Source organism: Miscanthus floridulus, chromosome 7 (assembly GCF_019320115.1).
Source record: "Miscanthus floridulus cultivar M001 chromosome 7, ASM1932011v1, whole genome shotgun sequence".
NCBI classification, from domain to species: domain Eukaryota; kingdom Viridiplantae; phylum Streptophyta; class Magnoliopsida; order Poales; family Poaceae; genus Miscanthus; species Miscanthus floridulus.
In genome coordinates, this window is record NC_089586.1 from 15,382,307 (window position 1) to 15,498,710 (window position 116,404).

The window sequence follows — 116,404 nt, forward strand, 5'->3', positions numbered from 1 at the left end:
TTATTTTTGTATCTTCAGTTTGGTAGCTCCTAAATTTGTGAAATAAATTTTGTAGTGTTCATTAGGAAGTGTAGTATTTAGGATAAATATGTTCTTGACTTGTACAGTAGAAATTTTTGGAGAATTAAATAGGGATTTGAAATGTGCTTTTGAATGCATTCAAATTTGTTTATTTTATATCTAGAGTTCCTGTGCTCCAAAAATTATGAAATTTTTGTGGTAAGCTAGTCTTAGCATATATGAGCTCTGGTAAAAATTTGAGGACCAGTGCATGGGTAGATTTATAGTTATAGATTTTTCTTTTATGGATAGTCAATCCTTGCATGAATTTTCATAAATTAATTAGGAGTCCAAAATTCATGAAATTTGTTGGAGGTAATCCTAGTACCATATGGATGTTAAGAAAAATAGGAAATCTATTGCTTGACACTTTTCAATAGGATTTTCCATTTATGCTATTTCAAGCCTTGCTTCCTTGTCATTTTTGTATAGGATGTTCTACTTAATAAAATGACATGAAATTTTTATAGTAGCCCTTTGATAGCATTAGTAGGGCACTGTAAATTTTTAAGAATTTATTAAGTATATCTGATATATGTTTATTATTTAACCTAGATATCTAAATAAAATAATAAAGGTAATTAAATAAATAGTTTGGGCTTCACCATTATATTACCTTAAAGGTATTTGGTATGCTTAAACTGTTGGTAGATTCTATGTTGTCAAATTTTGAATGATTACATGAAGTAGAAGTATTATTACTTTATATTGCATATTAAATAGTTTCCAGACTGATTCTAGAGTGTGATGAGTTGCATGTTGAAACTGATGTGTACTGTACAAATGGTTAATAACAAAGTTGTAGAGAATTTGATAAGCTTTCCAGAAAGTCCAGGATCACTGTTTTTGGATTAGTAGAACTCCAGTTATGAGTGAAACAAGTAGCTACTGTTTGTGGCATAGTCGATGCATTGTAGAAGTAGTTAAGTAATAATCGAGAAGAGATATGCACCTACTCAATCAACATGATGCACTTGTTAACATATATGCATTCGTAATACTTATGCCATACTCATGTATCTAGGATCGGAGGAAGAGATCACGTTGCTGGAATTCGAAGAAGCAGAGGAAGGGAATCAGCAGGAGGATCCGCAAGCCGTAGCTCCTGAAGGCGTGGAGCAGAACCCTGAAGAGCTTCCGGAGTGCCCTGACCATCGCCCTACTTCCTTCTGCGAGGCAAGCCCTGAGCATTATAAGTCTCCCTAGTAATTTACAAATGTTTACTTACGTATTTATGATTGATGCATTAGGTTATAAGAGTTGAATGAAACCACTTGATGCATGTACATTCCTTATCCAGATATTACACCTTTAACCGGTATAGGTCTAGGATCGAATATATGCTTAGCCATGCTTAGACCAGTAGAAGTCGGGTGATGTCCTATCATCCTACGAGATGTAGGTGGATACCGGAGCACGATTGGCTATATTTGCTATCGTGGAACAAGAACCATGGGGTAAAAGTAAATCGAGACCAGGACGGGAAGTCGATAGAGAAGCGACAAGACATGGAGGTCTTGGGTGTGGATTTATCCCCGTCTGTGTCGATTAAGGACCGTACCGTTGTTGGCGCTTCTGACAAGATTGAACGCATGCCTCTCACTTAGCTGGCCGGATAACTCGTTCCGACCGCGAAGCCGAGTAATTCAACTCAGGCCGAGAATCGTTCTGTTGTGCGCTCCTTCCAGGGAACGATCAGACTGAGCCCAAGGGTAGGCTTGGCCTGAGCATCCTGGCATCTGGTGTTCCAGATTGTGCGGCGCAGTATGGACCCATGAAATATGTACCGGAGTTGTACCAAAGGTGACCTAAGGCTATCGTGGCTGGTAGACCTGGGTTTGTGTTAGGAATAAATTCCCAGCTGGTTGAAATCGATTCGAATCGCCGTCTCTCCCGGATAGTGAGAAACTTGGCTAGTCCCAACATCAGTAGCAACTGTGTTATGAAACATGATGGTTCGGATAAAAGGGAATTACAATACCTGCTATGGTTACTATTGTATGCTTCTAAATGATATACCACATGTTTGGCATAGGATAGTTGCTAACCTAGAAATGGATAGTTATAAGTAACTTGGTAAAGAATTTGTAACTGTACCATGATTCAATTGCTTTTACGCAAAAATGTTGTCAAGTTACGTCCACTTATACAGCCTTGCATAATCCTTGGAGTCATTTTATTTCTAGGTTCATGACGGGTAAGTCTAGCTGAGTACCTTCTCGTACTCAGGGTTTATTTGCCATTGTTGCAGATGGCACTGTGTATCATGGGTATTGCAAGAGTTGCTTCTATCCCGCTGTGGATGAGGAGTAAGCCTTGGGTAGGCTTCTTTAGTAATTCCTATCTTTGCTTTTGTGGACCAGTGATCTGGCTTGGCACTGTATCAAACTATGTTGGAAACTTTATCTTCGAACTTATTTGCTTCCGCTTTATTTATCAAACTCGATTTGTAATAACTTTTATTCGTACTCTGATGAATGAAAAGTATCTATGAACTTTATGTAATATGTGGCATGTATGTTGAATCCTGTACGATCTTGGTTGTTGTAAATCGTTTATCGAGACCCGTCGTGGTACTCGATGGACTACCAGGGTTTATATGGGTTCAAGTATGACAGTGCGACCGCTTACGGATTGTCCATTGTACTTGTATTCTTATAAATTGGTCGGTTCTGCGACAGCTGGTATCAGAGCAAGATTCAACGTTAATTGTCACAAGTGTATTTAAAACAAAAGTTTTTGTTTTCCAAAAACCCTTCTCTAGCAACTAATAGTTATATAATAGGTATTTGAAATCTAAAGTGTGCCAATGATCACTTTCCTTATGCCCAAATTAAGGACTATTAGGTGGCTATTTAAGTACTAACATGGGGGTTTTTTTACTTCAGTCGTCCATACGGCGTGCTATAGTATGGATGCCATTCACTTGAGTGGTAATGTATGGATCAAATGCCTCTACTGCCAAGGTAAGATGAGTGTATGACCGCAAGATGTGAGCGTGCGGTCGAGAAGAGTTAGCTTTGGTACGGCTATGTATGCATGCTTGCATGTGTATATGGTACGTATTTAATTGTGGGTTTAAATTATTGTCGGGTAGATTGATACGGAAGTATATGTATGGGTATACATATATGGAAGTATTTACAATTACATTCTGCATATTCATTATGGGTTTAGGGCTGAAATGAAATTTTATGCAGGTACACTAACAACGAAACGTGTAGCTCGACTAGTTACGCTAATTATGAGAGAACGTATGTATGCCACCGTGTCTACCGTTAGAACCAAATTTTTTTCCTAAGTTTGTGAGGACGTACGGCACGAGCATGCATCATGTTAAATTACCATTCACATAATTACATTGTTCCTCCCCTTATAAAATTCTTACTCGGTTATGTAACTCTTATCCATTATGGCATTGTCTCACCAAGGGGTACATGTTAATGGTGCAGATGGCACGCACCAAGCAGACTGCTCGCAAGTCCACCGGAGGTAGAGCTCCTAGCCGTCAGCTTGCTCCACGTACCCGTCAACGTCACACGTTCCTTGGAGAGTTTGGGATGCCTACACTCTTGTGGAGAGTGCTCAGCTATGTAGGCTATCCTGATGGAATGGAACCCCGCTACTTCTGGGCGAATGAGCAGTTGGGAGAAGGTCTCTTAGTTACTGTGGAGGCCGTTGTTCGTCCCCGAGGTGACGATTCTGAGTGGACAGGCTTGGTGTTATGAGTCAACTGGCAGGACTGCTGAAGAAGCAGCTGGCAGGGCAGCCTTTGGGATCCTGAGGGATATCATGGATCGTTTTCCTCAGGAGCTGGCAGCCGCTTTGGTTGGAGTTTTTCCGAGGGGCAACCCCTCCACTGACTCATGGCAGCAGGCAAGAGGAAGACCCTTGGAGATTGGTGCAGCAGAAGGGCAGAACAGTGATAACCCTGCCATGAGCGCCATGTTCGCAATGATGAGAGTGTTAGATGGAGTAGAAGGTAGCCTCAGACGTGTGTCTGGTGCTCTTGGTCATGCCCGCGAGGACCGACATCAGCTTCAGAGGGAGCACGACTGCTGAGATTGAGAGGCTCACTGAAAGAGATGACTCGGTTAACTCACCAAGGAATGCAGCTTGGTCCAGGGAAGACGTCCTGAGAGCTCGACAGTTCGAGCTGGGACAGCAGCTGGCCAATGCGGAAGAATACAACGATAATCTGCATGAAGAGGTTCATCTACTGAACAATCAACTCCACCCTTATGTCCCACCTGGAGCCGTAGAAATGGATCTAGAAGGGTACGAGGAAGGAGAAGAAGAAGTGGAGCCTGAAAGAAGAAGTAGAACCTGAGGAAGGAGATGATTCCTGCGTCTGACCTCGATAGTGATCATGATGAGGATTAGATCGCTTAGCACTTAGTGGAAGGACTAATGTATCACCTTTATTCATGTAATGGACCTGTAGTTCGAAGTTGGCATTAGTAACCAGACTATCATGTAATGTTGATTAATCGCACGTTTGGTTGAACATCAAGTGCAATTCCAGTCCTTTGTCGGTAATCACGATTTAAATTTGCATGTGTCATGAGCACGATAAGTGGTCAAATTGGTGATGTCATGTTGCGAGAATGAATTGTTATGCCTCTGTTTTTATTGTGCTTTTGAGAATTTTCTCCAGTAATTTCAGTTTGGCATGAGTACCTAATTCATCTGCAATCTCTTGACATCAACCAATAATCGCTTATTGTTGCAAATTCGCAGATGACGCGCACCCGTGCTGGAGCTGGTGGCAGCCAGGATGGCAACCAGGATGACTTGCCACCCCCACCGCCGCCATCTGCTCAGGAATTCTTTACCCAGTTCCTGGGTAGCCAGAGGACAATGGAAGAAGCTTTGCGCCTTATCGCGCAAAACACTGCTCGTGGCCACCCACATCAACCAGGGGCCGAGCCAAATCAGCACAGTACATTCAAGGAGTTTCTGGACATGAAGCCTCTGATCTTCAAGGTGGCTGAGGAACCACTGCAGGCCGATGAGTGGCTGAATACCATTGAGTAGAAATTCCGTCTGTTGAGGGTCACGGAGCATCTGAAAGCAGAGTATGCTTCTCATCAATTGCAAGGACCAGCAGGGATCTGGTGGACACATTTCCTATCATCCCTTGCCTGCTAAGTGCGGAGTTACCTGGGAACAGTTCAAGATGGCTTTTAGGGGACACCATATTCCCCCGGGCCTGATGCGCATGAAAGCAGCCGAATTTATGAGGCTCACTCAGGAACAAAGTCACTCACTAGAATATATGCACGCATTCAACAACTTGTCAAGATATGCTCCAAGTTTTGTGGATACCGAGGAGAAAAAGATAGAGAGTTTCAAGCGAGGTTTGGGTACCAAACTGATGAAGACTATGGCAAATTCTCGATGTGCCATGTACAATGAGTTTATTAGTGATGCCTTGACCCAAGAAAACCACAACAACATGCATGCAGTTGCTAAGGGTGGCAAAAGGACGTATGAAGCCGGTGCCTCCGGATCTTTCCAGTCAAAAGCGCCTATCATAGCTAGGCCACAATTCCATCCACCTGCACCCAAGTTTAGGCCTCCACCACCGAAAGCTCAGAATAATAGGCCACAGAAACCATTCCGTAAGGCGTTCACTATTGCCTTACCAAAAGGAAATGGCAATCAGGACAGCTCCACCGGATTCAGAAGTAATCAACCATGTTTCAACGGCAACCAACTGGGTCATTGGTCCAAGGTGTGCCCCCACCCCAAGAGGAATGGCAACCCAAATCAGAACAATCAGAGGCAGGTGAATGCCAGGGCACGTCAGGGACAAGTGCATTATACCACTATGGAGGAAGTGCCCGTCGGAGAAGTTGTCACGGCTGGTATGTTTCTCGTCAACAAGCATCCCGCTGTTGTTTTATTTGATTCGGGAGCTTCTCATTCATTTATGAGTCAAGCATTTGCATCTAGACATGATCAAGAAATAATTGAAGTAAGCAAAGGGGGTTTTAACATAAGTTCAGTAGGGGGAACTATTACTACCAAAAAGATAGTCAAAAATGTACTCATCTCGATACAAGGGAGGGAGTACACAACATATTTGATAATATTGTCGGGGTTGTCGATAAGTGTAATCTTAGGCATGAATTGGATGAAGTATCATGGTGCTCTTATTGACACTAGCACCCAGTACTATCATGTTGAGAGAACCCACGGGAGGGAATGCTTTTCTAGTACCACTCTCCCACGATTTCAAACCCCAACATTTAGCCTGTGCTATCCAAACCACCACAATATGTGATATCCCTGTGGTTTGTGAGTTTCCGGATGTATTTCCAGAGGAATTACTAGGTCTACCACCGGATAGGGACGTGAATTTAAGATCGAATTAGTGCCAGGTACCGCACCCATATCCAGAAGGCCCTATAGAATGCCACCCAATGAGTTAGCGGAACTTAAAGTTCAATTGCAAGATCTATTGGACAAGGGTCTTATCCAACCTAGCTCATCTCCGTGGGGATGTCCAGCCTTGTTTGTGAAAAAGAAGGATAAGTCACTGAGAATGTGTGTAGATTACAGACCACTCAATGCGGTGACCATCAAGAACAAATATCCGTTGCCTCGCATAGACATCTTGTTCGATCAGCTAGCAAAGGCAAAGGTATTCTCCAAAATTGACTTGAGATCAGGTTACCATCAGATAAAGATCAGACCGGAGGATATACCTAAAACTGCTTTCTCTACTAGGTACGGCTTATACGAGTATTTGGTTATGTCTTTCGGACTAACAAATGCTCCAGCCTATTTCATGTATCTGATGAACTCGGTATTCTTGCCCGAACTTGATAAGTTCGTGGTCGTGTTTATCGACGACATATTGATTTATTCAGAAAATGAGTCAGATCATGAGGAGCATCTGAGGATTGTCCTATCTAGACTGAGGGAGCATAAGCTTTATGCCAAGTTTAGCAAATGTGAATTTTGGATGAGCAAAGTACCTTTCTTAGGTCACATTTTATCAAGAGGTGGAATCTCAGTAGACCCATCAAAAGTACAAGAGGTCATGGATTGGAAAGCCCCAACTTTGGTTCATGAAGTTCGGAGTTTTCTAGGGTTAGCAGGGTACTATCGTTGGTTTATTCCAGATTTCTCAAAGATAGCTAAGCCTATGACCGGACTACTTTAGAAAGATGAGAAGTACAAATGGACACCAGAATGTGAAACAACTTTTCACACCCTCAGAACTTTGTTGACTACCGCACCTGTGCTAGCACAACCAGACATTGAAAAGCCTTTTGATGTATTTTGTGATGCATCTGGAATAGGTTTAGGATGTGTGCTTATGCAAGAAGGGAGAGTAATTGCATATGCCTCTCGACAATTGAGAAAACATGAAGTCAACTACCCTACACATGATTTGGAACTTGTAGCCGTTGTTCATGCATTAAAGATATGGAGACATTACTTGTTGGGCAATGTATGTCATATCTATACTGACCACAAAAGTCTCAAGTATATCTTTACCCAGCCAGAACTAACATGAGACAACGAAGATGGTTAGAATTGATTAAGGACTATAATTTAGAAGTGCATTACCATCCGGGTAAAGCAAATGTAGGTAGCCGATGCACTTAGTCGGAAGTCCCATTGCAACACTGTGGAAGCATTGTTGGAGGGTGGATTCAACTTGTTACATCCTGCTGTACTACACAATATCACAATCAGTTGTTCACTGGAGAGCAAAATCATAGAGCTACAACAGACAGATGTAGGAATAAGTCACATCAAGAGAAAAATGCAAGAGCAGGAAACCAAACATTTTAGATTGGACAAAAGAGGTGTATTATGGTTTGAGGACCGACTGGTGGTACCAAAAGACCGTGAGCTAAGGAATCAAATTTTAGAAGAAGCTCACTCATCCAAATTGTCTATCCATCTGGGTAGTAGGAAAATGTATCAAGATTTAAGAACCCGTTTTTGGTGGACTAAGATGAAGAAAAGAGATCGCAGCCTATGTTGCTAGGTGTGATAACTGCAGTAGAGTGAAAGCCGTCCATATGAAAAACTGCTAGCCATGCGATTCCAGGATGGAAATGGGTGGAAATCAGCATGGACTTTATCACAGGCCTTCCAATGACGCCAAAAGGTCATGATTCAATTTGGTCATTATTGATCATCTCACCAAGTTAGCACACTTTATACCCGTGAACACATGGTATATAGTAGGGAAAATACGCTGAGATATATGTTTCCCAGTCAGTGAGACTGCATGGAGTACCCAGGACTATAATCTCAGATCGAGGACCACAGTTCATAGCTTCATTTCTGGGAGCACTTACACCAGGCTTTGGGAACCAAGCTAATCAGAAGTTCAGCTTATCATCCGCAAACTTCAGGACAGACAGAGCGAGTGAACCAAATCCTAGAAGATTTACTTAGAGCTTGTGTTATATCTTCAAAAGGTTCATGGGAGAAATGGTTACCTTTAGCTGAATTCTCCTATAACAACAGTTATCAAGCGAGTATCAAAATGGCTCCATTTGAAGCCTTGTATGGATAGAAAAGTGCAGAACTCCTTTGAACTGGATTGAGCCAGGTGAAAGGAGATACTTTGGTATTGATTTTGTCAATGAAGCCGAAGAGCAAGTACGTATCATCCAACAACATATGAAGGCAGCTCAATCAAGACAAAAGAGTTATGCCGACAGAAGAAGAAGACCACTGACTTTTGAAGTGGGTGACTATGTATACTTGAGAGTATCACCCATGAAAGGTGTGAAAAGATTTGGGATGAAAAAGAAGCTTTCACCAAGATATGTAGGGCCATACAAAATTTTGGAACGAAAAGGGAAGGTTGCAGTATAAGTTACAACTTCCACCAGAGATGAGTGCAATCTTTGATGTGTTCCATGTTTCTTAGTTAAAGAAATGTCTTCGAGTACCGGAAGAAAGCTATTGCACCCACCAACGTGCAGCTTCAATCGGATTTGACCTATGAAGAAAAGCCAATTCGAGTATTAGAAGAGATGGAGAGAGTAACAAGGAGTAAGATTATTAAGTTCTATAAGGTGGTGTGGAACAATCATAGTGAACAAGATGCTACGTGGGAAAGAGAAGATTATCTACGAGAAGTTTATCCCGCCTTTTTCCAAGAATGGTAGGTCTTGCAAATCTCGGGACGAGATTTTTATAAGGGGGAGGGGCTGTAACACCTCGGGTGTTAGCCTTGCATAACTTGACTTCGCATAACATGAGCATGAGCATCAAGCATTCATAAATCATCATTTACAATTGAAACATTTGATGGAACCATATGAAACATTGCTTGTTATCTCCGTGTTTCTTGAAACATATGCAACGTTTGCTTGTTTTTGCATGTTTCTTTGTACTTATGCAAATAATCATGAATGAAAACATGTACTTGGTAGATGTGAGTCACAAAAACATGTAACCACACTTGGGTTAGCAATTAGTGCATGGTTCATGAAAGTCACTTTTCATAATCAAGCCTTTAAGGCATATTTCATGTGATTACTTTAAATAGCTCTATGGGTGACTACTACATAAATGATTGAATGACCTTGCAAATTGCTTGAAACATGCTTAGGATATCATTATGAACAACTTTGGTATTTAGGGTTAGGGGCTAATTGGTCATTAGTCATGGCTTTGAGTATGTATCATAATTTCAAATGTGACATGTTTGACTAAAGTTGAACTAGGTGCTAGAGACCTTGCATGGAGGAGTTCACTCAGCAAAGTTGTAGTGTTTGATTAAGGAACAACTTTTATTTTTGGGTCATGGACTGATTTAGCTTCTAACATGCTTGAATTGGTCTCACAAAAATCATCAAATCACTGATTTCAAACACTTAGCAAATTTCACCAAGTCTTTTTCAACTTGACAGCCTGACAGGCCAACCTGAGCATGATTTTTCTCTATTTCTGTTGCGAATTAGAACAAGTGCCTTGAACAAGTTTTATAGCTGGTACATAGTTCTACAAATCGTATTCATACAATTTCTACCTAGGAGCAACGGAATTAGCAGTTAGATGAATGTCAAAACTCGTCGTCAGGCTCGGCATGTCGCGACTGACAAAACTGAATCGAAGCCGATCGGTGGTCGACCGGCGCTAGAGCGCGAAACGCCGCTGTCCCGCGGGACGGCCCGCGCGTCGCCAACGCCCTGACAACGCAGGCACACGATGCGCCTGGGCGCGGCCTTAACCCCGCCAGCGTCTGCCGAGCCCTCCCGCGCCCTCCTTTTGCTTTTCCCGGCCTCTCTTCCTTGCCGTAGCAGTAGCCGAGCTCCCGCAGCTCCGCCGTCGCCATAACCGTGTGCCAGCTCACGTCTAGCCACTACATCACCACCGCAGCACTCCACCACCACCCCAGGTAGCACACTGCCTCCTCTCGTGCCCGCTACAGCGCTTGGTAAGCCACCGCAACGCATGCGAGCTCGCCAGAGTTTCCGTCGTGAGCCCCGTCTCCGTGGCCACGTCGCCACCGTCCATCCCAGGCCGCGTTAGGGCACTAGATAGCTCCACCGTAGCTCGGTGATGCTCGGCGCAGCGGTTCGTTTGAGCCACCATAGCCCCCATCGGCGTACCGCCGTAGTCCAGCCCCGCCGTGCCGCCATGAACGTCGCCACCGTACTTAGCTTCGTCAATAGGGCCGGCCAAGTGGCTCAGTAGATTCGCTAGGTCACGGTGATCGCGTAGTGAAGATGTCACCGCCGGCGAACTCGCCGCCAGTCGAGTTCTAGCCGCGTCAGTCGAGCAGCAGCCTGCCGTGCTCTGCTGTGTCTCGCTGACCAGTGGGTCCCGCTTGTCAGCGACACAAGAAGAGAGAGAGCTAGTTCAATTTTACAGATTTAAATCCTGATTCTTGTGTTTTGTTATTTTTGTATCTTCAGTTTGGTAGCTCCTAAATTTGTGAAATAAAATTTTGTAGTGTTCATTAGGAAGTGTAGTATTTAGGATAAATATGTTCTTGACTTGTACAGTAGAAATTTTTGGAGAATTAAATAGGGATTTGAAATGTGCTTTTGAATGCATTCAAATTTGTTTATTTTATATCTAGAGTTCCTGTGCTCCAAAAATTATGAAATTTTTGTGGTAAGCTATTCTTAGTCATATATGAAGCTCTGGTAAAAATTTGAGGACCAGTGCATGGGTAGATTTATAGTTATAGATTTTTCTTTTATGATAGTCAATCCTTGCATGAATTTTCATAAATTAATTATGAGTCCAAAATTCATGAAATTTGTTGGAGGTAATCCTAGTACCATATGGATGTTAAGAAAAATAGGAAATCTAGTTGCTTGACACTTTTCAATAGGATTTTCCATTTATGCTATTTCAAGCCTTGCTTCCTTGTCATTTTTGTATAGAATGTTCTACTTAGTACAATGACATGAAATTTTTATAGTAGTCCCTTTGATAGCATTAGTAAGGGCACTGTAAATTTTTGAGAATTTATTAAGTATATCTGATATATGTTTATTATTTAACCTAGATATCTAAATAAAATAATAAAGGCAATTAAATAAATAGTTTGGGCTTCATCATTATATTATCTTAAATGTATTTAGTATGCTTAAACTGTTGGTAGATTCTATGTTGTCAAATTTTGAATGATTACATGAAGTAGAAGTATTATTACTTTATATTGCATATTGAATAGTTTCCGGACTGATTCTATAGTTTGATGAGTTACATGTGGAAACTGATGTGTACTGTACAAATGGTTAATAACAAAGTTGTAGAGAATTTGATAAGCTTTCCAGAAAGTCCTAGGATCACTGTATTTGGATTAGTAGAACTCCAGTTATGAGTGAAACAAGTAGCTACTGTTTGTGGCATAGTCGATGCATTGTAGAAGTAGTTAAGTAATAATCGAGAAGAGATATGCACCTACTCAATCAACATGATGCACTTGTTAACATATATGCATTCGTAATACTTATGCCATACTCATGCATCTAGGATCGGAGGAAGAGATCACGTTGCTGGAATTCGAAGAAGCAGAGGAAGGGAATCAGCAGGAGGATCCGCAAGCCGTAGCTCCTGAAGGCGTGGAGCAGAACCCTGAAGAGCTTCCGGAGTGTCCCTGACCACCGCCCTACTTCCTTTCTGCGAGGCAAGCCCTGAGCATTATAAGTCTCCCAGTAATTTACAAATGTTTACTTACGTATTTATGATTGATGCATTAGGTTATAAGAGTTGAATGAAACCACTTGATGCATGTACATTCCTTATCAAGATATTACACCTTTAACCGGTATAGGTCCAGGATCGAATATATGCTTAGCCATGCTTAGACCAGTAGAAGTCGGGTGATGTCCTATCATCTACGAGATATAGTGGATACCGGAGCACGGATTGGCTATATTTGCTATCGTGGAACAAGAACCATGGGGTAAAAGTAAATCGAGACCAGACGGGAAGTCGATAGAGAAGCGACAAGACATGGAGGTCTTGGGTGTGGATTTATCCCCGTCTGTGTCGATTAAGGACCGTACCGTTGTTGGCGCTTCTGACAAGATTGAACGCATGCCTCTCACTTAGCTGGCCTGGATAACTCGTTCCGACCGCGAAGCCGAGTAATTCAACTCAGGCCGGGAATCGTTCTGTTGTGCGCTCCTTCCAGGGAACGAATCAGACTGAGCCCAAGGGTAGGCTTGGCCTGAAGCATCCTGGCATCTGGTGTTCCAGATTGGTGCGGCGCAGTACTGGACCCGCTGAAATGTGTACCGGAGTTGTACCAAAGGTGACCTAAGGCTATCGTGGCTGGTAGACCTAGGTTTGTGTTAGGAATAAATTCCCAGCTGGTTGAAATCGATTCGAATCGCCTGTCTCTCCCGGATAGTGAGAAACTTGGCTAGTCCCAACATCGTAGCAACTGTGTTATGAAACATGATGGTTCGGATAAAAAGGGAATTACAATACCTGCTATGGTTACTATTGTATGCTTCTAAATGATATACCACATGTTTGGCACAGGATAGTTGCTAACCTAGAAATGGATAGTTATAAGTAACTTGGTAAAGAATTTGTAACTGTACCATGATTCAATTGCTTTTACGCAAAAATGTTGTCAAGTTACGTCCACTTATACAGCCTTGCATAATCCTTGGAGTCATTTTATTTCTGGTTCATGACTGGGTAAGTCTAGCTGAGTACCTTCTCGTACTCAGGGTTTATTTTCCCATTGTTGCAGATGGCACTGTGTATCATGGGTATTGCAAGAGTTGCTTCTATCCCGCTGTGGATGAGGAGTAAGCCTTGGGTAGGCTTCTTTATTAATTCCTATCTTTGCTTTTGTGGACCATGATCTGGCTTGGCACTGTATCAAACTATGTTGGAAACTTTATCTTCGAACTTATTTGCTTCCGCTTTATTTATCAAACTCGATTTGTAATAACTTTTATTCGTACTCTGATAATGAAAAGTAGCTATGAACTTTATGTAATATGTGGCATGTATGTTGAATCCTGTACGATCTTGGTTGTTGTAAATCGTTTATCAAGACCCGTCGTGGTACTCGATGGACTACCAGGTTTATATGGGTTCAAGTATGACAGTGCGACCGCTTACGGATTGTCATTGTACTTGTATTCTTATAAATTGGTCGGTTCTGCGACAGCTGGTATCAGAGCAAGATTCAACGTTATTTGTCACAAGTGTATTTAAAACAAAAGTTTTTGTTTTCCAAAAACCCTTCACTAGCAACTAATATTGATATAATAGGTATTTGAAATCTAAAGTGTGCCAATGATCACTTTCCTTATGCCCAAATTAAGGACTATTAGGTGGCTATTTAAGTACTAACATGGGGGTTTTTACTTCATCGTCCATACAGCGTGCTATAGTATGGATGCCATTCACTTGAGTGGTAATGTATGGATCAAATGCCTCTATGCCAAGGTAAGATGAGTGTATGACCGCAAGATGTGAGCGTGCGGTCGAGAAGAGTTAGCTTTGGTACGGCTATGTATGCATGCTTGCATGTGTATATGGTACGTATTTAATTGTGGGTTTAAATTATTGTCGGGTAGATTGATACGGAAGTATATGTATGGGTATACATATATGGAAGTATTTACAATTACATTCTGCATATTCATTATGGGTTTAGGGCTGAAATGAAATTTTATGCAGGTACACTAACAACGAAACGTGTAGCTCGACTAGTTACGCTATTTATGAGAGAACGTATGTATGCCACCGTGTCTACCGTTAGAAACAAATTTTTTCCTAAGTTTGTGAGGACGTACGGCACGAGCATGCATCATGTTAAATTACCATTCACATAATTACATTGTTCCTCCCCTTATAAAATTCTTACTCGGTTATGTAACTCTTATCCATTATGGCATTGTCTCACCAAAGGGTACATGTTAATGGTGCAGATGGCACGCACCAAGCAGACTGCTCGCAAGTCCACCGGAGGTAGAGCTCCTAGCCGTCAGCTTGCTCCACGTACCCGTCAACGTCACACGTTCCTTGGAGAGTTTGGGATGCCTACACTCTTGTGGAGAGTGCTCAGCTATGTAGGCTATCCTGATGGAATGGAACCCCGCTACTTCTGGGCGAATGAGCAGTTGGGAGAAGGTCTCTTAGTTACTGTGGAGGCCAGTTGTTCGTCCCCGAGGTGACGATTCTGAGTGGACAGGCTGGTGTTATGAGTCAACTGGCAGGACTGCTGAAGAAGCAGCTGGCAGGGCAGCCTTTGGGATCCTGAGGGATATCATGGATCGTTTTCCTCAGGAGCTGGCAGCCGCTTTAGTTGGAGTTTTTCCAAGGGGCAACCCCTCCACTGACTCATGGCAGCAGGCAAGAGGAAGACCCTTGGAGATTGGTGCAGTAGAAGGGCAGAATAGTGATAACCCTGCCATGAGCGCCATGTTCGCAGTGATGAGAGTGTTAGATGGAGTAGAAGGTAGCCTCAGACGTGTGTCTGGTGCTCTTGGTCATGCCCGCGAAGACCAACATCAGCTTCAGAGGGAGCACGATGCTGAGATTGAAAGGCTCACTGAAGAAATGACTCAGTTAACTCACCAGCGGAATGCAGCCTGGTCTAGGGAAGATGTCCTGAGAGCTCAACAGTTTGAGCTGGGACAGCAGCTGGCCAATGCGGAAGAATACAACGATAATCTGCATGAAGAGGTTCATCTACTGAATAATCAGCTCCACCCTTATGTCCCACCTGGAGCCGTAGAAATGGATCTAGAAGGGTACGAGGAAGGAGAAGAAGAAGTGGAGCCTAAAGAAGAAGTAGAACCTGAGGAAGGAGATGATCCTACGTCTGACCTCGATAGTGATCATGATGAGGATTAGATCACTTAGCACTTAGTGGAAAGACTAATGTATCACCTTTATTCATGTAATGGACCTGTAGTTCGAAGTTGGCATTAGTAACTAGACTATCATGTAATGTTAATCGCACGTTTGGATGAACATCAATGCAATTCCAGTTCTTTGTCGGTAATTATGATTTAAATTTGCATGTGTTATGAGAGCGATAAGTGGACAAATTGGTGATGCCATGTTGTGAGAATGAATTGTTATGCCTCTGTTTTTATTGTGCTTTTGAGAATTTTCTCCAGTAATTTCAGTTTGGCATGAGTACCTAATTCATCTGCAATCTCTTGACATCAACCAATAATCGCTTATTGTTGCAAATTCGTAGATGACGCGCACCTGTGCTGGAGCTGGGGGCAGCCAGGATGGCAACCATGATGACTTGCCACCCCCACCGCCACCGTCTGCTCATGAATTCTTTACCCAGTTCCTGGGAGCCAAAGGACAATGGAGGAAGCTTTGCGCCTCATCGCGCAAAACACTACTCATGGCCACCCACATCAACCAGGGGCCGAGCCAAATCAGCACAGTACCTTCAAGGAGTTTCTAGACATGAAGCCTCCGATCTTCAAGGTGGCTGAGGAACCACTATAGGCCGATGAGTGGCTGAATACCATTGAGCAGAAATTCCGTCTGCTGAGGGTCATGGAGCATCTAAAAGCAGAGTATGCTTCTCATCAATTGCAAGGACCAGCAGGGATCTGGTGGACACATTTCCTATCGTCTTTGCCTGCTAATGCGTGAGTTACCTGGGAACAGTTCAAGCTGGCTTTTAGGGGACACCATATTCCCCCGAGCCTGATGCGCATGAAAGCAGCCGAATTTATGAGGCTCACTCAAGGAACAAAGTCACTCATAGAATATATGCACGCATTCAACAACTTGTCAAGATATGCTCCCAGTTTTGTGGATACCGAGGAGAAAAAGATAGAGAGTTTCAAGCGAGGTTTGGGTACTAAACTGATGAAGACTATGGCAAATTCTCGATGTGCTACGTACAATGAGTTTATTAGTGATGCCTTGACCCAAGAAAACCACAACAACATGCATGTAGTTGCTAAAGGTCGCAAGAGGGCATATGAGGCCGGTGCATCCGGATCCTTCCAATCAAAAGTGCCTATCACATCTAGGCCACAATTCCGTCCACCTGCACCCAAGTTTAGGCCTCCACCACCAAAAGCTCAGAATAACAGGGCACAAAAATCATTCTGTAACTCGTTTACTATTGCCTTACCAAAAGGAAATGGCAATCAGGACAGCTCCACTGGATTCAGAAGTAATCAACCATGTTTCAACTACAACCAACTGGGTCATTGGTCCAAGGAATGCCCCCACCCTAAGAGGAATAGCAACCAGAATCAGAACAATCAGAGGCAGGTGAATGCCAGGGCATGCCAGGGACAAGTGCATTATACCGCTATAGAAGAGGTGCCCACCGGAGAAGTTGTCACGGCTGGTATGTTTCTTGTCAACAAGCATCCCGCTGTTGTTTTATTCGATTCAGGAGCTTCTCATTCATTTATGAGTCAAGCATTTGCATCTAGACATGATCAAGAAATAATTGAAGTAAGCAAAGGGGGTTTTAACATAAGTTCAGCAGGGGGAACTGTTACTACCAAAAAGATAGTCAAAAATGTACTCATCTTGATACAAGGGAGGGAGTACATAACAGATTTGATAATATTGCCGGGGTTGTCGATAAGTGTAATCTTAGGCATGAATTGGATGAAGTATCATGGTGCTCTTATTGACACTAGCACCCGTACTATCATGTTAAGAGAACCCACGGGAGGGAATGCTTTTCTAGTACCACTCTCCCACGATTTCGAACCCCAACATTTAGCATATGCTATCCAAACCACCACAGTATGTGATATCCCCGTGGTTTGTGAGTTTTCGGATGTATTCCTAGAAGAATTACCAGGTCTACCACCAGATAGAGACGTGGAATTTAAGATTGAATTAGTGCCAGGTACCGCACCCATATCCAGAAGGCCCTATAGAATGCCACCCAATGAGTTAGCAGAACTTAAGGTTCAATTGCAAGATCTATTGGACAAGGGTCTTATCCAACCTAGCTCATCTCCATGGGGATGTCCAGCCTTGTTTGTGAAAAAGAAGGATAAGTCACTGAGAATGTGTGTAGATTATAGACCACTCAATGCTGTGACCATCAAGAACAAATATCCGTTGCCCCGCATCGACATCTTGTTCGATCAGCTAGCGAAGGCAAAGGTATTCTCCAAAATTGACTTGAGATCCGGCTACCATCAGATAAAGATCAGACCAGAGGATATACCTAAAACTGCTTTCTCTACTAGGTACGGCTTATACGAGTATTTGGTTATGTCTTTCGGACTAACAAATGCTCCAGCCTATTTCATGTACCTGATGAACTCGGTATTCATGCCCGAACTTGACAAGTTCGTGGTCGTGTTTATCGATGACATATTGATTTATTCAGAAAATGAGTCAGATTATGAAGAGCATCTGAGGATTGTCCTATCCAGACTGACGGAGCATAAGCTATATGCCAAGTTTAGCAAATGTGAATTTTGGATGAGCAAAGTACCTTTCTTAGGTCACATTTTATCAAGAGATGGAATCTCAGTAGACCCATCAAAAGTACAAGAGGTCATGGATTAGAAAGCCCCAAATTCGGTTTATGAAGTTTGGAGTTTTCTAGGGTTAGCAGGGTACTATCGTCAGTTTATTCCAGATTTCTCAAAGATAGCTAAGCCTATGACCAGACTACTTCAGAAAGATGAGAAGTACAAATGGACACCAGAATGTGAAACATCTTTTCACACCCTCAGAACTTTGTTGACTACCGCACCTGTGCTAGCAGAACCAGACATCAAAAAGCCTTTTGATGTATTTTGTGATGCATCTGGAATAGGTTTAGGATGTGTGCTTATGCAAGAAGGGAGAGTAATTGCATATGCCTCTCGGCAATTGAGAAAACATGAAGTCAACTACCCTACACATGATTTGGAACTTGCAGCCGTTGTTCATGCATTAAAGATATGGAGACATTACTTGTTGGGCAATGTATGTCATATCTATACTGACCACAAAAGTCTCAAGTATATCTTTACCCAGCCAGAACTGAACATGAGACAACGAAGATGGTTAGAATTGATTAAGGACTATAATTTAGAAGTGCATTACCATCCGGGTAAAGCAAATGTAGTAGCCGATGCACTTAGTCAGAAGTCCCATTGCAACACTGTGGAAGCATTGTTGGAAGATGGATTCAACTTGTTACATCCTGCTATACTACACAATATCACAATCAGTTGTTCACTAGAGAGCAAAATCATAGAGCTATAGCAAACAGATGTAGGAATAAGTCACATCAAGAGAAAAATGCAAGAGCAGGAAACCAAACATTTTAGATTGGACGAAAGAGGTGTATTATGGTTTGAGGACCGGTTAGTGGTACCAAAGGACCGTGAGCTAAGGAATCAAATTTTAGAAGAAGCTCACTCATCCAAATTGTCTATCCATCCGGGTAGTAGTAAAATGTATCAAGATTTAAGAACCCATTTTTGGTGGACTAAGATGAAAAAAGAGATCGCAACCTATGTTGCTAGGTGTGATAACTGCAGTAGAGTGAAAGCTGTCCATATGAAAACCGCTGAATTACTTCAGCCATTGCCGATTCCAGGATGGAAATGGGAGGAAATCAGCATGGACTTTATCACAGGCCTTCCAACGACGCCACAAGGTCATGATTCAATTTGGGTCATTATTGATCGTCTCACCAAGTCAGCACACTTTATACCCATGAACACATGGTATATAGTAGGAAAATACGCTGAGATATATGTTTCCCAGATAGTGAGACTGCATGGAGTACCCAGGACTATAATCTCAGATCGAGGACCACAGTTCATAGCTTGTTTCTGGGAGCACTTACACCAGGCTTTGGGAACCAAGCTAATCAGAAGTTCAGCTTATCATCCGCAAACTTCAGGACAGACAGAGCGAGTGAACCAAATCCTAGAAGATTTACTTAAAGCTTGTGTTATATCTTCAAAAGGTTCATGGGAGAAATGGTTACCTTTAGCTGAATTCTCCTATAACAACAGTTATCAAGCGAGTATCAAAATGGCTCCATTTGAAGCCTTGTATGATAGAAAGTGCAGAACTCCATTGAATTGGATTGAGCCCGGTGAAAGGAGATACTTTGGTATTGATTTTATCAATGAAGCCGAAGAGCAAGTACGTATCATCCAACAACATATGAAGGCAGCTCAATCAAGACAAAAGAGTTATGCCGACAGAAGAAGAAGACCACTAACTTTTGAAGTGGGTGACTATGTATACTTGAGAGTATCACCCATGAAAGGTGTGAAAAGATTTGGGATGAAAAAGAAGCTTTCACCAAGATATGTAGGGCCATACAAAATTTTGGAACGAAAAGGGAAGGTTGCATATAAGTTACAACTTCCACCAAAGATGAGTGCAATCTTTGATGTGTTCCATGTTTCTTAGTTAAAGAAATATCTTCGAGTACCGGAAGAAACTATTGCACCCACCAACGTGCAGCTTCAATCGGATTTGACCTATGAAGAAAAGCCAATTCGAGTATTAGAAGAGATGGAGAGAGTAACAAGGAGTAAGATTATTAAGTTCTATAAGGTGGTGTGGAACAATCATAGTGAACAAGATGCTACGTGGGAAAGAGAAGATTATCTACGAGAAGTTTATCCCGCCTTTTTCCAAGAATGGTAGGTCTTGTAAATCTCGGGACGAGATTTTTATAAGGGGGAGGGGCTGTAACACCTCGGGTGTTAGCCTTGCATAACTTGACTTGCATAACCTGAGCATGAGCATCAAGCATTCATAAATCATCATTTACAATTGAAACATTTGATGGAACCATATGAAACATTGCTTGTTATCTCGTGTTTCTTGAAACATATGCAACGTTTGCTTGTTTTTGCATGTTTCTTTGTACTTATGCAAATAATCATGAATGAAAACATGTACTTGGTAGATGTGAGTCACAAAAACATGTAACCACACTTGGGTTAGCAATTAGTGCATGGTTCATGAAAGTCACTTTTCATAATCAAGCCTTTAAGGCATATTTCATGTGATTACTTTAAATAGCTCTATGAGTGACTACTACATGAAATGATTAAATGACCTTGCAAATTGCTTAAACATGTTTAGAGTATCATTATAAACAACTTTGATATTCATGGTTAGGGGTAAATAGGTCATTAAGCCATGCTTTGATGTGTTTCATCTTTTAAATGTGACATGTTTGACCAATTTGGAACTAGGTGTTAGAGACCTTGCATGGAGGAGTTCACTCAAGCAAAGTTGTAGTGTTTGATATAAGGAACAACTTTTATTTTTGGGTCATGGACTGATTTAGCTTCTAACATGCTTGAATTGGTCTCACAAAAATCATCAAATCACTGATTTCAACACTTAGCAAATTTCACCAAGTCTTTTTCAACTGACAGCCTGACAGGCCAACCTTGAGCATGATTTTTCTCTATTTCTGTTGCGAATTAGAACAAGTGCCTTGAACAAGTTTTATAGCTGGTACATAGTTCTACAAATCGTATTCATACAATTTCTACCTAGGAGCAACGGATTAGCAGTTAGATGAATGTCAAAACTCGTCGTCAGGCTCGGCATGTCGCGACTGACAAACTGAATCGAAGCCGATCGGTGGTCGACCGGCGCTAGAGCGCGAACGCCGCATGTCCGCGGGGACGGCCGCGCGTCGCCAACGCCCTGACCGCGCAGGCCACGATGCGCCTGGGCGCGGCCTTAACCCCGCCAGCGTCTGCCCGAGCCCTCCCGCGCCCTCCTTTTGCTTTTCCCGGCCTCTCTTCCTTGCCGTAGCAGTAGCCGAGCTCCCGCAGCTCCGCCGTCGCCATAACCGTGTGCCAGCTCACGTCTAGCCACTACATCACCACCGCAGCACTCCACCACCACCCCAGTAGCACACTGCCTCCTCTCGTGCCCGCTGACAGCGCTTGGTAAGCCACCGCAACGCATGCGAGCTCGCCAGAGTTCCGTCGTGAGCCCCGTCTCCGTGGCCACGTCGCCACCGTCCATCCCAGGCCGCGTTAGGGCACTAGATAGCTCCACCGTAGCTCGGTGATGCTCGGCGTAGCGTTCGTTCGAGCCACCTAGCCCCCATCGGCGTACCGCCATAGTCTAGCCCCGCCGTGCCGCCATGAACGTCGCCACCGTACTTAGCTCCGTCAATAGGGCCGGCCAAGTGGCTCAGTAGATTCGCTAGGTCATGGTGATCGCGTAGTGAAGATGTCACCGCCGGCGAACTCGCCGCCGTCGAGTTCTAGCCGCGTCAGTCGAGCAGCGCCGCCGTGCTCTGCTGTGTCTCGCTGACCAGTGGGTCCCGCTTGTCAGCGACACAAGAAGAGAGAGAGCTAGTTCAAATTTTACAGATTTAAATCCTGATTTCTTGTGTTTTGTTATTTTTGTATCTTCAGTTTGGTAGCTCCTAAATTTGTGAAATAAATTTTGTAGTGTTCATTAGGAAGTGTAGTATTTAGGAAAAATATGTTCTTGACTTGTACAGTAGAAATTTTTGGAGAATTAAATAGGGATTTGAAATGTGCTTTTGAATGCATTCAAATTTGTTTATTTTATATCTAGAGTTCCTGTGCTCCAAAAATTATGAAATTTTTGTGGTAAGCTAGTCTTAGCATATATGAGCTCTGGTAAAAATTTGAGGACCAGTGCATGGGTAGATTTATAGTTATAGATTTTTCTTTTATGGATAGTCAATCCTTGCATGAATTTTCATAAATTAATTAGGAGTCCAAAATTCATGAAATTTGTTGGAGGTAATCCTAGTACCATATGGATGTTAAGAAAAATAGGAAATCTATTGCTTGACACTTTTCAATAGGATTTTCCATTTATGCTATTTCAAGCCTTGCTTCCTTGTCATTTTTGTATAGGATGTTCTACTTGATAAAATGACATGAAATTTTTATAGTAGCCCTTTGATAGCATTAGTAGGGCACTGTAAATTTTTAAGAATTTATTAAGTATATCTGATATATGTTTATTATTTAACCTAGATATCTAAATAAAATAATAAAGGTAATTAAATAAATAGTTTGGGCTTCACCATTATATTACCTTAAAGGTATTTGGTATGCTTAAACTGTTGGTAGATTCTATGTTGTCAAATTTTGAATGATTACATGAAGTAGAAGTATTTTTACTTTATATTGCATATTAAATAGTTTCCGGACTGATTCTAGAGTGTGATGAGTTGCATGTTGAAACTGATGTGTACTGTAAAAATGGTTAATAACAAAGTTGTAGAGAATTTGATAAGCTTTCCAGAAAGTCCAGGATCACTGTTTTTGGATTAGTAGAACTCCAGTTATGAGTGAAACAAGTAGCTACTGTTTGTGGCATAGTCGATGCATTGTAGAAGTAGTTAAGTAATAATCGAGAAGAGATATGCACCTACTCAATCAACATGATGCACTTGTTAACATATATGCATTCGTAATACTTATGCCATACTCATACATCTAGGATCAGAGGAAGAGATCACGTTGCTAGAATTCGAAGAAGCAGAGGAAGGGAATCAGCAGGAGGATCCGCAAGCCGTAGCTCCCGAAGGCATGGAGCAGAACCCTGAAGAGCTTCCGGAGTGCCCTGACCATCACCCTACTTCCTTTCTACGAGGCAAGCCCCGGAGCATTATAAGTCTCCCAGTAATTTACAAATGTTTACTTACGTATTTATGATTGATGCATTAGGTTATAAGAGTTGAATGAAACCACTTGATGCATGTACATTCCTTGTCCAGATATTACACCTTTAACCAGTATAGGTCCAGGATCGAATATATGCTTAGCCATGCTTAGACCGGTAGAAGTCAGGTGATGTCCTGTCACCTGCGAGATGTAGGTGGATACCGGAGCACGGTTGGCTATATTTGCTATCGTGAAACAAGAACCATGGGGTAAAAGTAAATCGAGACCGGACGGGAAGTCGATAGAGAAGCGATAAGACATGGAGGTCTTGGGTGTGGATTTATCCCCATCTATGTCGATTAAGGACCGTATCATTGTTGGCGCTTCTGACAAGATTGAATGCATGCCTCTCACTTAGCTGGTCGGATAACTCATTCCGACCGCGAAGCCGAGTAATTCAACTCAGGCCGGGAATCGTTCTGTTGTGCGCTCCTTCCGAGGAACGATCAGACTGAGCCCAAGGGCAGGCTTGGCCTGAGCATCCTGGCATCTGGTGTTCTAGATTGTGCGGCACAGTACGGACCCACGAAATGTGTACTGGAGTTGTACCAAAGGTGACCTAAGGCTATCATGGCTGGTAGACCTAGGTTTGTGTTAGGAATAAATTCCCAGCTGGTTGAAATCGATTCGAATCGCCGTCTCTCCCGGATAGTGAGAAACTTGGCTAGTCCCAACATCGTAGCAACTGTGTTATGAAACATGATGGTTCGGATAAAAAGGGAATTACAATACCTGCTATGGTTACTATTGTATGCTTCTAAAGGATATACCACATGTTTGGCACATGATAGTTGCTAACCTAGAAATGAATAGTTATAATTAACTTGGTAAAGAATTTGTAACTGTACCATGATTTAATTGCTTTTACGCAAAAATGTTGTCAAGTTACGTCCACTTATACAGCCTTGCATAATCCTTGGAGTCATTTTATTTCTAGTTCATGATGGGTAAGTCTAGCTGAGTACCTTCTCGTACTCAGGGTTTTATTTCCCATTGTTGCAGATGGCACTGTGTATCATGTGTATTGCAAGAGTTGCTTCTATCCCGCTGTGGATGAGGAGTAAGCCTTGGGCAGGCTTCTTTATTAATTCCTATCTTTGCTTTTGTGGACCGTGATCTGGCTTGGCACTGTATCAAACTATGTTGGAAACTTTATCTTCAAACTTATTTGCTTCCGCTTTATTTATCAAACTCGATTTGTAATAACTTTTATTCGTACTCTGATGATGAAAAGTAGCTGTGAACTTTATGTAATATGTGGCATGTATGTTGAATCCTGTACGATCTTGGTTGTTGTAAATCGTTTATCGAGACCTGTCATGGTACTCGACGGACTACCAGGTTTATATGGGTTCAAGTATGACAGTGCGACCGCTTGTGGATTGCCATTGTACTTGTATTCTTATAAATTGGTCGGTTCTGCGACAACGCACACCTTGGCTAAGGCCTATGGCGGTGAGGACCGCTTGCTTATGTGCTTGGATAGCCAAAGAGCCTCTCTCTATAAAGAGGGATTGGGCTATACCCCCAAGAAAGGCAAGGTGGCCTTTGCTCCTCACAAGACTAGTTTTATGAAGAACAATGGTCGGTTTTGCACTAGTTGCAAGCAAGTTGATCATAAAGAGCATGAGTGCAAGAACAAGAGCAAGAATGCTAATGTATCCTCAATTAAGATTAATTCTTTCTATGTGCTTACTAAGGGTACAAATGGTGTAAAAGCTAAGTTCATTGGTACACCATGGATGAGCTCAAAGAAGAAAGCCATTTGGGTGCCAAAGAGCTTGGTCATTAACCTTCAAGGACCCAAACAAGTTTGGGTACTTAAAAGGAATTGATCTTCTTTTGTAGGTCAATTACAAAGCTGGAGAAAGGCATTGGGTTCTTGATAGTGGGTGCACTCAACACATGACCGGTGATGCAAGAATGTTGAACTCAATCAATACCAATGGCAATGATGGTTATGATAGTATCACATTTGGTGACAATGGCAAAGGCAAGGTCAAAGGACTTGGTAAGATTGCAATATCCAATCATATAAACATATCCAATGTATTTGTCGGTGTTTCGGATCGAGGGGTCCTCAACCAACTAGTAAATTTGTACTGTGTGTTTTCGATCCCAGATGGTGATGCAAAGAGACACAAGGCTTATACTGGTTCAGGCGATCGGTGCCCTACATCCAGTCTGAGAGATCGATCTTGTATTCCTTGCACCAAGGTGCTTGTAGTAGGGGGTTACAAGCTGGGTGAGAGAGGGAGCTAGTCCCAGGTCTCAGCATGGAGTGATGCGGGCTGCTTGAGACATTGCTCTTAGACAGCGGGGGAGTATGCGTGTTATAGGGTGTTGTTTTTGGGTGTGCCTGTGTTCCTCCTCTAGAAACGGCCCAAATCCTTTCCTTTTATAGTTGAAGGGAGGACTAGGGTAGTACGTGTGCTAACTATACGGCGTCGTGCGGATGGAGGCGGTGTGTCCAAGCTCTGTAGCCTGTTCTTGTGGCGACGTGGTCATCGGAGTGGTCCGTCCTTGAAGCGCTGGGGCGACGTGCTGGTCACATCCGATCCTGTGCGTCATGGGAGCTCCAGGGCTACCTTGAAGCGGGCGCGGCGGTCAGCATGCGGGTCGCTGTGGGTTGACTGCGTGCGAGGCCGAGGCTCGGTCGGTGTCGAGGCCGAACCATGGTGGGGGTCTCGGCAGACGTGAATCTCGAGATGGCCGAGGCCCTAATGTAGGGTGCCGAGGCTCGGAGGGAGCAGTCGGTCTGGTATGCTGGTTCAGAGGTGACGATGACCTAGGCCAGACCTCCCATGCCGCATTGTCTTCAGGGCAGGTGTTACGGGGCATAGTGTAGCGCCGGTGCTGATCATGGGCACAGCGCTGGAACATAGTGGCCGGTAATCCCCGTCGTGCCTTGTCTTAGCCGGTATGGTGTTGATGCGACTCCTTGTCCCGTGGGCCAATCCGTGGTGTCGAGCCATCGTCCGGCTAAGATTGCGGGAGTGGTTGACGCATTAATAGGACGTGACATGCTGTCGGGAAGACTGGTTGAGGCGGGAGCGATGGGTTATTAACAAGCCAGCCTCGGGCGATACGGAGAATAGCTGTCTCATTCGAGGCGGTACGCACGGGGCCTCAGGCGAGATGGAAATTGGGCTCCTTGCCGAGGCCTCTCATGAGAGGCCTCATGTGAGGCGGAGATTTCGTTAGGGTGTCGAGACCTCCCGTACGAGGCTTCAGGCGAAGCAGAGAGCTGGTGGGCTCGGACAGGGCTAGTGGTGAACCCATGGCTTACCTTCTGGCTTTATTGTTGATGAGATTTAAGTGACTTTTTTGGTGTATGCTCGGGGTACCCCATTTTATGGTACCCGACAGTAGCCCCCGAGCCTTAGGAGGAGTGCGTGCACTCTCCCTAAGGGTTTGTCGAGACTTGGCTTGCAGCCGCTCCTGTAGGGATTGTGTTTTTTTGTACTTCGAGGCCTCGGTGGGTGCGTGCGAGCGCACCCGTCGGGTGTAGCCCCTGAGGCCCTGGGGGAGTGGATTCATTCCCCCAGGGTCTTTTTTCTCACTTTGACCGAGAGATTTTGCATTTGCCGAGCCCACAAGTGCAAGTTTGGGTCACGGGGTTTAGGCAAGGTCGCAGGAAGAGCCCCTGAGCCTCTGCATGGAGCGAGAGGGCGATCGGGAGCTCCCCTGTCTTTTTGTACGACCCTCACGTTTCCTTTTCGCTCGGAAGAGGGGTGGGATATGCCAGGCTACCCTCGATGGGCGCGAGCGGTGACATTCCCGGTGAGCTGTTATCGGGTAGTCCAAGTGGAGGCCCGAGCCTCGTTCGCTAAGGGTCGGCTAGCGGTCCGGAGACGTACTCCAAGAGTACCAGAGGGTTTCTCTAGTGGGTGCCGGGGCCATTCATTGGGCCCCGGTGGCTCGTTGCCTCCCTACGGTGGGATCCCATTCATAGACCTCCCTGCCGGTCTCGGACACGACCTGGGGCATCCCGAGCGATCGTTTGCTCGGGCCTTGGCCATACTTGGGCTTGCCCACAGTCGTCCCTGACTCTGTTGCCCTAGGGCGGCTGTCGAAACCCTAGGGGGCCCAGCCTTCGAACCCCTAGACCGTAATGGGCTCGATGCCCTTTATCGTGTTTTTAACAAAACTTCCAGCGCGGGCTTTGGTCGTTTGTCTTTGTCTTGGGTGCAGGAGAAGCCCCCGAGCTTCCGCGCAGAGCGAGAGGGCGGTCAGGGGTCCTCCTGACTTTTTTGTTCGACCCTCACATATCCTTTTCGTTCGGACGGAGGGGTTGTTTGCCGAGCCCATTCGGGTACGAGCCTGGGTCGCTGGGTCTTGGCAAGGTTGCAAGAAGAACCCCCTAGCCTCTGCATGGAGCGAGAGGGCCATCAGGAGTTCCCCTGGCTTTTTGTACGCCCCTCGCACATGAGGGTTTGTTTGCCGAGGCCCCCTTGGGTGCGAGCCTGGGTCGCGGGGTCTTGGCATATCTGTAGGAAGAGCCCCCTAGCCTCTGCATAGAGCGAGAGGGCCGTTAGGAGCTCCCCTGTCTTTTTGTATGACCCTCACGCTTCCTTTTCGTTCGGAAGGAGGGTTTGTTTTGCCGAGCCCCCTCGAGTGCAAGCTGGGGTTGCTGGGTCTCGGCAAGGTTACAGGAAGAGCCCCTTAGCCTCTACACAGAGCAAGAAGGCCATCAGGGGTTCCCCTGGCTTTTTGTATGACCCTCATGCTTCCTTTTCGCTTGGAAGGAGGGGTGGACTATGCCATGCTACCCTCGGTGGGTACGAGCGGTGGCACTTCCGGTGAGCTGTTATCGGGTAGTCCGAGTGGAGGCCCGTACCCCGTTCGCTAGGGGTCGGCTAGTGGTCCAGAGACGCACTCCAAGAGTACTGGAGGGTTTCTCTAGTGGGTGCCGGGGCCATTTGCTGGGCCCCGGTGGCTCGGTGCCTCCCTACGGTGGGATCCCATTCAGAGACCTCCCTGCTGGTCTCGGACATGACTTTGGGTGTCCCAAGCGTTTCACTTGCTTGGGTCTCAGCCCCATATGAGCTCACCCATGGACATCCCTGACTCTGTTGCCCTGGGACGGCTGTCGAAACCCCTAGGGGCCTAGCCTTCGAACCCCTAGACCATAATAGGCTCAGCGCCTGGTTCCTTCATCTAAAAGGGATAGGGTGGGGGGAATATCTTCCCCATCGGCTCGGCAATGGCTGGCGCACCTTTTGAGGCAGTTTTCTGGGGAGATGGAACGTCGCCTGCTGCCGCAGCGGTCGGGCGTGACGTGGTGTCAACGGATGGGATGTAACTGTTCCTGCAATTAATGAGAAAAAGGTGGGCACATGGGCGGTAAAATCGGATCGGGGTTAACCGCGCTGGATTTGGGGGAAACTTCCCCGATTTCATCGCCCATCTGTTTTGCCTTTACCCTGCATAAATACGCAACGAGCCTCGCCCCTCCTCACCTTACCTTGCCTATGTTAGTTCTGCCCCCATTGAGCCATCGCTAGAGCAGCGGACGCCAGGAAGAAGAAGGGAGAAAGGCAAGCCAGGGAGAGAGAGAGAGACAAGCTCACCACCGCATTTGAACCCTCCACCGCACTCATGGCCGGTGACATCGTTGTCATCGAGGCAGACCCTTGGGATCCATCTGATGTCACCGTGGAGATGCTTCAGTCACTCGTCGACGGCGGACTCCTTCATCCAGTGACGGACCCCAACAGGCCAGAGTGGATCGCTCCATCGGGTGAGCTGGAGCCGAGGCCTCGCGACGGCTACGTTGTGAGCTTCGTCTCCATTCACAAGCACAGCCTCGGCGTTTCGGTGGATTGGTTCATGCGGGCGCTCCTACACTACTATGGCGTGGAGCTCCACAACTTCAACCCCAACTCCATCGCGCAGGCGGCCATCTTCGTCGCTATCTGCGAGGGGTACTTAGGGATTGCTCCCCATTGGGAGTTGTGGCTCCATCTCTTCTGGGCGGGGCACACCACTAAGCCGACAGGCATGTCGGGCATGAGGAAAGTGGTGAGGGCCGGCGGCTACACTCTCCAAGTGCGTCAGGACCGCCAGCACCTCTACATCCCGTCCTAGCTCACATCATCCAATCGTCGATGGTACACGAGCTAGTTCTATCTTCGCAACGACGACGGAGGACTTCCCCCTACACTAGGTGGATTGTGGGGAGCTGCCTGAAGAGGTGGAAGTACGGCATTCCGAGGGAGGATCAGCCCAAGCTGCAGCGGCTTCTGGAGGGGCTGGAGAGGCTATGGAGCCATGGCCTTACTATGGCCATGGTCGTGGCTGCCTTCCACCGCCGAAGGGTGCTGCCGCTGATGGCTCGACGGCGGCGCATGTTCGAGATGAGGCCGGGTGAACCAAATGAGGGCATCCAGATGTCCTCCTCCACCCTTTCCAACGAGGAAATTCTTCGCCGGGTGGGGGAGACGGTGGAGGCGAAGCTGAGGGGCGGCAACCTGACCCCCATTGCGATGTGCCCGTCGCGAGGGTTCCTCTCGCTGGTAAGTCGCGCGCCGCTACGGCCCCCGAGCCTTCTCTGTTTCTCCCTACTTCTCATTCCCTTATGCACGTTCGCCGTTCCTATAGGGGATGAGGGATGTGAGCGCCTCTCCGCCGCCCGTTCCCGAGGACGTGAGGCGGTGGGCGATCAACCGGGCGCACGCCGAGGCACAGAAAAAGTGGAAGGACACCAAGGCGGCGAAGCGCACGAAGAAGATCCTCGCGTGCGAGGAACTAGACAAGCGCCGCCGCCAGCAAAGGAAGGATGGCCTCCCGTTGGAGGAGTCACCATCGCTGTCGGTATCGATGGATGCCTCGGATGGGGATGATGAGGGTGAGATGGGGTGGGGTCCCCTAGACCATCTCCCTGACATCGGGGAGACGGTGCCTGGGGCGTCGGCAAGTAGTCCGACGCTCCTAGAGGGAGGAGGAGGAGCTGTCCCGGGGTCGGCAGTCGCCCGCCCTGGGGTCGAGGCCAACATGCCCAAGGCGCGGGCGCTGGGCAAGCGTGCCGTTAGCCCAATGGGCCCGACGGCAGTAGCGGAGCAGGCGGCGGCGGGTGCAACGCCACCGCCCCCATAGAGGATCGAGGGAGCGCTAGGGCCCGTCGGGGACCGGCCAGCGTCGGCGGATGCGGAGGCCATGCCCCTGCCACCGCCACCGCCTTTGTAGACGAGGGTTGCAGTGCCGAAGCGGTTGCAGCCTCGCTCGGGGTAAGCATATTTTTGGGTAGAGCCGCAGCATTTTCCGTTCGCTCTTTGGTCTTGTGCTGACCCTATAGGTGATTTGTCCTTAGTCGGAAGCGACCTACAGAGGTGCTTTCCTTGGCGCCCCTCAAGGCACTCAAGGTGAGCCCTGGCTCGTCCGCCCACTGGGTGGGGAGGCGCAAGCCACCGTACATCGCGGCGTGGCGTCGGCGAGGGCTGACCCAAAGGAGCCGGCCACCCAAGGAGGGGCTGCCGAGGCGACCCCGACACAGATGGGGGAGGGAGCACTTCTGCCCCGCGAGGGCGGTGCTCGTGAGTCAGATGGGGCCGAGGTGCCCTTAGTTGCCGAGGCCACTGAGGTCGAGGCCCCCGGGGTGTCTGAGGCTAAGGTGACGGAGGCCAGGGCGCCCAAGACCGCCAAGGCCGCAGCAGCGGGGGTCGGTGTTTCTGTGACCAGCGAGGCCACAATGGTGGAGGCCAGAGCCCCCGAGACCATCGAGGCCATGATTGCGGAGGCCGGAGCCCTGAGATCACCGAAGCCAACATGATGGCGGTGAGGCCATCTGCCCAGGAGGTGGAGAGGTTGTCTGCCCAGGAGGTGGAGATGAAGGCGGCGGAGGCCTTGGTGGCGCCCTTGGTTCAGGGCCCACCGTCGTTACGGGAGAGCGCCCGGGAGCCGGAGGTCCATCCAATCTCCTTCGATGATACTTCCTGGGCATGGGAGGTGGTCGACGCCGAGGAGACCGGTGCCGTGGAACAGCCGGTTCTGACCCTAGGCGAGGGAAGCTCGGCCCTTGTGTGGGTGCGACCTGAGCCTCGCAGGTGGGATCACCCACGTGTACTGTGGCAGAGCTAGGACGACCCTGAGGGGGAGCCTCTGTTTGCTCTCGAGGACGCAGCCGAGGGTGGGCGCTGGAACACATTCGAGCAATACCGCCAGCTGGCGGAGTGGTCACTACGGATGGCGCTGTCTGTGGTGGCCGACGAACTGCCCGGAGTCACCTAGGTTTGTGCTTTCTTTTCTCATGCGATGTTGTCTTTTTCTGAGTTTTGTTGCAGTGAATGACCCCTATTCTGCTTCCCCAGGAGCTCGAGACCCGGTCCCTTGGGAAGTCGGTCTTTCTCCGGCAGGAGAGGGACGTCTAGGACCAGCTCCAACGGCAAAAGGGGCTGCTTGCGGGTGCCAATGAGCTTCTAGCGGCGTGGAGCGTGGAGGTGGAGGACCTTCAGCTTCGTTGTGCCGATGCGAAGGTCGAAGTGGTCACGGCGCAAGAGCAGGTCGCCCCTTTGGCGGCACGGGTCAAGGAGTTGGAGGAGGAGCTTACCTGCGTCACCGGTGATCGGGATGCCTTTAGGTCCCAGGCTAAAGAAGCGATGACCTCGGGCAAGGCCCTTGCTGGGCAACTGGGGGCGGAGCAGAGTGTGCACCAGCTGACGAAAGGCGCCTTGGATGAGGCCCTTACGGCGGTTGAGGCCTCCCGGACCGAGGCTGTGGTCTAGAGGAGAAAGGTCGAGGGTGAGTACTGTCCCCTTTGTTTTCTTCATTTTTCTTGTGTTCGCCTCCTAACTCCCTGGTGTGATGCAGAGCTAGGGAGAGAGGCTTCCAGGGCGGCCGAGGCTTCTCAGGTCAAGGCCCAGCGCCTGAAGGAAAAGGCTGAGGCTTCTCGGGCCGAGGCCCAGCGCTGGGGAGAGAAAGCCAAGGTTTCTCGGGTCGAGGCCAGACACTGGGAGCAGAAGGCCAGGGGTGAGTTCCGCAGGCTTCCATCCCTTTTTTGGCTTGTTTTTCTTCATGCTCAATCTCACTCCGTTTCCTTGGGTGCAGAGTTGGAGGTGAAGGTCACTCGGGCGGCCGAGGCTTCCAGCGTGGTGCAGGTGGTGCTCGAGATCGAGATCAGGGAGCATGATGCGCTAAAAGGTGCCGCCCTTTCTGCCTGCGAGGCCTTGGAAGTTGAGGGGGTTCAGTCAGGTAGCTCCCTTGGGAGCCGTTTGATTGTGTTGAGCAGCCAAATGCGCGAGCGGCTCCGAGGAGCGCTGCACACGGGTGTCAAGCGCACGTTGGCCGTCATCGCCTCTCACTACATTGGCGTTGACCTCCCGGCCATTAGTGATGGCTATGTCCTGCCTGATGATGATGAGGAGGCCAACACGACGGTCACGAAGCTGATGGAGGCGACAGAAGGCCCTAGCACGGCGCTGGCAACGCTGTTCGAAGAGGAGGTGGTCCCTCCCCTACCGTCTGCCGATGCTGGAGGCCCTGAGCCTTGACCTGGGCCTAAGGGGCCATGTAAAATAGAGTAGGAATTATCTTTGTATCGTAATGCTTATGGCCATCGAGGCCTTTCTTTTTGAAGTACTCGTGTTTCTTAGTCGTTGGTCTTGTGTTTCCGATTCTCTGCCCTCTGTTATCTCTGATCAGATTTCTTTTGCAAAAAACCTCCTTGGAGCTTAAGCCGTCTCTTGGGCGAGAGGTGGTGAGGGAGTGCCGTAGCCCGGAGGCGTAGGCCGTCTCACGACTCTATCGGCCTCCCGCTTAGGAAACAGACTTTTTGGTCCGTGGGTTTTTTATAACCGATTCGTCAGAGCGTGCTAGAGAGACTTGGCATAGGAATTTTTTCAAAAAATGACTGAAGAATGGTGCATGGGACTTAGGGGGAGTCCTCCATCTAGCCCCCGAGGGAGGCTTGGTTCTATAGAGGCAGAGCCGAGTCTCCCTTATAGTGTTATCGTATTGCCGAGACCCACGATGGGCTCGGGGGGGTTTCTCGAAAAATTAGAACAACTAAAGGACGCTTCTTAATTGTATTCCGAGAAACAATATATACAATGCTTGGAAATTTAAGGGTAAAAGCGACGTAGCTGTTCTATGTTCCAAGCATTGGTGAAGATTTCACCCTTCTCATTGGCTAGCTTGTAGGTCCCGGGCTTCAGTACTTGGGTGATGATGTACGGCCCTTCCCATGGTGGGGTCAGCTTGTGGCGGCCCTTGTTGCTCTATGTTAGCCTCAACACCAGGTCACCTACCTTCAAGTCTCTGCTTCGAATGCGCTGAGCCTAATAGCACCGTAGGGCTTGCTGGTACTTGGCCGAATGTAGCAACGCAACGTCTCGGGCTTCCTCCAGTTGGTCGAGGGCGTCTTCGCGGGCGGTGCGGTTGCTTTGCTCGTTGTAGGCCTGTAGCCTTGGGGAACCATATTCCAAATCAGTGGGGAGGATGGCCTCGGCACCATAGACCAGGAAGAAAGGTGTGAATCCCGTGGCTCGGCTTGGAGTGTTCCTCAGGCTCTAGGTGACCGATGGGAGTTCGGCGAGCCATTTCTTGCCAAACTTCTTCAACCGGTTGTAAATTCTTGGCTTGAGGCCTTGTAGGATCATGCCGTTGGCATGTTCTACTTGGCCATTTGTCCTTGGGTGTCCTATGGCTGACCAGGCCACACGGATGTGGTGGTCATCGCAGAACGCCAATGATTTTTTGCCGGTGAACTATGTCCCGTTGTCGGTGATGATGGTGTTTGGGACCCCGAACCTGTGGATAATGTCGGTGAAGAATAGCACTGCTTGCTCGAATTTGATTTGATTGATCGGACGAGCCTCGATCCACTTGGAAAATTTATCGATTGCTATCAAGAGATGGGTGTAGCCCCCGAGCGCCTTCTGTAGAGGCCCGACCATGTCGAGCCCCCATACGGCAAATGGCCAAGTGATGGGGATGGTTTGGAGGGCTTGGGCTGGGAGGTGCGTCTGCTGTGCGTAGTACTGGCATCCCTCGTAGGAGCATACTAACTTGGTGGCGTCAGCAACCACCGTCGCCCAGTAGAACCCTTGGCGGAAGGCATTTCCAATGAGCGTCCGAGGCGCCACGTGGTGCTTGTAGGCCCCTGCGTGCAAGTCCCAAAGTAGGGCTTGGCCTGCCTCGGTGGTGATGCATCATTGGAGGACGCTAGAGGGACTTTGCCTATACAATTCATGATTGCAGAGGACGTAAGTCTTGGCTTGTCGCGCAAGCCATCGGGCTTTGGTCCTATTGCTAGGAAGCTCTCCCTGAGCGAGCCAATCAAGGAACAGGACTCGCCAGTCCGTGCTCTGGTCGGTCTAGGGAGGCCCCGTGTCCACTTCCATGACCTCAGGCTTGGCCGAAGGAGTCTTGGCAGCCGAGGAGGCGTCGAGCCCCATGGTGGGTTCGGCTGGTGGGCCCCCTTCTGCTGCCGAGGCGTAGTCAATGGAAGGCTTGTGGAGGTCCTTGGCAAAGACGTTCGGGGGGACCAGAGCCCGTGTCGAGGCCATCTTTGCCAGTTTGTCCATGGCCTCATTGTATTTCTGGGCGATGTGGTTGAGTTCGAGACTGTCGAACTTGTCTTCTAGGTGACGTACCATCTTGCAGTACGCCTCCATTTTAGGGTCAAGGCAGTTTGACTCCTTCATGACTTGATCAATGATGAGTTGCGAGTCGCCCTGAATGTCGAGACGCCATACTCCAAGCTCGATGGCGATCTACAAGCTGTTGACGAGGGCTTCATACTCGGCCGCGTTGTTGGAGGCAACGAAGTGGAGCCGAACCATGTAGCACATGTGTATTCCGAGGGGCGAGACGAAGAGCAGACCCGCGCCTGCCCTGGACTTCATCAGGGACCCGTCGAAGTACATGGTCCAGCACTCCGTCCAAATTTGAGCAGGTGACAGTTGGGTGTCTGTCCACTCAGCCACAAAATCGGCCAAGACCTGAGACTTGATTGCCTTCCGAGGCGCAAAGGTTAGGGCTTCCCCCATGAGTTTGATGGCTCATTTGGCTACCCTACCCGAGGCCTCCTGGTTATGGATTATTTCTCTTAGGGGGAAAGACGATATTACCGTTACCGGGTGGGACTCGAAGTAGTGGTGCAGCTTGCGTCGAGTCAAGACTACGGCGTAGATAAGCTTTTGGATGTGGGGGTAGCATGCTTTGGTCTCGGAGAGCACTTTGCTGATGAAGTAGACAGGTCGTTGGATGGGTAGAGCATGCCCCTCTTCCTATCTCTCTACTACTATGGCCGCGCTGACCACTTGGGTTGTTGCGGCGATGTATAGTAAGAGGGCCTTGTCCCTCGCCGACAGTACCAGGACAGGAGGATTGGTGAGAAGCGCTTTGAGCTTGGTGAGGGCTTCTTCAGCCTCGGGGGTCCAAGAAAAGCGTTCGGATTTTCTCAAGAGGCGGTACAGAGGCAAGCCTTTTTCACCGAGGCGCGAGATGAAGCGGCTCAGGGCCATAAGGCATCCCATGACCCTCTGTACTCCCTTGAGGTCTCTGATTGGTCCCATGCTGGTTACGGCCAAGACCTTCTCCGGGTTGGCTTCGATGCCGCATTCTAAGACTATGAATCCCAAGAGCATGCCTCGGGGGACCCCGAACACACACTTCTCGGGATTGAGCTTGATGCCCTTCTCTCTAAGGCATTTGAAGGCTATCTTCAAGTCGTCGACGAGATCCTCAGCCTTTCTGGACTTGACCACGATGTCATCCACATAGGCCTCGACGGTTCGCCCGATGTGGTCGCCAAAGACCTGGGTCATGCACCGCTGGTAAGTGGCCCCTACGTTTATGAGGCCGAAAGGCATAGTCACGTAGCAGTACATGTCGAATAGGGTGATGAAAGAAGTCACGAGCTGGTCGGACTCTTTCATCTTGATCTAATAGTAACCAGAATATGCGTCAAGGAAAGACAAAGTCTCGCATCCCGTAGTGGAGTCAATGATTTGATCGATTCGAGGTAATGGGAAGGGGACTTTTGGACAGGCTTTATTCAAACCGGTGTAGTCTACACACATCCTCCATTTCCCATTTTTCTTTTTGACCAACACAGGGTTAGCTAACCACTCTAGATGGGATACTTCCCTGATGAACTCGGCCACCAAAAGTTTCTGCACCTCCTCACCGATAGTCCTGCACTTTTCCTCGTTGAATCAGCGCAGGCGCTGCTTCATCGGTCTAGAGCTAGCCTAAATGTCTAAGGCATGCTTGGCGACCTCCCTTGGTATGCTCGGCATATCCGAGGGACTCCACGTGAACATGTCGGCGTTTGTGCGGAGAAAGTCGATGAGCACAGCCTCCTATTTGATGTCGAGGGTGGCGCTTATCCTCAGCATCCGGTCGTCGGGGCAGGCGGGGTCGACTGGGATGAGCTTAATGGCCTCCGTGGGCTCGAACGTCCTGGCTCGACGCTTGGGCTCGGGTAGCTGGCTGCCGAGTCGGTCGAGGTTGACGATGAGGGTCTCGGCTTCCACGAGAGCCTCGGCGTATTCGATGCACTCGACGTTGCAGTCGTATGCATGCTCGTACGTGGACTCGATCGTGATGACACCGTTGGGACCCGTCATCTTGAGCTTGAGGTAGGTGTAGTTGGGGACCGCCATGAACTTGGCGTAGCACGGCCGCCCCAGGATGGCATGGTAGGTTCCCCTAAATCCGACTACCTTGAAGGTAAGTACCTCCTTGTGGTAGTTGGATGGGGTGCCAAAGCAGACAGGAAGATCGATGCGCCCGAGGGGTCGCGTGCGTTTCTCCGGCACGATGCCATGGAAGGGCGCGACATCACCCCGGAGCCGTGAACGGTCGATCTCTAGGAGCTCCAGGGTGCTGGCGTAGAGGATGTTGAGGCCGCTGCCTCCGTCCATCAATACCTTGGTGAGCTAGGTGTTGCTGACAATTGGGTCGACAACAAGCGGGTACTGCTCGGGATTTGGGACATGGTCGGGGTGGTCATCTCGATCAAAGGTGATCGCTTCCCGAGACCAGTCGAGGTATTGGGGAGTGGCCACCTTAACTGAGAAGACCTCTCGGTGCTCCCTCTTTCGCTGGCGCGCTGTGAGGCACGCCGAGGGTCCGCCAAAGATCATGAAGGCGTTGTGAACCTTGGGGAACCCATCGTCCTTGTCATCGTCCCGGTCGCCGGCCCCTTTCGGCTTGGTGTCATCGTCGGGGGGCCCGAGCTTGGCGTAGTAACGCCGGAGCATGGAGCAATCCTCAAGGGCGTGCTTTACCGGGCCCTGATGGTACGGGCAAGGTTTCCTAAGCATGTCATCGAAGGGCCTAGGGCCCTTGAGGCCTTGGGGATTCTTGCGTTCTGCGGCCATGACCAGATTGGCCTCCAGGACCTTCTGCTTCCCTAGGCGGCCATTTTTCTTTCTCTTGGGGAGGTGGGAGGCTGAGGCCTTGGGGGCCTCGTCCCTCCGCTTCCCCTTGGCATCACTGTCGGGGAAGATGGCTCCAACAGCCTCTTCGCCCAAGGCGAAGTTGGTGGCGATGTCGAGGAGCGCGGCAGCTGAGCGCGGCATGTTTCGACCTAACTCTCGGACCAAGTCTCGGCAGGTGGTGCCAGAGAGGAAAGCCTGGATGATTTCTGAGTCACCAACGCTGGGCAACTCGGTGCACTATTTGGAGAAGCACCGGATGAAGTCTCGGAGAGACTCATCCAGTTTCTGGCAACAACTCTTAAGATCCTAGGAGTTCCCCGGGCGCACGTATGTGCCCTAGAAGTTCCCAACGAAGATCCTAATGAAGTCACGCCAGTCGTGGATTTGTGAGGGAGGAAGGTGCTCGAGCCAGGCTCATGCCGAGTCTGACAAGAGCAAGGGGAGGTTGCGGATGATGAGCAAGTCATCGTCCACGCCACCTAGCTGATAGGCTAGGCGGTAATCGGCAAGCCAGAGTTCAGGATTGGTCTCGCCGCTATACTTTGTGAGATTGGCTGGTTGCCGAAACTGGGCCGGGAAATGAGCAGCGTGGATGGCTCTGCTGAAGACCTGAGGGCCTGGCGGTTCAGGAGAAGGACTGCGGTCCTCCTCACTGTCATAATGGCCACCTCGGTGTGGGTGGTATCCCCGGGCGGGCCCCTCATTGTCATGGTGTCGTCGCCTGTTGACCACCTCATGGTCTCCCTGCACCTCACATCGATTACCGAGGTGGTCAAGCAGCAAGGGGACCCTATGGGCTATCGGTGCTCGAGCGGGCTCGGGATGAACCGAGGCTTCCCTATCCTGTTGAGGCGGTGCCGCGGGCAGGTTCAAGGCGCCCCCATGCTGTCGGGAGGCGGAACTCTCGGCCTGCTGCACCGTGGCGGTCTCTAGGAGATCTCGGAGCTCACCGCAGACCCATCGCCCCTCCATGGTAGAAGGCTCATTCATCGCGTGGACCAGCATTGCCGTAGCCACGATGTTCTGGTTAGCGCGATTGAAGACTGGGGGTTGCTCACTCCCTTTGTCGTTGTGGATGCGGTGATGCACATCACGGGCCCTCCGTCGGGCTCCTCCGTCGTCACCGCGACCTCGCTGCTCCTGTTCGAGAGAGTCTCGAAGCTGCTGTAGAAGGAGTCGGTCTTGTTCGACCTTGGCCTGGAGCTCATGGAGCTATTCTAGGTCTGGGCATTGAGGTCATGCAAGGGCGAGGTTCTCGTTCCGTGCTGCCGGCAGGACAACGCGCGGAGGTGTGGCGGTGCCTGTACCCGGGTGAAGCGGGGAATGGCTACCCACCCCCTCATCCTCCTCGTTCGCCCTCAGCATCCTAAGCCTGATGTGGAAACACTCGCGAGTGGGGTCGTAGGTGCCCTTGTCATCGGAGTCAGAGTAGCCGAAGCAGTAGTTACTTGCGGCCAAGAGGCGGCACATGGCTTCAGGGTCGTGGAGTCCAGAGAAATCTGCTCCGGGCCATGCCTTGTCCCCCTCCGAGGAGTCAGCGTGGGTGTCGAGGTTGAGAGCGAAGCGCTAGCGGCGTCCTAAGGGATCCTCATGAGCAGAAGTGTAAGCGTAAGCATAAGAGGCGGCGACATTTCTCAACCCAAAGGGGTATGGGGATGGTGCCGTCGCCGGGCTCTGCTCCGCTGGAGTTGGCTCCTCAGGGAGTGGTGGAGCGGAGCTTGATGACTGGGCATCGCCGCATGCCACCTGCGTTTTTCCCTTGTCCAAGCTTAGGCTAGACAGGTCCCCAACCAGGGACCTTGCGCCAATAGCTGGTCATAGGATATCGGTGGAGAGCGGCGTGCCGCCCTAGATTCGCATAGCTTCGGGGTGATCCTGCTCGCGTCGTGCCTGGCGAGCACGGCAAGAGCGGCCACCTGGGCGCCGCCTACGCCTGGGCTACCAGTGCGTGACTTCGTCATCGGTTGGTAGGGCTCGGGGCATGAGGAGTACCATGTCGTACTCATGCCCTAGAGACATGAACTCTAGGCTCCCAAACCAAATCACCGTGCCGAGACGCAACGGTCGTACGGGGTCTACCATCTGGAACTTGTTGGGATGACATAACTGACATGCAAAAGCCCCTACCTGGCGCGACAACTGTCGGTATTTCGGACCGAGGGGTCCTCAACCAACTAGTAAATTTGTACTGCGTGTTCCTGATCCCGGATGGTGATGCAAAGAGACACAAGGCTTATACTGGTTCAGGCGATCGGTGCCCTGCATCTAGTCTAAGAGATCGATCTTGTATTCCTTGCACCGAGGTGCTTGTAGTAGGGGGTTACAAGCTAGGTGAGAGAGGGAGCTAGTCCCAGGTCTCGGCACGGAGTGATGCGAGCTGCTTGAGACGTTGCTCTCAGACAGCAGGGGAGTATGCGTGTTACAGGGTGTTGTTTTTGTGTGTGCCTGTGTTCCTCCTCTAGAAATGGCCCAAATCCTTTCCTTTTATAGTTGAAGGGAGGACCAGGGTAGTACGTGTGCTAACTAGACGGTGTCGTGCGAACGGAGGCGGCGTGTCCGAGCTCTGTAGCCTGTTCCTGTGGCGGCGTGGTCGTCGGAGTGGTCCATCCTTGAAGCGCTGGGGCGACGTGCTGGTCACATCCGATCCTATGCGTCATGGGAGCTCTAGGGCTACCTCGAAGCGGGCGCGGCGGTCAGTGTGTGGGTCGCTGTGGGTTGACTTCGCGTGAGGCCGAGGCTCGGTCGGTGCCGAGGCCGAACCATGGTGGGGGTCTCGGCAGACGTGAATCTCGAGATGGCTGAGGCCCTGATGTAGGGTGCCGAGGCTTGGAGGGAGCGGTCGATCTGGTACGCTGGTTCAGAGGTGATGATGACCCGGGCCAGACCTCCCATGCCACATTGTCTTCGGGGCAGGTGTTACGGGGCACAGCGTAGCACCGATGCTGATCATGGGCACAGCATCAGAACACAGTGGCCGGTAATCCCCGCCGTGCCTTGTCTTAGCCGGTATGGTGTTGATGCGACTCCTTGTCCCATCGGCCACTCCATGGTGTTGAGCCGTCGTCCGACTGAGATTACGGGAGTGGTTGATGCATTAATAGGACGTGACATGCTGTTGGGAAGACTGGTCGAGGTGGGAGCGACGGGTTATTGATAAGCCAGCCTTGGGCGATACGGAGAATAGCTGTCTCATTCGAGGCGGTACGCACGGGGCCTCGGGCGAGACGGAAATTGGGCTCCTTGCCGAGGCCTCTCGTGAGAGGCCTCACACGAGGCGGAGATTTCGTCAGGGTGTCGAGACCTCCCGTGCGAGGCCTCAAGCGAAGCGGAGAGCCGGTGGGCTCGGACGGGGCTGGTGGTGAACCCATGGCTTACCTTCTGGCTTTGTTGTTGATGAGATTTAAGTGACTTTTTTGGTGTACGCTCGGGGTACCCCGTTTTATGGTACCCGACAGTATTGCTAGTAGAGAGCTTGAACTTCAATTTGTTAATGTAGAGATCATAAGTGTAGATAGCTCTAATTTGATCTTCAAAGGCTTTAGATACGAGAATCTATACTTGGTTGATTTCAATGCTAGTGAAGCTCAATTGTCAACATGTTTGTTCACTAAGTCTAGCATGGGTTGGTTGTGGCATAGAAGGTTTGGTCATGTTGGAATGAAATAATTAAATAGATTGGTTAAGCATGACTTGGTTAGAGGCTTGAAAGATGTTGTGTTTGAAAAGGATAAGCTTTGTAGCTCTTGTCAAGCCGGCAAACAAGTTGGAAACACCCATCCTATGAAAAGCATGATGAGTACTAGTAAGGCATTTGAGTTATTGCACATGGATTTGTTTGGGCCAACTCAATACACTAGCATTGGTGGCAATAAATATGGCTTTGTGATAGTGGATGATTACACTAGATACACTTGGGTATTCTTTCTAGTGGACAAGAGTGATGTATTTGCAACATTCAAATCATTTATCAAGGGCATTCATAATGAGTTTCAAACAACCATCAAGAGAGTTAGAAGTGACAATGGTAGTGAGTTCAAGAACACTAGAATTAATGAGCTATGTGATGAATTTAGAATTAGACATCAATTCTCAGCCAAGTACACTCCACAATCAAATGGTCTTGTTGAGAGGAAAAATAGAACACTCATTGATATACAAGGTCTATGCTTGGTGAGTACAATGTGAGTCAATCCTTTTGGGCCAAAGCTATCAACACGGCTTGCTATTGTAGCAACCACTTATATTGTCACCCATTGAAAGAGAAGACACCTTATGAGCTCTTGAATGGTAGAAAGCCCAACATTGCATATTTTTGTGTCTTTGATTGCAAATGCTATATCTTGAAGAAAGGTACTAGATTGGGCAAGTTTGACAAGAAATGTGATGAATGATTTCTACTTGGTTATTCCACTACAAGCAAAGCATATAGAGTTTGAAATTTGGATAGTGGTACTCTTGAGAAAGTTCATGATGTTGAATTTGATGAAACCAAGGGTTCACAAGAAGAGAATGAGAACTTGGAAGATATTAGAGGCATTCAACTTTCAAATGCCATGAAGAACATGGATATTGGTGAATTGAGGCCTAGGCAAGTGAATGATAATGAAGATGATACAAATCAAGCTGGTACAAGTGGCTCTCATGATAATGAACAAGATCAAGTGGCTAGTGCATCATCTCAACCCAATGATCAAGCAAGTGCAAGCAATCAAGTTCCAATCCTCCAACCAACCAATATTATAAGGGATCATCCATTGGACACTATAATTGGAGATATTTCTAGAGGTATACAAACAAGATCAAGATTGGCTTCATTTTGTGAGCATTTCTCATTTGTGTCATCCATTGAACCAAAGAAGATAGATGAAGCATTGAAGGATGTTGATTGGGTGAATACTATGCATGAAGAATTGAATAACTTCACAAGAAATCAAGTATGTGAATTGGTAAAGAGACCAATGGGACACAAGGTGATTGGAACCAAATGGGTCTCTAGAAATAAACAAGATCAAGATGGGATAGTAGTAAGGAACAAAGCAAGATTGATAGCACAAGGCTATACACAAGTTGAAGGTCTTGACTTTGGAGAAACATATGCCCCCGTTGCTAGATTAGAAGCAATTAGAATCTTGCTAGCCTATGCTTGTGCCCACAACATCAAACTCTATCAAATATATGTCAAGAGTGTATTTCTCAATGGTTACATCAATGAAGAAGTATATGTTGAGCAACCTCTCGGTTTTAAAGATGACAAGAAGCCCAACCATGTGTACATGTTGAAGAAGGTATTGTATGGATTGAAACAAGCACCTAGAGCATGGTACGAGAGATTGAGGGATTTCCTACTCTCTAAGGGGTTCATGATGGGCAAGGTTGACACTACTGTTTTCACCAAGAAGATTAGCAAAGACTTATTTATTTTGTAAATCTATGTTGATAACATCATATTTGGATCAACCAATCAAGACTTTTGTGAAGAGTTTGGAAAAATGATGGCTAATGAGTTTGAAATGTCCATGATTGGAGAGTTAAGTTACTTCCTTGGTCTTCAAATCAAGTAATTGAAGAATGGTACATTTGTGAGTCAAGACAAATACATCAAAGACATGCTCAAGAAGTTTGGCATGAGTGATAGCAAAGCCATTAGTACACCAATAGGAACAAATGGCAACTTGGATAGTGATGCAAGTGGCAATATGGTGGATCAAAAATTGTATCGGTCTATGATTGGAAGCATACTCTATGTGACCGCAACAAGGCCGGATGTCATGTTTAGTGTGTGCATGTGTGCAAGATTTCAAGCCTCACCAAGAGAAAGTCATTTGAAGGCTACAAAGAGAATATTGAGGTACTTGAAGCATACACAAAATATTGGTTTGTGGTATCCCAAAGGAGCAAAGTTTGAGCTAGTTGGTTACTCCGACTTGGATTATGCGGGATGCAAGGTTGAAAGAAAGAGCACCTCAGGCACATGTCAATTGTTGGAAAGATCACTTGTTTCATGGTCATCAAAGAAGCAAAATAGTGTTGCATTATCAACCACTGAAGCCAAATACATATCCGTCGGTAGTTGTTGTGCACAAATACTTTGGATGAAGGCCACCTTGAATGACTTTGGAATCAAATTCAAGAAAGTGCCATTGCTATGTGACAATGCGAGTGCAATCAAGTTAACCAACAACTCGGTTCAACATGCAAGAACAAAGCACATTAATGTTTGCCATCATTTCATAAGAGATCATCAACAAAAAGGGGACATTTGCATTGAGAGTGTAGGCACTGAAGATCAACTTGTCAATATATTCACCAAGCCATTGGATGAGAAAAGATTTTGCAAGCTAAGGAATAAGTTGAACATATTGGATTTCTTAAATATGTGTTGATGCAACCCCACTTATATGGCATGCCTCTCCTTCAAGCAATCCAAGGTAAAAATCGATTGGCATGCTTACATCCTTTGCTAAGGACATGTTTAGTGCATCTAGTCATTTTTCACATTAAATAGGCTCATTCATGAAAATCAAATGAATTTGATGATTGTATGGTACCACTATTGCTTCTATGCTTGACTTGATCTAGTGGTAGCATATGACATGTTTGTGGGCTTGTAAACCTAGTGTTTGATCTAGAAAATGGGCTCTAAGTGTTTAACTCAACATGGTACAAGATAACCCTTATTTGGATGTGTGAAGAAGCTTGTCCTTAGATCAAACCGAGTTAAATATCTTTGGCAAATGTTCTAGATTGAACCAAATTTGGGAAAATGGTCCTCACCTCATTGATTGACATTGATAATCTTAACCTATCTAATACTTGAACCTTTGTGGTCATTGATGACAAAGGAGAAGAAATAGAGTGTACAAAGATAGTGAAAAGACAACAAAAGGGGAGAAAAACAAAGACATAAGTAGGGGGGAAATTTGACATAGGGGGAGAGATATGACAAAGTAAGGGGATCAATTAAATTTTGAGCCCACAAGTAGGGAGAGCAAGCTCATGAACTTGTATGGTACATTTGAATGTGCATTTCATATATTTGCTTTTATGGCACAAGTTTTAAATTTCAATATCTATGCTTGTGTGGTGTATGCTAGTTGTAGGTTTGAATGATGAAATGAAAAACTAGCATGCATAGGTTAAGTAACTAGACTCATGCTCATATTATGAAAACTAGACCCTTACTTCTAATGTTGATCTCATGGGGTATTCTAATTTTTTTGTGGATGTCTAGTTACTCATGGTGCTAAGGACGGTATATTGGTGCACTCCGATTGGTATCACGCTTCAAAGGTCCATTTCTTATACCTTAGCATCATTTGGTAGACATTGACTCCTATATTTCCTATCTAAACATATGTGCAAGCTACTATCCAAACTCTTAGCACATATATAGGGGGAGCAATTGCTACCATTCGAGGTTCATGAAACTTGTCCATATCCTTTTACACATGGTAAATATGCTTGAGCAAGCAACATGGATTCAATTAAATTTCAATTCATATCTTTGTGTAAGGGTTATCATCAATTACCAAAAAGGGGGAGATTGAAAGCTCTAGTTTGGTTTTGGTGAATTAATGAAACCCTAAGTGCTAACCTAGTTCATCTAAGTGATCATGAGATAGGTAGCATTATTCCAAGTGGTGAAGCAACGGTGAAGATCATGATGATGGTAATGCCATGGTGATGATCAAGTGCTTGGACTTGGAAAAGAAGAAAGAGAAAAACAAAAAGCTCAAGGCAAAGATAAAATTGATAGGAGCTTTTTGGTTTAGTGATCGAGACACTTAGCGAGTGTGATCACATTTAGGATCGATAGCTGTACTATTAAGAGGGGTGAAACTCGTATCAAAATGTGGTTATCAAAGTGCCACTAGATGCTCTAACTCATTGCATATGCATTTAGGATCTAGTGGAGTGCTAACACCCTTGAAAACATTTGTGAAAATATGCTAACACATGTACACAAGGTGATACACTTGGTGGTTGGCACATTTGAGCAATGGTAAAGAAGATAGAGTTGAAAAGGAGTTAGTCGTGCTGGTCACAGAGTGACTGGATGCATCCGATATTTGGATCCAAGGTGAGCGACTAAGGGAAAGTGACTGGACTCTGGCTCAGTGGAGTGACCGGACGTTGACGAGTTACTGTTCAGCGTTAGGTCAAAGTGATATAGCCTAAAGCAAGATTGCAGAGAGCGACCGGACGTGTCCAGTCGCCACACCAGATGCGTTCGGTATGAAACAGCAAGTCTCGGGTTTTTAGCGCAATAATTCATCAGACGTTGGGAGCATCCGGTCCGGTGTGATCGAACGTGTTCGGTCAGCCCAGAGCGGCTCTGGGAGCTCTCTAGACTTGACCTGACACTGTGTCTCCCGTGTCTGGTCATTTTCTAACAGCGCGTTCGATCACGTAGTATTACTATGCGCAGAGATAGCCGTTGGGCGCCAATGGCTAAACAATTAGAAAGGAACACGTAGCAGTCAGGTTGTGACCGGACACGTCCGGTGCACATGATCTGTGTGTCCGGTCATCCCGTAGTTAGCCCAATAATTGAGCCAACAGCTCTATTGTTTGGGGGTGTCTATAAATACAGTTTGGCCGGCTCTAGCTCATACCTTTGGCCATTTGCAATGATATAGCAACCTTGTGATCTTAGCCAAAGCCCTCCCACTGATCTCCATCATTGATTCATCATCTTTGTGAGATTGGGAGAGAATCCAAGTGCATTGCTTGAGTGCTTACATCTAGAGGCACTTGGTGTTCATTTTTCACTATGAGTTTAGCTTGTTACTCTTAGTGGTTGCCGCCACCTAGACGGCTTGGAGCAGTGAGGATCATTGAGCGGAGATTGGTGATTGTCTCCTACTCTGATCATGGTGATTGTGAGGGATTCTTGACCTTTCCTCGGCGGAGAGCCAAAAGGTACTCTAGTAAATTGCTCGTGGCTTGTGTGATCCTTATCTTGTGTTAGTTGTGCGGCACCCTATTGAGGGTTTGGCGCGTGATGCAATTAGCGTGTGAACCTCCAAGTGAGTGAATCGCCACAACGAGGACTAGCTTGCCAGCAAGCAAGTGAACCTCGGTAAAAAATCATTGTGTCATCATTTGATTTCGAAGTGATTGGTCTTTATTGGTATTCATTCTTGTGATTGATCAGTTCATTCCTCGACTCGGTGGTATAACCATCTTGCTCTCTCTCTTTACATTACCGTAAACTAGTTGTCAAGCTCTTTAGTGTAGCTAGTCCTTGTTAGTTTGATTAGTGTGACTCTTTAGTTAGCCTTTGAGAGCACTCTAACTTTGTGTAGTGACATAGCCATTGTGTAGATAGAGACTATAGAAACTAGAATTGTGGTAGGTGGCTTGCATTTTTAATAGGCTAGCGCAACACTCGCTTCACCTCATATTTGTCTAACCAGTTTGCTAAGTGTTGTTGTAGAAATTTTTAATAGGCTATTCACCCCCTCTAGCCATTAGGACCTTTCATCCCCACCGGCCCATCAGGACTCTACCCCTTTATGGAGAGGCTTCAAGCCATCCGGTGGCCGGTGGGCTTCAAACTCGTTAGCGTCAATACCTATGATGGAAAGGCCAACCCCGCCCAGTGGATAACTCTATACGAGATCACCATAAAAGCCATGTTCGGAGATGAGGAAGTCATGGCAAACTACCTTCCTATCATGCTTAACCAGTCCACAAAAAAATAGCTCCTTAGCTTGCAGGAGAACTCCATTCGATCTTAGGACGACCTCAAGAAAGTCTTCATCGACAACTACATGGCTACATGCGAGCAGCCCGGCGCCAAGTATGACTTGGAAAAGCTACATCAGTCCTCTGAGGAATCTCTATGTGACTTCATCAGGCACTTCTCGGAGACAAGATACTCCATCCCCAACATCACCGATGTTGAGGCCATCATCGCCTTCACCAAAGGGCTCCAACACGAGCAGCTTTGCCGTAAGCTATACCGCAAGAGGCCCACCACCATCGGTGAGCTGATACAAATGGCGAACGGATATGTCGATGTCGAAGAAGCCGAACGAGCTACCCACTTGAAAGCTCTAGTTTGGTTTTGGTTAATTGATGAAACCCTAAGTGCTAACCTAGTTTATCAAAGTGATTATGAGATAGGTAGCACTACTCCAAGTGAGGATGCATTGGCGAAGATCATGACAATGGTGATGGCATGGTAATGATCAAATGCTTAAACTTGGAAAAGAAGAAAGAGAAAAACAAAAGGCTCAAGGCAAATGTATAAATAGTAGGAGCAATTTTGTTTCAGTGATCAAGATACTTAGTGAGTGTGATCACATTTAGGATCGATAGTCGTACTATTAAGAGGGGTGAAACTCGTATCGAAATGTGGTTTTCAAAGTGCAACTAGATGCTCTAACTCATTGCATATGCATTTAGGATCTAGTGGAGTGCTAACACCCTTGAAAACATTTGTGAAAATATGCTAACACATATGCACAAGGTGATACACTTGGTGGTTGGCATATTTGAGTAAGGGTAAAGAAGATAGAGGTGAAAAGGAGTTAGTCTCGCTGGTCATACAGTGACAAGACACTGGGTCACTCAGCGACCGAACGCTAGAAGGCTGCGTCCGGTCTTACTATCGAGCAGCTCATAGAAGCGTCGTCGAGTGATCGGACGCTGGCTGTGTCCGGTCAAGGGTGTCCGGACGCGTCCGGTCGAGAAAAGTCATCTCTGGATGCTTACTAGAAACGACAGGACGCTAGGGGTTTAGCGTCTGGTCACTTTGTGCTACAGCGTCTAGTCATCAAATGACCATTGTGATTGGGCACTCAGCATTTGAAGAAAGGGGACATGTGGCACACATCGCGTGATCAGACACTGAGGTCCAGCATCTGGTCGATATGATCGGAGCGTTCGATCACCTCGTGATGTGCCCAGTGAAGGGGTACAATGACTCTATTTTGTGGGGGCTTCTATTTAAGCCCCAAGGCCGGCTCAAGCTTAGTCTCTTGGCCATTTGCATTGACATAGCAACCTTGTGAGCTTAGCAAAAGCCCTCCCACTCATCTCCATCATTGATCCATCATCATTGTGAGATTGAGAGAGAATCCAAGTGCATTGCTTGAGTGATTGCATCTAGAGGCACTTGGTATTCGTGTTTCGCTATGGGTTTCACTTGTTTCTCTTGGTGGTTGCCACCACCTAGATGGCTTGGTGTAGCGGAGGAGGATTGGCACGAGCCAGTGATTGTCCGTGGCCATCTCCGGTGATTGTGAGGGGATTTGTACCTTCCCCGACGGAGCACCGAAAGGTAACTCTAGTGGATTGCTCGTGTCATTGAGTTACCTCACTTGTGGGTAGGTTCTTGCGGTGTCCAAATTGTGTGGACGAGGTTTGTGCAACACCTCTTAGCCGCCAAACCACCAAGTGTTGGTCGACACAATGGGGACGTAGCGTGTTGGCTAGCACGTGAACCTCGGGAGAAAATTGGTTGTCTCTTGCCATTTGGTATTCTCCCGGTGATTGACTTAATATTCACCTTGTGATTGGTTCACTCCTCTACATGGCGGTATAATCACCCCACTCACTCATTTATATTCTTGCAAACTAGTTGTGGCAAACTCTTTAGTGTAATTAGAATTGAGAGATTGCTTTGTTATTTTAAGTTCATCTAGTGGAGCTCTTTAGAGTAGCAAGATTGAGAGCTCTTAGTGAAGTAGTAACATTACAAGTTGTGTGCCTAGTAATCATTACAACTAGAATTGTTGGATAGGTGGCTTGCAATCCTTGTAGAGCTAGAGCAAGTTTGCATTTTGCTATTTGTCATACTAATCAAATTGCTCTAGTTGATTTGTAGATTTTTAAATAGGCTATTCACCCCCCTCTAGGCATATTAGGACCTTTCACCACTCCACCCATCATGAAGACAGACGTTACGATGATCATGATCGCCGCCACGATGGTCATGACCGTCATGATGACCGTGATCACCATCACGATGACCGTGACCCCCGACGTGACGACCGTCCAGAGAGCTCGAGAGGCAGACAAAGCCATCAGCGCTGACTTGATACCTCCATCAACATAGTCGACACCCATGCCAAGCGTACCTACGATGTGGATTTTGGCAAGCTACTGGACGGCCCATGCCCTATCCACAAGGATTCCAAGCACACCATGCGAGAGTGCAGGGGCCTAAAGACTACGCTCGAGGGAGAACCATCAAAGAAGCAGTGGCGCAATGACAATGAGACCAAAGATGGTCAAGGTGGAGAGTGAGGCAAGAACAAGGGCCCTACATACCAGGATCCCACCAAGATCGTTGCTACCATCTTTGGTGGGAGGGTTGTCTCCAAAGACAAACGAGAGCAAAAGCTCATAGCCTGCTGTGTCATGTCGGTCGCTACATATGATGGCCCTGTCTCTAATCCGAAGTATCTTGACTGGTCAGAGCACCCGATCACCTTCTCTAGGGCCGATCAGTGGTCGTACATCTTGTACCCAGGGCGTTTCCCACTCGTCCTAGATCCCATAATTAAGGACATGCGCTTTGAGAAGGTCCTCATCGACAGAGGGAGCGCCCTCAACATTCTTTTTGCCAGATCTCTAGAGGAGCTAAGCCTTAAGAAGGAAGACCTCACCCCCATGGACTCTCCATTCTAGGGAATAGTTCCTAGGATGGCATCCCTCCCCTTGGGATAGATTACACTGCCAGTCCAGTTCAGCACCACAAAGCACTTCCATGTTGACTACGTCAACTTCCTCATTGCTGACTTTAACACGGCGTACCACGCCATCCTTGGCTGACCAGCTCTTACCAAGTTCATGGTTGTGCCACACTATACATACCTAGTGCTAAAGATGTCAACAGAGCAGGGGGTCCAATCCCTATGCGCCAACCTCGACGTTGCTTACAACTACGAGAAGGAAAGCTTCATGCTCGCCAAGGCAACTAACATCTCCATCCATATGCAGGACTGCATCGCGACTTCATAGGTGATCCCTCCAGAGGACCTAAAGATCCCTACCCTAGAGGCCTCCCGAGATTCAACCAAGTCTAGGGAGTTCAAGGAGGTGGTCCTCATCCCCGGCGACCAGTCTAAGACTGCTCAGATCAGGGCTGACCTCGATCCTAAATAGGAAGATGCGCTCGTTAGCTTCCTATGGGAGCACGTCAATGTGTTCGCATGGAAACCTGCGGACATGCCCGGTGTGCTAAGGGAGCTGATCGAGCACTCCTTAAATGTCTCGGCGACCACCAAGCCCATCAAGCAGAAGCTTCGACGATTTGTGTTGGACAAAAAGGAGGCTATTAGGGTAGAGATAACCCGGCTCTTAGCCGCCGGTTTCATAAAAGAGGTGTACCATCCAGACTGGCTTGCCAACCCAGTTCTTGTAAGAAAAAAGAATAAAGAATGGAGAATGTGCGTTGATTACACTAATCTCAACAAACACTGCCCTAAAGACCCCTTCGGCTTACCTCGCATTAACGAGGTCGTAGATTCTATAGCCAGTTGTGAGCTCCTGTACTTTCTAGATTGCTACTCTGGTTATCACTAGATCACGCTGAAGGAAGAAGACCAGATCAAGACGTCGTTCATCACGCCTTTCGGCGCCTACTGCTACACAACCATGTCCTTCGGACTCAAAAACATAGGCGCGACTTATCAAAGAGCCATCCAGCGCTGTCTCAAGGACCAAATTGGGAAGAATGTCGAGGCCTACATCGATGATGTGGTAGTTAAGTCTAGGACTACCGACACCCTCATCGCTGACCTCATCAAAGTTTTTAAAGCATTGAACGTGTACTAATGGAAGCTAAATCCCAGCAAGTGTATTTTTGGTGTTCCATCCGGTATACTGCTAGGCAACATAGTCAGTCGCCGCGGCATCGAAGCTAGCCCAGAGAAGATAGCGACGGTGACCAACATGAAGCCACCGACCTGTGTCAAGGACGTCTAGAAGCTAATAGGGTGCATGGTGGCTTTAAGTCATTTTATATCCCACCTAGGCAAAAAGGGACTCCCATTCTTCAAGCTACTTAAAGCTCAAGAGAAATTCGTCTGGTCAGATTTGCTGAGCTTAAGCGGTTCCTCACCGTACCTCTGATCATGACCGCCCCCCAAAAGAATGAGACCCTGCTATTCTACATCACATCGACCAACTGGGTAGTCAGCACCGCCATCATCGTGAGCGAGAAGAGGCCGGCCACGCATACAAAGTCCATCGCCCAGTCTACTTCATCAGCAAGGTCTTAAACAAGTCTAAGACTCGCTACCTACAAGTCTAGAAGCTATTGTACGCCATCCTTATCACACCTCGGAAGCTCCACCACTAAGTCGATGCCTACCACATAACGGTAGTCACAGAGTACCCGCTCGGTGACATTCTCTACAGTAAGGAAGCCAACAGCCGCATCACTAAATGGGCGATCGAGCTCGGCACCTATACCATCGATTTTAGGCGCCTCCACACGATCAAGTCACAAGCACTCACCGATTTCATCGCCGAGTGGATGGATATGCAGACTCCTGTCCCGGTCAACCACCCCAAGCACTGGACCATGTACTTTGATGGGTCTCTCAACCTCGATGGCGCTAGGACAGGCATTTATTTCATCTCTCCATCGGGGGATAAGCTTCGCTATGTCCTCTGCCTACACTTCCCAGCATCCAACAATACCACTGAATACGAAGCAGCACTTCATGGTCTCTATATAGCTATCAAGCTTGGTGTTAAACACCTCTAGGTGTACAGCGACTCCACACTCATGATCAATCAGCTCAATAAAGACTAGAATTGCATTAACGAGAAGATGGACGCTTACTGTGTCACGATAAGAAAGTTAGAAGAGAAGTTCTATGGCATCGAATACCACCACGTGGTCTAGGCCAATAATCAAGAAACTAATGAGCTATCGAAGATAGGATCAACTCGGGCCAACGTTCTAGCCGGAGTGTTTATCCAGGACCTTATGGCTCCTTCCATCAAGCAGGAACAAGAAGCCATTGAAGAACAACCACCTTTCGAGCAGACAATCGCAGCAGTCCTTAGGCCAAGTAGCGATTGGAGGCAACCTTTCATCAAGTATCTAACCACTATAGATGTCCCAGCTGACAACATAGAGAGAGAACGCCTTACCCGCCATAGTAAGCACTACGTCCTAGTTGATGGGAAGTTGTATCGCAAAATGCCAAAGGCGAGCTACTACAAAAGTGTGTCTCCGTGGAAGAAGGCGAGAAGATACTCAAAGAGATCCATGTCGGTACCTGCGGCAACCACGTAGCCTCTAGAACACTGGTTGGAAAGGATTTTCGAGCTGGCTTCTATTGGCCTTCGGCCGTGGCCGATGCTGAAGCCCTCATTCGTTGATGTGAGAACTGTTAGTTCTTTGCCAAACAAATCCACGTCCTAGCTCAGGTCTTGCAAACGATCCCCATGTCGTGGCCCTTTGCATGCTAGGGACTAGATATGATTGGACCATTCAAGCCTGCGTCGAGAGGTTTCTGTTGGGTTTACATCTACATTGACAAATTCTCCAAGTGGATCAAATACAAACCCCTGGTCTAGGCTACAGCAAAGAAAGCAGCCAAGCTACTTGACGACATCATCCATCGGTTCGGTCTACTAAACAACATCATCACCGACCTTGGGTCCACGTTCACCGGTGATGACTTAGGATTTCTATGACGAAAGATGCATCTCAGTCAAGTATGTCTCTGTGGCACACCCAAGGGCTAACGGCCAAGTTGAGCGCGCCAATGGCATGATCCTGGATGCATTGAAGAAACAACTCTACGAGAAGGAACAGAAGCTCCTGGGAAAATGGCTCAAGGAACTACCGGCCATGGTCTGGGGACTAAGGACCCAGCCCAGTCGTAACACCAACGTCTCCCCATACTTTATGGTCTTCGGCTCTGAGGCTGTACTGCCTGTTGACGTCACCTTCTGAGCTCCTAGGGTGGAGAACTACAATGAGGAGAACTCTGACCAGGCTCGGCTCGTTGAATTAGACAGCCTAGAAGAGGAACGTCTGGTCACCTCTGTTCAGACAGCAAAATACCTCGACGGCCTGCGTAGATACTACAACCACAATGTCAATGACCAATTCTTTGTGGTCAGAGACTTAGTACTCCATAGGAAACAGAAGACAGATGGGATGCATAAGGTCTCCTCACCTTGGGAAGGCCCCTTCATCGTTAAGGTGGTCACCCGACTAGGTTCCTACAGACTATGCGACATGGAGGAGAGAGATGTCCCAAACTCTTGGCACATTGACCTACTTAGACATTTCTACCCTTGAAGCATTCACTCCAAAAGATATGTACCTTTAATATTTGAGTATTCAATAAAGTTTTTTTACACTAACATCCCTCCATATTGTTCTCTCCATGCTTTTTCACCGAGTGCTTCTGATTTTGCGCTCAATGCCTTAAAGACGATACGCCACCTACGTTCCATGCAAATATCCAAACAAACATGTTAATGCTCGGACGCCTCCAGAGACAACCCTGTCTCTGACCTCTCCCTGCATGTGCATGAGTGTCTACCCTCTGTGTCATGGGTGGTCAACAATAGTTTCTTAGTGATGCCCTGTTTCTTCCCACACGCACATGGCCTCTGTGCCACATGTTACGGATAACAGGCTAGCTAAGGCTGGGGACTCAGCTATACACTTCTGTTCGAACGGTTTATATCAAATATAAACATAAACATTTCGTAACTGCAAGTGTTCGACAAACATCACTAGATATTGAACATGAGTTTTTTTAAAAACTCTATCGAGCACTGCTCTCCCCCTCACCAAATAGTTTGACATCTTTGGCTAGCTTCTTTGCTGGCTCCTCTATGTCATCCTCTAGCTTGGCGATCTTATCCGCGTTCGTGCCCTGCGCATATCCTGTCGCCACCCGCTGGAGATCCACCCGAAGGGTAATGAGACTTTAGTTGTGCGAGTGCGTGGACGATGGCTCCAAGGGTTGCGCTGTGCATGAACTCCTTGAAGTCCATCCACGCTGTCTGGCAATGATCCATGACCGATCGGTGTGGCCCGTCGCTGGATAGTCGTCCTCCCTCGGGCTGTTCCAGAGCAACGCAGTCCAGCATGGGCTGGATCCCCATGATCATCATCTCCAGCTTATCATCTGGAGTCTTTACCTGCACCACGAGCACTTGGAATTGCGCTTGATACTGATGTCGATACTCTACAAACGACGCAGTTGTATGTTAAACGCATGCCTAAGGCCGCCCAAGTTAAAACTGCATGAAAAACACTCACGGCAGAGGTCTTTTATGGCCTTCTCAGCCCTCTCCTCTGTTTTCTCCTTCGCCTCTAGAAGTTGGTTGACAGCTTCCTAGGACAGGCCGAGCTCCATCTCCAATGTTGTGCACAACAGACAGACATGTCACGGCACTAAATAATAGCAAAGCAAAATTCTGAGCCAAACCTTTTTCCCGATCGGCGCTATGGCTAAGCTATTCGGCCATCGACTGGCCCTCAGCCTCCATCTATTGGCGCTCCTTCTCCAACACCTAAACCTTCACCTCTAGGTCCTCCCTTTGGTGGTGCTCTCGAAGCAGGTGCGCCTAGAGGTCGTCCAACGATGCCTACAAGTTCTTGTTCTCTTCCAGCACCGGGGCCATCTCCTCAAGCTGCCGCCGGCGCTGCTCGAACACCTTCATCACATTCTGTAGTAGGCAAATAGATTAGCTGACCCCTTCTTTCTATAAAAAAATTCCCTCAAGTTTACTTCAATGTGGGCTAGCATCGAAGTCAGATCGGCCTTCAGCTTTTTTGCCTTCGAGCTCGCCTCCCTCTCATCTAGCATCTCAAACTCTTCGCCACGCTGAATGATGGTGTAGAGGAGTTGGGGCGGCGAGGTGGGCTCCCGCACTATCTCTTTGAGCACAGTGGCAGTCTATGGCAAAGACACCCTCCTTGACTGCCGTCGTGCTCAGACCGAGCGTTCGTGCACCGCCTCAATTGTTGACGCACCCACAGACGATGCTCGTTCGGTAGCCATGGGCGAAACTTGGGCCGCACTACTCGCCACGTCCCCCGTAGGCTCTAGAGTTGCCCCTACAAGGCCACTCGGCGTTGCCGCTGCATCCCACATCTCCTTAGCACCAGGACCACCCTCGTCGTGCAACCCACCGCCAGGCGACACCGGTCCAGCTGTCGAGGGCTTTCCCACAGTAGGGCCGGTTGGCCCTATAGCTATTGATTGTTCTGAGGCAGGGGCAACTAGATCTACTCTTGTTTGCACTAGGTCAGCAAGGGGAACCACCGGCTCCCCCACGCGTCTCTCGTCACCAGCAGCCGATGGTTGCAGTTCCACCGTCGACTCCGCGCTTCAACAAGCAACAATACGTTCAAGAAGCAAACTACCATACCAAAGCAACATATCAAGTAAACAAGGTACTTACAACTATGACTCCCATTGTGCAGCTCAGAACAGGGGCCCCCACCTGCTACCCATTGACCCACCACCCAAACCGCTTAGCATCTCCACCACCACCATCAGAGTCATCCGTGCAGTCTCAGGGACTACGGTGGCCGCCTACGCTGTTACCATAGGGGGTGTAACTATGATCTCGGGGGCTTCAACAACTACCCGGGCTATCGATGATGGCGCCACACAAGTCATCGCCGCCGCCGATGCTCGAAACACTGTCGGGCACCGTGGCTATGGCTTGCTGCGTCCATCTCATCTCGTGGGTCTCCGCTCTAGCTGACACAGCTGGTGGTGGCGTCACGCCCCATGGAGACGGTGGTGCCACCAACCCATCATCATCCGATGAGCTTGAAACCACCATTTGCTGTCTTCGAGGGTGGGCAGGGCGCCAATGTTCACCGGTTGCTCTTCTTGATGGGACGATCCTGCCATCTTCCTTCTCTTCGGGGATGAATCCATGATAGCGGGCGCCTTCCCCCGAAGTTTCTCACGGACATCAGATGTCCGCTCACCTCCGTCTTCATTGTCATTATCATCCGAGCAGTCCTCACTAGCCTCCGAGCTAGCTCAACCCTAGGGACTACTCAGCCGGGCATCAACAGCCCTCGACCAGTCCATCGATGGCATAACTGAGAAGTATGCTACTCGGTCCTGCCCACGGATCTTCAAGAGCATGAATGAGTACATCGCAACCAAAAAGGAATTAGGCCAAACTAATACAAAGACTCTTTACCTCTGGTGGGAGGTTCCCAACACCGAAGGCCCTCTCCTGGTCATCAATCTTGAGGTGCCCCGTGAGGTTGAATAACACCCCAATCTGTCGCGTGACTTCCTCTCTGTTAATCAGCTCAGGTACCTCTCGGGTCCCGTCAGTATCCCCCCAGAATTCATATGCAGGGTACGCCCTCTCCTTGCTAGGCTGGCTTCACCAAAAAGTAAAGTTCGTCACCACTATGATCCCATCTACTCTCCTTCAGTCAATCAACGCTAGGAGCTCCCTCACCTGCTCCATTCCACTAGGTCTCTTCGACCACCTGGCGTTGCTCATGGGAATCTGATCAATATCGCACGCCACATAATGTCCCCCCTATGGCATGTACAACCATTGCTATGCCCAATACTTCAATTTTGTGTTCAACGGGGAAGCTATGTACTGCCCAACCATCCCATCCCGTAGCTGCAAGTACGCGCTACCCACAACCCTAGATCCAGATCCCCCACGAGATTTCAAACAAAAAAAGTGGTGGAAGAGATCAAAATGTGGGAGAATGCCAAGATAGGCTTCGCAGAAATGGATGAAGACGGAAATGTGAAGGATGGAGTTTGAGCCTGGATTGCAAAGACTAATGGCGTAATGCTCAATCAATCCGCGAAGGAACGGATGGATCGGAACGCAAAATCCGCTATAGAAATAATCTTCAAACATGACTAATTCATCACTGCGGGGGGTAGGAAAGCTCTCACCGCAAGCGGGACACCATTCCACCGTCACCCTATCTGGTAGCATGCCGTCCACCACCAACTGGCTAAGCGCCGCCTCATTGCTAACGGAGCTCACCAATTCCTCGGCACGATTGAGCTCACGCGATGCCCTGCTCGAGCTGCTACGGCTTCTCTTGGGCGCCATCTCACAGATCTGAGGAATGGTGGGAGATTATGAGCTTGCGGTTGCTAAGATGGTGGAGTAGTTGCCAGATGATGTGGTGCGGGCACGAGGAAGATGAAAAGGCGGGAGCAAGGTGGAGAATGTGCGCCGAGGCTGTGGCACTTTATAACGGTTCGACCCCTGATCCTTTACCTTATAGGGATTTTGGGAAACCGCACCTGACCCGCCGCATTCCCTCCCAAAACCGTCGCACGCTGATGGGCCGCCAAATGCGCATGGTGGGCCACGACGTTAAATCACGTTGAATGTGGAACGACGAAATGAATCTCCAGACTCAGCGCTGGGTCAACGGAATTTGTTATGTATCTACGCCAAAATATTTTTCCTTCACCCTGCTACAAGATTTCTTCATCATCTTCTAGCAGGTTCAGGGACTAAGTGTGTACACTTCACCTTGCGGTGAATGTACTGGTACCTTGATTACTCAATCTTTTGGCAATGATGGAGACTGCTTATTTTTCTTTGACCCTGCTATAAGATTCCTTCATCATCTTCCAACAGACTCGGGGACTACTTTTGGTACAATGCACCTTGCGGTGCATGTACTTTTTCTTCTTCGTGGTGTTTCGACTTCGTCAAGTCTCTACCTATGCTCTGTCCTGATGACCATGTCGTCAGGACCATCGCAATTGGCACTTAAGTGTGTACACTTCACCGACCAAGACTTCAAATTTTTTTGCTTGAGCTCCTTACATCCTTATGGCAAACCATGACTTCGAGTGAGTCCTAGCTCGACGCCCAGTTAAACTGGTCGGACGCCTGTCTTAGCTGCTCGGACACCCACTTTGACAGCTCGGACGCTCATTCGAACTAATCGGATGCCTGCTTCAACAGCTTGGCCCCTATTTGAACTGGTCGAAAGATTGATCCTGATGAGTTGTTGCAAGTTGGACATATCAGATGGACACAAGATGGTGTTGCTTATCGGATGCAAGGTGCTCGGGGACTAGCTGTGGGGGCATGACCCCCGATACCCGTAAGGCTCCACATGGGCCGAGCCGCTAGGGGAGGCCCAGCCCACAACACTATGCAAGGGTCTCGTCACTGGTCGAGGCCCAGCTCGCAAGACAACACCATGCGAAGTACGCCGCAGGACGACGTGCTTCACAAGGCAACGTAAAAATCCTCGGTGATCTACGAAATCTGCTCGGATATGTTGTAACTTCCTATCTTGTAAACGGATCAGAATGGAAATAATCGATTTGTAACCCTACCCCCAAGCTATATAAGGCGGGTAGGGACCCCCCTCGTTTTCATCAAACATACACAATATAATCCACAAAGACACAGGGTGTAGGATATTACGTCGAGCTGATGGCCTGAACCTGTCTAAATCGCCGTCTCTTGTGTTCTGTGTCACCATACAGTTCTCTCATTCGTACCTCCACCGATTCATCTACTACCGTGAGTATATCTAGGGCTGAACAAAATACTCATGGCTTGTCAACTCGCTTGACTCGTGTCCGGCTCGGCTCGGCTCGTTTTAAGTTTTCACGAGTTGAGCTGGAAGTCTAGCTCGCTGTTTTAACGATGTAGCTCGAGCAGCTCGCGAGCTGCTCACGAGCTCAAATGAGCTGAGGCCCATCAACCCACGACCATAAATCCAGAAGATGATGATGCTGACCTAGAAGTGTATACCTATTCCATTGATATGTAATCTTTATTTTCAGCTGTTTCATATGAATTTTGATTTTATAATTGTTGTGGTACTTAAATATTGATTTATGGATTGTTTTTCAGAGAAAAGATGATGATGCTGACATTGAATTTGTGGACTTTGCTAAGTCTGTGGTGGCAAGCAACTAGTAAGTATGCTGGAACTGCATAGATCATGGATGGACTAGCTATGTTGCATGGTTGATACTTTTGATGAACCTAATATGTATTAATCATGTATAGTTGCATAATGGTGAACGTCACCTTCTGAAATTATTGTGGCATAAACATTATAAACATGTGTCCTATTTTTTTACAGCTTGCGAGCTAAACGAGCCTAACGAGCTGAGCTGAGCTGCCTCTCTAGCTCGTAATATTAACGAGCTGAGCTGTAATGGCTCGTTAGCCTAAGCTGGACCGAGCTGACTCGATATCCAGCCCTATGCATACCCCTCGGTTAACTGCCAACCAGATTTCGTCGACAGAAACTCCTGTTTTTTCCAAAGGGGACCTTATCCTATATGAACATGAATTCTAAATGTGGCAGGGATGTTAGAGCTGAAGTTGTGCCAAGCAGATAATTCAATTAACAAGCAGCTAAAAAAAGAACTAGCGAAATGAATGCCAAGTGGTACAAAAATGGAGACGTTAGTCTTTAACCTACTGCAAAAATGGGGAAACTATCATCATGTTCAACTGACAGCCTTCATCGCACAGCAAAATTGTAATTTCCAGAACAACATTTGCTTTGTCTGAAGAATTGTGTACAACACACACCGTGATTATTTTTTATTGATACAGTTAGCTACCAGACGACACTTTTCGGCTGAGTATAACAGATTCCCAGCTGTTTGTTTTTGTAACCAGCTAAATGATAAATATATGGTCAGTTTCTTCATTCCTTTCTTCAATCTTTTGACTGTCTAGTTTATAGCGTTACTCAAAAATGGGCAGATCAAGCGGCTTATTCTTTGGCAGGTCTTCAGTATCTCTTGATGATGATGATAACGACAGCGCAGAGAAGGCCTTTGCTTGGGATTCTTTATCCATGTCCAAGAAGAAGCGATGCCTAGCAGGAGCATAGCACAAGAGCTTTTCAGTGTCAGCAACACAAGGGTTAAACCATTGAACGAGTGGATGGTACGGTATCAAAGGAACATGCTTACCATCTGGAGTCTGATGTCAATTCTGGGTGGAAAGCAGTTGCAAGGATGTTCCCTTGCCGTACTGCAACAATTACCCGATCTTTTGAATACACTTCTTCCTGACAGTATATTTCTGGTCAGTTGACAGAGGATAAGCATGTCTCATTCAGAATACAGAATTAAGTGTTACAAGATTGCCAACTAGTATTTTCGTTTTTTTTTCTAATAAGGAAAGACTTAGCCAATTCCCAAAAGGCACGATCAGGTGAACACATGTCACGCAGAAACACAAATCAAATAACAAACAAATGTCACTGTGACAGGGAAGTCCATTTAATGGATGCTTTAGCAGACCAGTAATGCCCTAAAGTGAGGGAGATAGGAGACAAATTTGATCGAAGAACTCGTACTCCATTTGTCTGAATATCTGAAGCAACGGGTTAAAATTATATCATTTCAGATCTCAAAGCCAGTTAGAATAATCAGAAGGACTACACAAGAAGGTAGAGACCACATGTAGAATCAGCAAGTTATATGTAAGTATGCCCACATCTGATCATAGTTCATAGCACAATCCTGTACCCGCTTTCCCAGAAATGGCCATATTCACTGGCTCACTGCTCATTAAAGTCTGAAGAACTAAAAGAAACTACTAAAATGAGAAGAAATAATGAGCGCTCATCCTAAAAATTCAGTTTACTAGAAATATAACAGAACTCAGTTTGGTCATTTGCAGACAATTGAAGTATTATAGTAAAAAAAAGCAATATACAAACCTCAGTACCCTCCCCAAATGATATTGTAATGCTGGGTCTGTCAGCAGGTACAGGGCAATCAGCCAATATTTCAACATCTGGACCTACTTCCAATATAGCAGGTGCCCGTATAAATACACCACGGCATGTATCATTCCCTCCTTCCTTCTCTGAAAGCTTTGGCACAGATAGCTCTGTCTCAAAGCTTTGAAGCTGCAAGAGAAACAGTCTGCAATGAAACATGGTGTTCATATTTGTGCTTAATAACTACAAATCCTTTAAACATGCAAAACTCAATAATCTAGCCATCAACAGGCCCTATGGTTCCCAAATTTACCTGGCTCCCAAAAAAGTTTCTGTGGACAGTACAATCTAGTCCTCCGACAAGTTCCTGCCCCCCTGTTTTTTGCCCTGCAAGTCACGCTATTCAATTATCGTGACATTCTATTAACTTGTTTCCAAAAAAAAAAAACATGGCAAGTATAAATTGGTGACCCACTCACCTACTGCTTTGTTTGCAAGAAAGATGAGCCCAGCGCAGGTTCCCCAGACAGGCTTTCCACCTCCGACAAACTCTCGAAGTGCAGGGAACTGCACGGCAAATAGAAGTGAGATTTTGCAAGCTATAAGCAATTAGACAGGTTCATATAAATATACAATCTCAGGCATAAGGAGGTTCAGGAAGTGCAAATGCCATAAAGTGGCACTCCCTAGTAAAACTGTTTCCTGTGAAACTATCTCATGGGAACATGTAATATGCATCAGCATGTAACAGTATCTAGTATCTACTGGCTGAGAAGCCAAGAACACAAAAATTTCCATGATTGAAGACAACCAGCACTGGCCTACAAGGCTACAACCCTTATTCCGTTGGCAGGTGTGGGCAAAAGGATACTCACGTTTCCTATTTAGGATGAGGAAATTTTAATGTAATAAAGTGGGCAAAATTCCATTTCTTTTGTGTCAGTCTCTGTTTCCTAGATCCAATTATTTCTTTTGACCAATGCAAGGAACCACTATATCCCTGTGAGTCAGCAGTGTCTAGCCTAGGCAGAGACCAAGAGCAGGATGCTCAATATCGTGTCAAACAATTTGGAAGAATATGGCTGTGCAACCAATAATCTGTACTATGAAGGAACAACACCCACTAAACAATCATGCCCTAACTCTAAGTCTGTGCTTCTCTGTTCAATTTCCATCATCCACCAAATACCGCAGAGCGATGATTCATCTCCGGCTCGAGCCACTGAATCCGAGCACACAGACAGAGTCACGAGCGACGTCATCGACGAACCAATCAGCATCAGCCACAAACGAGAAGGAAAAAAAAGGAACGAGGAGAGCAGAAGGAGGAGGACCCACCCACCAGGTTGTGGTAGTTGGCGAGCTTGGCCATGGTGGTGCTCTCGCTGCCGGGGATGATGAGCGAGTCGACGCCGAGGAGCTGCTCCGGCTTCCGCACCTCCACGCCCCTCACTCCGATCCTCCTCAGCGCTGCACCGAAACACACACCAGCGAAATCAACCACACGAGCATCTGGCGGCAGCAGAGGGACATGAAATCGGATTCCGTACCGGCCATGTGCTCGTTGTAGGAGCCCTGCAGCGCGAGGACGCCCACCACAGCCATTGCCCTCCCCCCGACCCTGCTCCGCCGACCTCGGGACGCGCGTTCCGGTGGGTGGGTGGGTGGGTCGGTCGGTCGGAGAGAGGCGAGGCGGCTGGTGGAGTGGTTTGTGACGTCACGGGGAGCAGAATGGAAGGGGAGGAAGAAGCCGCACGTCGCCGAGGCGGCGGCGGCCAGACCCACCACTCGGGGATATCGAAACGTTTCGGTGCACGTGCCGCTGCCACGGGAAAAAATACTGGGAGGTAGGCGATGGCCGCTCCTGGCCGTCCGATCGCCGTGGAGCCGTGCGCCCAAGTCGGTGGAGAGATCACCGCTGTCCGTATTGTTGGGGTCCACTGCGGCGGGCTCGTTATCAAGTTGGCGGGCCGGAAACGTTGGTAGGCCGAATGCTATTACGGGCCGGTCGGGACAATGGAAGATGTGCTACAATGCCAACCCAATAAGAAACAGCATTAGTTGCTCAAAAAACAAAACAGGGTTAAAAAGGCAGGCGAACAGCTCTAGACTTGGGAATAAATGGCATCAGTATATATTTTTTTTAAAAAGGAACGACTGCTGTCACCTTCCACACCCTTTGCTGACATCTATATATATATATACCTAATCTCCTACAACTAAAAAGAACAAAGTGTGGATATTTTTTGGTACGACATTTGTTTTGGTTCATCCGTCTACCCACGACATCTTAATTACTGATTGATCATGCCATTCTCCTTGATTGAATATTGTCTGTCATGTGATAGAGGAATCACGGTAAAATATGAAGTAGAAAATTATTGTGCTATCCATATACACATTGCATGTTTGCATGCACCAGCATACATGACAACGAGCAAAAGAAAAGAGAATTAACACAGAATGAAAGAGAATTAAGACAAAAGGAACCTCTTTGCATTTCTGAGAACCTTGTCAAATCTGCCTACATTTAATTACTTCCCCTCTTTGCATTTGCAAAAGGGACAGCTTTTTCCTCCTTTCATTTGGTTTCACGCTTACGTGTTCTATCACCCTCGCTTGCTGTTTCTTGCGTGAACCATATTTGATGTCGTCTGTCTTCCATGGCTCAGCCTCCCAATCCCAAGAGAATGTCCCTACCTCTCCCTGACTGGAGATCCGGCCTGCCAGAGGATCTCCTCGAGTCTATCGGGCAGCATCTCGCGTCAGGCCACGACACGACGTCCTTCCGATCCGCTTGCTCCCCATGGCGCACCGCCGTCCTGTTCGCGACCTTCAGGCCGCTCCTGCTGCTCCTGTTCGACCCCGACTCGGACCGCGTCGACTTCTACTGCGTCCCGAAGAAGGTCTTGTCCAAGACGCTGCCCGACGTGCGCGGCAAGGTGGCGTGCGGCTCCTCGTGTAGGTGGCTAGCGCTCAAGGACGAGGCGGCATCCGTGACGCTGCTGAATCCATTCGCCGGTGCCCGTGCCCTCCGCGTTGAGCTCCCGTCAGCAGGCGAACACGTCGCGACGGCGTCCTCATCGGAACGCGTGTCTAGGGTCCACGGCCGGTGGGTCCTCCATCCCACCAACGGCTATGGGGACGCGGATGTCGCAGGCAGAGCCATCAAGCTAGAATACATGAGGGCGTGTTCTTCCATGAGATCGTGCTCTCGGCGCCGCCTGACGCCGCCGGCCGCGAGTGCGTGGCCATGTCCATGCTTGGGTGCTCCACGGAGGTCGCGTTCTGTCGGGTTGGAGTCGACAGCGCATGGACATTGCTCGACACCAAACTGGAGTTTTCCGTGGGGTCCATCGTCCACTGCCAAGACAAGTTCTTGGCGATCGACTGCACTGGAGAAATCTCCGTCTACAGCAGCAACGCCGCCGGCGCTACTCCAACCGCGACGCTGCTGACATCGCTGTCGCCACCTGCGGGGCTCTGCCACCGCAGCTACCTAGAATCAAACGGTGAGCTGCACATTATGGGTGCCATGGTGAGCACGTTCCACGAGACACAGAGCTTCACCTATAGCAGCGCGATCTACAAGTGCAACCTCCATGACCGTACGCCGGAGTGGTCCGGGGTGAGGGACATCGGTGATCAGACACTGTTCGTGTCTAAACATTTCAATAAAAGCTTCAGTGGAACAAGTGTATCCAAGTACAAAGAGAACAAAATCTATATATCTGAGCCATTGTATGGGGATCCATACGACTTGGTCCATCGACTGGAGATCGTTGATATTGCTACCGGCGCATCCGAAGTGAAGCCCGTCCAGGAAAAGATGCAGGGTTCCGAGGCTCTAGATTGGATTCGACCCAATCTCTAGAAGCTCTAGAGTTTGTGAGCCTACGACGCCGCGCACTCCGTGACTGTGTTAAATTTATAAACTTTGCTTTTTGGATTAAATGTCACGTTAACGTTGGTATTTAATTTAACAGTATTGTTATCTTATCGTGCGATCCGTGTATTTTTAGTATAAATTGTTAGTTATCCCGTAGCAACGCACGGCACGCTATCTAGTTAATAATAAAGAGACAAAATTTCAGCCTATTTTTTTATCCGTCCATTTTTTTTTTTGTCCGTTTTCCTCTAACTACCGGACAATGGAGAATTTCTTTCGTCCGGACTTATATATATAATAGTCTATGCTCATATAAGTTAGAATATGTTGTCTAGCGTGATACGGAGTCCGATTTCAAAACGTATTGGGTCGTGTACGTGGTCCGGACTCATCTTTTTTCAAAAATAAACTAAGCAAATTTCCAGTACGATTCCTACTCTGACATGGCTCCTTACAGCAGATATTATAAAACAAAAACAAGGAGAGAACCAACGAGACAAAACAAAAAATCAAGCACTTATCCGTCCAGGGTCTACACGACCAGATCGATTCTTCGACTCCAATATAAAATATGTCAACAGAAAAACACATCATCAGTAGAAGCATAATCTTCCAGCAAGGAACTGCTAAAACAATAGCAGAAAAAGGTACATCCACGATGGTAAGTGAATTCTGAAAAAGGACTCTTCAAGTTTCAATACATTGTAATACACTATACATATAAATAGTTATTAGTCATGCAAAATATGATTCTCATTATAGGAATATATACTTTCTTTTCAAAATATCCAATTTTATTTTGCCTGCAAGTCAAATCCGACTCTTAGACTTCTTATTAAGTCGGCTACTTCCATACTTCTTCACTCCCATCGTCCCTTCTTCAGGCAAAACATAATGTGGACAAAAAAAGAACGCAAAGAAAAGGTGAACTGATAGTGAAAAAAACATACGTGCAAAAGAAAACAGAGGAAAGAAAAAAAAAACCCGAGATGGACATGGTACCAAGACTCAGATGGACGGAAAACCAACGGAAAAAAACAGCACAGGTGTTTTGTGTTCGGATCCATGAAAAATAAATTTGAAACTCGGTAAGAAAAACAAAAGAGCCCATAAACTCTTTGTGGTTTTTTTTATATTAGGATAAGACATAAGATTAGGGTAAATTCTATTCTTATTCTTATTTATTTGATTTGAATTTGGATTAGGATCCATATAGATATTAGGATCCATGTAGATTAAAGTCATGATATATTACGAGTTACAATCGAAAAAATCAAGGTTCAACCCTCTCTATTCTAAATTGTAAATCGTTCTGGCTTTTCAATAGCTGCAAGCGATAGAGTCTTACCGCCTGTGACCGAAAGGTCCCGGGTTCGAGTCGCGGTTTCCTCGCATTGCACAGGCGAAGGTAAGGCTTGCCACTGACACCCTTCCCCAGACCCCACATAGAGTGGGAGCTCTCTGCACTTGTCGGTGTTTTGGACCGGCGGGCCCTCAACCAACTAGTAAAAACGTGCTGCGTGCCCCTAATCCCGGATGGTGATGTAAAGAGACACAAGGTTTACACTGGTTCGGGCAATGGGTGCCCTACGTCCAGTCTGAGAGATCGATCTTGTATTCCTTGCACCGAAATGCTCGTAGTAGGGGGTTACAAGCAGGGCGAGAGAGGGAGCTAGTCCCAGGTCTCTGCGCGGAGCGGCGTGGATTGCTTGAGATGTTGATCTCAGACGGCGGAGAAGCGTGCGTGTTACAGAAAGTCGAGTGTGTGTTCGTCTACCTCTTGAACCCGTGAGCCCCCCTCCCTTTTATAGTTGAAGGGGGGATAGGGGTGATACATGTGTTAGCTATGCGGCGCCGTACGAACAGAGGCGGCATGTCCGAGCCCTGTAGCCTGTTATTATGGCGGTATGGTTGATGGAGTGGTCCTGCCCTTGAAGCGCTGGAGCGACGCGCCGGTCACATCCGAACTTGTGCAACGTGGGAGCTCCAGTGATGGCTGGACGCAGGGCCTGGCGAGCGACGTGCTGCTTGCTGTGCGTTGGCTGCATGAAGAGTCGAGGCCCAGTTGGTGCCGAGGCCGAGCCGTCGTAGGGGGCTCGGCAGGCGCGAATCCCGAGGTTGCCGAGACCCTAAAGTAGACTGCCGAGGCGTGGGGGAGCAGTTGGTTCTGTACACTGATTCCGAGGCTATAGTAACCTAGACTTGACTCCGCACGCCGCGTTGTTTCTGGAGCAGGGGTTAGGTAGCACAGTGCAGTATGGGCGCCGGTCGTAGGCACAGTACCGAGCACAGTGCCTGGTAACCCCTGTCCTGTCCTGGACGGCGTGGCTTCGACGTGACTGGCGTCCAGTTGGCCACGCCGCAGTGTCGAGCCGTCGTTCGGCTGATATCGCGGGAGCGGTCGAACGCGCCGGTCGGACGTGACGTCTTGTCTGAGAAGTTGGTCGAGGCGGAGGCGACGGGGTTGTTTTGCCGAGCCGGCCTTGAGCGAGGCGGAGAATCGACGTCTCGTTCGAGGCTGTACGCGCGGGGCCTTGGGCGAGACGGAGAATTTGTTCCTCGGCCGAGACCTTTCGCGCGAGGCCTCGAGCGAGACGGAAAACTGGTAGGCCATCCGAGGCCTTCCGTGCGAGGCCTCTAGCGAGGTGGAGATTAGCTAAACCTCGGACATGTCTAGTATTTAGCTAATAGTTGTCCCTTGGCTTTGATTTTGACGGGTTCTAAGCGATCTTTTCTATTGTTTCTTAGGGGACCCCTTTTCGTGGTACCCGACAGTAGCCCCCGAGCCTCAGGGAGAGTGTGAGCGCTCTCTTTGAGGTTTTGACGAGGCTCGGCTTGCAGCAGCTTCTGGCGGGATGGTCTTTCGTACTCGAGGCCTCGGTGGGTGCGCGCAAGCGCACCCGCCGGGTGTAGCCCCGAGGCCCTGGAGGAGTGGATTTATTCCTCCAGGGGCTTTTCTTGCGTTGTGAGAGGGGTTTTATTGCGTTTGTCGGGCCCATGAGTGCGAGTTCGGGTCGCTGAGCCTCGGCAAGGTTGCAGGAAGAGCCCCCTAGCCTCTGCGCGGAGCGAGACGACCGTCAGAGGTTCCCCTGGCTTTTTGTGCGGCCCTCACGCATCCTTTTCGTTCGGAAGGAGGGGTGGAGGGTGCCATGCTACCCTCGGTGAGCGCGAGCAGTGTCACCCCCGATGAGTTGTTATCGGGTAAGTCCGAGTGGAGGCCCGAGCCCCGTTCGCTAGGGGTCGGCTGACGGTCCGGAGACGCACTCCAAGAGTACCAGAGGGTTTCTCTAGTGGGTGCCGGGGCCATTTGATGGGCCTCGGTGGCTCGGTGCCTCCCTACGGTGGGATCCCATTCGGAGACCTCCCTGCCGATCTCGGACACGACTTAGGGCGTCCCAAGCGATTGTTTGCTTGGGCCTCGGCCATGCGCAGGCTCGCCCCTAGTCGTCCCTAACTCTACTGCCCTAGGGCGGCTGTCGAAACCCTCGGGGGCCCAGCCTTCGAACCCCTGGACCGTAACGGGCTCGATGCCCTTTATCGCGTTTTTCCGAGTCTTCAAGTGCGAGCTTAGGTTGCTTGTCTTCGTCTTAGGTGCAGGAAGAGCCCTCGAGCCTCCGCACGGAGCGAGAGGGCGGTCAGGAGTTCCCCTAGCTTTTTGTGCGACCCTCGCGCATCCTTTTTGTTCGGACGGAGGGGTTGTTTGCCGAGCCCCCTCAAGTGCGAGCCTGGGTCGCTGGGCCTCAGCAAAGTTGCAGGAAGAGCCCCCGAGCCTCTGCATGGAGCGAGAGGGCGATCAGGAGCTCCCTTGGCTTTTTGTGCGCCCCTCGCGCATGAGGGTTTGTTTGCCGAGCCCCCCTCGGGTGCGAGCCTAGGTCGCGAGGTCTCGGCATATTTGCAGAAAGAGCCCCTTAGCCTCTGCATGGAGCGAAAGGGCCGTCAGGAGTTCCCCTGGCTTTTTGTACGACCCTCGCGCAACCTTTTCGTTCGGAAGGAGGGGTTGTTTGCCGAGCCCCCTCAAGTGCGAGCCGGGGTCGCTGGGGCTCGGCAAAGTTGCAGGAAGAGCCCCTTAGCCTCTGCATAGAGCGAGAGGGCCGTCAGGGGTTCCCCTAGCTTTTTGTACGACCCTCGCGCAACATTTTCGTTCGGAAGGAGGGGTGGAATATGCCAGGCTACCCTCGATGGGCGCGAGCGGTGGCACTTCTGGTGAGCTTATCGGGTAAGTCCGAGTGGAGGCCCATGCTCCGTTCGATAGGGGTCGGCTAGCGGTCCAGAGACGCACTCCAAGAGTACCAGAGGGTTTCTCTAGTGGGTGCCGGGACCGTTCGCTGGGCCCCAGTGGCTCGGTGCCTCCCTACGGTGGGATCCCATTCAGAGACCTCCCTACTGGTCTCAGACACGACTTAGGGCATCCCAAGTGTTTCGCTTGCTTGGGTCTCGGCCCCATATGGGCTCGCCCGTAGTCGTCCCTGACTCTATTGTCCTGGGGCAGCTGTCGAAACCCTCGGGGGCCCAGCCTTTGAACCCCTAGACCGTAGCGGGCTCGGCGCCCAGTTCCTTTGTCTGAAAGGAATCAGGTGGGGGATATACCCTCCTCCCATCAGTTCGACAACAGCAGGCGCGCCTTTTGAGGCGATTTTCTCGGGGAGGCAGAACGGCTCCTGCCACTGTAGCGGTCGGACGCGACGCCGTGTCAGCGGATGGAACGTAACTGTTCACATAATTAATGAGGGAAAGGTGGGTACGTGGGCGGTAAAATTGGATCTGGATTAACTATGCCGGATCTGGGGGAAACTTTCCCAATTTCGTCACCCGCCCGTTTCACCTCCTTCCTGCATAAATACGCAACGAGCGTCGCCCCTCCCCTCCTTACCTTGCCTACATTCGCCTTTGCCGCCCTTGAGCCATTGCTAGAACAAAGAGCGACGGGGAGAAGGAGGGAGAGAGGCGAGGTAGAGAGAGCGAGAGAGGCTCACTGTCGTAGTCGTATTCTCCGTCGCACCCATGGCCGGCGCCGTTGTCATTGAGGCGGACCCCTGGGGTCAATCCGACGTCATCGTGGAGACGCTCCGGTCGCTCATCGACGATGGCCTTCTCCGCCCGGTTACCGACCCCAATAGGCCGGAGTGGATTGCTCCGTCGGGCGAGCTAGAGCTGAGGCCCCACGACGGCTACGTTGTGAGCTTCATGTCCTTTCACGAGCGCGGCCTCGGCCTGCCGGCGGACCGGTTCATGCGGGCGCTCCCGCACTACTACGGTGTGGAGCTCCACAACTTCAACCCTAACTCCATCACGTAGGCAGCCATCTTTGTCGCCGTCTACGAGGGGTACCTAGGGATTGCTCCCCATTGGGAGTTGTGGCTCCACCTCTTCCGGACGGGACATACCACCAAGCCGTCAGGCATGACGGGCACGAGGAGGGCGGTGAGGGCCGGCGGCTGCACTCTCCAAGTGCGCCAGGATCGGCAGCACCTTTACATCCCGGCCCAGCTCGCCTCGACCAATCGCCGCTGGTACACTAGCTGGTTCTACCTCCGCAACGACGACGACGGGCTTCCCCCTACACTGGGCGGATCGTGGAGAGCTGTCCGGAGAAGTGGAGGTATGGCGTCCCAAAGGAGGATCAGCCCAAGCTGCAGCCGTTCCTGGAGGGACTAGAGAGGCTGCGCGGCCGTGGCCTCACGGCGGCTGTGGTCGTGGCGGCCTTCCACCGTCGGAGGGTGCTGCCACTGATGGCTCGGCGGCGGCACCTGTTCGAGATGAGGCCGGATGAGCCGATCGAGGGCATCCGGATGTCCGCCTCCGCCCTCCCCGACGAGGAGATTCTACGTCGGGTGAGGGAGACGGTGGATGGGAAGCTGAGGAGCGGTGGTCTGGCCCCTATCACGATGCGCCCATCACGGGGGTACTTCTCTTTGGTAAGTCACGCGCTGCTGTAGCACCCGAGGCCTCCTCATTCCTTACTATTTTCTAGTGTTTTATTTGCGTCCGCCATTCCTACAGGGGATGAGGGACGTGCGCGCCTCCCCGCCGCCTATTCACGAGGACACAGCGCGGCGGGCGGTGAACCGGGCGCACGCCGAGGCGCAGAAGAGGCGGAAGGTCGCCAAGGAGGCAAAGCGTACGAGGAAGATCCTCGTGCGCGAGGGACTGGAGAAGCGCCGCCGGTAGCAGAGGTAGGATGGTCTCCCGTTGGAGGCGTCTCCATCGCCGTCGCTGTCGACGGACGCTTCGGATGGAGATGACGAGAGCGAGATGGGGCGGGGTCCCCTGGACCATCTCCCTAACGTTGGGGAGACGGTGCCCGGGGTGTCGGCGAGCAGCCCGGCGCTCCCAGGAGGAGGAGGAGGAGACGCCTCGGGACCGGCGGTCGCCCACCCTAGGGCCGAGGCCGACACGCCCGAGGCGCGGGCGTTGGGAAAGCGCGCCGTTAGCTTGGTGGGCTCGACGGCAGAGGTGGAGCAGGTGGCGGCGGGGGCGACGCAACTGCCCCCACAGAGGACCGAGGGGGTGATGGGGTCCGTCGGGGACCGGCCGACACCGGTGGATACAGAGGCCTACCGAAGCGGTTGCAGCCCCGCTCAAGGTAAGCATATTTTCGGCAGAGCTGCAGTATATTCTATTCGTTCTTCGGTCGCATGCTGACCCCGTAAGTATCTTGTCTTCAGCCGAAAGCATCCTGCGGATGTGCCCGCCTTGGTGCCACTTAAGGCGCTCAAGGTGAGCCCCAGCTCCACCGCCCACTGGGTGGTGGAGGCGCAAGCCACCATACAATGTGGCGCGGCGTCGGCGAGGGCCGACCCAAAGGAGCCGGTCGCCCAAGGAGGGGCTGCCGAGGTAAGCCCAACACAGACGGGGGAGGGAGCGCCTCCGCCCCGTGAGGCCGAGGCTCGTGAGTCAAATGGGGCCGAGGCGCCCTCAGTTGTCGAGGCCACCGAGGTCGAGCCCCCCCCGGGCCTCTGAGGCCGAGGCGACGGAGGCCGGGGTGCCCAGGACCGCCGAGGCCGCAGCGGCGGGGGTCGGAGCCGCCGGGACCACCGAGGCCACGGTGGCGGAGGCCGACGTGAGTGCGGCGAAGCCGGCGGCCCAGGAAGTGGAGATGAAGGCGGCGAAGGCCTCGGTGGCGCCCCTGGTCCAAGGCCTGCCGCTGTTGCGGGAGAGCGCCCGGGAGGCAGAGGTCCATCCGATCTCCTCCGACGATACTTCCCGGGCGCAGGAGGTGGTCGATGCCGAGGTGGCCGACACCGTGGAACAGCCGGCTCCGACCCCGGGCGAGGGAAGCTCGGCCCTCGTGCGGGTATGACCCGAGCCCTGTGGGAGGATCACCCGCGTGTCCTGTGGCAGAGCCGGGACGACCCTGAGGGGGAGCCTCTATTCGCCCTTGAGGACGCGACCGAGGGCGGGCGTTGGGACACCTTCGAGCAATACCGCCAGCTAGCGGAGCGGTCACTGCGGACGGTGCTGTCTGTGGTGGCCGATGATCTACCCGGGGTCGCCCAAGTTCGCGCCTTCTTTTCTTATGTGGTGTCGTCTTTTTCCGAGTTTTCTTGTAGTGAATGACCCCTGTTTTGCCTATCTAGGAGCTCGAGGCCTGGTTCCTTGGGAAGTCAGTGTTCCTTCGACGGGAGAGGGATGTCTAGGACCAGCTCCAGCGGTAGAAGGACCTACTCGCTCGTGCCAACGAGCTTCTGTCGGTGCAGAGCGTGGAGGTGGAGGACCTCTGCCTACGTGGTACCGATATGGAGGCTACGGCGACGGTGGCCCAGGAGCAGGTCGCCCCCTTGGCGGTGCGGGTCAAGGAGTTGGAGGAGGAGCTGACCTGCGTGGCCGGTGATTGGGATGCCTTCAGGCCCCGGGCTGGAGAAGCCACGGCCTCTGTCAAGGCCCTTGCTGGACAGCTGGGGACGGAGCAGGGTGCGCACCAGCTAACAAAAGGTGACTTGGATGAGGCCCTCAAGGCGACTGAGGCTTCCCGGACTGAGGCTGTGGTCTAGAGGGGAAAGGCCGAGGGTGAGTCTTATTCCCCTTGTTTTATTTGTTTTTCTTGTGTTTGGCCCCTAACTCCTTGGTGTGATACAGAGCTGGAGGGAGAGGCTTCCAGGGCGACCGAGGCCTCCCGGGTCAAGGTCCAACGCCTGAAGGAGAAGGCCGAGGCATCTTGGGTCGAGGCCCAGCGCTGGAAGGAGAAAGCCGAGGCCTCTCGGGTCGAGGACCGACGCTGGGAGGAGAAGGCCAAGGGTGAGTTTTCCTTTGCGCCCCTATTTGGCTTGTTTTCCTTTGCGCTCAACCCCATGCCGTTTATTTTGGCGTAGAGTCGGAGACGGAGGTCACCCAGGCAGCCGAGGCCTCTATCGCCGTGCAGGCGGTGCTCGAGACCAAGATCGGGGAGCATGATGCGCTGAAGAGCGCCGCCCGTACCGCCTGCGAGGCCCTGGAGGTCAAGGGGGTCTAGTCGGGCAGCTCCCTCGGGAGCTGTCTGATTGCGTTGAGCGGCCAAGTGCGCGAGCGACTCCGAGGGGCGCTGCACATGGGCATTAAGCGCGCCCTGGCCGTTATCGCCTCGCACTACATCGGCATCGACCTCACGCCTATCAGCGATGGCTACGTCCTACCTGATGATGACAGGGAGGCTGACGAGGAGGTAGCGAAGCTGATGGAGGCGGCGGAGGGCCCCAGCATGGCGTTGGCCAAGCTGTTCGAAGAGGAGGTGGTCCCTTCTACGCCGTCCGCCGATGCTGGAGACCCTAAGGCTTGACCTGGGCCCAAGAGGCCGTGTAATTAGATTAGGGATTATGTTACCCTACCATAACGCTGGTGGCCATCGATACCCTTTTAAAGTAATCGTGCGTCAACGCCTCTTTAATCGTTTTTCTTTGTATTTTCGAGCCTCTGCCCTCTGTCCTATTTTTGAGCATATCACTTGCAAAGGACTTCCTCGGAGCCTAAGCTATCCCTAGGGCGAAAAGGTGGTGAGGGAGTGCCGTAGCCCGGAGGCGTAAGCTGTCTCGTGACTCAACCGGCCTTTTGGCCCTGAGACAGACTTTCGGTCCTTAGGTCTTTTATAATTGACTTGTCAGAGCATAATAGAGAGTTTGGCGTAGAAATTTTTTCGAAAAACGACTAAAAAATGATGCGTGGGACTTAGGGGGGAGTCCCCCCTTCTAGCCCCTAAGGGAGGCTCGGTTCTACAGAGGCAGAGCTGTGTCCTGTGCGAGCCCCACAGTGGGCACCTCTGCAGAGGCAGAGCTGAGTCTCCCTTATGGTGTTATCGTAATGCCGAGGCCCGCGATGGGCTCGGCGGGTTTCTCGAAAAATTAGAACAATTAAAGAACGCTTCTTAATTGTATTTCGGGAAACAATGTACACAATGCTTGGGAATTTAAGGGTAAAAGCGACGTAGCTGTTCTATGTTCCAAGCGTTGGTGATGATTTCGCCCTTCTCGTTGCCTAGCTTGTAGGTCCCGGGCTTCAGCACTTGGGCGACGATGTATGGTCCTTCCCATGGCGGGGTTAGCTTGTGGCGGCCCTTGTTGCTCTGCCTCAGCCTCAGCACCAGGTCACCCACCTTTAGGTCTCGGCTTCAAATGCGGCGGGCTTGATAGCGTCGTAGAGCTTGCTGGTATTTGGCTGAATGTAGCAGCGCAATGTCTCGGGCTTCCTCTAGCTGGTCGAGGGCGTCCTCGCGGGTAGTACGGTTGCTCTGTTCGTTGTAGTCCCGAAGCCTTGGGGAACCGTACTCCAAGTTAGTGGGGAGGATGGCCTTGGCCCCATAGACTAGGAAGAACGGTGTAAACCCTGTGGCTCGGCTCGGGGTATTCCTTAGGCTCCAGATGACTGACGGGAGTTCGGCAAGCCATTTCTTGCCAAACTTCTTCAACCGGTTGTATATTCTCGGCTTGAGGCCCTGTAGGATCATGCCATTAGCACGTTCTACTTGGCCATTCGTCCTAGGGTGTCCCACGGCCGACCAGGCCACACGGATGTGGTGGTCGTTGTAGAACGTCAAGAACTTGCGGCCGGTGAATTGCATCCCGTTGTCAGTGATGATGGTGTTCAGAACCCTGAACCTGTGGATGATATCAGTGAAGAACAGCACCGCTTGCTCAAACTTGATTCGATTCATCGGACGAGCCTCGATCCACTTGGAGAACTTATTGATTGCTACCAACAGATGGGTGTAGCCCCGGGGGGCTTTCTGTAGAGGCCCAACCATGTCCAGCCCCCACACGGTGAAGGGCCATGTAACGGGGATGGTTTGGAGGGCTTGGGCCGGGAGGTGCGTTTGCCACGCATAGTATTGGCATCCCTTGCAGGAGCATACTAGCTTGGTGGCATCAGCAACCGCCGTCGGCCAGTAGAACCCTTAGCGGAAGGCATTTCCAACGAGTGTTCGAGGCGCCGCATGGTGCCCGCAAGCTCCCGCGTGCAAGTCCCAAAGTAGGGCTCGACCTGCCTCGGTAGTGATGCATCGTTGGAGGACGCCAGATGGGCTTCGCCGGTACAACTCGCCGTCGCTGAGGACATAAGCTTTGGCTCGTCGCGCAAGCCGTTGGGCTTCGGTTCTGTCTATGGGAAGCTCTCCTCGAATGAGGTAATCAAGGAGCTGGACCCGCCAGTCCATGCCCTGATCGGCCTCGGGAGGTTCCGTGTTGACTTCCATCACCTCGGGCCCGCCCGAAGGGGTCTCAGCGATGGAGGGGGCCTCGAGCCCTGCGGTGGGCTCGACCGATGGGCCCTCTCTCGCCGTCGAGGCGTGGTCGATGGAAGGCTTGCAGAGGTCTCTGGTAAAACGTTCGGGGGGACCGGGGCCCGCACCGACGCCATCTTTGCAAGTTCGTCCGCGGCCTCGTTGAATTTACACGCAATGTGGTTGAGTTCGAGACCGTCAAACTTGTCTTCAAGGCGACGTACCAGCTTGCAGTACGCCTCCATCTTGGGGTCATGGCAGTTCGACTCCTTCATCACCTAATCGACGACGGGCTGCGAGTCGCCCCGCACGTCGAGGCGTCGTACTCCGAGTTCAACGGCGATCTGCAAGCCGTTGACGAGGGCTTCGTATTCGGCTATGTTGTTGGAGGCGGCGAAGTGGAGCCGAATCATGTAGCACATGTGTACTCCAAGGGGCAAGATGAAGAGCAGACATGCGCCCGCCCCGGTCTTCATCAGGGACCCATCGAAGTACATGGTCCAGCATTCCGCCTGGACTGGGGTAGGTGGTAGTTGGGTGTCGGTCCATTCTGCCATGAAATCGACCAAGACCTGAGATTTGATCACTTTCCGAGGCGCAAAGGACAGAGCCTCCCCCATGAGTTTGATAGCCCACTTGGCTATCCTACCCGAGGCCTCCCGGTTATGGATTATCTCCCCCAGGGGGAAAGATGACACCACGGTCACCTGGTGGGACTCGAAGTAGTGACGCAGCTTGCGTCGAGCCAAGATCACGGCGTAGATCAGTTTCTGGATATGGGGGTAGCGTGTTTTGGTCTCGGAGAGCACTTCACTGACGAAGAAACAGGTAGTTGGACGGGTAGAGCATGCCCCTCTTCCTGCCTCTCGACTACTACGGCTACGCTGACCACTTGGGTCGTTGCGGTGACGTAAAGTAAGAGAGCCTCACCCTTGGCTGGCGGTACCAGGACAGGAGGATTAGTGAGCAATGCCTTGAGTTTGGCGAGGGCTTCTTCGGCCTCGGGAGTCCACGAAAAGCGTTCCGATTTCCTTAAGAGGCGGTACAGAGGCAAGCCTTTTTCGCCAAGGCGTGAGATGAAGCGGCTCAGAGCCGCAAGGCATCCCATAACCCTCTGTACTCCCTTAAGGTCTCGGATCGGTCCCATGTTGGTCACGGCCGAGGCCTTCTCCGGGTTGGCCTCGATGCCGCATTCCGAGACTATGAATCCCAAGAGCATGCTTCGGGGAACCCCGAACACACACTTCTCGGGGTTGAGCTTGATGCCCTTCTCTCTGAGGCATTTGAAGGCTATCTCCAGGTCGTTGATGAGATCCCCGACCTTCCTAGACTTGACCATGATGTCGTCCACATAGGCCTCGACGGTTCGCCCGATGTGCTCACCAAAGACTTGGGTCATGCACCGCTGGTATGTGGCCCCTGCATTTCTGAGGCCGAATGGCATAGTCACATAGCAGTACATGCCGAATGGTGTGATAAAAGAAGTCGTGAGCTGGTCGGACTCTTTCATCTTGATTTGATGGTAACCGGAATACGCATCAAGGAAAGACAGGGTTTTGCATCCCGCAGTGGAGTCAACGATTTGGTTGATCCGAGGTAATGGGATAGGGACTTTCGGACAGGCTTTATTCAAACCGGTGTAGTCTACACACATCCTCCACTTCCCATTTTTCTTTTTGACTAACACAGGGTTAGCTAACCACTCCGGATGGGACACTTCCTTGATGAATCCGGCTGCCAAAAGCTTCTGCACCTCTTCACCGATGGCCCTGCGCTTTTCCTCGTCGAATCGGTGCAGGTGCTGCTTCACCGGCCTGGAGCCGGCCCGGATGTCTAAGGCGTGCTCGGCGACCTCCCTTGGTATGCCCGGCATGTCCGAGAGACTCCATGCGAACATGTCGGCATTCGCGCGGAGAAAGTCGACGAGCATGGCTTCCTATTTGATGTCGAGGGTGGCATTGATCCTCAGCGCCCGGTCGTCGGGGCAGGTGGGGTTGACCGGGACGAGTTTGATGGTCTCCGCGGGCTCGAAAGTTCTGGCGTGACGCTTGGAGTCGGGCACCTCGCTACCTAGTTGGTCGAGGTTGACGATGAGGGTCTCAGCTTCTGCGATAGCCTCGGCGTACTCGATGCACTCGATGTCACAGTCGTATGCATGCTCGTACATGGACTCGATAGTGATGACGCCGTTGGGGCCCAGCATCTTGAGCTTGAGGTACGTGTAGTTGGGGACCGCCATGAACTTGGCGTAGCATGGCTGCCCTAGGATGGCGTGGTAGGTTCCCTTGAACCCAACCACCTCGAAAGTGAGGACCTCCTTGCGGTAGTTGGAGGGAGTACCGAAGCAAACGGGCAGGTCGATGCGCCCGAGGGGCCACGTGCGTTTCCCCGGCACAATGCTGTGGAAAGGCGCGGCACCATCCCGGAGCTGCGACTGGTCGAGCTCTAGGAGCTCCAGGGTGTTGGCGTAAAGGATGTTGAGGCCGCTGCCTCCGTCCACCAATACCTTAGTGAGCCGGGTATTGCCGATGATGGGGTCGACGACAAGTGGGTACTGCCCGAGGTTCGGGACGTAATCAGGATGGTCGTCCCGGTCAAAGGTGATTGCCTCCTGAGACCAGTTGAGGTACCGGGGAGCGGCCACCTTCACCGAGAAGACCTCCCGGCGTTCCCTCTTCCGCTGTCATGCCGTGAGGCACGCCGAAGGCCCGTCGAAGACCATGAAGGCATTGTGCACCTCGGGGAATCCGTCGTCCTTATCATCGTCCTTGTCGCCGGCGTCCCTCCTCTTGGCATCATCGTTGGGGAGCTCGAGCTTAGCATAGTAATGCCGCAGCATGGTGCATTCTTCGAGGGCATGCTTCACCGGGCCCTGATGGTAAGGGCAGGGTTTCTTGAGCATGTCGTTGAAGAGCCCGGGGTCTCTGGGGCCTCGGGGGTTTTTGCGCTCTGCGGCCACGACTAGGCCAGCCTCAAGGACTTCCTGCTTCCCCTGGCGACCCTTCTTCTTTTTATTGGGGAGGTGGGGAGTCGAGGCCCCGGGGGTCTCGTCCCTCCGCTTCCCCTTGGCGTCGTCGTCGAGGAAGATGGCCCCAACGGCCTCTTCGCCCGAGGCGAAGTTGGTGGCGATGTCGAGGAGTGCGGCCACCGAGGTTGGTACGTTCCGGCCCAATTCTCGGACCAGATCTCGGCAGGTGGTGCTAGAAAGGAAAGCCTGGATAATTTCCGAGTTGCCAACGCTTGGCAACTCGGTGCATTTCTTGGAGAAGCACCGGATGAAGTCTCAGAGAGACTCATCCGGCGCCTAGCGACAACTCTTGAGGTCCTAGGAGTTCCCAGGGCGCATGTATGTGCCCTGAAAATTCCTGACGAAGACCCTTATCAAGTCGCGCCAGTCGTGGATCTGCGAGGGAGGGAGATGTTCAAGCCAGGCTCGCGCCGAGTCTGACAAGAACAACAGGAGATTGCGGATGATGAGCAGGTCATCGTCTGCGTCGCCTAGCTGACAAGCCAGGCAGTAATCGGCCAGCCAAAGTTCGGGGTTGGCCTCACCGCTGTACTTCACGAGGTTGGCCGGTTGTCGAAACCGGGCCAGGAATTGAGCAACGCGGATAGCTCTACTAAAAACTCGAGGGCCAGGCACTCGGGAGAAGGACTGTGGTCCTCCTCACTATCGTAGCGGCCGCCCCGGTGTGGATTGGAGCCCCGGGCGGGCCCCTCATTGTTGTGGCGCCGTCGTCAGCTGACCACATCGTGGTCGCCTTGCGCCTCGCATCGGTTGTCGAGGCGGTCGCGGACCGAGGGGACCCTGTTGGCTGTTGATACCTGAGCGGGCTTAGGACGAACTGAGGCCCCCCTATCCTGTCGAGGTGGTGCCGTGGGAAGTTCTAAAGCACCCCCACGCCGTCTAGAGGCGGAGCTCTCGGCTTGCTGTACCGCGGCGGTCTCGAGGAGATCCCGGAGCTCGCTGCGGACCCGTCGCCCCTCCGTAGTAGAGGGCTCAGGCATCGTTCGGACTAGCATTGCCGTGGCCGCGATGTTCTGGCTAGCGCGATTAAAGATTGGGGGTTGCTCACCCCCTTTGTCGTCGTTGATGCGGTGGTGGACGTCGCGGGCCCTCCGCCGGGCTCCTCCGCCATCACCGCGACCCTGCTGCTCCTGCTCGAGAGTGTCTCGGAGCTGCTGCAGAAGGAGTCAATCTTGCTCGACCTTGGCCTAAAGCTCACGGAGCTACTCCAGGTCCGGACGTCGAAGTTGTCCGGGGGCAAGGCTCTCATTCCGCGCTGTCGGTGGGACAACGCGTGAGGGTGTGGCATCGCCCGCTCCCTGGCGAAGCAGGGTACGGTTGCCTGCCCCCTCGTCCTCATCGCCCATGCTCGACATCCCGAGTCCGACGTGGAAGCATTCATGAGTGGGATCGTAAGTGCCTTCGCCGTCAGAGTTGGAGTAGCCGAAGCAGTAGTCGCTCGAGGCCAGGAAGCGGCGCATGGCTTCAGGGTCGCAAAGTCTAGAGAAGTCCGCTCCGGCCCACGCCTCATCCTCCTCTGAGGAGTCCGCGCGGGTGTGAGTCAAAGTCGTGGTGCCAAAGTTGAGGGCGAAGCGTTGGTGGCGTCCTGAGGGCTATGCATGAGCAGAAGCGTAGGCGGAAGCATAGGTGGCGGCAGCATTTCTCAACCCGAAGGGATACGGGGATGGTGCCATCGCCGGGCTTTGCTCCGCCGAAGTTGACTCCTCAGGACGTGGCGGGGCAGAGCTTGATGTCGGGGCGTCGTCGTGCGCCACCGACGTTTTTCTCTTGTCCAGGCTCAGGCTAGACAGGTCCCCAACCAGGGACCTTGTGCCAACAGCTGGGCGTGGGATACCGGTGGAGAGTGGCGTGTCGCCCTGAGTTCGCGTGGTGTCGAGGTGTCCCCGCTCGCGTCGTGCCTGGCGAACGCGATGAGAGCGGCCGCCCGGGCGCCGCCTGCGCCTAGGCTGTGGGTGCGTGACGTCGTCATCGGTCGGTGGGGCTCGGGGTGTGAGAAGTACCATATCGTACTCACATCCTAGAGACATGAACTCTAGGCTCCTGAACCAGATCACCGTGCCGAGACGCAGTGGTCGTACGGGATCTGCCATCCGGAACTTGTTAGGGAGATGAAGCTGACACACAGAACCCCTACCTGGTGCGCCAACTGTCGGTGTTTTGGACCGGCGGGCCCTCAACTAACTAGTAAAAACATGCTGCGTGCCCCTAATCTCGGATGGTGATGCAAAGAGACATAAGGTTTATACTGGTTCGGGCAATGGGTGCCCTACGTCCAGTCTGAGAGATCGATCTTGTATTCCTTGCACCGAAATGCTCGTAGTAGGGGGTTACAAGCAGGGCGAGAGAGGGATCTAGTCCCAAGTCTCTGCGCGGAGCCGCATGGATTGCTTGAGATGTTGATCTCAGGCGGCGGAGAAGCGTGCGTGTTACAGAAAGTCGAGTGTGTGTTCGTCTACCTCTTGAACCCGTGAGCCCCCTCCCTTTTATAGTTGAAGGGGGGACAGGGGTGATGCATGTGTTAGCTATGCGGCGCCGTGCGAACAGAGGCGGCATGTCCGAGCCCTGTAGCCTGTTATTATGGCGGTATGGTTGATGGAGTGGTCCTGCCCTTGAAGCGCTGGAGCGACGTGCCGGTCACATCCGAACTTGTGCGACGTGGGAGCTCCAGTGATGGCTGGACGCAGGGCCTAGCGAGCGACGTGTTGCTTGCTGTGCGTTGGCTGCGTGAAGAGCCGAGGCCCAGTTGGTGCCGAGGCCGAGCCGTCGTAGGGGGCTCGGCAGGCGCGAATCTCGAGGTTGCCGAGACCCTGAAGCAGACTGCTGAGGCGTGGGGGGAGCAGTTGATTCTGTACACTGATTCTGAGGCTATAGTAACCTGGACTTGACTCCGCACGCCGCGTTGTTTCTGGAGCAGGGGTTAGGTAGCACAGTGCAGTATGGGCGCCGGTCGTGGGCACAATACCGAGCATAGTGCCCGGTAACCCCTGTCCTATCCTGGACGGCGTGGCTTCGACGTGACTGGCGTCCAGTCGGCCACGCCGCTGTGTCGAGCCGTCATTCGGCTGATATCGCGGGAGCGGTCGAACGCGCCGGTTGGACGTGACGTCTTGTCCGAGAAGTTGGTCGAGGCGGAGGCGACTGGGTTGTTTTGCCGAGCCGGCCTTGAGCGAGGCGGAGAATCGGCGTCTCGTCCGAGGCTGTACGCGCGGGGCCTCGGGCGAGACAGAGAATTGGTTCCTCGGCCGAGACCTTTCGCGCGAGGCCTCGAGCAAGACGGAAAACTGGTAGGTCGTCCGAGGCCTTCCGTGCGAGGCCTCTAGCGAGGCGGAGATTAGCTAAACCTCGGACATGTCTGGTGTTTAGCTAATAGTTGTCCCTTGGCCTTGATTTTGACGGGTTCTAAGCGATCTTTTCTATTGTTGCTTAGGGGACCTCTTTTCGTGGTACCCGACAGCACTGGTACGTCCTTTACTATGTATTTAGATATAATGTTTATGTAGAAGCATAGTAAAAGCTATGTATATAAAAAAAAAATCCGAAAAACTTATGATTTGGGACAATGGGAGTATTTTAATTCGTTGGACCTAATAGGACATTGCCATATTATTAACGATACTAACTTTATTATAGATGTCATGATTATCATAAAATAAATTATAGCCAGTAAATTTTATGAAAAAGGTAACATATAAATAGATATATAACATTTTTTCCTTATTTCCTATCAAGGTCTGGTAGGTTTTTCTTCACCCGTTGCAACGCCCGAACATATTTGCTAGTAATTAATAATTCTCGGAGAATGATACATTCGGACAACAGTATCCTTCATTAAGATATTTTCACGGCGCATGCCTTGCTTCAGTTCAGTTATTTGTTTTAATATTTATTGGATGAGTATCCGTATGTTGCAACGGGGAGAATACCATCAGGTATTCGTAGATGTGTATTTTTTTATGAATTTTTCCATCGCTGATTCACTCAACTTAAAAAAACTCTATGATGCCTAAGAAACCGGACAGGAGAGTTAATTAGTACTCCCTCCATCCCAAATTGTAAGTCATTCCAAGAATCTTGGAGAGTCAAAGCATCTCAAGTTTGACCAAATTTATATAATAAGATAATAACATTTATGATACCAACTAAGTACCAATAGATTCTTTGTTAATTATATTTTTATAGTATACCTATTTGATGTCATAAATCTTTGTAATTTTTTTTATAATTTTGGTCAAACTTGAGAAACTTTGACTCTCCAAGATTCTTGGAATGACTTACAATTTGGGATGGAGGGAGTACGCAACAAATATGCAAAATACGGGGAGAATACCATCAGGTATTCGTAGATGTGTATTTTTTTTTATGAATTTTTCCATCGCTGATTCACTCAACTTAAAAAAACTCTATGATGCCTAAGAAAACGGACAGGAGAGTTAATTAGTACGCAACAAATATGCAAAACCGGACAGGAGAGTTAGTAGTAACAAATATGCATTGTCTGACATTTTTTATACTTCGCACTCACATGTGACGAAAAGAGAACTGAGAACAAGACTGATTGAGCACACTGTTTATATAGTGACAACATTTACAATATACGAACTGTTTCTAATCACTAGAATATTCTACTATGCTAGGGGTTAAAATGCTCTTTACAGTTTACGTACCTTTGTGCTTTCCATCAATCTCCTGTTCCAGCACGTCCATCAGTCTCGACAGAAACTTCCATTACCGCCAAACATAATTCTTGTTGTATGTAGGCAAAATTTTAAAAAATAATTGTGGTATTTGTCACCGTGACCGTGACAAATGCCTCATAGGTATCGGTCGAAACATCCTCAGATACACGTCTCTCCAGATGACTCTGCTGCCTCCTGGTAACGATCACTCAGGAATACTTCAAGGCAGTAATGGTGGAAAAACCTTAGACATTCTTCAGGATTATTATTCCTCTGCCAATTGTGGCGTGCCAAAAACAACCATCACGTTCACCTCATCAACCACTTTACCCTCCTTGTCAACGAAGATTTCTCCTGAGGTTACATCCATGGCATCAACAGAAAGAGCTCCATCAACTCTGGTGCTCAGCACAGTGATCACCTCAGTGTAGTGCACATTTGGTTGCGCATTGACCTGTGTTTGCATTGCTAGGGTGACACTGCACTTGGATCGTGGTGGGACGATGCCTCTGTCTGGCACTGTGCAGAAGCGTTCTAGCTTTGCCTTTGTGACGAAGGCGATGTAATCATCCATATCGTTGGTCAGCTCTATCGAGTGCGATATCTTGAAGTCTTCAAAGGGAATGCGTATTTCCAGTGGCTCAATCCCAAGGATGTCTTCCAAGCAACAAGAGCTTATCTGCGAGACATATCAGATATACATGCAAGGTTTACCATGGCTTATTGATGCATGCAAATCTAGTGTTGTTTGGGTTCTATTAGGGAGCATATATATGCCCTTACCTGGATTTGGGCTTGGCCATCTGTAGTATCTATTTCCTTCAGCTCGTCTATTATATCTGATATATCAGGTCTGTCTGTCGGGTCATCTTGTATGCATCTTAGGGCCAACTCGAGACACTTCTTCACTTGTTGGCAAGCCAACGATGATTGTTTCATTGATTTAATCCACCGGTGATTCCACCTTCTAATTGCCTGCCATGTTTACAATTGAAGTACTAATTAAAAAAAATAAACACACACACACACACACCCCACCATCACCACCATAAAAAATAAAGTAAAGCCAAAGCAATTCTCATCTCTAGGAGGTTACCCAATCCCTCATTGGTGATACTTCATTAGTTGGCCTAAACTGCGACACAAGCATACAGTGGTGGAGCGTGGGAAGAAATTAAGGGGGGGGGGGGGGGGGGGGGGGGGGGGGGGGGGCTAATTCCAGTAGTGACTACACATGTATTATAAAAAGGTCCATCTCTACATGACAATATGAGCTCAAGTCTCCAACAACCTACGTACAGCATGTGCACAATTGCAGGAACCAGCTTGCTTGCATGTATGCATGCAGATTTACTCCGAGGCAACCCAGTTTCGCCTTAACGTAGCTCCGCCAGTGCAAGCATATCTCTATGATTGAAGGACATGCTCTGGCAGGACCATAGTTATGTATGTATATTACCAATAGCTCATGAAATTCACAGCCACATATATAGGAAGATCTAATCATGCATGATTATGAAAAATGTACAAAGGTGATTAGACCGTTTGTCTTACTTTAGTAATATTGGGCTTCGTTCGACTTCCAGTCACCAGCTCTATAATTATTACACCCAAACTATATATGTCTGACTTGCTAGTCGCTTTGCCTCCTGAAATGTATTCTGGAGCGGTATATCCTCTGCACAATAGTACAACAGTTTGATGCACATGACATAATAAAGAGCTTATACATATGAAAGAATTTGGAACTCACTGTGATATGAGACGTGTAGTTGTAGCTAGTGAGTCACTTTCGGGTCTAGATAGACCAAAATCTGTAATTTTGGGCACCATGAGGTCATCTAGTAGTATATTGCCTGGTTTGAGATCCATGTGAATGATTTCCTTATCCTTGTGGAGATAATGCAGACCCCTGCAAATTCCGATAATTATTTGGTAGCGTGTTTGCCATTCGAGTCCCCTCAATTCATCTAAAGAAATAAAAGATGAAAACATAGTGTTTTAGAAGGTGGTTGTCATCAATATTTGGTTTATGATTACTAATTGTTGGTGCACATCTATACCACACACCAATGTGCTACCATGAACATCCCTGCAAAATCTAGCTTAGATGGTTTGCAAAGGGAACCTATTGAAACCTATGAATGCCTCTAGAGGAGGAACCCATAGGGGAGGCTCTCCTCGGGATGTTTTAGGGTCGGCAGACCACCTAGAATGCCAACCACCATCAAGACAAATGATGAACATCAACTAACGAGGTTGGAAAAGCTAGAATTTGGAAAATATAAAAATATTGGATTGCTATGTGTTTGATCAATTGGATATCCTCAATCGGCCATAGCCCATTATATTTATAAGGTTGGGAGGTCTTGCAACGCTTGGAGATAGTTTACATGTCAAATTATGTGTGAATCTCCAAGTTCTACTTGGACCAGCCAAATCCAAGTATCCAACCTTGTGAATATACCAAATTCGACCTGGCCGGATTGCCCAGCAAACCTTTACATTGATATCAAATTGGGACAACACAAAATTGTTTATAGACAAATATTGGATACTTTCGTTTTATGGTCCATATTGTTGATTATTAATTTAATTTGTTTTTAAAAGTAGTAGATGAAATAGGGATGCTGATGCGATTAAGGAAATAAGTATATATAAAAAAGGGCGTACCCAGTGCAGAGAGCTCCCGCTCTGTGCGAGGTCTGGGGAAGGGTGTTAGTGGCAAGCCTTACCCTCGCCTGTGCAATGCGAGGAGACCACGACTCGAACCCGGGACCTTCCGGTCATAGGCGGTAAGACTCTGCCGCTTGTACCAGGCCCGCCCTTCTAAGGAAATAAGTATATATATTCATTTTTGATAGAATATATACTTAAGGAAATAAGTATATATTCTATCAAAAATGTGGTCCTGTTGGGATGCTTGGTCTGACAAACCATTGCATTCAAGATGAGATAGTCCAACATAAGTTCATCTCATGAATTGTAGTGGAATGCCTCCATCTCCATGCTTATATTAATTTTTAGATTGTGCGGGACAGGATGGCGGTGGATTAACTTTTTATATTCCATAAAAAATGATGAGTGAGAAGATAAGGAACCACACACTATTTCTCAAACTAAATGGCTTTTAAGTGATCACTACATTAATGTACCTGAAAGATGTTGGTCAAGGCTGCCATTTCTTATGTATTCAAAACAGAGCAACCTTTCTCGTATATCGGCCATTATAATTGTTCCTCCCAAAGGTATCGCATGTTCTTTTGTAAAAGAACAGTAACCAAGAAATCGTACTATATTTGAGTGCTTAACCGAGATCAAGCTGATAACCTCCCGATGAAACATCTTGTCTTTAATTGTTCGGCTACTGTGAAGCCTCTTTACAGCGACAACCCCATTTCGAAGGATGCCCTGTTTAAATCATCTTGTGAGCACAAACATAAGCATTATATCAAATTCTTATATGCGGTGAGGAAATTTGAAGGTCTGGTGGCATAAAAAAACTAAATTACCTTGTAAACAATTCCACATCCGCCGCTACCAATTTTTTTCTTCTCAGAGAAATTTTCTGTGATGCTATGCAGAAGTACAAAATCTAGAGGGCTTGGTTCCTCACTTTCATTAACTATGCGCTCTAGGATGTTGAGCTCCATGTATCTGTCATGTATTAAAAATAAAGAATGTGTTATCAATTTTAGAGAAAGGAAAAATTAGCTTGATTATCGAATTGAACATAATTGCAATCAAGGACAACATTTGTTTAAAGTAAAAGCAATTGCTGATTGATTTTTGACTGGTAATGATATCCTACATCAGTGCATCACTGCATTTTCATATCTAACCAGTTGTGATGCATGGGGATGATGTGCCATTATCTAACGGTCATCCTAGCATTGCAACAATTGATGGAAACTCAATATTAGTAGTTTACTACTATATTACTACATTAATAATTAATAATACTGCAATTTTGATAGGATAACCCCAATTTTCCTATTTATATAAGACATTTTCTTGTGACAATTGAGGAAGTAATTTCTTATTTATTATTGAATATTGAAGAAAAATAAATTGTTTAGATTTTGAGCATTATAATAGAATACTAATTATCATATTCCTCAATTCAGAAGCTATGAAGTGCTAGCCTCTAGAGGGAGGAAGCCAGAGATAAGGATTAGATCAGCTTTCCATTGTGAACAAGGAATTTTTGCAGTTCATTTGAGATTTCTGTGAGCACAACAAAAGAAAACTTTAGAGATTACAGATAAAATAAATACATAATTAATGAATTACTCCTGTTGTTTTTTTATGTATGACGTTGGCTAGCTCAAATTTGAACTAACCAATGTCATACATAGAAAAATTGAAGGGTGAAGCATATAACTTTTGTGCATTATTCTATACCTAACCGTGGCTGCCTCAAATAAAATCATTAAAATATCACATAATTAATTTGTAGTTACCAAAAGTCACACATGCGTACCTGGAATCTTCATGAACTGTCTTTGTGTACAGTCCCTGGGATGTTTGCACAACCTGCATTTCCATTTATGAAAGATAACTCCGTACGCGGCTATCAACATGTGTAAGTTGAGGATTTGTAAAAAAAAAAAGTACCAGCAGCATAAGCAATAAGCTTGGGCTCATATATCGGTGTCTTTGACAGTGAAAGAAAAGGTTTCTAAAATAACAAGTTTATACGCTGAAAACAGCTGGTGCTAAAACAGTCACTTGATATACAGATCTAAACTGAAATTTTGCTCTCATTTTCATTCTCCTTGTCAATCATACAAATGATATTCAGTTTCATTTTTCTAACTCATGGTCCAAGTGGCTCACTGGTATATACATACTAATAAAGGAAACACTAGGGATGTATTTTTTTCTCTCCAATATGGATCAACAGAAGTTTCATTCGCATTAACTCACTGGTACGTAGAGATTATATATATGTTAAACCTATCATCTCATGACACACACACACAGGCCACTTTAAGTTAAAATAATCTAACAAGCCATGCTACAGAGGGGGGGGGGGGGGGGGGGGGGGGGTTGCAAACCGCTATTGAATTTCAGGAATATTTTCATTATTTGCCACTACAAATTTATCCAGCCAAAAATTACCCATCGCAAAACATCTAATCCATTATATTAATCCTAACTGGAAGTTATGTCCCCGTCTTCTTCCTCTCACAGCCCTCTTGCTGTCACACATAGTGCCCACCTGGCTTCAACCTTTTTTTTTCGTGAACAAGGCTATGTGTCCGTTTTTCTTAAGAGGGAAGAAGGGAATTAAAACAACAGAAGCAGTGAACCACATGGCTTGCAACTAGCCCCGTAGGTTAAATGAAGAAGGTTAAAGTATTAAATATTAAAAAAAATGCACAAAGATATACCAGATTTGAGCTGGATGAAGGTGGTGTCTGCCTTTCCACTTGTGGGTTTCGTTGATTTTGCTGAGCGCTCAAGGTCTGAATAGCACCAAACAGTAATTGTGGCTTAATTGGTCCCATCATCATATTGAAGTAGTCATTCTGCTCAAACAATACCATGATCAAACAACCGAAAGGGTGAAACAGCAAGATTTACTTTTGCTCCCCAGAAATGTACTTGATCTCTAGTAGAACAAATCTTCGCAAAATAAAAGGGAAGGGGATAGCGGTACCTTGTTTGGAAATTTTCCATACAAGATCTCCTCAAGCCGCTTTGTCAGTACTGGCATATTATTCCACCACTCAGCTGATGTCGTCGGTTGCTTTCCTATATACTCGAATCTGCCGATTTAAGATTAAGAACAGTATAAAAAAAAGTAAGTCATATATATGTTCTATCTGAAAAAATCAGTCACAAACCTAAACTTTGGGGTGCTTAAGAAGGTGATTCAACTAATTTCAAAATACAAAATGAAGTCAATAACTTAAATATCCTTAAGAATAGTCAAAACCTCAGTCCCATACCATCTACAGGGTTCACAAAATCAGCCACATGCACTAAAAAATGCTGGGGTACAGGGGTTTTGTACTGGAATTCAACTAGTGTGAAAATTTATGTGCAACTCCTCATGAGAAGGGAAGACAATAACATGAGTAGTACTTACTAAGTACAATATATCTATATTCAGTAACATACATAAGTAGTACTAAGTGTAAAAACTCCGTTGTCGCCTTGGTCATCACGGAAATTAGGAAATAAGTATTGTGGAAAAAAAATTGATAACGGGCACACTTCAAAAACCTTAGATTCCATTCCTGAAAAAAAAACTTGATTCCCTGTTTAGCAGTCCAGACAGCCACAAAGTGCCTAGATGGAAAAACAGAGCAGAACTAGTCGTTCGTTTAGGCTGTCTCCAATGGTTCCCAAATAGCCAGTCTCGAAAGAATTCTATTGGCTATTAAGAAGAGAGATCAAATAGCTAGCGACTCCCAATAGTTAGTCTAACACTATCTCCTACAAACAACTCTCTCACGGCTCCAATAACCCTGCACTAAAGTATTCATTTTTTATTATTTCTAAAGCTAGATGCGCCCTTAGGGCGTCCTCAGTGACCGGCTACGTCGCCAGGTTCGTCCGACGTGGAAGTATTAAACAATGAAAAAAGCATCTCTCTAGCAACGAGATAATCGGCAGGCTATTTCACTGGGATGGAGGAACTGTGAGAGCAGGATTTACGGCAACGCTCTGCAGGTGGGGATGAAGAAAATAAGATAATAATTTTCTCACTCTCTCACTTTCAGCTAAGCTAGTGAAATCGATCGTATCACTGGGACGCCCTTAGTCTCCAATTCGCTGGAAATTCCCCACCAATCTCCTCCAATCCCTTCGGTTGGAGACTAACTGCGATCGGTGAAGTCAACACTGGAGAGTCCCAAATTAAAACTTTTTTTTAAGACCGAAGGCTACAAATTAAAAATTACATCTTCTTGCGCATGGCGATGCGAAGCATCACGAACTGCTGGTGATGCGGTTGCCCGTTGGCGCCGCCGCCGACACCGACGCCGCTGTCGACCTGGTCCATCTTCCGCTTCCCAGACATCCTGGACAGGTCACGATTTGGTGACGGAGACGATGGGATGGGACGATTTGATCAGCCGTGCGGCGGCCGGCGATGGGGCCGGGGAGAAGCGGAACGTTGGTGATTTCTGATATTGGGAATCGTCGAGGCTGAGCGACCGAGGAAGCCATGATTCGTCAACGCGTTACGCGTACTAGGACGTGACGCGCGCGGACGTCACGTTTACGGCGGACGCCGGCATGGGCCGTCTGGCCACTGGCCTGCATCGGCCCATCACAGAAGAGGGCAGAGGATTTTTTTTTAAACAGAGGGCACATAGGCTCAGCACGGCAAGCATCCGCTCACTCAGTCCTCACTCGCGCTCGGCACGCAGGCGACGGCGGCGGCGCTCCCAGGCTCGGCGTCGGGCCGCCGTGAGTGGCTCTCCGGATCCAGCGGCGGCTCCCGCCTCTGTCCAGTCGCCTCGCGCCGCCTCCGGTCCTCCGCACACCGGCCGGCCACCCTGCGGGCGCGCCTCCCGCTCCCCTCCCGCCTCCGGTGGACCGTCGACGGCGCCCGGCGGGGAGCGGGAGCCGGCAGCAAGGCAGCGCCCGCCCGCGACTCCCCACCGGGCACCGGCCCTCCGGCAGCGGCAGCGCCTGGCGCCCGCCCGCGGCGTAGAGATTGCGGCTTGCCCGGCTGCTCCTGTGGGCTCCGCCCTACCTCATTGTCTGGGCTGGGTCCGCCTTACGATTGGCGACGACGCAAACCTTGGGCGACGCGACGTCGGCGGTGACTCCCCCTCGCCCCCTCCGCAGAATTGAAGGTGAGCTAGCTCAGAACCCACCCACTCCCGAGATCTGGACGTGTTCTCTCTATGAGTTGATGATGCACCGAGTTTCTTTCTAATTGAATGATCAATCGGTAACAGATTCCGATGTTGGGGGGCAAATTACTAGCTCGCGCGCCAGATTTGCTATACCCCACATACCACGGATGGGGATTTCATAGCTCAGCTTCAACCATAATGAGCTACATCAAGCTTGCTCCCGTCACATGCCTTGCTCTCGGAGTACTGTTATCTGTTTTCATCGTCTTCCTAATGCATCGGCGCCGCCCCCAGCTCCAGTCATTGATGTTCGAGGGCAGCTTGAAGTTCGGCGGCGGCTGGAAGATATCATACCCGCTCCCGCTGGAGTTTGGTTATAAAGAAATACTGCTTGGCATTATGGAAGATGATGTGATTGGCGTGGGTGGGTCAGGAAAGGTGCGCCGCGTCCACCTCAACAGGCGCAAGGATCGCCAGTACCAGACCGTGGCTCTGAAGGAGCTCAGGAGGAAGAGGAACCAGGCTGGAGAGGAACTGCTCGACAAGCTGTTCGATGCTGAGGTGAATACACTGGGCCTTATGCGCCACCCCAACATCATCACCCTGTTCTGCTGCATCACCGGCATCTGGACTAGCCTGCTGGTCTACGAGGATATGCAGAACGGTAGCCTGGACCAGTGGCTGCACAAGTCCACGGGCCGGCTGGACTGGCCGTCTAGGGTTGGCATGGCCACCGACACTGCGAGAGGCCTGAGCTACATGCACGACCAGGCCATCATCCACCGCAACGTCAAGTCCAGCAACATCCTGCTTGACCACAACTTCAAGGCCAAGATTGGTGATTTCGGACTTGCCCGGGTACTTGCCAAGCCTGGTGAATCGGAGGTGGCGTCTGCCATATGTGGAACACCTGGTCATATTGCTCCAGGTTAGCAACCTAACGTCCTGAGCTTCTAATTCTTCCTCTCCAAACGTATTGCTAACAATTTTTTGTGGAAAGATTAAATCGACACAAAAATTTAGATGAGACATTTTCTTTTCATTAAAAAAAAATAAATCAAAACACACTCTAGGCGATTTCATTACCTACAAGGCAAAGGCATCGATAAGTGCATATGCAGCTTTGTTTTAACCAAGGACCATAACTAGTTTACCCGACCAATGGTCAATCCACCATGTACTTGGCAGAGGTTACACCATGTGAGGATTCGGAAGGCTTGAGACAAGCCTCATTTATCTCTCTGATACACAATTGGCAAAGATACATGTGTAATTGTCTATAAATTTGTTAGCAGAGGGCAAGCATCAGGGTATGGAAGGCTACTTCTTTTTGCAGAGTAGGATATATGTAAGGTTTTGGTGCCATATCATGCAATTCCAATGTGCTCAGCATCTCCGGATCATCTCTGGTGTTTGGTTTGTAGAATGAGGTAGTTCATCATCGTCTCGCACTTCCGTTTTTTGTCTGATTTGTGGAATGTAATGATGAGTTGATCAATCATCAACTCATTTCACTAAATTTGATGAATAAAACCATTCCACTAAATTTGAGGAATTGATTCACGATATCATCTCATAAATGGGTTGATTGACCAAATCAAACACTCCGTAAGTCTTTTAAGCTGAATAACCGTGAAAGAAACAAAATCTGTCTGCTTCAAGTGTCAGGCAATTAGCATCAGCTTTACCTAGCGGTAAGAAAAGAACAGTGGACGCGAAGGTTTATAGGAATATTCGAGACAAAATCTTGGTAACCGTCCGATCCAGTAAATTTGTCCTTGACCTGAGTGTATGTTCATATGCCAATGATGAGAAGTGCATGTTGGCAGCTCCCCCTGTGCTGTTGATCAAAAAAAGAAGTGCATGTTGGAAAGGTTCTATGAACTTGTAGCTGTATAAATAGTGTTCTGATAGCGGGTTTGTATTCTAAAACCATGTGACACTGTGTGATCAATTGGACTCGAGAGGTCATGAAATCCTCAGTGGAAAATCCTTTTTTTTATAAGGCAGTGGAAAATAATTGGAGCAATTGTAGTTCCTCTTTCTCTGAGATTTCTGTGTACAAATCACACATGGACCCTTTGGCCTGGACAATCGTCATACAGCATTACTTCATTTCATCGCCAAAGCATTATTCACGTTGTTGTCATGGTGGCACTGGCACACTATACTTATTCCTGATTCCTGAAAATGGGATTGTGACACCTGTAAAATATGTAATGGAGTGTTTTTTAAAACAAACTAGCAGAAAATATGCATGTTGTAAGGAAGGGTAAAAAACGGTGTCATTCAACAATGGGATTCGATAGTCGGCCCATTTGAACCGTTATATTCGTGTCATGCAAATTTTAGAAGCCCAAAGGTTCCAAGCAGTGTGACAATATTTTGGAAGAAGTCCAATTTACCTCCCTCAACTATCATGGTCGTCTGATTCTCCTCCCTGATCTATGAAACTAGTTTTTTAAACCCACTAACTTTTGAAAACCGTTCACTTTTGCACGCTGTTGATTTTGATAGCGGTTTTGCTGATGTGGCGCCAGGGGGTAAATCGGACTAAATTAAAAGTTCAAGGTAAATCAGACTAAAATATTGCCGAACTACATATAAGCATCGTCGGATTGAAGCATCGTCAGCACCATAGTGGGCACCCTGTTCCCTACCCTAGATAAATTATCAAAGTATCTCTGTTAGCCTACGTCTGTGTGGCTGCATGCCCCCTGCCGCACACATGCATGTATGCATGCATCCTTTGTTTCATATTTAATTAAGTTTTATAAACTATTAAATTTAATTAAGTTTTAATGTAATGAATTATGGAGCGTAACGTGGCATGAAATCTAGATGGTAGCACACATGTCATGATATTTGTATGGATATAATCAAGTGACATGAAAAGATATTTCAAGCTCAGCACCAACATAGAGCATGATTTTTAGGGGAAAAATCTGAAACTAGTTTCATATTTTTCTGAGCTAAAACAAATTTTGTAAGATTAAATCGACTTTTAGGATATTTAGTTGTATTTTTCATGTAAAAATATATTTGGGTGAGTTTTAATTTTTTTATAAATTTTTATAAATTTGTTATAAAAAATTTCTAGTCCGATTTACCTCTTTGAACTTCGATCTTAGTCTGATTTACCCTTTTGATGTGGCGCTACATTAGCAAAAAAAAAAACACCATCAAAACCAATCAAGGGCCCGGTTCATTTCGCTGAAAAAACAAGCTGAAACATCGTTTTGGCTGATTTATTGTAAGAGAAAAACACTGTTCCAGTTGAAAAGACAAACCGAAAAGTACGGATTATAAGACAAACGAACATGGCCAAGGTGAAAAAGTGAACTGTTTTCTAAAGTTGAAGAACGTTAAAAACTGGTTATGTAAAAAGAACGAAAATCTGATAGTCGCTATATTTGAGGGAGATAAATTATACTTTTCCCAATATATTTTCACAGCAGATCGCGGAGTCGGTGAGCTTTGTCATGGTCGAATGGTCTATCCACCGCTGCGGCCACGTTGTCCAGACAGCGGGCCCGAATGATTCTATGGGCCGAGCGGGATATACTGGGCCGAGCCTCGAAATGGCTCACCGCTTGGGCTGCCAGCGCACAATCCTCCGTGGCCTGGGGATAAAGCTTTGTACAGCACAAGTGGTGAAACAAAGAAGGGAATTACGGGTAGGGTTACTGCCGGTTAATTAACAGACTTTACTGTTAAAAAAAAGGGCTTGCTAAGTTACAAGTTGATCTCGGCAAGCATTAGCATTTACTACTAGCAGCAGTGAAGATAGGATGGCGGATGCGCGACGACCATTGGTTGGTTCCACTTGTGCAGCTGCTTGTTCATCAGAGCTCGGTGTGCAGGACGACGGACTCGTCCTTCCCCTGCTCGTCGTCCTCGTCGTCTGGGTGCTATATGTGTCTGACTTGCTAGTCGCTTTGCCTCCTGAAATGTATTCTGGAGCGGTATATCCTCTGCACAATAGTACAACAGTTTGATGCACATGACATAATAAAGAGTTTATACATATGAAAGAATTTGGAACTTACTATGATATGAGACGTGTAGTTGTAGCTAGTGAGTCACTTTTGGGTCTAGATAGACCAAAATCTGTAATTTTGGGCACCATGAGGTCATCTAGTAGTATATTGCCTGGTTTGAGATCCATGTGAATGATTTCCTTATCCTTGTGGAGATAATGCAGACCCCTGCAAATTCCGATAATTATTTGGTAGCGTGTTTGCCATTCGAGTCCCCTCAATTCATCTGAAGAAATAAAAGATGAAAACATAGTGTTTTAGAAGGTGGTAGTCATCAATATTTGGTTTATGATTACTAATTGTTGGTGCACATCTATACCACACACCAATGTGCTACCATGAACATCCCTGCAAAATCTAGCTTAAATGGTTTGCAAAGGGAACCTATTGAAACCTATGAGTGCCTCTAGAGGAGGAACACATAGGGGAGGCTCTCCTCGGGATGTTTTAGGGTCGGCAGACCACCTAGAATGCCAACCACCATCAAGACAAATGATGAACATCAACTAACGAGGTTGGAAAAGCTAGAATTCGAAAAATATAAAAATATTGGATTGATACGTGTTAGACAGCCGCATATGCACTTGGGCCTTTAGCCCATTATGGCTAATTATAGATTGATTAATGTAAATAGGAATAGGAATCGTATCACATTGTCTACTCACTTGGGGTGTTACTCTAATATACCCTATATATGTACCCTGCCTATTAGCCTCCTAATCAATCTATCAATTTCCCGTGCAATACTTGCTTTCACAGTATCATACGCCTAGCTAGGTTTCCTCCTTCCGCTGCCCTAGCCCGCACGCCTCCCGGCTGCACACCCTTCCCCGTCGCCAAGCCTGGCTCCGCTCCACCTGCTGCCGATGCTGAGGCCGCCGCCAACAGGAGGCTATCCAGGCCGCCGCTCTCCCACGCGCCCAGGCCGCCGAGCAGGAGGCCGCGGCCGCGCCCAGGAGCACGATGACAATTAAGGAAGTAATTTCTTATTTATTATTGAAGCAAAATAAATTGTTTAAATTTTGAGCATTATAATAGAATACTAATTATCATATTCCTCAATTCAGGAGGTATGAAGTGCTAGCCTCTAGAGGGAGGAAGCCAGAGATAAGGATTAGATCAGCTTTCCACTGTGAACAAGGAATTTTTGCAGTTCATTTGAGATTTATGTGAGCACAACAAAAGAAAACTTTAGAGATTACAGATAAAATAAATACATAATTAATGAATTACTCCTGTTTTTTTTTATGTATGACGTTGGTTAGCTCAAATTTGAACTAACCAATGTCATACATAGAGAAATTGAAGGGTGAAGCATATAACTTTTGTGAAATTCTGTACCTAACCGTGTCTGCCTCAAATCAAATCAGTAAAATATCACACAATCCATTTGTAGTAATCAAAAGTCACACATGCGTACCTGGAATCTTCATGAACTGTCTCTGTGTACAGTCCCTGGGATGTTTGCACAACCTGCATTTCTATTTATGAAAGATAACTCTGTATGTAGGCGGCCCGCGGCTATCAACAAGTGTAAGTTGAGGATTTGTAAAAAAAAAAAAAAAAGTACCAGCAGCATAAGCAATAAGCCTGCGCTCATATATCGGTGCCTTTGACAGTGAAAGAAAAGGTTTCTGAAATAACAAGTTTATACGCTGAAAACAGTTGATGCTAAAACAGTCACTTGATATACAGATCTAAACTGAAATTTTGCTCTCATTTTCATTCTCGTTATCAATCATACAAATGATATTCAATTTCATTTTTCTAACTCGTGGTCCAAGTGGCTCACTGGTATATTATACATACTAATAAAGGAAACACTAGGGATGCATTTTTTCCCCCAATATGGATCAACAGATATTTCATTCGCATTAACTCACTGGTACGTAGAGATTATATATATGTTAAACCTATCATCTCATGACACACACACACACACACAGAGAGAGAGAGAGGCCACTTTAGGTTAAAATAATCTAACAAGCCACGCTACAGAGGGGGGGGGGGGGGGGGGGGTTGCAAACCGCTATTGAATTTCATGAAGATTTTCATTATTTGCCACTAAAAATTTTTCCAGCCAAAAATTACCCATCGTAAAACATCTAATCCATTATATTAATCCTCACTAGAAATGCAAGTTATGTCCCCGTCTTCTTCCTCTCACAGCCCTCTTGCTGTCACACACTCACACATAGTGCCCACCTGGCTTCAGCCTTTTTTTTCGTGAACAAGGCTATGCGTCTGTTTTTCATTAAGAGGGAAGAAGGGAATTAAAACAACAGAAGCAGTGAACTGTTGGCTTGCGAGTAGCCCCGTAGGTTAAATGAAGAAGGTTAAAGTATTAAAAAAATGCACAAAGATATACCAGATTTGAGCTGGATAAAGGTGGTGTCTGCCTTTCCACTTGTGGGTTTCGTTGATTTTGCTGAGCGGACAAGGTCTTAATAGCAAACTGCAATTGTGGCTCAATTGGTCCCTTCTTCATTTTGCAGTAGTCATTCTGCTCAAACAATACCATGATCAAACAACCGAAAGGGTGAAACAGCAAGATTTACTTTTGCTCCCCAGAAATGTACTTGATCTCTAGTAGAACAAATCTTCGCAAAATAAAAGGGAAGGGGATAGCGGTACCTTGTTTGGAAATTTTCTATACAAGATCTCCTCAAGCCGCTTTGCCAGTTCTGGCACCTTATTCCACCACTCAGCTGATGTCGTCGGTTTCTTTCCTATATACTCGAATCTGCCGATTTAAGATTAAGAACAGTATAAAAAAAGTAAGTCATATATATGTTCTATCTGAAAAAATCAGTCACAAACCTAAACTTTGGGGTGCTTAGGAAGGTGATTCAACTAATTTCAAAATACAAAAGGAAGTCAATAACTTAAATATCCTTAAGAATAGTCAAAACCTCAGTCCCATACCTTCTACAGGGTTCACAAAATCAGCCACATGCACTAAAAAATGCTGGGGTACAGGGGTTTTGTACTGGAATTCAACTAGTGTGAAAATTTATGTGCAACTCCTCATGAGAAGGGAAGACAATAACATGAGTAGTACTTACTAAGTACAATATATCTATATTCAGTAACATACATAAGTAGTACTAAGTGTAAAAACTCCGTTGTCGCCTTGGTCATCACGGAAATTAGGAAATAAGTATTGTCGAAAAAAAATTGATAACGGGCACACTTCAAAAACCTTGGATTCCATTCCTGAAAAAAAACTTGATTCCCTGTTTAGCAGTCCAGACAGCCACAAGTGCCTAGATGGAAAAACAGAGCAGAACTAGTCGTTCGGTTAGGCTGTCAACAATGGTTCCCAAATAGCTAGTCTCGGAAGAATTCTATTAGCTATCAAGAAGAGAGATCAAATAGCTAGCGACTCCCAAATAACTAGTCTAACACTATCTCCTACAAATAACTCTCTCACGGCTCACATAACCCTGCACTAAAGTATTCATTTTTTATTATTTCTAAGTCTTGTCTAGCTAGCTACGCCCTTAGGGCGTCCTCAATGACCGGCTACGTTGCCAGCTTCGTCCCACGTGGAAGTATTAAACAATGAAAAAAGCATCTCTCTAGCAACGAGATAATCGGCAGGCTATTTCACTGGGATGGAGGAACTGTGATTGCAGGATTTAAGGCAACGCTCTGCAGGTGGGGATGAAGGAAATAAGATAATAATTTTCTCACCCTCTCACTTTCAGCTAAGCTAGTGAAATCGATCGTATCGCTGGGACGCCCTTAGTCTTCAATTCGCTGGAAATTCCCCACCAATCTCCTCCAATCCCTTCGGTTGGAGGCTAACTGCGATCGGTGAAGTCAACACTGGAGAGTCCCAAATTAAAACTTTTTTTTGAGACCGAAGGCTACAAATTAAAACTTACATCTTCTCGCGCATGGTGGTGCGCAGCCTCACGAACTCCACATCTGTCCCCGGGAAGCCGGCCGCGCCATCCACCGGCTGGTGGTGGTGCGGTTGCCCATTGGCGCCGCCGCCGGCACCGACGCCGCTGTCGACCTGGTCCAGCTTCCGCTTCCCCGACATCCTGGACAGGTGACGGAGACGATGGGACGGACGATTTGATCAGCCGTGCGGCGGCCGGCGACGGGGGCGAGGAGAAGCGGAACGTCGGTGATTTCTGATCTTGGGAAATGGGAATCGTCGAGGCTGCTGAGCGACCGAGGAAGCAGCGATGATTCGTCAACGCGTTACGCGTACTAGGACGTGTTGCTGAGCTGTTTGATAAGGGAAGGAAGGCAAAGGGATAGGCGAGCATTCAATTACAGTCTGTACGTTGGCATAGGTCACCATCCGTACTAGGACGTGTTGCTGAGCTGTTCGAATTGAGGGTGGCAGAAGCACATCAGCAACAGTAAATACAAAGCAGTAGCAGGAACTGAAGCACGAGGAAAGGATGAAGAACGGAGGTACTAGGACCGATGAATGGAGGCACGAACGCTGACCTCGGAATGCTGAAAAGGAGCGGCCACCCACGCAGGAGGAGGACAAGGTCTGTTCGTGTGTTGGTTTCAGTCAGCCCAAATTAGTCAGTCAACAGTGTTTTTCTCTCACAATAAACCAGCACCGCCCAAACCGGCCCAGAAACAAGCAGCGAACAGGCCGAGGTCAGCGTTCGCTAAATGCAACGGGCAGGGAATCGAGGACGACAGGACAGACTGCTAAATGGATCATTGAGCCCAACAGACTTTGGTAATTGGGGCGCGCCGCAGTGAGAAGCGCCGCCAGGTGGAAGCCGGAAAGTCCCTTTTCCTCTCCCCTCCGCTCTTCTGCTCGGCGGCTTCGACGTCGACCGCGGAAGCGCCGAGTCTGGTATGTGCGCGCTTCCTTCCTCTGTGCAGTGTTAAGATTTGCTCCTCTGATACTTCGACGAGTCTCTGGTTTTGCAACGTCAGTCATGGATTCATGCACTCGTCATGAATTTTATCTACTCGTTCCAATGTGACCTTGCATCAACTAACTTTAAGTCTTGATATTCATCCATACTTCCAATCACTATCACTCTATCAGCCACAAATCATGTAGGGAGCTGTCTGCTGGAACGTACATTTCATCCAGTCCTGTTGCTTTCTAACAGTTGCGTCTTATGTATTTCCTTATTTTGTGAGGCTCAATCTTATATTCAGTCAGAAAATAAGCTATCATCAGTGTCAGAGCATACAACTCATTTTACACTAATCAGGATTGCCAAATACCCCAATTATACAAACTGGAGGTTCTTTAGACCACAGCTTATTAAAAAACCATGACCAGATTAAAATAATCAATTCTTAGATAAGCGGTTTCAATCAGGGCCATTGTCTTCTTCTGTTGATATATCAATAGAAACACACATGTCGGGCGTTGTTCATTCAAAAAAAAAAAAGAATGGGGCATCATTTTTGTGCTTTCCATGATCTCCTGTCCCAGCAGGTCCATCATCAGGATCGACGGGAACTTTCATTATACTGCAAACATATTTCTATCTGTATGTAATATATAAAATGTTTGAAATACCACAGTAGCAAAATAGGAAAATAAATTTAGCGCCGTACTGCTAGTAATTATACGGTGACTCAAGACACATAGGTATCAGTCAACGTCCTCATATTCATATATACTCCATCCGTTCCAAATTTAGGTCGTTTGATTTTTTTTTATCCCAAGTTTGACCACTCGTTTTATTCAAAAAAATTGTGCAAACATAGTCAAATTTGAGTCATTTTTATGAACTTTTGTTAATAAAACAAGCCACGACAAAAGAAACGATATTTTGCGCAAATTTTTAAATAAAACGAGTGGTTAAACTTGGGGTCAAAAAAAAAAAGTCAAACGAACTATAATTTGGAACGGATTTAGTACCTCTCCACATGACCCTGCTGCCTCCTGGTAACTCAGAAATATTTCAGTAATAATCGTGCCGAAACCTGCTTTGACATTCTTCAGGATTATTCTTCTCCTGGCAGTTCTAGCGTGCCAAAAACAACCATCACGTTCATCTCATCAACCACTTTACCCTCCTCGCTGTCAATGAAGATGTCTCCAGCTGTTACTATATCCATAGTAGCGAGAGCTCCATCATCACCTCTAGTGCTCAGCACAGTGATCACCTCAGTGTAGTGCTCATTTGGTTGTGCACTAACCTGTGCTTGCATTGCTAGGGTGACACTGCACTTAGATCGTGGTGGGACGATGCCTCTATCTGGCTCTGTGTAGAAGCGCTCTAGCTTTGACTTTGTGACAAAGGCAATGTGATCATCAGTATCGTTGGTCAGCTCTATTGAGTGTGATATCTTGAATTCTTCAAAGGGAATGTGTATTTCCAGTGGCTCAATCCCAAGGATGTCCTGCAAACAACAAGGACGCGTGAGATAACACACATGGTGTATCATGCAAATCTAGTGCTGTCTAGGTTTTGTTAGGGAACATATATATGCCCTTACCTGGATTTGGGCTTGGCCATATTTAGTATCTATTTCCTTCAGCTCATCGATTATATCTGATATATCAGGTCTGTTTTTCGGTTCATCTTGTGTGCATCTTAGGGCCAACTCCAGACATTTTGCCACTTGTTGGTAACCCAATGATGACTGTTCCATTGATTTAATCCACCGGTGATTCCACCTTCTAATTACCTGCCATGTTCACAATTAAAGTACTAAATAAAGACACACACATCCCACCACCACCACCACCACCAACCATAAAAAGTAAGAAAAAACCCAAAACAATTCTCATCTCTAGGATGTTACCCAATCCCGCATTGGTGACACTTCATTACTTGCCTCAAACTGCGACACAAGCATATCTCTATGATTCAAGGACATGCTAGCTCTGGCAGGACCATAGTTATGTACGTATTACCAATAGCTCATGAAATTCACAGCCACATATATATATTGGAAGATCTAATCATGCATGATTATGAAAAATGTACAAAGGTAATTAGACCGTTTGTCTTACTTTAGTAATATCGGGCTTCGTTCTACTTCCAGTCACCAGCTCTATAATTATTACACCCAAACTATATATGTCTGACTTGCTAGTCGCTTTGCCTCCTGAAATGTATTCTGGAGCCGTATATCCTCTGCACAATAGTACAACAGTTTGATGCACATGACATGATAAAGAGCTTATACATATGAAAGAATTTGGAACTTACGGTGTTATGAGACGTGTAGTTGTAGCATGTGAGTCACTTTCGGGTCTAGATAGACCAAAATCTATAATTTTGGGCACCATGAGGTCATCTAGTAGTATATTGCCTGGTTTGAGATCCATGTGAATGATTTCCTTATCCTTGTGGAGATAATGCAGACCCCTGCAAATTCCGATAATTATTTGGTAGCGTGTTTACCATTCGAGTCCCCTCAATTCATCTGAAGAAATAAAAGATGAAAACATAGTATTTTAGAAGGTGGTAGTCATCAATAATTGATTTATGATTACTAAATGTTGGTGCAAATCTATACCACACACCAAAATACTCTTACAAAAATATTACACAAAGATAACCTCACGGTGAATGCCGCAAAATCTATCCTAGCTGTTTTCTGAAACCGGCCTAGTGTGTTTGCATAAGGAACCCATGAAAACCTACAAACGCCTCTAGGAAGGATACATGTTTACTTTTGGTCAACATTGCAGAACATAGTATTGTGCTTACTTTTAACTTAACTGTTATAGGAGTGTGTAATTAAGAAATACATATATATATACAGAGTCCTCATGGATATAAAATTATTTTCTTGATACCTTATATTAGTATTTATATGTAGGTGAGAAATATTTTTGTTTATTTCTTTAGGATGGAAGAGGTAGATAATTTAGATACAAATTAAAATATGTTACTTTTTATTTTCTTTCATAATGGCATATATGGGTAATCTGAATGTAAATGTAAGTATTACTTTGCATTATCTTTCATAATAGCAATTGTGATAATTTAAAAGGTTATTAATGGGTTATTTTAAATTATATTTGATAATGGTAGAGATGAGTAATTTAGATATGAAGTTAGGGGGTTATTTTGAATTATCTTTCATAATTGAAGGGTGGGCAGTCTAGATGCAATTTTTCATAATGACAGAGGTGGGTAATTTATATACAAATTTAGGGGATTGTTTTGAATTATCTTTCATAATTGCATAAATAGGTAATTTAGATGCAAAATTAGGTGGTTATTTTATGTATTTTTCATAATGTCAGATGTGAGTAATTATTTATAAAATAAAATAGATATAATGGTTATTATTGTGATGATGATTAGAGTCTACCAATTAAAGGCTATATGTTTTTTATTATTGTAACAATTTTTTGGATTTATCTTTTTTTCCTAACGTATTTAGTGAGAATTAACATAGAGCCTCTAACTAATAATAGTAAGATAATTTTTTCTATACAGTGAGGAAATTTGCAGGTCTGGTGGATAAAAAAAACTAAATTAGCAAATGGCTTTTTAAGTGATCACTACAATGTGGTAATGTACCTGAAAGATGTTTGTCAAGGCTGCCATTTCTTATGTATTCAAAACAGAGCAACCTTTCTCGTATATCGGCCATTATAGTTGTTCCTCCCAATGGTATCGCATGTTCTTTGGTAAAAGAACAGTAACCAAGAAATCGTACTATATTTGGGTGCTTAACCGAGATCAAGCTTATAACCTCCCGATGAAACATCTTGTCTTTAATTGTTCGGCTACTGTGAAGCCTCTTTACAGCAACAACCCCATTTCGAAGGATGACCTGTTTAAATCATCTTGTGAGCACAAACATAAGCATTATATCAAATTTTTATATGCGGTGAGGAAATTTGAAGGTCTGGTGGCATAAAAAAACTAAATTACCTTGTAAACAATTCCACATCCGCCGCTACCAATTTTTTTCTTCTCAGAGAAATTTTCTGTGATGCTATGTAGAAGTGCAAAATCTAGAGGGCTTGGTTCCTCACTTTCATTAACTATGCGCTCTAGGATGTTGAGCTCCATGTATCTGTCATGTATTAAAAATAAAGAATGTGTTATGAATTTTAGACAAAGGAAAAATAGCTTTGATTATCGAATTGACCATAACTGCAATCAAGGGCAACATTTGTTCAGTGTAAAAGCAATTGCTGATTGATTTTTGACTGGTAATGATATGGTGCATCAGTGCATCACCGCATTTTCATATCTAACCAGTTGTGATGCATGGGGATAGCATTACAACAATTGATGGAAACTCAATATTAGTAGTTTACTACTATATTACTACATTAATACTGCAATTTTGATAGGATAACCCCCAATTTTCCTATTCATATAAGACATTTTTCTTGTGACAATTAAGGAAGTAATTTCTTATTTATTATTGAAGCAAAATAAATTATTTAGATTTTGAGCATTATAATAGAATACTAATTATCATATTCCTCAATTCAGGAGCTATGAAGTGCTAGCCTCTAGAGGGAGGAAGCCAGAGATAAGGATTAGATCAGCTTTCAAACGTGAACAAGGAATTTTTGCAGTTCATTTGAGATTTATGTGAGCACAACAAAAGAAAACTTTAGAGATTACAGATAAAATAAATACATAATTAATGAATTACTCTAGTTTTTTTTTATGTATGACGTTGGCTAGCTCAAATTTGAACTAACCAATGTCATACATAGAGAAATTGAAGGGTGAAGCATATAACTTTTGTGAAATTCTGTACCTAACCGTGGCTGTCTCAAATCAAATCAGTAAAATATCACACAATCCATTTGTAGTAATCAAAAGTCACACATGCGTACCTGGAATCTTCATGAACTCTCTTTGTGTACAGTCCCTGGGATGTTTGCACAACCTGCATTTCCATTTATGAAGGATAACTCTGTATGTAGGCGGCCCGCGGCTATCAACAAGTGTAAGTTGAGGATTTGTAAAAAAAAAAGTACCAGCAGCATAAGCAATAAGCCTGCGCTCATATATCGGTGCCTTTGACAGTGAAAGAAAAGGTTTCTGAAATAACAAGTTTATACTCTGAAAACAGTTGGTGCTAAAACAGTCACTTGATATACAGATCTAAACTGAAATTTTGCTCTCATTTTCATTCTCGTTATCAATCATACAAATGATATTCAGTTTCATTTTTCTAACTCGTGGTCCAAGTGGCTCACTGGTATATTATACATACTAATAAAGGAAACACTAGGGATGCATTTTTTCCCCAATATGGATCAACAGAAATTTCATTCGCATTAACTCACTGGTACGTAGAGATTATATATATGTTAAACCTATCATCTCATGACACACACGCACACAGAGAGAGAGGCCACTTTAAGTTAAAATAATCTAACAAGCCACGCTACAGAGGGGAGGGGGGGGGGGGGGGGGGGGGGGGGTTGCAAACCGCTATTGAATTTCAGGAAGATTTTCATTATTTGCCACTAAAAATTTATCCAGCCAAAATTACCCATCGTAAAACATCTAATCCATTATATTAATCCTCACTAGAAATGCCAGTTATGTCCCCGTCTTCTTCCTCTCACTGCCCTCTTGCTGTCACACACTCACACATAGTGCCCACCTGGCTTCAACCTTTTTTTTCGTGAACAAGGCTATGCGTCCGTTTTCCATTAAGAGGGACGAAGGGAATTAAAGCAACAGAAGCAGTGAACTGTTGGCTTGCGAGTAGCCCCGTAGGTTAAATGAAGATGGTTAAAGTATTAAAAAAAATGCACAAAGATATACCAGATTTGAGCTGGATAAAGGTGGTGTCTGCCTTTCCACTTGTGGGTTTCGTTGATTTTGCTGAGCGGACAAGGTCTTAATAGCAAACTGCAATTGTGGCTCAATTGGTCCCTTCATCATTTTGTAGTAGTCATTCTGCTCAAACAATACCATGATCAAACAACCGAAAGGGTGAAACAGCAGGATTTACTTTTGCTCCCTACAAATGTACTTGATCTCTAGTAGAACAAATCTTCGCAAAATAAAAGGGAAGGGGATAGCGGTACCTTGTTTGGAAATTTTCTAAACAAGATCTCCTCAAGCCGCTTTGCCAGTTCTGGCACCTTATTCCACCACTCAGCTGATGTCGTCGGTTTCTTTCCTATATGCTCGAATCTGCCGATTTAAGATTAAGAACAGTATAAAAAAGTTAGTCATATATATGTTCTATCTGAAAAAATCAATCACAAACCTAAACTTTAGGGTGCTTAGGAAGGTGATTCAACTAATTTCAAAATACAAAAGGAAGTCAATAACTTAAATATCCTTAAGAATAGTCAAAACCTCAGTCCCATACCTTCTACAGGGTTCACAAAATCAGCCACATGCACTAAAAAATGCTGGGGTACAGGGGTTTTGTACTAGAATTCAACTAGTGTGAAAATTTATGTGCAACTCCTCATGAGAAGGGAAGACAATAACATGAGTAGTACTTACTAAGTACAATATATCTATATTCAGTAACCTACATAAGTAGTACTAAGTGTAAAAACTCTGTTGTCGCCTTGGTCATCACGGAAATTAGGAAATAAGTATTGTGGAAAAAAATTGATAACGGGCACACTTCAAAAACCTTGGATTCCATTCCCAAAAAAAAAATTGATTCCCTGTTTAGCAGTCCAGACAGCCACAAGTGCCTAGGGCCTCGTTCACTTTGCAAAAAAAGTGAACCCGATGAATAGTACCACTTTCGTCTTATTTGGCAAATATTGTCCAATCGTGGACCAACTAGGCTCAAAAGATTCATCTCGTGATTTCCAACTAAACTGTGTAATTAGTTATTTTTTTTACCTACATTTAATACTCCATGCAAACGGCTAAAAATTGATGTGATAGAGAGAGAGTGAAAAAACTTAGAATTTGAATGGCATCTAAACAAGGCCTAGATGGAAAAACATAGCAGAACTGGTCATTCGGTTAGGCCGTTTCCAATGGTTCCCACATAGCTAGTCTAGGAAGAATTCTATTGGCTGTTAAGAAGAGAGATTAAATAGCTAGCGACTTTCAAATAACTAGTGTAACACTATCTCCTACAAACAACTCTCTCACAGCTCAGATAACCCTGCACTAAAGTATTCATTTTTTATTATTTCTAAGTCTCGTGTAGAGAGCTACGTCCTTAGGGCGTCCTCAATGACCGGCTACATCACCAGCTCTTCGTCCGACGTGGAAGTATTAAACAATGAAAAAAGCATCTCTCTAGCAATGAGATAATCGGCAGGCTATTTCACTAGGACGGAGGAACTGTGAGAGCAGGATTTAGGGCAACGCTCTGCAGGTGGGGACGAAGGAAACAAGATAATAATTTTCTCACTCTCTCACTTTCAGCTAAGCTAGTGAAATCGATCGTATCACTGGGACGCCCTTAGTCTCCAATTCGCTGGAAATTCCCCACCAATCTCCTCCAATCCCTTCGGTTGGAGACTAACTGCGATCGGTGAAGTCAACACTGGAGAGTCCCAAATTAAAACTTTTTTTGAGACCGAAGGCTACAAATTAAAACTTACATCTTCTCGCGCATGGTGGTGCGCAGCCTCACGAACTCCACATCTGTCCCCGGGAAGCCGGCCGCGCCATCCACCGGCTGGTGGTGGTGCGGTTGCCCATTGGCGCCGCTGCCGGCACCGACGCCGCTGTCGACCTGGTCCAGCTTCCGCTTCCCCGACATCCTGGACAGGTGACGGAGACGATGGAACGAACGATTTGATCAGCCGTGCGGCGGCCGGCGACGGGGGCGAGGAGAAGCGGAACGTCGGTGATTTCTGATCTTGGGAAATGGGAATCGTCGAGGCTGCTGAGCGACCGAGGAAGCAGCGATGCTTCGTCAACGCGTTACGCGTACTAGGACGTGTTGTTAGATTGATCTCCTAACCGGCTTATTGGGCCTTGGTCACGCGCCCTGATGGGGGGCGCTCAATCCTACATGGTTGGTGGACCCCCGTCGCACTGCGCTATATAAAGAGATGGAGGCCGGCGGCTCAAAGCACGAGGTTCGCCGTGAGCCGCAAACCCCACCGACAAACCCTAATTCCGATCTCGAAGAGGGCGCGCAGCCAGCGACGGGAAGCCGCCACCGTCATCACCGTCATCCCATCGTCACTGCACTACATCACCGTCTCCACTGCGTCGCCTCTCTTCACCGACCGTCGCTGCCCGTGCGCAGCCTACATCGACTAACCTGATGGAGGCTACTGGATCCTCCACCCCTGCGGTCTCAGGTTCGGTACCCTTCCCTTTCTCTCCCTGTCTCTCTGTAGACCGTTCTACATGTCCTAGGATTTACCGTTTTACATGTTATACCGAATAGAACAGTTAAAGTCTAGATCTATGATCCTACAGTCTTTACAATGGTACCGGAGCCACGGTTTAGGTATAGATATGGCTAGGGTTTTGATCTAGAACGGATAAATCGATTAGAAAAGGAAAAGATGAAGAGATCCAGTGTGGATCTAGAAAGTAGAAGGGGCTTCGGCCGACAAAGGGTTCGGTTGAACCCTAAAAAACTCGATCCTTTCGGATCTGAGAAAAGCAGTGGGTTCGGATGAACCCTAACCCTAACTGGGTTAAAGGAAAATTGAGGGCTCGTTTTCATGACAAAACCGAACCCTAAAACCCAAAATCGATTCGGGAAAAGCAAAACAGTGGCCATCCCAAACCCCAACCCTAACTCTAATCATGAAAACGGATGAAATCCGAACAAAAGAATCAAAAGAAAGGGGAAGAAAGGTAAGCGGGTGGCCTACCTCGCCGACCTCGCCGTTGCGCGGCACTACAGTCACGCCGGCGCGCGGGGAAGAAAAAGGCCGGCTCGGGGCACTCCTTGCCGGAACAAGCCACAGGGGCGCCGCGGCCAGGCCGCTCGACGGCGGCGCGCTCACCCGCTGGGGAGAGCGCACGCCGGCGAGGGGGCCGGCAACGGCGTCAAGGCTCCACCGATTCGCCGCTCGGTGCTGCGTTGGCTGCGCTGAGGAAAGAGAGCGGCGAAGACAGAGAGTGGAGAAGGCCGAATGGCGCTAGGGTTCAAGGGCGCCGCGGCGGTCGCCGTTTTGATCCTCCGATGCACGCGCGCAGCCGTCGGATGGAGAGGAACGGCCGAGATGGACTGGGCCAAGTCACGGCCCAGGCGGGCGCGCGGGCGCGCGGGACATTGCCGGCCCAGGCCCAGGTTGCGGCCTGGGTGCGGCCTGTGCGCGCGAAAAGAAAAGGGCCGAGCCGTTTTCTGCGGTTTTGGGCCAAAACAGAGTGGATTGAGTCTGGTTTTTGCATTTTCTTTTTCCAGAAAATTGAAAAATGGAAATTGGCTCAAAAGAAATAGAAAAAGTAATTTTCCCTGTGGGTAAAATTCATCAAATTGAATATTTTTCCGCTGCGTATTTAAAGTAATTATGGACTTTTAATTAAATTCGAACCAACGGGAGAATTTGATTTTAAGAGCCAAGAGATTAAAAATGAGTTGATTATGATATTGTTATTTTCTGATCAACGTTGTTAATAGCAATATTATAATTTTAATGATTATGCATTATTTCTATTTCTGCCCAACGGTGATGTAGATTTAATGTATAAAATAATTGTATGTTTTAATTTTGACCAACGTTAAACTAAGGCATGCAATTATTGTTATTATTTCTGTTCTCACACTATTTGAATTGTGTTTTCAGGAGGATACAACTTGATGAGTTGTATCAAAGAGATCCCCACTCTAAAAGGTGATAACTATATTGAGTGGAAGAAAAAGATAGACCCGGCCTTTATCCTCGCTGAGGTGGACTGGGTTGTCACCACACCGTGTCCCAAAGAACCTGTGGCACCGGTGAGGGAGACTGATGAGACTGATGCTGCATGGCAGAATAGAGAGCGGGATTTTACTCCCGTAAAGATGTTCTATGACCTTGAGCATAGGAAATGGGTCACTGCCAACAAGAAGTGTTTGGCAGTGATAAAGAACACCATTGAGCCTGCTATTATGGGCTCAATTCCAGACTGTGACACGGTCACAGAGTACCTAGATAGAATAAAGAGTCAGTTCACTGGCTCTTCAAAGACATATGCAACCCAGCTGATCAAGCAGCTGGTTACAGAAAGATACTCTGGTGGCGGCAGTGGCATTAGAGAGCACATACTGAGAATGAGCAATCTGGCATCTAAGCTCAAACCAATGGATTTGGCACTCAAGGATGAGTTTCTTATTCATTTAATTTTTGCTTTCTTGCCCAAAGAATTTGACATCTTTGTTGTTAATTACAACATACAGCCTGAAAAATAGGATTTAGAAAAGCTCATAGCCATGTGTGTGCAGGAGGAGGAAAGAATAAAAGTTTCACAAGGTGGTTCAGTCAACTACCTAAAAGATAAGAAAAAGAACTATAATAACAGCTCTTCCTCCAAGTCATCTGGAAAAGGTCCCATGCAACAGTCTCAGAACCAGCAATTCCCAGTGGCTAAAGACCAGTGTCTCCACTGCAAGAAGACGGGACATTATAAAAAGAATTGTCCTGATTTCTTAAAGATGATTATGAAGAATAAAGGTGAGAACATTATTACGTTCGTAAATGAATCCTTGTATGTAAAGTTTTTCAAAATCTACTTGGTGGATTGATTCAGGTATAACTATTCATGTTGCTAATTCATTACAGGGATTCCGTTCGATGAGAACTTTGCAAAGAAGCGAAAGTTTCATTAAAGTCGCAAATGGAGTACAAGCAGATGTTGAGGTCGTTGGAGATCTTCCTCTAGAGCTTCCAGATGGCTTCATACTTTTTCTTAGAGATGTTCTTTATGTACCTTCTTTACAAAGAAACCTTATTAGTGTATCAAAGTTGGACCATGATGGTTATGATTGCCATTTTGGAAATGGCAAATGTCAGATATTGTTTAATAATAAATATGTTGGTCTTGCCTTCCGACAAGACGAGCTTTATTTGTTATCACTTCGAGAAAATGTGAATTCCGTATGTGATGTGAATGAAAATGTATCCTCATCGAACAATGGAAACAGAAAACAAAAGAGAGCTCACGATGCGTTGTCGAAATTATGGCACTGTCGTTTAGGCCATATTTCGAGGGGGAGAATAGAAAGACTAGTTAAGAATGATATTCTTCCTCCATTAGAGCTCTCAGAGTTAGAACAATGTAGAGATTGCATAAAAGGAAAGTATATAAAGAAAATTAAGAAAGATGCCAAACGAAGCACAGGAATCCTACAGATTATTCACACAGACATATGTGGTCCTTTTTCTGTGAAAAGTGTGAATGGTTATGATTCATTCATAACATTCACAGACAATTACTCTCGGTTTGGCTACATTTATCCAATTAAAGAAAGAACAGAAGCATTGGATAAATTTAAAATATTTAAAGCAGAAGTTGAAAATCAGCATGATTTAAAGATTAAGATAGTCAGGTCTGACCGTGGAGGAGAGTACTACGGTCGGCATACCCTATATGGACAAGTTCCTGGACCTTTTGCAAGGTTCTTACAGGAGAATGGTATAGTCGTCCAGTATTCAACACCGGACGAACCTCAGCAGAATGGAGTAGCTGAAAGGCGTAACCGTACCCTGATGGATATGGTGCATAGTATGATAAGTTACTCCACTTTACCCACGAGTCTATGGATGGAGGCATTAAAAACCGCCATTCATATTCTTAATAGAGTACCAAGTAAGTCGGTGCCCAAAACACCGTATGAGTTGTGGACAGGAAGAGTACCCTCACTTAACCACTTGCGTGTGTGGGGGAGCCCTGCTGAGGCTAAAGTTTTTAACCCAAACATTGGGAAGCTAGATCCCAAAACAGTAAGTTGTCATTTCATTGGCTACCCAGAAAAGTCAAAAGGTTTTCGTTTCTACTATCCTAACAGACATACAAAGTTTGTGGAAACGAGACACGCTGTCTTCCTAGAGGATGAAATGATTAGGGGGAGCATGGTAGCTCGAGAAATTGACCTTGAAGAGAAACGGGTGTATGCACTCACTCCGATCATTCATGAGCCATTTTTCTCACTACCTGCTGTTGCTGCACCAACAGTACAAGACACTGTGGTGCCAGCACCTGTTGTTATCCCGCCTGTGGCAACAATAAATGATGATGAGGAACCTGTGCCTCAGGATCCTATAGAACCTATTGCCACACATGAGGGGGAGCAACAACAGCTTCAAACAGAAAATATGCCAATTGAGGAGGCCCCTAGAAGGTCTCAAAGAGTTAGAAAATCAGCTATTCCTACTGATTATGAAGTGTACAATACTGAAGAATTTCAAATGGAGGATGATCCCACCTCATTTAAAGAAGCCATGAAAAGTGATCATTCATCAAAGTGGCTTGAGGCCATGGAAGATGAGATGAGATCAATGAATGCAAATAAAGTTTGGGATTTAGAGATAATTCCTAAAGGAGCCAAAACAGTAGGCTGTAAATGGGTCTATAAAACAAAACTTGACTCTCAAGGAAATATAGAGAGATATAAAGCCCGACTTGTGGCAAAAGGCTTTACACAAAGAGAAGGGATTGATTACAATGAGACCTTTTCTTCAGTCTCATGTAAGGATTCCTTCAGAATCATAATGGCATTAGTGGCACATTACGATTTGGAATTACATCAGATGGATGTAAAGACGGCATTTCTCAACGGAGACTTAGAGAAAAATGTTTACATGGCACAACAGAAAGGTTTTGTCATGGAAGGAAAGAACGTTTGGGATGCCGCCTAAAGAAATCTATTTATGGATTAAAACAAGCTTCAAGACAGTGGTACTTGAAGTTTGATCAGACAATAAAGAATTTTGGGTTTAAAGATAATGTTGAGGACAATTGTGTCTATGTAAAGTTTAAGAATGAGAAGTTTATCTTTCTTGTCCTGTATGTGGATGACATCTTACTTGCTAGTAGTGATGTCAGTCTACTACTGGAGACAAAGAAGTTTTTGTCCTCAAAATTTGATATGAAAGATCTTGGTGAAGCTTCGTTCGTTCTAGGGATCGAGATTCACCGAGATAGAAGTAAAGAGGTATTAGGACTGTCACAAAAGGCATACATAGAAAAAGTCTTAAAAAAATTCAGTATGCACAAATGTAGTCCCTCACCTGCTCCTATAGTCAAGGGCGACAGATATGGGGATTTTCAATGCCCCAGGAACCAATATGAGATCGATCAAATGAAAGTGGTTCTATATGCTTCAGCTGTCGGAAGCTTGCAATATACTCAAGTGTGTACGCGCCCTGACTTGGCATTTGTTATCGGGTTACTTGGCAGATTCCAGAGCAATCCTGGAATAGAACACTGAAAATTGGTAAAGAAAGTCTTACGTTATTTGCAAGAAACGAAAGGCCTCATGATGACGTATAGAAGATCTGATTCACTCCATATAGTAGGATATTCAGATTCTGATTATGCGGGAGATAATAGAAAATCCACGTCTGGATATGTGTTTACTCTCGCAGGGGGAGCTATTTCATGGAAAAGCTCAAAGCAAACCGTCACTACATCGTCCACAATGTATGCCGAGTTTGTAGCGTGTTATGAGGCAACGGGGCAGGTGAACTGGCTAAAGAAGTTCATACCCGGTTTGAAGGTGGTTGACAACATCAATAGACCACTGAAGTTATACTACGATAATAATCCAGCAGTACAGTATGCTCACAACAATAGGTCAAGTGGTGCTGCCAAACACATTGACATAAAGTATTATGTTGTGAATGATAAAGTCCGGGATCAAATGATAAGTCTTGAGCATATAAGTACTGAAAAGATGCTCGTGGATCCGCTTACAAAAGGCTTACCACCCAACGTGTTCAGAGAACATGTAGCCGGCATGGGTTAAGGGAAAGCCTATGATTCCTGGACTATAAAGGGCCCAAAAGTTAAAGTAACTATTTCAAATCAGAGACGTGCATTGTAGCTGTTAAATCTATCGGCGATTGACCGTGGCGATGAGACATGCTCTATGCATCATCTGTGAAGAAATGAGTAAGGATAAAAGGATTGAAGTTTTAAAGTTTAAAGATAAAAGTAATAGTGAGATCAAGGGGAAGAATGTTAGATTGATCTCCTAACCAATAAGCCCAACGACTTATTGGGCCTTGGTCACGCGCCCTGATCGGGGGCGCCCAACCCTACATGGTTGGTGGGCCCCCGTCGCACTGCGCTATATAAAGAGGTGGGGGCCGGCGGCTCAAAGCACGAGGTTCGCCGTGAGCCGCAAACCCCACCGACAAACCCTAATTCCGATCTCGAAGAGGACGCGCAGCCAGCGACGGGAAGCCGCCACCGTCATCACCGTCATCCCATCGTCACTGCACTGCATCATCGTCTCCACTACGTCGCCTCTCTTCACCGACCGTCGCTGCCCGTGCGCAGCCTACATCGACTAACCTGATGGAGGCTACTAGATCCTCCATCCCTGCGGTCTCAGATTTGGTACCCTTCCCTTTCTCTCCCTGTCTCTCTGTAGACCGTTCTACATGTCCTAGGATTTACCGTTTTACATGTTATACTGAATAGAACAGTCAAAGTCTAGATCTATGATCCTACAGTCTTTACACGTGTTGCTGAGCTGTTTGATAAGGGAAGGAAGGCAAAGGGATAGGCGAGCATTCAATTACAGTCTGTACGTTGGCATAGGTCACCATCCGTACTAGGACGTGTTGCTGAGCTGTTCGAATTGAGGGTGGCAGAAGCACATCAGCAACAGTAAATACAAAGCAGTAGCAGGAACTGAAGCACGAGGAAAGGATGAAGAACGGAGGTACTAGGACCGATGAATGGAGGCACGAACGCTGACCTCGGAATGCTGAAAAGGAGCGGCCACCCACGCAGGAGCAGGACAAGGTCTGTTCGTGTGTTGGTTTCAGTCAGCCCAAACTAATCAGTCAACAGTGTTTTTTCTCACAATAAACCAGCACCGGTCATCCCAAACCGGCCCAGAAACAAGCAGCGAACAGGCCGAGGTCAGCGTTCGCTAAATGCAACGGGCAGGGAATCGAGGACGACAGGACAGACTGCTAAATGGATCATTGAGCCCAACAGACTTTGGTAATTGGGGCGCGCCGCAGTGAGAAGCGCCGCCAGGTGGAAGCCGGAAAGTCCCTTTTCCTCTCCCCTCCGCTCTTCTGCTCGGCGGCTTCGACGTCGACCGCGGAAGCGCCGAGTCTGGTATGTGCGCGCTTCCTTCCTCTGTGCAGTGTTAAGATTTGCTCCTCTGATACTTCGACGAGTCTCTGGTTTTGCAACGTCAGTCATGGATTCATGCACTCGTCATGAATTTTATCTACTCGTTCCAATGTGACCTTGCATCAACTAACTTTAAGTCTTGATATTCATCCATACTTCCAATCACTATCACTCTATCAGCCACAAATCATGTAGGGAGCTGTCTGCTGGAACGTACATTTCATCCAGTCCTGTTGCTTTCTAACAGTTGCGTCTTATGTATTTCCTTATTTTGTGAGGCTCAATCTTATATTCAGTCAGAAAATAAGCTATCATCAGTGTCAGAGCATACAACTCATTTTACACTAATCAGGATTGCCAAATACCCCAATTATACAAACTGGAGGTTCTTTAGACCACAGCTTATTAAAAAACCATGACCAGATTAAAATAATCAATTCTTAGATAAGCGGTTTCAATCAGGGCCATTGTCTTCTTCTGTTGATATATCAATAGAAACACACATGTCGGGCGTTGTTCATTCAAAAAAAAAAAGAATGGGGCATCATTTTTGTGCTTTCCATGATCTCCTGTCCCAGCAGGTCCATCATCAGGATCGACGGGAACTTTCATTATACTGCAAACATATTTCTATCTGTATGTAATATATAAAATGTTTGAAATACCACAGTAGCAAAATAGGAAAATAAATTTAGCGCCGTACTGCTAGTAATTATACGGTGACTCAAGACACATAGGTATCAGTCAACGTCCTCATATTCATATATACTCCATCCGTTCCAAATTTAGGTCGTTTGATTTTTTTTTATCCTAAGTTTGACCACTCGTTTTATTCAAAAAAATTGTGCAAACATAGTCAAATTT

The 116,404-nt window shown here is 47.6% G+C and overlaps 5 protein-coding genes and 1 pseudogene across 8 annotated transcripts; 2 read left to right on the plus strand and 4 right to left on the minus strand.

The window, feature by feature from the left end:
- Positions 1-60,021: 60,021 nt before the first annotated feature.
- LOC136462661 (probable pyridoxal 5'-phosphate synthase subunit PDX2) lies at positions 60,022-63,059 on the minus strand. The gene is made up of 7 exons (XM_066461730.1): positions 62,807-63,059; positions 62,599-62,726; positions 61,736-61,823; positions 61,570-61,643; positions 61,254-61,445; positions 60,499-60,596; positions 60,022-60,401 (listed from the first exon to the last, which is right to left on the minus strand). Exons 1-7 carry the CDS (start codon positions 62,859-62,861, stop codon positions 60,269-60,271), a joined length of 768 nt encoding a protein of 255 aa, XP_066317827.1. The 5' UTR covers positions 62,862-63,059; the 3' UTR covers positions 60,022-60,268.
- Positions 63,060-72,881: 9,822 nt separating this feature from the next.
- LOC136465130 (uncharacterized) lies at positions 72,882-73,594 on the plus strand. Its single transcript, XM_066463991.1, has 3 exons — positions 72,882-73,077; positions 73,222-73,380; positions 73,455-73,594. The coding sequence occupies exons 1-3, from the start codon at positions 72,882-72,884 to the stop codon at positions 73,592-73,594; spliced, it is 495 nt and encodes a 164-aa protein (XP_066320088.1).
- Positions 73,595-83,342: 9,748 nt separating this feature from the next.
- LOC136462662 (cysteine-rich receptor-like protein kinase 27) lies at positions 83,343-90,707 on the minus strand. Its single transcript, XM_066461731.1, has 10 exons — positions 90,448-90,707; positions 89,199-89,307; positions 88,930-89,067; positions 88,017-88,069; positions 87,046-87,190; positions 86,689-86,944; positions 85,287-85,503; positions 85,088-85,211; positions 84,317-84,508; positions 83,343-84,212 (listed from the first exon to the last, which is right to left on the minus strand). Exons 1-10 carry the CDS (start codon positions 90,564-90,566, stop codon positions 83,799-83,801), a joined length of 1,767 nt encoding a protein of 588 aa, XP_066317828.1. The 5' UTR covers positions 90,567-90,707; the 3' UTR covers positions 83,343-83,798.
- Positions 90,708-90,889: 182 nt separating this feature from the next.
- LOC136466591 (leucine-rich repeat receptor-like kinase protein SUNN) lies at positions 90,890-95,326 on the plus strand. 4 transcript variants are annotated; one of them, XM_066465043.1, is made up of 3 exons: positions 90,890-91,350; positions 91,456-92,281; positions 94,812-95,326. In XM_066465043.1, exons 2-3 carry the CDS (start codon positions 91,462-91,464, stop codon positions 94,892-94,894), a joined length of 903 nt encoding a protein of 300 aa, XP_066321140.1. In that variant the 5' UTR covers positions 90,890-91,350; positions 91,456-91,461; the 3' UTR covers positions 94,895-95,326. The 4 variants fall into 4 exon arrangements, with proteins under 4 accessions (XP_066321140.1, XP_066321137.1, XP_066321138.1 ...); XM_066465040.1 differs by lacking the exon at positions 94,812-95,326 and adding an exon at positions 92,646-93,259; XM_066465041.1 differs by lacking the exon at positions 94,812-95,326 and adding an exon at positions 92,649-93,259.
- A 156-nt stretch (positions 95,327-95,482) lies between these two features.
- LOC136466590 (cysteine-rich receptor-like protein kinase 7) lies at positions 95,483-108,193 on the minus strand (annotated as a pseudogene).
- Positions 96,513-99,444, minus strand: LOC136465131 (probable histone acetyltransferase HAC-like 1). Its single transcript, XM_066463992.1, has 5 exons — positions 99,284-99,444; positions 98,028-98,136; positions 97,762-97,896; positions 96,964-97,027; positions 96,513-96,523 (listed from the first exon to the last, which is right to left on the minus strand). The coding sequence occupies exons 1-5, from the start codon at positions 99,442-99,444 to the stop codon at positions 96,513-96,515; spliced, it is 480 nt and encodes a 159-aa protein (XP_066320089.1).
- Positions 108,194-116,404: the final 8,211 nt, after the last annotated feature.

Excerpts from the sequence above, each read along its gene's own strand:
- LOC136462661 (XM_066461730.1), bottom strand. The coding sequence starts at position 62,861 with ATGGCTGTGGTGGGCGTCCTCGCGCTGCAGGGCTCCTACAACGAGCAC. Across the intron at positions 61,824-62,598 it reads TCGCCAACTACCACAACCTG|TTCCCTGCACTTCGAGAGTT; the intron begins GTGGGTGGGTCC and ends TTTGCCGTGCAG. Across the intron at positions 60,402-60,498 it reads TTGACATCAGACTCCAGATG|GCATCGCTTCTTCTTGGACA; the intron begins GTAAGCATGTTC and ends TGCTCCTGCTAG.
- LOC136465130 (XM_066463991.1), top strand. The coding sequence starts at position 72,882 with ATGGAGGCTACGGCGACGGTGGCCCAGGAGCAGGTCGCCCCCTTGGCG. Across the intron at positions 73,078-73,221 it reads TGCGCACCAGCTAACAAAAG|AGCTGGAGGGAGAGGCTTCC; the intron begins GTGACTTGGATG and ends GGTGTGATACAG. Across the intron at positions 73,381-73,454 it reads CTGGGAGGAGAAGGCCAAGG|AGTCGGAGACGGAGGTCACC; the intron begins GTGAGTTTTCCT and ends ATTTTGGCGTAG.
- LOC136462662 (XM_066461731.1), bottom strand. The coding sequence starts at position 90,566 with ATGTCTGGGAAGCGGAAGATGGACCAGGTCGACAGCGGCGTCGGTGTC. Across the intron at positions 89,308-90,447 it reads ATCGCCATGCGCAAGAAGAT|ATTCGAGTATATAGGAAAGC; the intron begins GTAATTTTTAAT and ends TTAAATCGGCAG. Across the intron at positions 84,213-84,316 it reads ATGGCCAAGCCCAAATCCAG|ATAAGCTCTTGTTGCTTGGA; the intron begins GTAAGGGCATAT and ends TATGTCTCGCAG.
- LOC136466591 (XM_066465040.1), top strand. The coding sequence starts at position 91,462 with ATGTTGGGGGGCAAATTACTAGCTCGCGCGCCAGATTTGCTATACCCC. Across the intron at positions 92,282-92,645 it reads ACCTGGTCATATTGCTCCAG|CAGAGGGCAAGCATCAGGGT; the intron begins GTTAGCAACCTA and ends TAAATTTGTTAG.
- LOC136465131 (XM_066463992.1), bottom strand. The coding sequence starts at position 99,444 with ATGTCGGGGAAGCGGAAGCTGGACCAGGTCGACAGCGGCGTCGGTGCC. Across the intron at positions 97,897-98,027 it reads ATAGAAAATTTCCAAACAAG|AATGACTACTGCAAAATGAA; the intron begins GTACCGCTATCC and ends TTGTTTGAGCAG. Across the intron at positions 97,028-97,761 it reads CTTTATCCAGCTCAAATCTG|AAACCTTTTCTTTCACTGTC; the intron begins GTATATCTTTGT and ends TTGTTATTTCAG.